We start from the raw sequence: 136,919 nt of genomic DNA on the forward strand, positions 1-136,919 counted from the left end.
AGAATTAAAATCTCCAGTTCAAATCTGAATTTGTTGAGGCTGAGAGGGAAAAAGATTTTGGGTGTCACAGCAGAGGGCTCTGTGGAAGGGTCCCCTGGGGGTGAAAAAGGCAAGCTCTGCGAGTCGGGGAGTCTTAGGAAAGGGACTGAGAATAAAACAGCCGCTGTTATAATGCCCCGTGTGGATCTGTGGTGCGGCCCCATTTGGAATACTGCGTCCAGTCCTGGTCACCACGTCAGAAAAGGACTCAGCAGAGTTGGGAGAAGGACAGAGGAGGGGGTTGGAGCATCTTCCCCTGGGAGGAAAGGCTGAAGAGTCCGGGGCTTCTCCATTGAGAAAAGGGACGGTTTAGGGGGGGACGTGATTGTGGCCGGGGTGGAGAGACTCTCTCAATGGGCTAGAACTCCAGGGCATCCCAGGAAGCCCATGGGCAGTAGGGTGAGGAGGGACAAAAGGAAACACTACTTGACACACAGAGGGATTCAGGTGCGGTATTTGCTGCCAGAGGATGTGGTGATGGCCACAGGAGCAAACAGCTTTAACAGAGGAGCTACATCCATGGATGGTGTCTGTCGATGGCTGCTAAGTCATGGTGACTGAGGGGAACCTCCACATTCAGAGGCACTAATCCTTTGAAACCCAGAGGCAGAAGGCAACCTCGGGAGGGTCACAGCCCTGTGGCTGGCCCTGCAGAGGACCTGGCTGGCCCCTGTGTGAGACGGGAGGCTGGACTAGGTGGCCCCTCTCCCTGGTCTGACCCAGCAGGGCTCATGTTCTGGGTGGTTGTGCAAATGAGATGCCGGGAGGAACAGATGTTGCTCTAAGCTCTTTGAAGGAGGTGTGATAACAAGCCAGGTGTTTTATTATTATTTTCCTCTCACTTTTAAGCTGTGCCATCTGTCTCCGTCCTCACCCGTTGTGCCCTGCGTGGCTACCCACGTAGTTCGCCCCCCTTCCCCCCCATTCCAGCAGTTCTCTCGGGTCTGCCGCCTCCCGGGGCGTTTTTGCCACCCTTTTAACCTTTGCCAGCCGCCTGGGTAGAAGCACCGAAGCTGCTTTGATTAATGAGCTTAATTGTGTTGATGAAGCGAAGGTGTTTTTCTTTTTTAATAATCCCACGCTGTCGGTGCTTCTAGAGGTCTTTGTCGCTTTCCTCATTTAAACCGGCCGTCCCACCCACTGGGAGAGGGGGAGGCGCTGCCCACGCGCCGCTTCCTCTCCCCCCCTCCCCTCCCCTCCCCTCCCCTCCCCCTGAACGTCCTTCTCCTCTCCTCTCCTCTCCCAAAAGGACGGGGCGGCCTGTCTCTCCTCTCGCTCTCCCCCTGCTTCCCCACCGGCTCTCTGCCTCCCATCTCTCGCAATGAATCTTCAATCTGGCGTTCAGTCTTGCAGACCTCTTCCCTGTTTCTTCTCTAAGTCCCTAATTAGGAGTATGGGGGGAGGGGAGGTACTGAAGGGGCACCAGGTTGGAGACATCGAGCAGAAACTCTTGTTGCTCCAGTTTCTTCTGCCTGATCCAACATGGCTTCTCTTTCGCTCTTACAGCTGCTGGCAATGACCACCAGTTGTGATAACCCTTGTGGGACGGGATGCTTTGAGAAATTTACAAAGAATAAGTTTAGCAGCAGTTAAATGCCATGGTGGTTGAGTGGAACTTCCATATACAGAGGGAGTATATCCTTGAATATTAAGTGCAGGGTATTAAAGAAATACTTGTGGGAACAGCAGTTTGGAGCCAGCTGTGTTCTTACACTGGGTAGGGCAGAAGTTAGGGGGAGAGAGATTTCCACTGTTTGGGGGAACCCTTTAGGGCTCTCACTGGAATGGGAAGAAGAGAGATTTGGAGGCAGCTTCTCTAGATCTTTCTCTGTCTAGACCAGTGTTTCTTGACCTTCCTAATGCCACGACACTTTAATACAGTTCCTCATGTTGTGGTGACCCCCAACCATAAAATAATGCCAGTGTTCATTCACAGAAATTAAACCAAAACTGACCAGGGGCGGGAAGATCCATTGTTCATGATGGTATATAAATTGTTTCCCCCCCCCCCAGGGTTTCTCAGTTCAGTTCTGCCTCTTGACCCACAGAGCTGCGCCACCACCTGAGCACCTGGCGGGAGACTGTGCTGCACTGGAAGCACTGCTGGAGCAGCTGGCAGCTGAGCACAGGTGCCTGCAGGAGGAGCAGCAATAGTGGCATCGCCCCCCCCAGCCAAGCTGCTCGCCCTGCCATGACCCCTGTGAAAGGGCCCCAACCCCCAAGTTGAGAACCACTGTTCTAGACACTGGAACAGTCTACCATGAGGTTCTAGATTCTTCCTGGGAAGCTTTTAGGGATCAATTAGATACCTACTTGGGGATATTATGGTTGCAATTCCTGTATTGGCAGTGGGTTGGCCTGGATGACCCTTCCAGCTCTGAGATTAAATAAATAACTGTAACTAATGATCTAGACCACTAGGGGTGGCCAACCGGTGGCTCTCCAGACATCAATGGACTACAATTCACAAGAACCCACTGAGAAACCCTGCCCTTAAACCCAGTCCACGTGTGTTGCCTCTTTCTCTCCACTCTCCCAAGGGCCTTGCTCCTGAAACCAGGCTGCTCTGCGTCCGCCCGCAAAACATCAGTGCTTTTCCCTGGCCAAAAAAGCCTCCTTCAAAGGCTTTCTGAATCCCTTTCATCGGAGAAAAGTGCGTCTGTTCCCAAAGCAGATCTGCAGGAGTCCAGGCCACTCTCTGGGAAAAGGAGCTCCAAGTAATCTTCAGCACGAAGCCCTTTCCGGATGAACTGAGGCCATGATGACGGTTAATGGTTTAGAAGGAGGCAGAGTAGACTGCAGACTGGGCATAAATATATGATAACACTCAGAGCACTCAATAATTCATGGCTCTTTGGTGGGGAGGGGGGAGAGCGGGAAGGTGTGTAATGGCTTGAGGGGGTTTGGGAACAAGCGAGGAGAGGGGAGGCACTGATCCAACAGCATAGAACACAAAAGACTGGCCCCAATCCTTCAGAGGTAAGAGGAAGGGGTTGCAACTTCAAATTAGGATTTTTTTAAAAGTTTGGAGCATGGGGAAAATAGGTTTGGCAGAGAGAATCGTTCCACAAAGGCTTCTCCGGGATTTCACAGAATCACAGAATCATAGAGTTGGAAGGGGCCATACAGGCCATCTAGTCCAACCCCCTGCTCAAAGCAAGATCAACCCAAAGCATCCTAAAGCATCCAAGAAAAATGTGTATCCAACCTTTGCTTGAAGACTGCCAGTGAGGGGGAGCTCACCACCTCCTTAGGCAGCCTATTCCACTGCTGAACTACTCTGTGAAATTTTTTCCCATGATATCTAGCCTATATTGTTGTAAACTTGTAGTTTAAATACATTATAGAATCATAGAATCATAGAATCAAAGAGTTGGAAGGGGCCATACAGGCCATCTAGTCCAACACCCTGCTCAACACAGGATCAGCCCTAAGTATCCTAAAGCATCCAAGAAAAGTGTGCATCCAACCTTTGCTTGAAGACTGCCAGTGCGGGGGAGCTCACCACCTCCTTAGGCAGCCTATTCCACTGCTGAACTACTCTGACTGTGAAAATTTTTTCCCTGATATCTAGCCTATATCGTTGTACTTGAAGTTTAAACCCATTACTGCGTGTCCTCTCCTCTGCAGCCAGCAGAAACAGCATCCTGCCCTCCTCCAAGTGACAACCTTTCAAATACTTAAAGAGGACTATCATGTACCCTCTCAACCTCCTTTTCTCCAGGCTGAACATTCCCAAGTCCCTCAACCTATCTTCATAGGGGTGGGTCCCTTGGCCCCAGATCATCCTCGTCGCTCTCCTCTGTACCCTTTCAATTTTATCTACATCCTTATTGAAGTGAGGCCTCCAGAAATGCACACAGTACTCCAGGTGTGGTCTGACCAGTGCTGTAAACAATGGGACTATGATATCTTGTGATTTTGATGTGATGCCCCTGTTGATACAGCCCAAAATGGCATTCGCCTTTTTTACTGCTGCATCACACTGCCTGCTCATATTTAGCTTACAATCCACAAGTACCCCAAGGTCTCGTTCACACACAGTGTTACCTAGAAGCATATCCCCCATCCAGTAGGCATGCTTTTCATTTTTCTGACCCAGATGCAGAACTTTACACTTATCTTTATTAAATTGCATCTTGTTCTGATTTGCCCATTTTTCCATTGTGTTCAGATCTCGTTGAACTCTGGCTCTATCTACTTGAGCAGTAGTCCCCAACCTTTTTATCACCAGGGACCACTCAACGGCTTTTACTGAGGCCCGGTGGGGGGGGGGGTAGTTTACTCCACTACTCTCAACCACTGCCCTAACGCTCTCTGATCGCTATGGTAATGTTTAAACATCCTTTCAAAATAGGATACAGACACGCCACAACAATGAACATAAGGAAAAATTTATTTTCATGGAAATTTTAACTCATGACAATGACAAATCAATGGGAACCCTGAGCTTGTTTCTCTGCAACGAGATAGTCCCATCTGGGAGTGATGGGAGACAATGACACCCAAAGTGTGTTGTAAAGGGCCGGGGGGCGGGCGGGGAGAAGGCATCCTTCGGGGCCCACCTTCAATTAGTCGACGGACCACATGTGGTCCGCAGCCCACAGGTTGGGGATCACTATACTGGAGTATTTGCCAGTCCTCCCAATTTGGTGTCATCTGCAAACATGATGAGTAGTCCCTCCACCCACTCATCTAGATCATTAATAAATATGTTAAAAAGTACCGGACCAACCACCAAGCCCTGAGGTACCCCGCTACTCACCTGCCCCCAGTCTGATTAAACACCATTGACAACAACTCTTTGAGTGCGGTTCTCTAACCAATTCCCTATCCACCTAACTATCTGAAAATCCAGATTGCAGTCCTTCAACTTATCCATCAGAACATCATGAGGAACCTTATCAAAAGCTTTACTAAAATCCAAGTAAACGACATCAACCGAATTTCCATGATCCAGCAAACCTGTTACTTGGTCAAAAAAGGAAACCAGATTGGTCTGACAGGACCTGTTGGAGACAAATCCATGCTGACTTCCTTGGATCACCAAATTGTCCTCCAGATGTTTGCAGATTGCTCCCTTTAATATCTGCTCCATTATCTTCCCCACAACACAGGTCAGACTCACTTGTCTGTAGTTTCCCAGGTCATCCTTCCTCCCTTTTTTGAAGATCGGAGTAACGTTTGCTCTCTTCTAGTCCTCCTGGACATCGCCAGTCCTTAAAGAGGTCCCGAAGATGATGGACAAGGGCTGTGCAAGTTCTCTGGAAAGTTCTTTGAGCACTCTCGGGTGCATTTCATCCGGACCAGGGGATTTGAACTCATCCAGTGCAGCTAAATGCTTCTCAACAACCTCTCTGTCCATGTCAACCTGCCACACAGACACTGTCCTTTGGCTACTGCCATCTCTAGATGTGCCTAAACACTTTGACCTGTGGGAAAAAACAGATGTAAAATAGGCACTAAGCCTTTCTGCTTTCTCTGCATCCTCCGTTAGAGTTTGTCCATCCGCACCCAACAGTGGGCCTATTGCCTCCTTTACTTTATGTTTGCTCCTCACATAACTGAAAAATCTTTTCTTGTTACCCTGGCCAATCTTAGCTCACTCTCAGCTTTGGCCTTTCTGATGATTGATCTACAGTGCCTAGTAACCTGTAGGTACTCTTCTTTAGAGCTCTGTCCTTCCCTCCATTTCCTGAACATTTCCCTTTTCTTTCTTAGTTCCTCTTGAAGTTCTCTGTTCACGAAATAGGCTTCTTAGAGCTCCTGCAGTGTTTTCGTCTTTCTGGGATGGTCATGGATTGAGCATGCAATTGTTTGAGTGGTGCTACTTAAACTCTTGTTTGAGTAGCACCCACCCTTCACATGCTCCCTTCCCTTCCAGCATTCTCTTCCATGGTATGACACTCATCATGTCTCTGAGTTTATTAAAGTTTGCCCTACGAAAATCCAACACCCGCGTCTGGCTACAAGTTTCCTTGATCCCCCATCTGGCTACAAGCTTCCTTAACCCCCCCATTTATACTGACCAACAGGCAAGAGTTGGTGGATGAGGTGAAGGAGGTGGGGACCCTAGGGGGAATTGACCATGTCCTCATAGAATTCATTTTGAGATGGGGAGGCAAGGAAGCTTGGAGGACAATTTGTTGATCCACAGAAGTCAGCATGGATTTGTTAGTTAGAGAACCGCACTCAAAGAGTTGTTGTCAATGGTGTTTCGTCAGACTGGAGGGAGGTGAGTAGCGGGGTACCTCAGGGCTCGGTGGTCGGTCCGGTACTTTTTAACATATTTATTAATGATCTAGATGAGGAAGTGGGAGGACTGGCAAATACTCCAGTAGATATAGCCAGAGTTCAATGAGATCTGAACACAATGGAAATATTGGATATTTAATAAAGGTAAGTGTAAAGTTCTGCATCTCGGTCAGAAAAATGAAAAGCATGCCTACTGGATGGGGGATACACTTCTAGGTAACACTGTTTGTGAACGAGACCTTGGGGTACTTGTGGATTGTAAACTAAACATGAGCAGGCAGTGTGATGCAGCGGTAAAAAAGGATGATCTGGGGCCAAGGGACCAAGCCCTATGCAGAAACTTGGGAATGTTCAGCCTGGAGAAAAGGAGGTTGAGAGGGGACATGATAGCCCTCTTTAAGTATTTTAAAGGTTGTCATTTGGAGGAGGGCAGGATGCTGTTCCCATTGGCTGCAGAGGAAAGGACACGCAGTAATGGGTTTAAACTACAAGTACAACGATATAGGCTACATATCAGGAAAAAATTTTCACAGTCAGCAGTGGAATAGGCTGCCTAAGGTGGTGGTGAGCTCCCCCTCACTGGCAGTCTTCAAGCAAAGGGTTGGATACACACTTTTCTTGGATGCTTTAGGATGCTTTGGGCTGATCCTGCGTTGATTAGGGGGTTGGACTAGATGGCCTGTATGGTCCCTTCCAACTCTATGATTCTATGATTCTATGATTCTATCTCAAAAGGAATTCTATGAGGACATGGTCACTTCCCCCTAGGGTCCCCATCCACCAACTCTTGCCTGTTGGTCAGTAATTAAGTCTAGTATGGCTGAACCTCTTGTGGGTTCATCTTCCATTTGATAAATGAAATTATCAGCCAGGCAGGTCAGAAAGTTGCATGACTGAGGACGCTTCGCAGAGTTTGTTTCCCAGCACACATCTGGGAAATTGAAATCACCCATGATGACAAGGTCCTGCTGCTTGGATATTTTCCCAAGCTGCTCACAAAGTGCAGCATCCACATCTTCTCGTTGGTCAGGCGGTCGGTAGCAGACACCAACCACCACACTGTTTGTTTTCCCCTCGCTTATTTTCACCCAGATGCTTTCCACTGCAGATATGCTCTCCTTCACTAGCATTGGTAGATTGGTAGATGAACCCACAAGAGGTTCAGCCATACTGGACTTAATACTGACCAACAGGCAAGAGTTGGTGGATGAGGTGAAGGAGGTGGGGACCCTAGGGGGAAGTGACCATGTCCTCATAGAATTCCTTTTGAGATGGGTAGCCAAGGAAGCTTGTAGCCAGACGCGGATGTTGGATTTTCGTAGGGCAAACTTTAATAAACTCAGAGACATGATGAGTGTCATACCATGGACGAGAATGCTGGAAGGGAAGGGAGCATGTGAAGGGTGGGCGCTACTCAAACAAGAGCTATTGCATGCTCAATCAATGACTATTCCAGAAATACGAAAACACTGCAGGAGCTCTAAGAAGCCTATTTGGATGAACAGAGAACTTCAAGAAGAACTAAGAAAGAAAAGGAAAATGTTCAGGAAATGGAGGGAAGGACAGAGCTCTAAAGAAGAGTACCTACAGGTTACTAGGCACTGTAGATCAATCATCAGAAAGGCCAAAGCTGAGAGTGAGCTAAGATTGGCCAGGGAAGCCCACTGTAATAAGAAAAGATTTTTCAGTTACGTGAGGAGCAAACGTAAAGTAAAGGAGGCAATAGGCCCGCTGTTGGGTGCGGATGGACAAACTCTAACGAAAGATGCAGAGAAAGCAGAAAGGCTTAGTGCCTATTTTACATCTGTTTTTTCCCACAGGTCAAAGTGTTTAGGCACGTCTAGAGATGGCTGTAGCCAAAGGACAGTGTCTGGGTGGCAGGTTAACATGGATAGAGAGGTTGTCGAGAGGCATTTAGCTGCACTGGATGAGTTCAAATCCCCTGGTCCAGATGAAATGCACCCGAGAGTACTCAAAGAACTTTCCAGAGAACTTGCACAGCCCTTGTCCATCATCTTCGGAACCTCTTTAAGGACTGGAGATGTCCCGGAGGACTGGAAAAGAGCAAACGTTATTCCGATCTTCAAAAAAGGGAGGAAGGATGACCCGGGAAACTACAGACCAGTGAGTCTGACCTCTGTTGTGGGGAAGATAATGGAGCAGATATTAAAGGGAGCGATCTGTAAACATCTGGAGGACAATTTGGTGATCCAAGGAAGTCAGCATGGATTTGTCTCCAACAGGTCCTGCCAGACCAACCTAGTTTCCTTTTTTGACCAAGTAGCAGGTTTGCTGGATCGGGGAAATTTGGTTGATGTCATTTACTTGGATTTTAGTAAAGCTTTTGACAAGGTTCCCCATGATGTTCTGATGGATAAATTGAAGGACTGCAATCTGGATTTTCAGATCGTTAGGTGGATAGGGAATTGGTTAGAGAACCGCACTCAAAGAGTTGTCGTCAATGGTGTTTCATCAGACTGGAGAGAGGTGAGTAGCGGGGTACCTCAGGGTTCGGTGCTCGGCCCAGTACTTTTTAACATATTTATTAATGATCTAGATGAGGGGGTGGAGGGACTACTCATCAAGTTTGCAGATGACACCAAATTGGGAGGACTGGCAAATACTCCGGAAGATAGAGACAGAGTTCAACGAGATCTGAACACAATGGAAAAATGGGCAAATGAGAACAAGATGCAATTTAATAAAGGTAAGTGTAAAGTTCTGCATCTGGGTCAGAAAAATGAAAAGCATGCCTACTGGATGGGGGATACGCTTCTAGGTAGCACTGTGTGTGAACGAGACCTTGGGGTACTTGTGGATTGTAAACTAAACATGAGCAGGCAGTGTGATGCAGCGGTAAAAAAGGCAAATGCCATTTTGGGCTGTATCAACAGAGGCATCACATCAAAATCACAAGATGTCATAGTCCCATTGTATACGGCACTGGTCAGACCACACCTGGAGTACTGTGTGCAGTTCTGGAGGCCTCACTTCAAGAAGGACATCGATAAAATTGAAAGGGTACAGAGGAGAGCGACGAAGGTGATCTGGGGCCAAGGGACCAAGCCCTATGAAGATAGGTTGAGGGACTTGGGAATGTTCAGCCTGGAGAAAAGGAGGTTGAGAGGGGACATGATAGCCCTCTTTAAGTATTTGAAAGGTTCTCACTTGGAGGAGGGCAGGATGCTGTTTCTGCTGGCTGCAGAGGAAAGGACACGCAGTAATGGGTTTAAACTTCAAGTACAACGATATAGGCTAGATATCAGGAAAAAGTTTTTCACAGTCAGAGTAGTTCAGCAGTGGAATAGGCTGCCTAAGGAGGTGGTGAGCTCCCCCTCACTGGCAGTCTTCAAGCAAAGGTTGGATACACACTTTTCTTGGATGCTTTAGGATGCTTAGGGCTAATCCTGCGTTGAGCAGGGGGTTGGACTAGATGGCCTGTATGGCCCCTTCCAACTCTATGATTCTATGATTCTATGATTCTATGATTTCCTGACAGGTAAGCCCTTTCCTCACATACAGTGCCACTCCTCCACCTCTTTGATCTATTCTGTTTTTTCTGAACAGTTCATATCCATCCACCATTACATTCCAGTCATGAGAATCATTCCACCAAGTTTCTGTGATGCCTACTAGATCATACCTTTCCATCAGCATGAGAAGTTCCAGCTCTTCCTTTTTATTGCCCATGCTTCGGGCATTAGTATAAAGACATCTGAATCCTTTTACTTTTGGTTCCCTATGAGCTGGCCTTACCAGTTGGGCTGCCCCCGATCGGTCTCCTTCCTTACACTCCCCATGTTGATTGTCTCCTTCCCCTTGTGGCTTCAGTTTAAACTGAACCGCCTCCCCGCCTATGCCCCCAAAAGAGCTCTACGCTCTAATGCCTCCAATCAGCTAAGGATCCCTGGCCCTAAAGAAGTCCGTCTGGTCTCGACCAGGGCCAGAGCATTCTCTGTTCTGGCCCCTACCTGGTGGAACGAGCTCCCAGAGGAGATCAGGGCCCTGACGGAGCTTAAACAGTTCCGCAGGGCCTGCAAAAAGGAGCTCCTCCACCAGGCATTTGGCCAAGACCAGACGTAATCTACAGCGACCAAGGGCCCCTGCTCCCCCCCCTCAGAATTCAATCAATAAGCCACCCACCTCAGAATCCCATCAACAAGCCCTGGACCTGTTTGTATTACGATTGTTTACTGTTATACTGTGTTGTGTTGGTTGCCATTGTTGGTTATCGATGTACATGTTCTACAGACTGTTTTATGTATGGTTCTCTGTTATAATGTAAACTGCCCTGAACCTCCGGGGAGGGCGGTATAGAAGTATGATAGAATAAATAAATAAATAAAGCTCTCCTGATGAATCTCCCCAGATTCCTGCCAAACACATTCTTCCCCAGCTTCGACAAGTGCAGTCCATCAGGTGCTAGTAGGCCTTCCTCAAGAAAGCCTATCCCATGGTCCCAGAAACCACATCTCTCCTGCCGGCACCAACTACGCAGCCACTGATTCACCTCCATTATCTTCCTCTCCCGACGCATTCCTCTTCCCTTGACAGGCAAGATTGAAGAGAATACCACTTGTGCCCCCATTTGCTTGAGCTTCCTCCCCAGATCTTGATAGTCTGTTTTAATAGGAGCGATGGTATTCAGGGACATGTCATTCATTCCCACGTGTCATTCGTTTCCTAGCCACAACGTGTGTTTCCCTCCAACCATCTGAGCAGAATGAGAAAGTATTCAGTGGCCCTGGAGCCTCAGCATGATATCAGCCTTAATAGAAAGATGATATCAGCCTTAATACAAAGTGCCGGCTAGTCAACACCGTTATCTTCCCCATAACCACCTATGGATGCGAAAGATGGACCCTGAAGAAGGAAAACAGTAGGAGAATAGATGCCTTCGAATTATGGTGTTGGAGACGAATGCTGCGAATACCACGGATAGCCAAAGGTACCAACAAGACAGTTTTAGAGAGGAGCAAACCAACTATGTCATTAGAAGGGAAGATATTACAGCTAAAGCTCCCTTACGTTGGACACATCATGCGATCAAACTTGTTAGAATAATCATTAATGCTCGGCATGGTCAGTGGCAAAAGGAAACGTGGTCGCCAAAGGATCTGCGGGCTCAACACAATCAAAGCTGACACAGGGATGACCATGAAAGAAGCGGTCATTGACAGAGATGCGTGGCAGAAACTTTCCTATAGAATCGCAGAGGGTCTGACACGACTGAACGGATGACATCATCATCATCCAGTTGTTGGCATCATGCGGTGTGCATTTCAGAGGACCCAGGCATACTTTCCCTTCTATGTTCTTTATTCTCTCTGTCCAGGCTTCAGAGATAGACTGCCTCTAGACATGGAGGTTTAGTCCAGTTGTCCTAGCTAACAGAGCAGGGATTTTACTGCATTTATAACTTGGACCAGCCTAAGTCACTGTAATTCCTGGTGCTGAAATTTCCTTTCAGGAGCTGTGCAAGAGCTTGTAGAATCATAAAATCATAGAATTGGAAGGTACCTCCAGGGTCATAGAATAATAGAATAATGGAGTGGGAAGGTATCTCCAGGGTAATCTAGTCCAACCCCCTGCACTATGCAGGACACTCACAACCCTATTGCTCATCCACTGTAATCTGCCACTCCCTTGAACCTTCACAGAATCAGCCTCTCTGTCAGATGGCTATCCAGCCTCTGCTTAAAGATTTCCAAAGATGGAGAACCCACTGCCTCCCAAGGAATCCTGTTCCACTGAGACACTGCTCTGTCAGGAACCTCTGGGGCACGAGAGAATAACTCTCCTCCATCCTCTATATAGCAGCCTTTTAAATACTTGAAGATGGTTATCATCCAGTCCAACTTCCTGCAGAATGCAGGACATTCACAACTACCTGCCCACCCACAATGACCCCAATTCCATGCCCAGATGATGCCCCCCCCTCAAAGAAAACCAGAATCCCCGACTAGTCTGGCCTCAAGGAAATTCACCTCCCAAAGTAGCGGTCAGCCTTTCCCTGGCCATGCAGAAAGGGACCACAAGAGCCAAGCTCAGACACAGTCCCTTCTGCCCACCCACCTCCACCTGCCTAAGTTCATGGAATGTGTGGTCTACCAAGTGAGTGTGAACCCACAAATGTGCCAGGTATGATGTGGTTTAGGGTGTCATACAAACCCCAAAGGAAATGTTTCAAGGGTTGTGAACGGTTGAGAAAGATCCACGCTCCAATTGCACAGCGTGGGCAAAGAGAAGATGCTCAGAGGTTTCAGGGATTTTCCTGACCCGTCGCCCCATGGTACCCTTCACAAACATCTCCCTTTTATTGAGAGTGGAGAGTTGACAGTACAAGGCAAGAGAGACCGAGGATGCATTGGTGTTTTATTGAGCATGACCTTTGCATCTTAAACCAAGGTATGGGGCTTGAACGAGACGTATTTCTGTATAAAAGGGATGGTGCTAGAAAGAAACAGCAAGTGGGGTTTAAAGGGGGAGCTGGCGGGGGGGCTGAGAGTTCCAAGCCCCAAAGGTCCTGGTTCTGTTCTGTGCCTGGCTTGGTTGTCACTCCCATCTCTCTCCAGGGTGGGGAGAGGAGGAGCAGCATCTCCCCAAACTGGAAGGCCCTGAAAGCAAGGCTGCCTGGGCCCACCCTGGGGCTGGAGGGAGGCAGTGCAGAGCCAGATTGGGTCCCTTTCCACCTCCACCATACCCAATGCTTAGCCAGGGACCAACCCCAAGTTCTAGTCCTGCCTTTCACAACCGAATCCGCAGCCGTTTTCCCCTTCAAAGCCAGACAAGCTTTAGGAAGCCTCTGACTTCTCCATCTTGTCTTCACGGTCTCCCCCTCCGCTCCGGCCACCGGAAGGGAGCAGGGTGCGCTTCTCTGTCCCATGGGGCTGGAGGGCCCCCTATGTCGGCGCTTTGTTGGAGAGGTAGGCGATGAGGGCGACCACGGCCCCAACGTAAGTACAGATGCCGAGGATGATGGACAGGACGGCCAAGGCGAAGGTCCGGCGGGAGGCCGTCCACGCTTGGGGGTAGTCTCCTTTTGCCGATGCCTTGTTGGTCTGTAAGAAGGAAGCCAATCAGTGTTGGGAGTGGGAAGAGGTTTGGGGGCTGAGGGCTGCCTGAAAAGCATGCAAGCTGGCCCCCAAAAGCCCCTAGCTTCAATTCTAACAAAGCCGGTAAGTGGTGGTGATGTGGTAAAAGCCCTCTACACGCACTCTGGGTTTCTCTTTTGTATCATTTCATACACGGAGGTTGTATCCTGGCTGAAGTGTCTGGGACTTTTCAGTTCAGAAAAGAGACAATTGGGGGGAAGGGGGGCATACATTCATAAAATCATGCCCGGGGTGGAGAGAGTCAACTAAGAGAACTTTTTCTTTCCTCAAAGGCTAGAACTGGAGTGCATCCAATGAAACCGATAGGCAGCAGGTTCAGGAGGGGCAAAAGGGAAACACTGTTTTACATAGGGAGTAATTAAAATGTGGAATTTGCTTCCAGAGGATGTAGTGATGCTTACAACTTTAGAAGGGTATTGGATAGATTCATGGTCTATCAGTGGCTACTGGCTGTGGTGACTGAGGGGAACCTCCATATTCGGAGGAAATCAACCTCTGAATTCCAGAACCAGGAGGCAATATAAGGGAAGGCCTCAGCCTCTCTTCCCCTGTTGTTGGCCCTCCAGAGGAACTGGTTGGCCCCTGTGGGAGATGGGAGGCTGGACTAGATAGACCCTTTCCCTGGTCTGACGGAACAGGGCTTTCCTTGTGTTCTTACGAAGGCCTTGGCCTCTCTGCCCTGTTGCTGGCCCTCAAGAGGAGCTGGCTGACCCCTATGTGAGACAGGAGGCTAGACTGGATGGACCCCTGGTCTGACCCAGCAGGGCTCTCCTGATGTCCTTAGGAAGGCCTCGGCCTCTCTGCCCTGTGGCTGGCCCTCCAGAGGAACTGGCTGGCCCCTGTGTGAGGCAGGAGGCTGGACTGGATGGACCCCTGGTCTGACCCAGCAGGGCTCTCCTGATGTCCTTAGGAAGGCCTCGGCCTCTCTGCCCTGTTGCTGGCCCTCCAGAGGAACTGGCTGGCCCCTGTGTGAGACAGGAGGCTGGACTAGATGGACCTTCACTGGTCTGACCCAGCAGGGCTCCTCTGATGTCCATATGAAGGCCTTGGCCTCCCTGCCCTGTGGCTGGCCCTCCAGGGAACTGGCTAGCCCCTGGGTGAGATGGGAGGCTGGACTGGATGGACCCTCCCTGGTCTGATCCAGCAGGGCTCTTCTTATATTCATATCAGGGAAGGCCTCGGCCTCTATCTCCTGTTCTGGGCCATCCAGAAGAACTGGTTGGCCACTGGGGACTAGACTGGGTGCACCACAGGATGAGCCCTGGTTTTTGTAATCAACTCTGGAGAAAGAGCAGGGCTTCTTAACAACTGCATACACACATACATCCACACAGTAGTGGGTTCAGAAAACTGATTTATGTGGCAAGTGGTGAACTTCAAGTGGTGAACTTGGATTCAAATCTTTTCTTGGAAATAGGGCTCACTAGGGAAGGGGTGGGTGAAGAAATAACTCCATCCTGGGCTGAATCTGCACAGAGCTTTTATTGCAATCCCAGATTGATTCAATCCCTGCCATCTACACTGAATGCGATTTCCATATTGATTTTGGGCAATTTAAATTTTCCCTCTGCAACAAGCATGATTGATCCAGAGTGACCCTACCTTTCCCCCATGTTATCTTGGATTACCCTTGATATTTGAAAAATCAGCATTAGTAATCGTGCAGCTGTCTGCTTTCCCTAAAATAACTTTCTGTCTTCAGCCTCCTGTAGAAAAGTCCTGATTGGCCAGGGTATCAGTTCAAAGGCTTCCTCATTCCAGGTTGCAAGGCTTCCCTTAAAGGGGAAGCCCTAACTTCTCTAGGCAGAAGCTCCAGAAGCCCTAAGTTCTCTCAGCAGAGATTTGCCTCTTGGATTTATTCCCCCCCTCTGCTGTCTCCAATCCCCCCCCCCATTCAAGAAAAGAAAGAGACTCTTGCTGTGCTTGGCTCCCCCCCCCCCTTCTGAGCTTCCCTAATCACCTGCGTGGGGTAGAGGAAGACCAAAATTCAAATCAATCTGAATTCAGTAGGATCCCAACGGAATAAACAAAGTAAGTGCAGAATCAGCCCTGGTCTCCTTGGTCTCTTGAGGCTCAGCAAATATGCCAATACCAGTCTGAGCTTTTGGAGAGAACGGGAAGGTTAAAAAGGACAATGCAATGGATGCCCACTTGAACTAAACCAGGCATCCCCAAACCTCTTGAGCTTGTAGGGGCGCACCTTTCAAATTCTGCCTCAGCAGGCAAAACCGGCCACAAAATGTCAGAAGCAAGGTTATATATGATCTGTCTGGAGCAGTAGAAAACAGCAAGTCCCTTAGCACTTTAAAGACTAGTAGGAGAGTTGGTTTTTATACCCTGATTTTCACTGCCCAAAGGAGTCTCATAGTGGCTTCCAATCACCTTCCCTTCCCCTATGAGGCAGGTGGGCTGAGAACTCTGACAGGACTACTCTGTGAGAACAACAACGAACAGGACTGTGACTAGCCCAAGGGCACCCAGCTGGCTGCATAGGGAGGAATCAAACCCGGTTTGCCAAATCACAAGCCACTGCTCTTAACCACCATGGTTTGCCAAAATTTGTGGCAGGGGATGAGCTTTTGTGAGCCACTGTTCAGCTTTTCAGACACTGGACCCTCGATCCTTTCTAATAGCAACGATCCAACGTGTTGGGCAGAAGGACCGTTCAACAGAGGCTGTGTTGGACAAAACCGCTGCCTCACTCTGGGTGTCAGGAAAGGGGCGGCGCATTAGAGACCTCCAGGCTGAACTAATTAAATGCTGAGATATATGATATTCTTCGAGACTGACCCAGTGCATTTCAGTGCAGTGTCTGCGGGATCCAGTTCCGCCAGTTTGCTTCTCTATTGTCATCCCATCCAACACAAGGTCTTGACTGCTGTGTTCCCTTTCCCATCTTCTGGCTTCATCACACACCCACCTTGGCCGGACCCCAAAGCCCCCCCCCCCATTTCCTGTTCTCTTTGGGCAGTGCTTACCTTTTGGGACAGGTAGAAAGCAGCAATGCCCAGTGGCCAGAAGCAGCACAGCATGGAGAAGACAGCCAGGCCCAAGTAGTCCTGGGGCAGCAGTGGGGAGAAGCTGCTCTCACTCTCAGTGTCACTGTCGCTCGAGGAGTCATTCTAGGGTCAGAAGCAAAGAGCGAGGAGTTAATTTTGGGGCTCCTGCCACATCCAGGGTTGAAATCTCTCACCTCCATCCCAGATTCATCTCTCCCACTTTGGACCTCTGCCCAGACTGGCACTCAGGACTGTGTGATCACACTGGGCCGATGATAGATATTGCACGGAGAAAAGTATTCCTGGTGTTCCAGGCTTGACAGGTTTCTAGTCCTCATTGATGTACAAGAGGGGAAAAATAAACATCAGAAGGCTCTGTCAGAATGCACAGGATCTGTAGTGTGCATGATTTAACTACATATGGTAAGGTGACCAGATATTAAAATCATTAAAGCGAGACAAAGGCCCGCACCCCCCCCCTCACTCACCTGTTGCTTTCCTCCAGCTCTGCCGCTGCAGATTAAGGTGGAATGGGCGGGTGGGGTAAGGAGAGGTGGGGCGGGCTGTCCCTGTGGCTGTCCTTCTCCTTCTCCTCCGCCTCAGCCTCTCTCCCCACATGCACACCAGTCTGCGGCGGCCTCTTTTTAAACTTTAAAAACTTTAAACTTTAAAAAGAGGCCAGCGCAGACCCCTCCTCCCCCCTGCCGGCGGAGCTGCTTCCCCTCGGCCCGGCCCGGCCAGTGCACCCGTCGCATCTGAGACACGGTGAGCACGCTGGCTGGGCCGAAGGAAAGATTGGGCAGGCAGGAGAACAGCTTCTTGCTGGCTGGGTTAGCAGGGAGCAAATGGTGTCCACTCTCCCCAATTTGTGTGAATTCTTCGCCTCCACAGGCGTTTGGGGGCCGTTTGGGGGCCCTCCTCTTGGTTAGGTCCAGAGCCTGACTTCCGCGGCGGAGAGCAATTGTCCTGTGTGCCGGTGATGGGGATCCCATGTGTCTGCCATCCCTCCCTAACCAAGCAGTGTGGAGAGGCACAAAGTGGCCCTTAGACACAAGGCTTATCTATAAGCTCCCTGAGCGTCAGGGGAGGGTGGTATATAAATACAGTAAACAAATTAAGTATTAAAAATGGGTAACTGGCTAATAATAACAAAGGTGATAAATGAAATGTTCAAGAGCTAAGAAGGGAAACCTCTTTGTTAAAGAGGAAGCTACATTTTTGCCCCCTTCTCTCTCTTCCTTTCTCTCAGAACAATATGGGAGTCGTGGCATTTAGAGGGTTGGATCCCATGGCATTTTCCTCGGCTCAGGAACCGTCCACTCTGATGCAAGAAACTCTTTGAAACTACACCAGGGGGAAACGCCTTGCGGAAAGGGGTGCATGGAAGGCATCCCTGAAAGTCTAGCCTCAGGGTCCCCAACCTTTGTGAGCTTGTGAGCACCCTGGGGGCTTCTGACATGGCATGGTGGGCTCGGCAACAACATGGCTGCCGCAGGAGGTAAAGCCAGCCACAGACGATTGCGGCAACTTTGACTACAGGCCCACGACATGTCGATTTTTGTGGTGCCCTGGCAACGGCTTCTCAAGCAACATTTTAGAAATGTCTGGGCAGCATATCAGCTCTCTAGTGGCCAATCAGAATCCTTGTAGGCAAAAAGGCATGTTTCCTAAAACACTTAGCCGGCCCTGAAGAAAGCACCTCTGGCCACCACATTGCAGACTTCGTTATGACAGAGGTTGGTGCCCCTCGTGACCTTCCTCGTCCATCTCTTGCTGTGAGGTCCCACCGCTTGAAGCCACCCAGAATCATTGAATTTTCCTCCCTGGGGGTGGGGTATGATTTAATGGGAGTGGGGGAGTGATGTTGGATCTTTCCCAGCTCATGTTTGTTTGTTTGTTTGCTTGCTTGTTTATATCCCGCTTTGCTTTTCGCTCTGATGGGACTGAACGTGGCTTACTTGATTCTCCACGCCACGTTTTCCTCACAGAAACCCTGAGAAGTAGGACAGTCCGGGAGCGTGTGACTGTCCCCAGGACTCCAGAGAGCTTCCAGGGTACAAGCTGGGATTCGAACCAGGAACTCCCAAATCCTAGTCCAACACTTTAACCACTACAGTGCTGGCTATGCCATCTGAGTCCACTGGGGACTATTTTGACCCATTCTGATTGCCTGAGCTAGCTGGATCTTCTCAGATCTCAGAAGCTAAGCAGGAGTCAACCCTTGCAAATATTTGAAAGGAAAAACCAGGGGAAGGACATGGGGGCAGGCAACAGCAAACCAACTCTGGCTGTCTCGTGGCTTGAAAACCTCATTATGGAGACACCCCAAGTCATAGAATTATGGAGTTGGAAGGCACCTCCAGGGTCATCTAGTCCAACCGTCTGAAGAATGCAGGAAATTCACAACTATCTGCCCACCCACAGGGACCCCAATTCCATGCCCAGATGATGCCCCCACCAAAAAAGAGAGAGAGAGAGTCCTTCGCCAGTCTGGCCTAGAGGAAATTTGCCTCCCAATCTCAAGGTGGCAACTGGCCAAGCACCGACACAGTCCCTTCTGCCCACCCACTCATAATCTGTGACTTGTCAGCAAAAAAAAAATTAAAATCAGTCAGCTGTGACTTGCCGGCAAAAAGTTTATTTTTTAAGGAGGAGATGTATATTCCCCCTCCCCAGCATAAGCAGAAAGCAGTTGGGGGTGGCGTTTTTCAGCAGAAAACTGGCATATGGAAATAGGCCCCCTTTGTATCCCTCCATTAAAAAAAAGTCAGTGTGGAACATAAGGTAGTTCTGTCCTTGGGCCTTCACCACAGACCTTCATGAGGCCAGAATAGCTCTTGTTACTGGAACACATACGGAAGTTTAGCAGAAACTGTTTTCCACCCCAACATTCAGGTCTAGATGATGGGAAGATGTACTCTCCGTTCAAAGGCAGCCCGTCTTTTCCTTATAGGCTGCTCTTGGGGATCTTTGAAAATAGCCTGTCTTATTGGCCGAATTTTGGAGCTTTAGGACGTTATTAATGTCCAGGATATCAGAGACGTCATTTTTAATTCACAAATGAATTATTCGCATACACCCTCTAAGTTGCCAGTAATTAAGGGCCTTCTTAAATAACATTAATTTCACTGAAAAATGATGTTGTTGGTCACTCAAATTTAAAAAGGTCTTGACTGCTGTGTTCCCTTTCCCATCTTCTGGGAAAAAACACCTGCAGAGAGCGAGGCCAGCCTCGGTTGTTAGTCATGAGGGTTCGATAGAACCTCCATGTTCGGAAGCATTCTACCTTTCCAAGCACCATGCAGTCACAGCTGACTTCTGGCTACATCTCTTGGGGTTTTCAAGCCAAGAGACAAACAAAGATGGCTTGCCATGGCCTGGATCTGCAGAACAACCGAAGAATGGGTGGGCTCCCTTCCAAATGCCAACCAGGGCTGATCCTGCTTAGCTTTCCAAATCTGATGAGGTAGGGCATGTCTTTGCCATTGCTTGCCTCTGCATACCAATCCTGGACTGATCACACATTTTAATAGAAGAGAAAATAACAGGGACATTCCAACCTCCCTTTCCCATACTGGAGTTGTTCTTGCAATCCTGTCGATCCAAGAGGAATCACAGTTTCTAGCTGGATCAATATGACCATTGTGAAGATTATTCAACATAAGATCTCATCTGTATGGATGGATGTCTGAGCTGGATTGCAGATCTTCCTATTTACCTGCAGCTTTCTTCATTCAAAATATTAAACCGTTGCATGAAACTGAACACTCATCAGGAAATAAATTTGGTGAAACCCAAAGCCCCGTGGGCAGCCTTGAGCCAGCTTGGTGTAGCGGTTAGGAGTGCGGACTTCTAATCTGGCGAGCCGGGTTCCATTCTGCATTCCCCCACATGCATCCAGCTGGGTGACCTTGGGCTCTCCACGGCACTGATAAAACTGTTCTGACCGAGCAGTGATATCAGGGCTCTCTCAGCCTTACCCACCCCACAGGGTGTCTGTTGTGGGGAGAGGAAAAGGAAGGCGACTGTAAGCCGCTTTGAGACTCCTTCGGGTAGAGAAAAGCAGCATATAAGTGCCAACACTTCTTCTTCTAACCTCACAGGGGTGTTGTGGGGGAAGGAGAATCCTGTATGCTGCCTTGAGCTCTCTGAAGAAAGTCCAATCTTGATCTTGGAAAAGGCGTCCTGAACCTCTTCCTTGTAGGACGGCGTTCCTCTACTTTGGGGTCACCCCTGAGACGGCCGTGTCTTGCATGGCTGTCTTGTGTGGGGCATACAGTGCATGGTATTAAAAGTAGTATATATGCTACACTGTAGAGACAGATCAAGATGGGTAGCCCTGTAGCCGTGGAAAAGAGCAAGAGTCCAGGAGTGCCTTAAAGAACAACATAATTTGTGGCAGGGGAGGCACTTTTGGGAGTCCCTGCTCACTTCCTCAAGATGGGCAACCGTGTCAGTCTGTCCATAGCAAGATAAAAGAGCAAGAGTCCAGGAGCACCTGAAAGACCAACCAAATTTGGGACAGTGCAGGTCGCTGCTCACTTCTTCAGATACTGCTAGAATGCAAGTCCATCTGTCCTTATATCTTGGAGGGCGGAACGATTTCAGAGGGCAAATAATATTTCTCCAAGGCTCTCCAGATGGATTCCCATGCTAGCAGTATCTGCAGAAGTGAGCTGTGACTCACAAAACCTCCTCCCTCCAGCTGCTTACTCTTGCTACAGGCAAACGAACAGTTAACCTTCTTGAAGAAGTGAGTAGAGACTCCCGAAAACTCCAATCCTGCCACAGATTTAAGATGCTCCTGGACTCTTTCTCTTTTTTTTTCCTGCTATGGACACAACTTTCCTTCTTGAATTGCAGTAACTCCTGAGAGCACCTCCGCTGTCGTGACTTTGGTTAGTCCTGAAGGTGCCCCTGAATGCTGGCTCTTGTCCAACCCTCCACGGGGTCTCTGTGCTCCCCCCCCCCCCCATCACATTGATGAGTTCCAAGTTTGTTGTCGAGTGAATCTTTCCCTGCCTCCACTGGGGCCCATCTTACCTCGAGCTCCAGCCCCTCCATGTCGCCCACTTCGTAGCTTATCATGTGAATGTCTCTATCGAGGGCCACCTTTCGGGGCAGTTCCCCAGCCTCCTTGTTGTCCCCAAAGGCCGTTTCAATGTAGTCTTTCTTCTTCCAGTCCTGAGGAGGGTTCGTCTTCCACCGCTCAGGGTACAGCACCGGCTTGCATGGACGTAACGGTTCCACCGTCCTTTGCAGGCTGCCGGGATCTAAGGGCTGGTTGGTGAGGGCCGATCCGGGCGGATGGAGCCAAGGGAAGTCGGGCCACGCCTGGCAGGAAAACAACCCACCATGTTCCTGGGGACCAGCTTGGCTGAGCATCTCGCTCTGGAGTGTCACCTTCCCAGGACTGTTAGCAAGGAGCGGGTGGTGTAGTTCGTGGGTGTTCTCCATTATGCCCCCAGAAGGAAGGTGCTTTCGAATCAATCTTGCTAGTCTTTTCACCACAGTTGCCCTGGGGAAGAATTCAAAGAGTACTAAGTGCTTTCAGGCTTCCTGCAGGCTTCCCAATCTGGCTCCTGGGAGCACCACAGCACCCAATGGCATCTTTCCTGACACCCACAAGTATTTTTAGATAGTATGCAAGGATGGGCGGAGCTTTTGGGAAGAAAGGTTTTGTTGTCAGCCCGGGAGATTGGATTGGTTGTGTAGATTTTTTAAAACATCACTTTGGCAGTAGCTGCCACCACAGCACAAGGTGAGCTATTTTGGGAGGGTCCTGCCTTTTTTGGCAGCCATTTTGGGGCTACGCCCTCCACCTAGAATCATAGACTCATAGAGTTGGAAAGGGCTTCCTGGGTCATCTAGTCCAACCCCCTGCACTATGCAGGACACTCACAACCCTCTCGCTCATCCACTGTCACCTGCCACTCCTTTGAACCTTCACAGAATCAGCCTCTCCGTCAGATGGCTATCCAGCCTCTGTTTAAAAATCTCCAAAGATGGAGAACCCACCACCTCCTGAGGAAGCCCGTGCCACTGAGGAACCATTCTGTCAGGAACTTCTTCCGGATGTTTAGACGGAATTTCTTTTGCATCAATTTCATCCCATTGGTCCTGGTCTGTCCCTTCGGGGCAAGAGAGAACTCTGCTCCATCCTCAATATGGCAGCCTTTTAAATACTTGAAGATGGTTATCAGATCCCCTCTCAGTCGTCTCCTCTCCAGGCTAAACTGCAGACCAAGCTCCCCCAACTTTTCCTCATACGTCTCCAAACCCCTCACCATCTTTCTTGCTCTCCTCTGGACACCTCATATCAGAACGTTGAAGGTACTCACACATTCAAAAAGATCGGGGACCTCGGCCTATGGCTTGTCTCTCAGATGGATCCCCCCTTCTCACAGATCATCCCAGGACTGGGAGCAAATTCACCGCGGGGGCGGAAAGAGGCACCCATTTGAATCTTCACCTTTTCAAAGAAACTCGGCAAGTGTATGTAGACAACCCACCCTTTCAGCTTCTTACTGGAATGGCAATCCTGGCCTGCCTAAACTGGGCTGCTGGCGTAAACATGGCAAGAAGGCAATCTATAGAAAGCATTTTGAAAATGATGCTCAGCCGAATAGGGACCGTCTAGGGATGCCAACCTCCAGGTGGGCCCTGGGAATCTCCTGGAGTTACAGCTCTCCTCCACACTAAAGTGATCCGTTCCCCGGAGGAAATGTCCACCAGGGCATTATCTCCCACTGAGGTCCCCCCCCTGCCCCAAATCCCACCTACTCCCAGCTCCACCCCCAAAGTCTCCAGGTATTTCCCAACCCAGAGCTGGCAACTGTAGGGTACTGCAAAACAAAAAAGGTAAACTTAAACTGGTTAGGAGCTTGAAGCATCTTTCCTGGGAGGAAGCGCTAAAGCATCTGGATATGGCAGCTGACTTCGGTTTGGGAAACTCCTGGTCATTTGTGGGTGGGGGGTGGGGAGGACTGGGGGCACAATAAAGCACTGAAACTAACCGTAATGCTGAAGGGCATTTCACATGCAGTGCGTTTTCTGTGGGAGCTGAGAGTTCAGCGATCAGGACCCTTGGAGTTCATTCCAATGCTTTGTTGTGCCCCCAGCCTGATGGTACAAAGAGGCAAAAACTGAACCGAAGAAACAGATGGTGAGTGGGTGGGCAGAAGGGATTGTATTGGCACTTGGTCCTTGTGCCTATTTCTTGCATGTTGATCGCCACTTTGGCGTCAGAAGGTGAATTTCCTCCAGGCCAAACTGGCCAAGGATTCGGGGGAGGATTGGGGGGGCATCCTCCGGGCATGGGGTTGGGTCACTGAGGGCAGGCAGATAGTTGTGAATTTCCTGCATTTTGCAGGGGGTTGGACTAGATAACCCTGGAGTTGCCTTCAAATGCCCCGATTCTATGAAACCCAAAATCAACCCTAACTTGTATACAAAACCGCCACAATAGATCTTCCCACCAGTGTGCACTATTGGTCAGTTTCACTTTAAAGTGACTGTATCTGGCCGATGAGATCTGGCCATGCATTGGCCAGTTACCGTGTGGGTTTACATTCCTGCTTCGGACCTTGAGCCTGGACCTTGGCAGGCTGTGCCTGATGGCAGGATCCACTTGCAGACTGACGGAGAGGCTGATTCTGTGAAGCTTCAAGGGGGTGGCAGGTGACAGTGGATGAGTGATGGGGGTGAGAGTGTCCTGCATGGTGCAGAGGGTTGGACTAGATCAGTGGTCCCCAACCTTTTTATCACCAGGGACCGGTCAACGCTTGACAATTATACTGAGGCCTGGGGGGGGGGGGGTAGTCTTTTGCCGAGGGACGTCGGCGCCACCACCTGAGCCCCTGCTCCACTTGCTTATCCCGCCAGCGCCCCATCTTCCCACCACCCACTGGGGGGCTCTGCCAGCAGCAGCTGCACAGTGCCATGCTGAGGGGGAGCCCCAGCCATGATGGGCACGGGAGAGCACCAAAGGTGAGCTGGCGGCAGAGTGGCAGGGCAGCCCCCAAGGCAGCAGCCAGGGAGGAGGACGAGGAGGAGCTACAGCCCGGTACCGACTGATCCACGGACTGGTACCGGTCCCCGGACCGGGGGTTGGGGACCACTGGACTAGATGACCCAGGAGGTCCCTTCCAACTCTATGATTTTATTATTCTATAAACAATATTTCTAAAACTCAGTGGACAACACCATCCTTTACCCCAATAATGTTTTGACAGGACAAGGGGACTGTAAAGTCCTTTCTTCAATCAACTTCTGGTGTGTGTGTTAAAGTGCTGTCTTGTTTCTTCTGCCTTTAGGCAACCCTCTGAAATAATGACCCCTTCTAACTCTATGATTTATGATTCTAATGGCAATCTCCTAGGATTACAACTGATCCCAGGTGACAGATGTCAATTCACCTGGAGAAAATGGCTGCTCTGGAAGATGGACTCTAGGGCATTAAACCCCACTGAAGTCCCTCCCCAAACCCGACCCTCCACAGACCCCCCCCACTCCGAATGTCCAGGAATTTCTAAACTTGGAGCTGGCAACCCTAGCATAATGTCATGAAGTCTACCCTCCAAAGCAGCCATTTTCTCCATTGTTTGGAGATTAGTTGTAATCCTGGGCCAATCTCCAGGCTCTACCTGGGGGTTGGCTGCCCTAGAGATTGCACAGCTGAAGTAGAGAGTTCCGATCATCGCCAAACCCTTTGTAGGAAGCTGCGGCAGTCCAGAAATTGCCACCACGTCCGGTTCTGTTCCCCCTAAAGGCGCCTGCAATTCTACCAAGTGCCCTGCAAGAGGGGAAGCGCTCCTCCTCCTGTCTCCTCCCCCACGACATGCCCCCCTGCCCAAAGAAATCTCATTAGGGAGTTGGCCACTCTCCTCTCCTGACCGATGAGCCATCTTCCCAAAGGCAAAGCCATGGGAGGCCGAGGACCCTTGTGGAGGCAGGTCGGGCAAGTGCGTCACTGCCTGGCCTGGGCAAGCAATCGTCTTTCCCGATGCAAAACCTTCTCCACTTTTAGCTTTAGGATCTTCCGTCTCTGCCTTTGCACTGCTTTTGACCCCCATGTATTAAGGTTGCCGACTCTGAGACAGGGTGAAATTCTTGGAGATTCGGGGCTGGGTCTTGGGGAGGGAAGGGGTGTGAAGAAAGGGGGCCTCATCAGGGCATAAGGCTACCCCGAAAGGCTAAGCCATGGCAGATTTAGGAAAAGAACCAGAGTTAGGACTTTAGTTGGGTTCCTAACTAGAATGGAAAGATGGATTCAAACCCAGGAGCCCCTTCGAGACCAACAAAAGTTGGAAGATAGTATATTTGCATCCTTGGATCCTTTTCAAGCAACCAGCAGAGGCCGTTCAACCATGCAAAGCAAGACGGGGTGGTGCATTTGGAGGGCCCGCGGAGGCTGGGCAAAAACGGGAGACTGAGATGGCGCTCCCTCATGGTGCAATCTCCTGCACCAGTGCTCATTGGAACATGAGCATCTGCTTAAATCCCTGCAGAGTCTAAGCAAGGGGATTTGGATGCTGCCCTTTTTGGGCCTCTCTTGTCCCGCTTTCTCCAAGGCCTTTATTATCCGAGTGGAGTTTTGGAGGTGGCAAGGAAAAAAGAGCTCAACGTCAAGAAGGCAAAAGTCATGACTCCTTATGGTGAACAATGGAGAAATCAGAATAGGTCAGGGTTTCCTGTTCCTCAGCGCCAGCATTAACCAAATGGGGGATGGCAGCAGAGAAATCGGAAGCCGATTGAGTGAAGGAGCTAGTGATGGTCCATGTGGGAACGAATGACATGTCCCTGAATACCATCGCTCCTATTAAAACAGACTATCAAGATCTGGGGAGGAAGCTCAAGCAAATGGGGGCACAAGTGGTATTCTCTTCAATCTTGCCTGTCAAGGGAAGAGGAATGCGTCGGGAGAGGAAGATAATGGAGGTGAATCACTGGCTGCGTAGTTGGTGCCAGCAGGAGAGATTTGGTTTCTGGGACCATGGGATAGGCTTTCTTGAGGAAGTGCTAACCTGATGGACTGCACTTGTCGAAGTTGGGGAAGAATGTGTTTGGCAGGAACCTGGGAAGATTCATCAGGAGAGCTTTAAACTGAAGCAACAAGGGGAAGAAGATGATCAACATAGGGAGTGAAAGGAAGGAGGCAGCCCAACCGGCAAGGCCAGATCATAGGGAACCAAAAGTAAAAGGATTCAAATGCCTTTGACGTCCGAAGCATGGGCAATAAGAAGGAAGAGCTGGAACTTCTCATGCTGATGGAAAGGTATGATCTAGTAGGCATCACAGAAACTTGGTGGAATGATTCTCATGACTGGAATGTAATAGTGGATGGATGCGAATTGTTCAGAAAAAACAGAATAGATCGAAGAGGTGGAAGAGTGGCACTGTATGTGAGAAAAGGGCTTACCTGTCAGGAAATTCTAGTGAAGGAGAGCATATCTACAGTGAAAAGCATCTGGGTGAAAATAAGCGAGGGGAAAACAAACAGTGTGGTGGTTGGTGTCTGCTACCGACCACCTGACCAACGAGAGGATGTGGATGCTGCACTTTGTGAGCAGCTTGAGAAAATATCCAAGCAGCAGGACCTTGTCATCATGGGTGACTTCAATTTCCCAGATGTGTGCTGGGAAACAAACTCTGCGAAGCGTCCTCAGTCATGCAACTTTCTGACCTGCCTGGCTGACAATTTCATTTATCAAATGGTAGAGGAACCCACAAGAGGTTCAGCCATACTGGACTTAATACTGACCAACAGGCAAGAGTTGGTGGATGAGGTGAAGGAGGTGGTAACCCTAGAGCAGGGGTCGTCAACCCCCGGTCCGCAGCGAGAGGGGGGGAAGAGGCAGGCACGGCCGCTGGCACGCCAGCGACGCAAACGCGCACGCGCGGAGCTGCCACGCATGCGTGTTTGCGCCCCCTGCTGGCGAAAACGAGCATGCGCAGCAGCTCCACACGTGCGTGTTAGCGCCACCTAGTGGCGAAAACGCACATTCGTAGCAACTGCGCGTGCACGTTTACATGCAGCTGCGGCGGCCAGGCCGCCGGCTCTCTCCCACCCTCGGAGGCGGTCCCCGACTACAAGAAGGTTGGGGACCGCTGCCCTAGTGGGAAGTGACCATGTCCTCATAGAATTCCTTTTGAGATGGGGAGCCAAGGAAGCTTGTAGCCAGACGCGGATGTTGGATTTTCGTAGGGCAAACTTTAATAAACTCAGAGACATGATGAGTGTCATACCATGGACGAGAATGCTGGAAGGGAAGGGAGCATGTGAAGGGTGGGCGCTACTCAAACAAGAGCTATTGCATGCTCAATCAATGACTATCCCAGAAAGACGAAAACACTGCAGGAGCTCTAAGAAGCCTATTTGGATGAACAGAGAACTTCAAAAGGAACTAAGAAAGAAAAGGGAAATGGAGGGAAGGACAGAGCTCAAAAGAAGAGTACCTACAGATGCTCAAAGAACTTTCCGGAGAAATTGCAGAACCCTTGTCCATCATCTTCGGGACCTCTTTAAGGACTGGAGATGTCCCGGAGGACTGGAAGAGAGCAAATGTTATTCCGATCTTCAAAAAAGGGAGGAAGGAAGATCCGGGAAACTACAGAGCAGTGAGTCTGACCTCTGTTGTGGGGAAGATAATGGAGCAGATATTAAAGGGAGCGATCTGCAAACATCTGGAGGACAATATGGTGATCCAAGGAAGTCAGCATGGATTTGTCTCCAACAGGTCCTGTCAGACCAACCTGGTTTCCTTTTTTGACCAAGTAACAGGTTTGCTGGGTTGTGGAAATTCGGTTGATGTCGTTTACTTAGATTTTAGTAAAGCTTTTGACAAGGTTCCCCATGATGTTCTGATGGACAAATTGAAGGACTGCAATCTGGATGTTCAGATAGTTAGGTGGATAGGGAATTGGTTAGAGAACCGCACAAAGAGTTGTTGTCAATGGTGTTTCATCAGACTAGAGAGAGGTGAGTAGCGGGGTACCTCAGGGCTCGGTGCTCAGCCCAGTACTTTCTAACATATTTATTAATGATCTAGATGAGGGGGTGGAGGGACTACTCATCAAGTTTGCAGATGACACCTAATTGGGAGGACTGGCAAATACTTCGGAAGATAGAGACAGAGTTCAACGAGATCTGAACACAATGGAAAAATGGGCAAATGAGAACAAGATGCAATTTAATAAAGGTAAGTGTAAAGTTCTGCATCTGGGTCAGAAAAATGAAAAGCATGCCTACTGGATGGGGGATACACTTCTAGGTAGCACTGTGTGTGAACGAGACCTTGGGGTACTTGTGGACTGTAAACTAAATATGAGCAGGCAGTGTGAAAAAAAGGCAAATGCCATTTTGGGCTGTATCAGCAGGGGCATCACATCAAAATCACAAGATGTCATAGTCCCATTGTATACGGCACTGGTCAGACCACACCTGGAGTACTGTGTGCAGTTCTGGAGGCCTCACTTCAAGAAGGACGTAGATAAAATTGAAAGGGTACAGAGGAGAGCGACGAAGATGATCTGGGGCCAAGGGACCAAGCCCTATGAAGATAGGTTGAGGGACTTGGGAATGTTCAGCCTGGAGAAAAGGAGGTTGAGAGGGGACATGATAGCCCTCTTTAAGTATTTGAAAGGTTGTCACTTGGAGGAGGGCAGGATGCTGTTCCCATTGGCTGCAGAGGAAAGGACACGCAGTAATGGGTTTAAACTACAAGTACAATGATATAGGCTAGTTATCAAGAAAAATATTTTCACAGTCAGAGTAGTTCAGCAGTGGAATAGGCTGCCTAAGGAGGTGGTGAGCTCCCCCTCACTGGCAGTCTTCAAGCAAAGGTTGGATACTCACATTTCTTGGATGCTTTAGGATGCTTTGGGCTAATCCTGTGTAGAGCAGGGGGTTGAACTAGATGGCCTATATGGCCCCTTCCAACTTTATTATTCTCTGATTCTCTGATTCTAGAAAAGGTCCTTGAAAGGTAAAGACCAAGATAAATTCATCCTGTAGCATTCCCCATTTCTGTGTGTTGGTGTGAAAATTAGACAATGAAGAAAGCAGACAGGAAGAAGGGTCACTCTGTCTGTCTGTAGCACTTGAAAAGTCCTGTGCTTTTCACACATGTTAAATAAGGCTGGTTCAGTCCATTTGCACGAGGATTTTGCTGATTTGCACAGTGAAATCCACATCCCCAGAAGCATGCACTTTCAAGGCATATTAGAAGCAGATGTAGAAGCAAGAAGGGCCAGAGTTAAAAGCACACTGAAAGTGCATTATCCAGAGTGCATGGAACGAGCCCTTGTTGCCAAGTGCCTTGAAGGCGGATTGACAGTGTGCTGTTTAGTGCACATGGGAGTGCACATGGGAGACAAAATGTTGGCAGGGTGTGTGACACTCCCTTCAAAAGGAAGCTGATCCCTTTGAAATAGGATGTTGGTGGGAGAGTTTTTCAGAGACTGTGGAGCCCACCCAAAAGACAAAGCAGATCAAGCCTGGACTCTTCCTAAAAACTAAACTGACTGAACTGACACTAGGCCTGTATGAGAAGAAAATGGAAATGGCAGTAATGCGAGGAAAAACGGAAGGCAGCAGGAAACGGGGAAGGCCTGTTGGGTCTGCAGATCCACCAAGGACTGAACTTGAGGTCCAAGGCAGGATCAAAAGCCTGCACTGTAAATGCTGGATGCGCGGCTAGGTCCCGGGGGCTGAATCTGGTCAGTTTAAAGTGAAACTGACCAATAGCACACACTGGCAGGAAGATCTTTTGTGAGGGCTGGGTATAGGAGTTGGGGTTGGGTTGTGAGGTTGCCTGGTTCAGTATTTCTCGTACCATGCTGGAGTCGTAATCAAGAGGTCAAATTCACTGCTGAATTTGAAGTGAGATGGAGACTTTGTCTTGGCACTGATGTGCATGTGTTTTGTGCCTGGAGGGGCATCTATGCTTGCACGCCTAAATGCTGCCCTTCTGGCAGTCTTATACACGAGATATTCTAACCCTTATTTGGATAGGCTTCACCAAAGTGCTTGGAAAAAGGCTGATTCCCCATATCAAACTATTTTGGAGTACCCTCAATATAAATCTTATTGTGATTTATGGATTGCCCCTATTTTAACTAAATTTCCAGACAACATAATTGTCAGAAAACCCAAGTTTACCCTCCCTCCGCACTCTTTCTTTCTTCCCCTACCCATATTGCTCAGACTTTCCTGTTCCTTGATGGCCAAACAGTTATCTCTATATTTTGACTCCTTCAAACTGTGCCTGGTTCAAGATCCCAAGGGAGGTGGGAAAGCCCCCTATATTGTTCACCCTATGCTTTGTGAATCAGTCCTGACTGCCTTCAAAGTGGATGCTTGCATTTTCTTATAAAGAAAATTTAATTCCATGAGTCCACTTATTTAGAAATTGAAGTCTCTCACAATAGTCTCCTATTTCTTGGTGGCTAGAAATCCAAGGATTACGTTGACACTGACCAAGTATCTCTCCTCCCCCACAGAAATAAAGGTTCCTTAAAGGTAAAGGTAAAGGTATCCCCTGGGCAAGGACCAAGTCATGTCTGACCCTTGGGGTGATGCCCTCCAGCGTTTTCATGGCAGACTCAATACGGGGTGGTTTGCCAGTGCCTTCCCCAGTCATTACCGTTTACCCCCCAGCAGCAAGCTGGGTACTCATTTTACCGACCTCGCAAGGATGGAAGGCTGAGTCAACCATGAGCCGGCTGCTAGGATCGAACTCCCAGCCTCTTGGACAGAGCTTTCAGACTGCATGTCTGCTGCCTTACCACTCTGCACCACAAGAGGCTCATAAAGGTTCCTTATTTGCTGCTTAATATCATTAGAGCAAAGGAGTTTGAAGGAATGCAAGTAAGGAAAACGATTACGTTTGAGTCCTGTGGCACCTTTAAGACCAACAAAGGTTAGGGATAACACCAAAGGTAGAAAAATTGAAACAATTTATTATTAGAGCTCAAAAATGTTTTAAACCATTTTTGAGCTCTAATGAAACATCTCGGTGTGCATCCCACACCTTACAGGCCTAATGCATTTCAGTCATCAGAAGTCAGTCTGTAGATACACACAGTTGTACATAACCATTTCTTTCCATTTACAATGGGACCCTTTCGCAGAGAAGCCCACAGCAGGGTTTCCCAGTCCCCATTTGCTGGCTGAGGAATCTGCCCATACGGATACTGTGCAGGGCCAGACCCTGCCCTATCGGATTAAAGAATTCCCCCTGTGGTTCTTCTCACCAATTTTCCAGGCTGGGTTTTTTGTTTTGTTTTTTAATCTCACTTGAGATTATACCGTGTTTTCCCGAAAATAAGATACTGTCTTATATTTAATTTTCCTCAAGAAGACACACTGGTTTATTTTCAGGGGGTGTCTTATTGCTACTTAGAAAAGTCGGTGCCATCAACAAAGGTGTTTGTGGGGGGTGGGAGAGGCTGTGGCGGCCAGCGCTGCGGAGGAGAGGGGTGCTGATGTGGCCGGCGCACCAGCCGGTACCCGCATGCAGGTGCAGAGTTCTGCACCCGCGTGCAGGTGCTGGCTGGCGCGTTGGTGCCCACACCTCCCCTCCCCTCCCCTCCGTTGGTCACAATCCTACCAACAGACTGTTGCTGGTTGGTGCTGGGGGAGAGAGACCCACAGTGCTGAGCAAAACGGCAGCCACAGCTTCACTTCTATGATTGTGCAAACATTTAGAAATCCTGGTACGGCTTATTTTATGGGTATGTCTTACTGTCACCTTTAAGACCAACAAAGCTTTATTTGTGGTATAAGCATCCGAGGAAGCATGCCTGCACACAAACGCTTGTATCTTAAATGAAACTTTGTGGGTCTTAAAGGTGCCTTTGGTCTAAGAGAGTGTTCTGCTGCTTCAGATTAACATGACGACACCCCCCCCCCTTGAGTAAATGACTAAGTAATTTCCCACTAGCATCCTGAAGCGGTACAGGTCAGGTTTCCATTCTGCGTTTCCCATCCCTATGCCAGTGAAGCATTTTTGCAGAAGTCCCTGAAGGTCGAGGGGTGAGAAATAATTTACAAGAAAACTTGATGACTTTTATTATTTGCTGGAGTCACAATTTTTTTAAATTTCTTAACCACATCATCCGCGCTTTGTCTTTGACAGCATTAGGCATGAAATCCTGGTCGCTTTAGTTATTTAACCGTGTCAAGAGCCTCCTGGATTTAAACGGAGCCTCGAGAGCCGAGAGATGGCAGCGGAAGAATCTGAACAAGAAGGGCATTCAAAAGGAGCTGGGGGGGGGAGGGAAACAGGGATAGGGCAGCAATAATGGGGGGATGGGAAGTTGTAGATTCAACTTGGGGGTGTTGGACTAGTGAAAGGTGTCATTCTCGGGGGGGGGGGGATCCACTCAAAGCTTGTTTCTTGCTCCTCAACCATCATGCAAATAAAATTCTATCATAATTGTTACAGTTATTGTGCAATTTGGCCACTGAAGCAGGAGTTCCCGCCCATAGCAGCCAGCACTGCACCACAGTGCTGGCTGCTACAGGCGTGAACAGCCGCTTTGGCGGCCAAATCACATTGCCGGTCACCAGACGAGAGAGATCAGTTCCCCTGGAGAGCATGGGAGCTTTGGAGGGGGGAGTCTCTAGCACTGCCACTAGGGATGCCAGCCTCCAGGTGGGCCCTGGAGAAACCCTGGAGTTCCAGCTCATCTCCAGACGAGAGAGATCAGTTCCCCTGGAGAAAGTGGGAGCCTTGGAGGGGGGAGTCTCTAGCACTGCCACTAGGGATGCCAGCCTCCAGGTGGGCCCTGGAGAAACCCTGGAGTTCCAGCTCATCTCTAGACGAGAGAGATCAGTTCCCCTGGAGAAAGTGGGAGCCTTGGAGGGGGAAGTCTCTAGCATTGCCACTAGGGATGCCAGCCTCCAGGTGGGCCCTGGAGAAACCCTGGAGTTCCAGCTCCTCTCCAGACGAGAGAGATCAGTTCCCCTGGAGAGAACGGGAGCCTTGGAGGGGGGAGTCTCTAGCATTGCCACCAGGGATGCCAGCCTCCTGGTGGGCCCTGGGGATCCCTGGAGTTCCAGCTCCTCTCCAGACGAGAGAGATCAGTTCCCCTGGAGAGAACGGGAGCCTTGGAGGGGGGAGTCTCTAGCATTGCCACCAGGGATGCCAGCCTCCAGGTGGGCCCTGGAGAAACCCTGGAGTTCCAGCTCCTCTCCAGACGAGAGAGATCAGTTCCCCTGGAGAGAACGGGAGCCTTGGAGGGGGGAGTCTCTAGCATTGCCACCAGGGATGCCAGCCTCCAGGTGGGCCCTGGAGAAACCCTGGAGTTCCAGCTCCTCTCCAGACGAGAGAGATCAGTTCCCCTGGAGAGAACGGGAGCCTTGGAGGGGGGAGTCTCTAGCATTGCCACCAGGGATGCCAGCCTCCAGGAGGGCCCTGGAGAAACCCTGGAGTTCCAGCTCATCTCCAGACGAGAGAGATCAGTTCCCCTGGAGAGAACGGGAGCCTTGGAGGGGGGAGTCTCTAGCATTGCCACCAGGGATGCCAGCCTCCAGGTGGGCCCTGGGGATCCCTGGAGTTCCAGCTCCTCTCCAGACGAGAGAGATCAGTTCCCCTGGAGAGAACGGGAGCCTTGGAGGGGGGAGTCTCTAGCATTGCCACCAGGGATGCCTGCCTCCAGGTGGGCCCTGGGGATCCCCCAGAATTCCAGCTCCTCTCCAGATGAGAGAGATCAGTTCCCCTGGAGAGAACGGGAGCCTTGGAGGGGGGAGTCTCTAGCATTGCCACCAGGGATGCCAGCCTCCAGGTGGGCCCTGGGGATCCCTGGAGTTCGAGCTCCTCTCCAGATGAGAGAGATCAGTTCCCCTGGAGAGAACGGGAGCCTTGGAGAGGGGAGTTTCTAGCATTGCCACAAGGGATGCCAGCCTCCAAGGGGGCCCTGGGGATCCCTGGAGTTCCAGCTCATCTCCAGACGAGAGAGATCAGTTCCCCTAGAGAAAGTGGGAGCTCGGGAGGGAGGAGTCTCTAGCATTGCCACCAGGGATGCCAGCCTCCAGGTGGGCCCTGGGGATCCCCCGGAATTCCAGCTCCTCTCCAGACGAGAGAGATCAGTTCCCCTGGAGAATGTGGGAGCCTTGGAGGGGGAAGTCTCTAGCATTGCCACTAGGGATGCCAGCCTCCAGGTGGGCCCTGGAGAAACCCTGGAGTTCCAGCTCATCTCCAGATGAGGGAGATCAGTTCCCCTGGAGAAAGTGGGAGCCTTGGAGGGGGGAGTCTCTAGCATTGCCACCAGGGATGCCAGCCTCCAGGTGGGCCCTGGGGATCCCCCGGAATTCCAGCTCCTCTGCAGACGAGAGAGACCAGTTCCCCTGGAGAATGTGGGAGCCTTGGAGGGGGGAGTCTCTAGCATTTCCACTAGGGATGCCAGCCTCCAGGTGGGCCCTGGAGAAACCCTGGAGTTCCAGCTCATCTCCAGACGAGGGAGATCAGTTCCCCTGGAGAAAGTGGGAGCCTTGGAGGGGGGAATCTCTAGCATTGCCACCAGTGATGCCAGCCTCCAGGTGGGCCCTGGAGAAACCCTGGAGTTCCAGCTCATCTCCAGATGAGAGAGATCAGTTCCCCTGGAGAGAACGGGAGCCTTGGAGGGGGGAGTCTCTAGCATTGCCACCAGGGATGCCAGCCTCCAGGTGGGCCCTGTGGATCCCCCAGAATTCCAGCTCCTCTCCAGACGAGAGAGATCAGTTCCCCTGGAGAAAGTGGGAGCCTAGGAGGGGGGAGTCTCTAGCATTGCCACCAGGGATGCCAGCCTCCAGGTGGGCCCTGTGGATCCCCCAGAATTCCAGCTCCTCTCCAGACGAGAGAGATCAGTTCCCCTGGAGAAAGTGGGAGCCTAGGAGGGGGGAGTCTCTAGCATTGCCACCAGGGATGCCAGCCTCCAGGTGGGCCCTGTGGATCCCCCAGAATTCCAGCTCCTCTCCAGACGAGAGAGATCAGTTCCCCTGGAGAAAGTGGGAGCCTAGGAGGGGGGAGTCTCTAGCATTGCCACCAGGGATGCCAGCCTCCAGGTGGGCCCTGGGGATCCCTGGAGTTCCAGCTCCTCTCCAGACGAGAGAGATCAGTTCCCCTGGAGAGAACGGGAGGCTTGGAGGGGGGAGTCTCTAGCATTGCCACCAGGGATGCCAGCCTCCAGGTGGGCCCTGGAGAAACCCTGGAGTTCCAGCTCCTCTCCAGACGAGAGAGATCAGTTCCCCTGGAGAAAGTGGGAGCCTTGGAGGGGGGAGTCTCTAGCATTGCCACCAAGGATGCCAGCCTCCAGGTGGGCCCTGGAGAAACCCTGGAGTTCCAGCTCATCTCCAGACAAGAGAGATCAGTTCCCCTGGAGAGAACGGGAGCCTTGGAGGGGGGGAGTCTCTAGCATTGCCACCAGGGATGCCAGCCTCCAGGTGGGCCCTGGGGATCCCCCAGAATTCCAGCTCCTCTCCAGACGAGAGAGATCAGTTCCCCTGGAGAAAGTGGAAGCTTTGGAGGGGGGAGTCTCTAGCATTGCCACCAGGGATGCCAGCCTCCAGGTGGGCCCTGGAGAAACCCCGGAGTTCCAGCTCATCTCCAGACTAGAGAGATCAGTTCCCCTGGAGAAGGTGGGATCTTTGGAGGGGGGCGTCTCTAGCCTTGCCACCAGGGATGCCAGCCTCCAGGTGCGCCCTGGGGATCCCCCAGCATTCCAGCTCCTCTCCAGATGAGAGAGATTAGTTCCCCTGGAGAAAGTGGGAGCCTTGGAGGGGGGAGTCTCTAGCATTGCCACCAGGGATGCCAGCCTCCAGGTAGGCCCTGGGGACCCCCCAGAATTCCAGCTCCTCTCCAGATGAGAGAGATCAGTTCCCCTGGAGACAGTGGGAGCCTTGGAGGGAGGAGTCTCTAGCATTGCCACCAGGGATGCCAGCCTCCAGATGGGCCCTAGAGAAACCCTGGAGTTACAGCTCATCTCCAGACGAGAGAGATCAGTTCCCCTGGAGAAAGTGGGAGCCTTGGAGGGGGGAGTCTCTAGCATTGCCACCAGGGATGCCAGCCTCCAGGTGGGCCCTGGAGAAACCCTGGAGTTCCAGCTCATCTCCAGACAAGAGAGATCAGTTCCCCTGGAGAGAACGGGAGCCTTGGAGGGGGGGAGTCTCTAGCATTGCCACCAGGGATGCCAGCCTCCAGGTGGGCCCTGGAGAAACTCTGGAGTTCCAGCTCCTCTCCAGACGAGAGAGATCAGTTCCCCTGGAGAAAGTGGGAGCCTTGGAGGGGGGGAGTCTCTAGCATTGCCACCAAGGATGCCAGCCTCCAGGTGGGCCTTGGGGATCCCCCAGAATTCCAGCTCCTCTCCAGACGAGAGAGATCAGTTCCCCTGGAGAAAGTGGAAGCTTTGGAGGGGGGAGTCTCTAGCATTGCCACCAGGGATGCCAGCCTCCAGGTGGGCCCTGGAGAAACCCCGGAGTTCCAGCTCATCTCCAGACTAGAGAGATCAGTTCCCCTGGAGAAGGTGGGATCTTTGGAGGGGGGAGTCTCTAGCATTGCCACCAGGGATGCCAGCCTCCAGGTGCGCCCTGGGGATCCCCCAGCATTCCAGCTCCTCTCCAGATGAGAGAGATTAGTTCCCCTGGAGAAAGTGGGAGCCTTGGAGGGGGGAGTCTCTAGCATTGCCACCAGGGATGCCAGCCTCCAGGTAGGCCCTGGGGACCCCCCAGAATTCCAGCTCCTCTCCAGATGAGAGAGATCAGTTCCCCTGGAGACAGTGGGAGCCTTGGAGGGAGGAGTCTCTAGCATTGCCACCAGGGATGCCAGCCTCCAGATGGGCCCTAGAGAAACCCTGGAGTTACAGCTCATCTCCAGACGAGAGAGATCAGTTCCCCTGGAGAAAGTGGGAGCCTTGGAGGGGGGAGTCTCTAGCATTGCCACCAGGGATGCCAGCCTCCAGGTGGGCCCTGGGGATCCCTGGAATTCCAGCTCCTCTCCAGACGAGAGAGATCAGTTCCCCTTGAGGAAGTAGATGCTTTGGATGAGGGAAGGACTCTAAAGCATTAGACCCATTGAGGTTCCTCCTTGCCCCGAATCCCCACCACTCCTGGCTCCACCCCCAAAGTCTCCAGGTGTTTCCCAACCCAGACCTGGCAACCCTAGTCTTTTGGTAATTTGCGAATTTTAATATGTGAGGACTGGAACACAGTCCTGTCCTCTTCAGGCTAGTCAAATCCCCCCTCCATGACCTGAAGCAGCCTGGTCCCTTTGGATGGGTGTCTAAGTTGTCTATGTTGTTGTTGTTATTGTTATATGATCGCTGACCAAAGCCCCAGGAGTTCTGTTGATTTAGATCCACTATTGGAGTGTTGATGATATGTTATTTTGTGATTGTGTTACATGTTTAGACTGTTGCATGTATCACCCCTGCAAAGTTGTATGTGAACCGCCTTGAGCCGTATGGGAAGGCGGTAGAGAAATCAAACAAACAGACAAAGAAATAAATATGTTTAGCTTTTTTCTTTGCTTTTTTTTGCAATGGGTTTCTTGGGAGATCGATTTAACTCTCCAAATCATGTGTCTACGACCAGGCAAAACTGCAGTTTTCCCCAAATACACTCAATACTTTTGCCCATGTGCAGCTATGGATAAGATTGGGAGACTGACTCAAAGCCTGGGTCACTGGGGTGGCTGTGGAAGTTGTGGAGGCATATTAGGGACCTGGAGAAAAAATGCTACATCCATTTTGGTCTCTCAGTGAATTAAAGTAAGAATTGTATGGTGCCAGCTCTGGGTTGTAAAGGAGGTGGTGGTTTGGGGGGAGGATCCTGGAGAGGGTGGGGTTTGCTGAGGGACCCCAAGCCAGGCAAAAGGCCACTGAATCCACCCCCAGAACAGCCATTTCCTCCAGGGGAAAGTGATCTCTATTGTATGGCGATCCGTTGTCATTTTCGACAATCGCCAGACCCCATCTGATGGTTGGCAACCCAAGGAATTGGGCAATAGTATTGCACATTTGAAGGAATGCATTTCTGAAACATATTGAGAGAGAACCGAAACCAATCCTCCTGGAATCAGAATGAGATGGGTTTTTTGCTCAAAATCTGGAAGCTGTGTTGCTAAATGAATCAGGTTGGCTCGCCAACAGCATTCAGATTAGACCTTTTCCTGAGACCCAGGCTTCACCCGAGGCTCCAAAAAGATCTATTTTCAGCGCTTGCTGCCAAACTGACCCTTCTCATCTAGGATTAGCAGGAAGAATTTCTATCTTGGCTGCAGAAGACTTTCAGGAACCCTTAAAGCTCTTTGCGTCCAGTAACAGTTTCCAGATCCTCTCGCAGCAAACAATGGAGCAAAGCAACCATGCCGAACCAAACATGGATTTGGTTGGGCACTGTTTGGTCATATCCTGCCCACTCTGACACCCTTGCCGACAAAGAAGACCTGCCTACAAAATGCATAGCAGAAGATGAAAAAAACGAATGTTAATGTTAAAGGCAGTAGAAGTTACTATTCTTTAGTTTGAAAATGTATGAGCCAGAGCCAGAACGAGTTCTGGATTTTCACCCTAAAAATGAGTGAAAATCCAGACCTTGTTCTCACTCTGACACCCTGTCTGTGTTTTATCTTCGTCTCAACCCCCCCCCCCCAAAAAAAAATGTCCTCCTTTTCTATTCTGCCATATGTTTCCTGCCTTCTCAGGCCTTTGTGTTTTCAAAAGCAAGTCCCTCTCTTTTCTTCAAATATTTAAAGACTGAGTGAACATTTGGAGCAGCCTTGGAGCAGCAGACCCTGCAGGGAAATAGGGGGTGGGGAGTTGTGCTTTAAAAAAAAAGAAGAAAGAAATGCCTTTGTCTCTCCAAAGGGCAATGCAAAGGACAGATGTTGCAAAGTCCTTTTTGTGCCAAGTAGGAAATCCTGCTGGGATAATGTGAGACGTTGTGTGGGTTTGCCTGCACCTGGAGCATTTGCATTGGCATCCAAACTTCACAGCCCTGCATCAGCAGCATTGATTTTGACGTGTCTAGCCTGCACTGTGCCTGCACAATGCATAGCACTGGTTTCTTTCCAACACAGAAGGTAGATGTGGAATTAAGGGCAGAGGGGTCTGTATCGTGTCGCATGATGGAGTCCTGTGTTAGGCCTCCCAAACATCTGGGTTCAATTCTCCACTCCCCCCCCCCCCCCCCATGCAGCCAGCTGAGTGACCTTGGGTCATTACCAGTTCTCTCAGAGCCCTCTCAACCCCACCAACCTCATCAGGTGTCCGTTGTGGGGAGAGGAAGGGAAGGGATCTTGAGACTCCTTTTCGTAGTGAAAAGCCAGCTGTTCTTCTTCATCATCAACAAGTGGGGGTTTGATCTTGGGTCTCTCAAATCCTGGGCTGCCTGCTCTCTTTACCCTCCAGCACAATCACCAAACCTGTTCAGGTGAGCGGCTAGGATCACAGATTCACAGAGGCCTCTTTGCAGACTGCCTTTGACGGGGAGAAGCCAGGCCAGCCCAACCTTCTCAGCACTCACTCCAGCAGGGCTGACCCTGCCCAGTCTTGGGAGGGGAGACTGACTAGGAAGTCCAGGGTTGTGACAAAGAGGCAGACAATGGCAAACAAGCTCACCTCTTGCCTTGACAACTGCTTGAGGGTCCGCCACGAGTCAACTGCCAGGGGGCGGCAAAAGAAGACAAGTGGGAGGTGTGTGCTTCGGCACTGCTGCTTCGGCCACTGAAGCTCACAACCGCAGGAGCTCAATTCCCAGGTGTGGGTGTACTAACCCCGGCGCACCTTTCGAACCCTGCTCCCTCCCTTCTGAATGCGGTGTTGCAAAATTAAATCTGTGCCTCTCAGCCCTCAGGCTGTCTCCGGAGTCCTAGAACAACTGGAATTATTTTGGGGGGAAGAGTGGGGAAGCAGTCAACATGACTCTTGGGATTTTTTTCCATCGTCCGCCCCAGCCTGTGATTCACTGCTGATTTTCCAGAACGTGGGCGGTTCAGTGCAAACGGTACTAGCTGTCTTTTCTTTTACATTTCTTTTGTTTTACTTTTCCTTCGTTCTCAGCTCACGTTGATGGCGGCAGGAGAGGGAATCGAGAGAATACTTCCCCCTTACACCCAAACTCCAAATGATGGCATTTTTAAAACACAGATTGCCTGAGTCACGCCCATGGACAGCACTGAAGAAGCCCAGCCAATGGTCTGCCCAGTCCCGGATCCCCAACATGGTGCCCAGGAGCACTACACTAACCACCAATCCCTTTCCAGGTGCCCACCAAGAGTTTATGTAGTGGGCCGGGCCAGGTGGGGATTGTGCCCAGCAGGACTTCTGACTGGTTGTGCTGCCTGGTCTGTTGAAGAGTTAGAGTTGTGTATAAATCCACTACCTCACATTTTGTGTCTGGCTCTGCCTTCTGTGAAAGCCATTTTGTGGTTGCGTGCCTGTCTCCCTGTGTCAGGATCCAAAAAGTACCCGGTCTAGTCTAGTTGTCTGTTTCCAAAAGGGGGATCAGCGAGCATAGCTCACAAAAAATAATATAAGAAGCCCTTTCCCTCAGGACATGGAGAAAGAGACCTGCCTTGCAGGGTCGCAATAAAGAATCAGATGATTGGAGGCGGGTGAATGTTGTCACCATCTTGAAGAAAGGGGAAAAGGTGGATCTGGGTAACTACTGACCCGTCAGCCTGACATCTGTAACTGGCAAATTTTGGAACAAATCATCAAACAGTCGGTCCTTAAGCAGCTGGAACAGAGAGATGTGATTTCTAAAACTCAGCATGGGTTTTGCAAGAACAAGTCATGTCAGACCAACCTTATCTCTTTTTTTCAAGAAAATGACTACCTTGCTGGGTCAGGGGAATGCAGTGGACATAGTTTATCTGGATTTCAATAAAGCTTTTGATAGTTACAAATGATATTCTTGTTGGTAAGTTAGTATAATGTGGTATGGATCCTAATTCTGTCCGGTGGATCGATAACTGGTTGACTGATCATGCCCAGAGGGTACTTGTTAATGGTTCAGCATCCTCTTGGAGAAGAGTGACAAGTGGAGTACCCCAGGGATCTGTCCTGGGGCCTGTGTTGTTCACCATATCTATACACCGCTCCACGGGAGCGGTATAAATAAAAGGCTAAGTTCAGTTAGTTTTATTACGGTCATAGACCAGCATAAGATGATACAGAAACATCCATTAAAACCAGGAATTAAAACATCTTAAAAGATAACAATAGAAAATAGAAAAGGTAGATAACCACAGCTGTCCAGATTCATTTAAAACAGACCATTCTATTTCGAATTTTGATCGCTGCTGCGCAAAACTTGGCAACTCTATAAGTTGTGTTATTTTCTATATCTGCAAGCAGCAGAGAAATGTAAAATTCTCCTGGGCGCCCTGGGATTTGCCTAGCAATGGAAGAATTAGACTAGTTCGAATCTCATTATAGAATCGACATTGAAAGAGAACAAGGTCTGTGTGGGAGGGCTTGGTCCGGGATGGGGGGGCAATGATTGGCCCCTCCCCCCGAACTGACAAGCGGAGGGCCCAATCGACTGGCGTGAACCCCACCCCCCAACCTGGTTCACCTTGTCAGCCCATCCCCCAACCTGGCCCGTCTTCGGCTGCCAGCCGCAATTTTGCGCCTGGCTGCCGACAAGGATGGTAGACAGCCGCCCATCCTACCCCGCCATGCGGCCCTTGGAGGAGGGGGGCCCGTCCTGCCCACCGAACCCTTCACCTTCCCCCCAACCTCCTTACCCCCATGGCCCACTCCTCCCCGCCACACTCTGCCGCCGCCGCCGCCCTGCCTGTTCCCACGCATGATCTTCCCAGCCGCAACCCCATCCCCGCTCACATACGCCACTGCTTCAGCCCCCCTTCTCCCCCCGCGGGCTCTTCCCAGCCGCCCCACCCATCCCCGCTCACCTCCGCCGCCGCTTCCCAACCCCCACACACCCTCACATCCTTCCTTCCTTTTTTCCTTCCTCAATTTCTCTCTCTCTCCTATCTGCCTTTTTCTCTCTCCCTCTTCCTCTCCCTCTTCCTTGCTATTTTTCTGTCTCCCTCCCTTCTGCCCATTCATCCACCCACCCTGCTAGCACCCACTGTATTTTGGGTAAGTAAAGGTAAAGGTATCCCCTGTGCAAGCACTGGGTCATGTCTGACCCTTGGGGTGACCCCCTCTAGGGTTTTCATGGCAGACTCAATACGGGGTGGTTTGCCAGTGCCTTCCCCAGTCATTACCGTTTACCCCGCAGCAAGCTGGGTCCTCATTTTACCGACCTCGGAAGGATGGAAGGCTGAGTCAACCTTGAGCCGGCTGCTGGGATTGAACTCCCAGCCTCATGGGCAAAGCTTTCAGACAGCTGCCTGCGCCACAAGAGGCTCTTATGTATTTTGGGTACAGCGGGCTTAATATCTAGTCTTTAAACAGCCCCATGGCGTGGAGCGCCACTGACTGAATAAAGCAGTAAGGGCACTGTGGGAGGAGTTAGGGCGGGCCCTGTCCGGGATAAAAACTCTTTGCGGCTTCTGTCCGGGAAAAAAAGCTTTGCGGCTCCTGATTGGCCCCTCCGAGTGTCCATCCCGCCCCAAGCAGGCAATGGGGAGCCGGCTCCCCATTGCCTGCTTCACCCGCACAGACAGCCACGAGTGAGCGGTGGGCCACGCCGCCTTCTCCCGGCTGGCGGAGCGGCCTTGCCGCTTCATAGACGCGGCGAGGCCGCTCCGCCGGCCGGGAGAAGGCTCAAGAGAGCCTCGGGGGGCGGGTGGGCCTGGCCGCCTTCTCCTGTCTGCTCCGCCGGCCGGGAGAAGGCTCGAGAGAGCCTCGGGTGGGGGGTGGCCCCGCTCCCACGCAATCTAGCGCCCATTTCATTCCTGAGTGAAATGGGCTTTAGATCTAGTTTATAAATAATTTGGATGAGGGATTAGAGGGGATACTTATTAAATTTGCAGACGATATTAAACTGGGAGGGGTAGCAAACACAACATAAGACAGAATCAGAATACAGGATGATCTTAATAGGCTTGAGAAGTGGGTTAAACTGAATAAAATGAAGTTCAACAGGGACAAATGTAAAGTTGTGCATTTAGGTAGGAAAAACCATAAACATCAATATTGGATGAGGGAGACTTGCCTTGGCAGTAGTATGTGCTAAAAGAATCTAGGAGTCTTAGTAGACCACACATTGAACATGAGTCAACAGTGTGACTCGGTGGCTAAGAAGGCAAATGAGATGTGGGGCTCTATCAAGCAAAGTATCGTGTCCAGATCACTGGAGGTGATGGTACCGCTTTACTCTGCTCTGGTTCGGCCTCACTTGGCGTGCTGTGCTCAGTTTTGGGCACCCCAGTTGAAGAGGGATATAGACAAACTGGAACGTGTCCAGAGGAGGGCAACAAAGAGGGGTTTGGAGACCAAGACGGATGAAGAAAGTTTGGGGGAGCTTGGTCTGTTTAGCCTGGAGAGGAGACGACTGAGAGGGGATCTGATAACCATCTTAAGGTATTTAAAAGGCTGCCATATTGAGCAGTAGTTCTCAACCTTGGGGTCGTGACCACATTTGGGGTCGCTTCGCCCCTTCCCCCCTAGAGATGCCAGGTTGCCCGCCGTGGCGGTGGCAGGCGGTGGCAGAGGTGATGGTGGCAATGGCTGCCACCACGCCGCCTTGATTGTTGTGAGCCTGCATGCGCACACCACCCGCGAGTGCGCGCTGTGTGAGCACACAGACACTGACGCCGATGCACTAGCCTCTGTCAAAGTTGGGGTCGGAGGGATGGACCAGAACGAATGGGATGAAATTAATTCAAAGGAAATTCCATCTAAACATCAAGAAGAACTTCCTGTCAGAGCGATTTCTCAGTGACACAGGCTTCCTCGGGAGGTGGTAGGTTCTCCATCTTTGGAAGTTTTTAAACAGAGGCTGGAGAGCCATGTGACAGAGAGGCTGATTCTGTGAAGGTTCAAGGGGGTGGCAGGTGACAGTGGATGAGCGATAGGATTGTGAGTGTCCTGCCTAGTGCAGGGGGTTGGACTAGATGAACCAGGAGGCCCCCTCCAACTGTATGATTGTATTATTTGGCATGGCTTATGACTCACTGCTTTGCCAAAGGCTGCTTTCTCAGCCATGCTAGGGGTTAGGGGGAGTGAATTGGGGATTTTTTAAAAATTTATTTTACACCTGGATCGAGATTTGGAAAACGTGTTTGCATGGAGGGGGAGAAGTACTGAAGGCCACGATCCGTGGTTATAGTCATCTGTATGGGTGGCTTGCATCTCGCGTAGGCTGGCAACAGAATGAAGTTTAACCTCTCTCGGTGGAATCAGTGCAGGGCATTGGTGAATCATAACCGAATTCTCCACCCCCACCCCAAGAGAAAAGCTTCCATTTCCTGATTCTCTCTGCTGGATGGATGGAGCGTCCTTCTACTTGCTGCCCACTCACTGGCGCTCTGCATTGCTCGCCAAGCCCTTGAATTTCCCTGGATCCCCCCCACCCCCGCCTGTTGCTGGAGAGAGCAGAAACAACTAACCACCCTAGAATGCACTGCAAGCACCCGCTTGTCCCTCTGTTGTTAGCTCAGGCTGATTTGATGTCTTCAAAATAATAAGAATAAGAAGAATAATTCCACACCCCTTCCCAATGAGCTCTGTCTTCACCTGGATTTGCGGCATAGCAGGTTCAGACAGTGGGCTGCAGCCAATCCCATCTCTGATGAGAAATCGGGATAGTGTTCCTGACACCCATTGGTCACGTTCACACAATACGGAAAGGAAAAGAGAAGTTTCTAAAACGCGGCCAGTTAGAGATTGCGACCAATGGCTGTGGAAGGGTCCAGCTGGCACCTCCTGCAGAACCGCAGCGGGGAACGCTGGGCCCAATTCACCACACAAATCAGTCTGAGACCGCTGAGCTGTTTGCACGTGGGAATACCGAAGGCAGATGGGCCGCAAGCACATGCCACTAAGGTGGAGGAACTATCATACATCGGTTCAAGCCAACGCAGTCCGGTTCAATATTTCTCCAGTTCCCCTGGAGAAGGTGGGAGCCTGGGGGGGGGGGGGGGAGTCTCCAGCAGTGCCATTAGGGATGCCAGCCTCCAGGTGGGCCCTGGGGATCCCCCAGAATTCCAGCTAATCTCCAGACGAGAGAGATCAGTTCCCCTGGAGAAAGTGGGAGCCTTGGAGGGGGGAGTCTCTAGCATTGCCACCAGGGATACCAGCCTCCAGGTGGGCCCTGGAGAAACCCTGGAGTTCCAGCTCCTCTCCAGACGAGAGAGATCAGTTCCCCTGGAGAAAGTGGGAGCCTTGGAGGGGGGAGTCTCTAGCATTGCCACCAAGGATGCCAGCCTCCAGGTGGGCCCTGGAGAAACCCTGGAGTTCCAGCTCATCTCCAGAGGAGAGAGATCAGTTCCCCTGGAGAGAATGGGAGCTTTAGAGGGGGGAGTCTGTAGCATTGCCACTAGGGATGCCAGCCTCCAGGTGGGCCCTGGAGAAACCCCGGAGTTCCAGCTCATCTCCAGACTAGAGAGATCAGTTCCCCTGGAGAAGGTGGGATCTTTGGAGGGGGGAGTCTCTAGCATTGCCACCAGGGATGCCAGCCTCCAGGTGCGCCCTGGGGATCCCCCAGCATTCCACCTCCTCTCCAGATGAGAGAGATCAGTTCCCCTGGAGAAAGTGGGAGCCTTGGAGGGGGGAGTCTCTAGCATTACCACCAGGGATGCCAGCCTCCAGGTGGGCCCTGGAGAAACCCCGGAGTTCCAGCTCCTCTCCAGACGAGATCAGTTCCCCTGGAGAAAGTGGGAGCCTTGGAGGGGGGAGTCTCTAGCATTACCACCAGGGATGCCAGCCTCCAGGTGGGCCCTGGGGATCCCCCGGAATTCCGGCTCATCTCCAGATGAGAGAGATCAGTTCCCCTGGAGAAAGTGGGAGCCTTGGAGGCAGAGATCAGTTCCCCTGGAGAAAATATATGTCTTGGAGGGGGGCACTCTCTGGCCCTGTTCTCCTCAGGCTCTACCACCAAATTGCTGGGAGTTTCCCAGCTTGGATCTGACAACTCTACCCCCTCCACCATGCCCCACAAGTAGACAGAGAAGACCCAGGAACTGTAATGTAAATGCCCTCAAGTTGCAGCTGATTTATGGCCTTCACAGCCAAGGAGAAGCAGAGGCAGAAGTCTCTCTTGGTGGTCTCCCTTCCAAGTACTCACCCAGCTTAGTTTCCGAGGTCTTGCTATACTGTGCTGCCTTCCCTATACTGTGCTGCCTTCCCTCGTGCAACCAGATGCCGCAGCAAGGGGAAGAAGCAGAGGTGGTGGGCCCTTGCCAACTTCTGTGGAGCCTCCCTCGGCCGTCTCTCTTCCCAGTATGCCTGCTGCTTAGCTTTTGAGATCCGATGCAATCAGGCAACGACAGGCCGCCTTCCCTCTCTTTACTTTCTTGGGCACCTTTAAAAGGGGAGAGCAGACTTATTGATGGAGCAGGTTGTCTAACAGGGGCCAGGGCTAATAATACATTAGTCCTGTGGTGGCCAAACTGTGGCTCTCCAGATGCCCATAAACTACAATTCCCATGAGCCCCAGCTGGCAGGGTCTCATGGGAATTGTATTCCATGGGCATCTGGAGAGCCACAGTTTGGCCACTCCTGCATTAGTGTTTACGATGTTGTGGGACATTTGTGAATGCTCAAGGCAACCTCCTTTTGCTAAGTGTAATCCTGAATTCCATATGCTGTCTATCAGGGCAGGGCTCGGGCTCTTCTCCCTGGCTTATGGGGTGGCTGGCTTTTGGAACAGAAGTCTTCCTTCGGTGGCCCTCGGATCCCTTCCATTGGGGCTGCTTGTAGCCTTACGGAAACGCTAGCTGCTCTCCGACACACCTAAGGTGTCAAAGGGCAGTTTCTCCCAATTGTTGGCAACCCCCCCCCCCCCATTATGTAGCAGCCTTAATACTCCCAGGTGAGCCTGGTTTTGTCGGATCTTGGAAGCTAAGCAGGGTTATCCTCAGTGTCAAAACCATTTTTTGCTTTTGCCATGTAGCTTGATTCCTGTTGTTAGTTAACCTGTGTCAATGGCCTTTTAGGCATCTCGTTGAGATCCTCACAGCCCTCTGGCCTTTAGCCCTCACCACAGTTTGGATCTCTTGTTCTCGTCCAGGGCAAGTGTGAATGTAGCTAGCCTGGGGCCTCATATTTCCAGGCCCCCACGGTGCTATGCCTGGGAACTGCTCTCTAGTTCCTCTGCCTCTTCGAAATCCTGCCTGTACTTCTGGAAATTCATGGTCCACATATTGCTGGAGCCTAGCTTGTAGGATTTTGAGAATAACTTTACTAGCATGAGAAATGAGTGCAATAGTGCGGTAGTTTGAACATTCTTTGGCATTGCCATTCTTTGGGATTGGAATGTAAACTGACCTTTTCCAATCCTGTGGCCATTGTTGAGTTTTCCAAATCTGCTGGCATATTTTTACTGCACTTTTACTGCATCGTCTTTTAAGATTTTGAATAGTTCAACTGGAATGCTGTCACCACCACTAGCTTTATTGTTGCTCAGACTTCCTAAGGCCCATTTGACTTCACATTCCAGGATGTCTGGCTCCAGGTCAGTAACTACCCCATCGTGGTTATCAGGGATGTTAAGCTCACTCTTGTATAGTTCCTCCATATAATTTTGCCACCTTTTTAAAATCTCTTCTGCTTCTGTGATTTTGGTCCTTTATCATACCTATCTTTGCATGAACGTGGGGGGTAGGTAACGGATAGTTCCACTAGGATTTTCAGTCTTGGCAAAGGCCTCATGATGCTCAGTTCACTAACTTTTTAACAAAGAGATTTTGCACAGTCTGCTTATTGGGAGGAATCAACAGAACTTCACAGTCAGTGTTTGGATGGGAGACGACCAAGGAAGGCTCTGCTGAGGAAGGCAACGGCCAGCCACCTGTTCTCTCCTATTGCCTTCCAAAGGAAAAGAGGGGGAATGCCACGGGGTCACCGTGGGTCAGCTGTGACTCAACAGCACCCTGTGTCTTTTGCCCTTCTGTGTCTTGTTGTGATTAAGAGCAATGGCCTCTAATCTGGAGAACCGGGTTCGATTCCCTGCTCTTCCTCCACCTGCAGTCAGCTGGGGGACTTTGGGCCTGTCCCCGGTCTCTTAGAGCTGTTCTCACAGAGCAGTTCTCTTAGAGCTCTCTCAGCTCCACTTACCCCACAGGGCGTCTGTTGAGAGAAAGGGAAAGGGGTTTGTAAGCTGCTTTGGGACTCCTTGGAGAAGTGAGAAGTGGGGTATAAAAGCTAGCTATTCTTTGTCATGGTCTTTAGCTATTGGTTCTTGTTTGGGCACCTCTCCCCCCAGAAAAATCAAGGCAGGGAAAGAGACACACGCACCCCTCCAAAACCCACATACAGTCCCTTATTCCAAAGAGCTGTAGGACTGGTTTTTTCCCATCTAAGTTGTTAATTCCCAGCAGACTCTGGGGGCACATTGATTTTTTCTTTCCCTCTTGCTTGTTGTTTCCTACCCTGCTGTGGCTCCTGCTGCCTCCCCCCACCCCCGCTGTGAAAGAAAGCAAACAGAGTAAAACAGCGGGCGTTTGATGCCCACCATTTCTGCCCACACACCTGCTGGAGAAAATTGGGGCCCCACCCACTGCATCCCTGGGTGGGTGTGGGGTCGCTATTTGGAGGCTGTGGGGGTGGAAGAGAGCACAGTGCAGACGAGGGAGCTTCAGAAAGGGGCACCCCATTACCAAGTGGAGTTGGGCACCCTGAAACATGCACCCCTGGCTGCCTCCTGCCCCCCCCCCACAGCCACAATGGACTGACCCTTTATATCCTTCCTCTCCAGACCTGCCTCTAGATTTTGCACACACACACACACACACACACACACACAAACACACCGACTGTGTTGCTGCCCCACCTTCCTTCCCTCCCAGAGATATATGGGGCAGGTTAGGGACACTGCTGTCCTCTCCCCGGTTCAAACCGGGCATCCCAGAGTGGTCCCAAGAGCCTCCCATCGGTGCCAAGCTGTGGCAGTACAGGGTAGAAATGGTCTCGCTGCCACCCCTGAGGTCTCTGGCATCCCCAAACCTAACCGGGACCCTCTGCGGGCTCCCTTGGCTGAGCCCTATGGCCAGGTGGGAGGAAATCCGCCGCCTTCTCAGCCGCAGCCCCCAGCTCCGACGGCCGCCCCAAATAAAACTTTGTTCTGGCCGATCAGGACTGGAGGCTGGGGGTCGGGCAGAGCCCAAATGCGGGGGGAAATGTGGGGCACAGCGGGGGTGGGGGTGGGAGGGGGCCATGCGGGACCAGGGAAGTCGGGGCGAGTCCGCTTACCGCTCACAGCCGGCGTCCCCTTGGCGGGCACCTGTTCGCCGCCCTCCGGACCGCCCCGGGCCGCATCTTCGGGGAGAGCTCGGCCGGCGCTGTCCTGCCGGAGCCTCTTCCTCGTGGCGGGCACGACGCCGCCCACCGGGGGGACGAGCGCGGGAGTCACGATTCCGGCTGCGCTCGGCCGGCGGACCGCCGCGACTCCGGGCTCCTGGGCGCTGGCAGCCGCTGCCCGCCTGAGCGCAGCCCCCGCCGGAGGCAGGCAGGAGGCAGGAGGCAGGAGGCAGGAGGCAGGAGGCGGCCTCTGCGGTGTGCTCGGGGAGGGGGTGGCCAAAGGGGCCCGAAAGGCCACCCGAAGCAGCGTCCCCCGAACAGAGGGCGGCGGGAATCCCGGGCGGCTGCTGCTGCTGCTGCTGCTGCCTGCGACGTCTGGCGGCATTTTGACACCGAAAGGCTGCAGGGTTGCCAACCTCCAGGCGTGGGCGTGGGGCTGGAGGGGCCGCCCAGTAACGAAGCGGCAGAAAAGCCCGGAGAGGCGTTCCAGCGGCGCGCCTCGTGTGGATTCCCGCCCGAGAGTCTTGACAGAGATCCTCCGCGGGGGGGGGGGGGGGTCAGGGCGAGCGGATCCTTCCCCGGGAGCCTGGCATCCCTGCCCACTGCAGCTGTTTGCCTCAGAGCCGAGACAGGGCTGCTCTTCCCGCGAGGCGGGGCCGCCACGTCCCCTGGCCTGGCTCCTGATCGCCAGACCGCCGAGATCGCATTCCCCGGGGGGGGGGACGGACAGGGGGGTCGCTCCTGGCCCCCGGCTGCGCCCCAGGCTCCCGGGGGGAGGGGGAGGGGGAGGGGGAGGGGGAGGGGTCGTGGCCCGCAGAGCTCCCTGCATCCCCCCCCCCGACCCAGCCTCCTCAGCAAGGCCTCTTCTCAGCATCCGCGCAAGGGGTGGGAGGAACATGGACCCTGCCGGGGATTCAGGCTCTTGATTAGGGCCCCAGCGGAGTGCCAGGACAGAGCAGCTAGAAACCCCCCATCCTCCCCCCACTTCTATGCATAGCAACACAATGGATCCTCCCTCCAGGGCGGGCTAAGGGTCAGTTTCACCTCAAACTGACTGGATCCAGCAGTCGGGATCCAGCGTGCACTGGCTGATTGCCGACGGGGTTAGGATCCTGCCTTGGGCCTAGAGCTCAGTCCTCAGCAGGGGTACAGACCCCTCCCTACCCTGCACCAATTTCGGTTACCACAAACATCCACAATGACTGAGGAATGAAAACAACCACTTGGGACTGCCCTTTGGAAGTTCTTTGAAATGGGAGTTGCCTTCTGAACAATCCTTCGAGGTAGGCCAGTCTGGTTTTCTCTAGAGGGCTGAAGGGGGGAATCACCTGATGGGCATGTGGCAATTCAATTGAAAACAGAGATTTCACCAGTCATGAGTGTGATGCTGGAAACGGGCCTGGAGTGTTCCCTGTCAAGGATCCTCATGTTATTGTCACTTCTAGACCTGCCAGCTCCAGTTTGGGAAATACCTAGGATTTTAGGGGTGGAGCCTAAGGAGGGCAGAATTTGGAGGGGGGAGGAACTTCAGCAGAATATAATCATTGGAGTTTGCTGTTGTGCATATGCGGAGAATCCTGCAGAGGAGATGCACGATTACCATATTTATATCAGGAAGCTCCTGGTATTTTTCAAATACTCCCCTTCTAATCCCGATTGGCTCATTTGGAGACCTCCTGCTCCCTTGAACACACTTCCTCCCTCCTTGCCTCCAGAACAACAGAACAGTTTGAAGAGGAAGAAGAGTTGGTTTTTATACCCTACTTTTCACTGCCTGAAGAACTCTCAAAGTGGCTTACAATCGTCTCCCCTTCCACTCCCCACAACAGACACCCTGGGAGGAAGGTGGGGCTGAGAGAGCTTCTGACAGGACTGCTTGGTGAGAGCAGCACTATCAGGACTGTGACTAGCCCAAGATCACCCAGCTGGTTTCCTGTGGAGGAGCAGAGCAGAGAATCAAACCCAGCTCTCCAGATTAGAAGCTGCCACTCTTAACCACTACACCAAGCTGGCTAATTAGTTAGTTAGACTTAGGACTCTCTTTCTGCTCTCTTCTTATACGAAGTTATTTATCTTTAAACCACTCCTATGGAGCGGTATAAATAAAGCCGTAAGGCCTAAAGGGGAGGAGAAAGGGGCGGGCCAAGTCCGTGATAAAAACTCAGAGGGGGCAATCAGGAGCCCCCTCCGAGTCACTCCAGGCCCAAGTGGCTAATGGGGAGCCATGCACAGCGCAACTCCCCATTGGCTACTTGGCCCGTCCTCGGCTGTGCCGTCTGGGGATTTGCCAGAGGAAGACCCTTCGCCGCCGGTGAGTCACCCGGGGGAACACGCTTCGCCGGCAGGAAAGAAGCATGGATGACACGTCTTCGACACGGAGGCCCTGCTCCTTTCCCGCCGGCCAGCTAACCGCTTGTGGCGGGGGGGGGCGCGGGAAAGGAGCAGGGACGACACAGGGGCCCTGCTCCTTTCCCGCTCCCCAGGCAGGGGCCATGGGCGGGAAGGCCGGGGGCGCGAGGGAACGGTAGGCCTGCGAAGGCTTCGCCAGGGGAGGGGCCCTAGCACCCATTTTATTTATATCTAGTCTTCATAATAAAACAATTGTATTCTCTTAAGCAGCTTGGTGCATTATCCCTCTTTGCAGATTTGAACCCTACCCACAACCGTGCCAAAGTCTCCCCTGCAAAGCAGCCATTTTCTCCAGGGGATGGACCTTGGCTGCCTGGAGGGATTGATAAAGTGAGAGTTTCAGGGTGGAGCTTCTGAGTTCCCCCTTCCAAAGCCCCTTCTCTTCCATCTTCTTTCTTTTGTTTTTCTTTCTTTTCTCTAGGCTGGACTTCCTAATCCTCTGTCTTGACCTACTTTCCCCCACTGCAATTCAGATTTCTCCTGCTGTCTGTGCCACACAGGTCACTTCAGCCCATTTTATTTATTATGTAAGCTGTCGCTGCAGTTATGACTAATGTTTTGGACCCTATCAATTTGGATGGAGACGTGAATTCCTTGTGTTCCACCTCTGCCACCACCTGCAAGAGAGGGAGAGGGAGAAAACCGGGCTTTTAAGGTTCTGTCGTGTCATGGAATGTCTACCAACACTGCAACTGATGGGAATAAAAGTCAGCTTAAATTGGCAAAAAAACAAGAATCTGGGCAACAGGAAAAATTGGATTTTTTAAAATTGGAAATGTTGATTAACTGTCATGCTTCCTTTCAGGGGTTGAGGCATCTTGCAATATAAATGATACATAAAACAGTGTATTAACATGCATAAAGGTAACAAAAAAGGTTGAGATTTCCTCAAAAACTGGAATTAAAATACAGCTATGCACGTAGTGTTAATGTACAAAATATCATATTTAATTAGAAGAAGAGTTGGTTTTTAGATCACACTTTTCACTGCCCAAAGTGGCTTACAATAATCTTCCCTCCCTCTCCCCACAACAGGCATCCTGTGAAGTAGGTGAGGCTTAGAGAGCTCTGACAGGACTGCTCTGTAAGAACAGCACTATCAGGACTGTGATGAGCTCAGGGTCACTCAGCTGGCTGAATGTGAAGGAGCAGGGAATAGAACTTGGCTCACCAGATTAGAAGTTGGAGCTCTTGACCTCAACACCACATTGGCATTCAAAAGGGCTAAAATGTCATCTAATATCCTATAGTTGTTCACATAAGTTCCTATTCCTAATATATAGAGACTAGAAATTAAGCCCACTGTGGTTTGAATACAGCGGGCGCTAGCTGCGGGTGCGTGTGGTGCCGTGCTCTTAGAGCTGTTCTCACAGAGCTCTTTCAGCCCCACCTGCCTCCAGGGCGTCTGTTGTGAGGAGAGGAAGGGAAAGGGGTTTATCAGCTGCTTTGGAGCTCCTTCAGGGTAGCAAAAAGCAGGGTATTAAGATCCCGCTCCTCCTCTTCTTCCCCTCCTGTATTGAGAACCAGTGTGGTGTAGCGGTTAAGACTGGTATCCTCTAATGGGTTTGAATCCCCACTCCTCCTCCACATGCAGACAGCTAGGTGACCTTGGGCCAAGTACAGGTCACACACACCCTGCCCTGGTCTGCAGCATAACCACCAAACTACCTCACAGGACTGTTGTGAGGATTACAGTGGTGATCTTTATGAAGCACTTGGAATGGAGAGCGTCATGGGAAAGTCTTCTTAGTCCCTTTGTGCTGTTAGCATTTCCCTTGAGGGAGGTGTAAAGGGCTGTCAGGTCAAAACTGAGTTTATGGCTACCCCAGCAGGGGACTTTCCAGGCGAGGGAGAAGCAGAGGTGGTTGGCCGTCACCTTCTTCTATGGAGTCTTCTCCAAATGACCACCTTGCTTTCAAGGCCTCCAAAAAGCAAAACAACAACCCTAGATGAGAAACTGGGTCATCCCAGCTCCAGAGAAAGCGGAGCTGCCTGGACTCACTGGAAATCTTCAAGCAAAGGTTGGATACACACTTTTCTTGGATGCTTTTTTTTTTTTTTGGGGGGGGGGGGACGCCCTGTCCCCCTCTCTTCTTGTCATCTTGTAGAATTCTAAAGGCAATTCTTGGCCTCTTGTAGTTCCAAATGAACTTATTTATTTCAGACTGCCATTTATTTACCACAGAGTCATTAATATCTATTGGCAGAGTTTGAAAGAGGAAGTTAAATTTTGGTAATATTGACATTTTTACTGTGGCCATTCTTGCTGACCACGAAAGTCAGCATGGATTTGTCTCCAACAGGTCCTGCCAGACCAACCTGGTTTCCTTTTTTGACCAAGTAACAGGTTTGCTGGATCGGGGAAATTCAGTTGATGTCATTTACTTGGATTTTAGTAAAGCTTTTGACAAGGTTCCCCATGATGTTCTGATGGATAAATTGAAGGACTGCAATCTGAATTTTCAGATAGTCAGGTGGATAGGGAATTGGTTAGAGAACCGCACTCAAAGAGTTGTTGTCAATGGTGTATCATCAGACTGGAGAGAGGTGAGTAGCGGGGTACCTCAGGGCTCGGTGCTTGGCCCGGTACTTTTTAACATATTTATTAATGATCTAGATGAGGGGGTGGAGGGACTACTCATCAAGTTTGCAGATGACACCAAATTGGGAGGACTGGCAAATACTCCGGAAGATAGAGACAGATTTCAACGAGATCTGAACACAATGGAAAAATGGGCAAATGAGAACAAGATGCAATTTAATAAAGATAAGTGTAAAGTTCTGCATCTGGGTCAGAAAAATGAAAAGCATGCCTACTGGATGGGGGATACGCTTCTAGGTAACACTGTGTGTGAACGAGACCTTGGGGTACTTGTGGATTGTAAACTAAACATGAGCAGGCAGTGTGATGCAGCGGTAAAAAAGGCAAATGCCATTTTGGGCTGTATCAACAGGGGCATCACATCAAAATCACAAGATGTCATAGTCCCATTGTATACGGCACTGGTCAGACCACACCTGGAGTACTGTGTGCAGTTCTGGAGGCCTCACTTCACGAAGGACGTAGATAAAATTGAAAGGGTACAGAGGAGAGCGACGAAGATAATCTGGGGCCAAGGGACCAAGCCCTATGAAGATAGGTTGAGGGACTTGGGAATGTTCAGCCTGGAGAAAAGGAGGTTGAAAGGGGACATGATAGCCCTCTTTAAGTATTTGAAAGGTTGTCACTTGGAGGAGGGCAGGATGCTGTTTCTGTTGGCTGCAGAGGAGAGGACATGCAGTAATGGGTTTAAACTTCAAGTACAACGATACAGGCTAGATATCAGGAAAAAAATTTTCACACTCAGAGTAGTTCAGCAGTGGAAGAGGCTGCCTAAGGAGGTGGTGAGCTCCCCCTCACAAGCAAAGGTTGGATACACACTTTTCTTGGATGCTTTAGGATGCTTAGGGCTGATCCTGCGTTGAGCAGGGGGTTGGACTAGATGGCCTTTATGGCCCCTTCCAACTCTATGATTCTATGATTCCATGATTCTAAGCCCAGGGCCCAGATTTCTTCCAAAAATGCCAGGAGTATTTTTGACCAGGTTTTTTAAAAGGCCCAAATGACCACAGGGGTGTATGGGGGGGGGGGTGTGCCATATCGTTCTAGTGGAAATGCGTTGGGGTGTAAGCAGCCTTTTTTTTTAAAGAGCACGAAAGGTGGCAAGGGCTGCAGAAGTGATGATCTATGGGCGGGGTTGGGTGGGACTGGGCACGGCACAGATTTCCAGCTCCCTGATAACCCAGCCCCAACATATGCGTCAAAGAATCCTGCACCAAAAAGGGAATGCTGACTTTTCTGCATTCCCTTATTGTGGGACAGCCAGATTTGCGACAGCCCTGGGACATACCAGGTAACGTCTGGAAGTGGGAACCAGCTGTGTGGCCAGACAAGCTCTGAGACAGGGACTCGTGCGGGCAGTGAAGGTCCCAGAGGGGGCCACCCTAATCCAGAAGAGCTGGGACAGCGGGGGGGGGGGGGATGAAACAAACACAATTTAAGATTTTTGTTTTGCGAGTTCAGACGGGAAACACAAACTGAGTGGTCTCAGAAACGTGGGCTGCTTTTGGCTAGTTGTGTCTCTTTTTTCAATTTTGGCTTATGACCAGCAACTGGGGGGCTTCAGTGGGCCAGATTTGGCTGCTGGGATCCCAGCCAGAGAATCTCTGCTAGGGAATCATAGAATCATAGAATCATAGAGTTGGAAGGGGCCATACAGGCCATCTAGTCCAACCCCCTGCTCAACGCAGGATTAGCCCTAAGCATCCTAAAGCATCCAAGAAAAGTGTGTATCCAACCTTTGCTTGAAGACTGCCAGTGAGGGGGAGCTCACCACCTCCTTAGGCAGCATATTCCACTGCTGAACTACTCTGACTGTGAAATTTTTTTCCCCTGATATCTAGCCTATATCGTTGTACTTGAAGTTTAAACCCATTACTGCGTATCCTCTCCTCTGCAGCCAACAGAAACAGCATCCTGCCCTCCTCCAAGTGACAACCTTTCAAATACTTAAAGAGGGCTCAAATACTTAAAGAGTCCCTCTACCCCCTCATCTAGATCATTAATAAATATGTTAAAAAGTACCGGGAGTAGTACGGTAGGGGTACACTTCCTCATCAACTTGACAGGTCCGGAAATGCCTGTGCAGCTGCATGTGTAGATAAGAATAGCCTGGGCTAAAAATATATATATAGGAATTTCTGACTGCCCCTCTTAAAACTGATCAAATAAAAAACATACAAACAAAGCCGTGGAGGGATTCTCGCCTGGGAATCACTTAGTTCAACAGAATGTCCATGGTTGGCACTTAAGCAGTGTTTTTTTTAATATACTTGTTAATTTCAAAAGTACCAGCCCCTATGCTCTTGATACAGAGATCCTGTGTATACAGCCAGCACTGAGAGCCTCTGATCAGGAAATCCTTGTGGTCAGCTTCCAGCCCTGGCTCCCCCCCGACCAACCTCTCCTCGACTAAACATATTAAAGGATGTGGAGAGACCTAATGGTGTGTGGCTGAATTTGGGCTGCCCCTCTCTTCCCCCCCTGAAAGGCCTGGGTAGATAACATTGCTTTGCTGCAGCCTTCTTTATCGTCCTGCAAGCGTGCTTTGATGTAATGAGCAACGTTTTTTTTCTATTGTTGGGGAATATCTGCTGGGTTCATCACTTAGGTCAACAGAATGTCCAGGGTGGATGCTTAAGCAATGGCTGTATTTTCTACCCTTGTTAATTTCAAAGTATCATAGCCTGATTAAAATAAACATATTATTTTTGGATCTTTGGTGCTAAAAAAACAGCCCTGTGCTCCTGATACACAGATGCCTGATTTATTTTCTCTCCTTCAAACACACGGTTTGCAATGGAATCCTTTGCATATCTCTCAACCTTGCCCCTCAGTTAACCCCCCCCCCCTCCCAACACATATTAAACGATGTGCAGAGACCGCGCAGGGTCTGACTGGATTTTTAAATGGTAGATCCAGGATATTTCAAATCGTTTTTTTAAATTATCCAACCCACTTTGAATGTATCTCTCCATGCACTAGATTTGTGTCAATTAAAGGCAATATCATTATTACCAGCATGTAAAACAAAAAAAGCACCTACTCTACACTCAGTATCCAACTACGACTTGATTAAAATAACAAAACGAATTAATTTTGGATCTTTGATGCTAAAAAAGCATACCTGCAGAGCTGGCTGCTGTACAGATTTACACATAGGGAGTGCTCTGGGACTCCGAGGAGTTCTCTGTGTCGCTGGAAGAAGTCTCAGAGTGTGGAAGGGATGGTAGGGGTTTTTTTTGTGGGGGGGGAGTCAGGTGAGTGTATGTAAAAAAGCACCTCTGCATTTCTTCCCTATACACTCAGTATCCAACTGTGGCCTGATTAAAATAACAACATGTATTAATTTTGGATCTTTGATGCTAAAAGCCAGTCCTGCAGAGCGGGCTGTTGTACAGATTTACACATAGGGAGTGCTCTGGGGCTCCAAAGGGTTCTCTGTGTGGCTGGAAGAAATCTCAGAGAGTGTGCCAGGGGTGTTAGGAGAGTTTTTTTGGAACTCCAGGAGTGCGCATGCTACCAACATTTAAACGTGCCAATGAGTGTGGGGGGCTCTGGCTGGGAACTGCCTTTCAAAAAGGGAGAAAGGGGGGAGGCATCCTGCTGCTGGACCCTCTGCCCCATGGAAACCACACCGGCATATCTACTGTAGAGTCTGGATGAATATATATTTCAATTCAAACACATAGCTCTCAGCCTGTATGATCTGGCTTTCTAAGGAATTGCTCAGCCAGTTTGCCTACTGAATAGCTCACATATGTCAGAAAGGAAAAGACTGGTTAGGCTCCCCCCCCCCCCCCCCGAAACGGCAGGGAGTGTGATTGTGGTTTGCTGTAGCTTGGCTGTCCAGGGAGTGTGTTTTGGGGTGGTTAGTAGAAGGGTGGGTACGAGTAATGGCTTTTTCTTCTGTTGTGGACTCTTAAAACTGATCAACATGAAGTTTTTATTCTTGTTAATTTCAAAGTAGCAGGCCTCCCCCCCCCCCTCCATACACAGAGCCTGAAAGCAGCTAGCTGTATACAGTCAATGATGTGAGAGTATCCGAGTTGACTGATTTATTTTTGGAGAGTGGGTGCCCAAGAAGATTCACAATATAAAGAAAATACATAAAATATATCATATAAAATACATACAGAAGCAAATTTTAAAACCACAATGTAGGACTACTTTAATCCGTTGCAATCCTAAATAAAGCTGACAGCTGCTTAGTAAGGACCGAAAGCGCGAGGTTCAGGTGTACAACCCAGAGGAGATTGTTCCACAAGTATGGGGCTGCTGCTGAAAAGGCCCTTTTTTCATGCAACCACCAAATAATCTTCTTTGGTTACTGGGATAGCCAGGCAGGCCTCTCCCAGTGATCTTAATTCCAGGGCTGAGATTTTCTACGCAGTGGTATTTTTGTGTACAAGGAAGCCTTAGGTTGTCAGGGCTCTCACTCGCAATCTGCCATGGTAAGCCGCATGGAGGATCACCATCTCACTGAGAATTAGATCTACATTCTAGGGAAGATCTTGTGATTGGAACACCAACTCAATAATTTGGGTCTTAAAAGCAGCTAAAGGAGATCTGATGTGGACTGGAGCCGTGGAAATGGAGAAAGGGGGAGCGTTTAACTTTTGTCTCAAAGTCGTTTCACCAAGCAAAAAATGGCCCTCCCCAAGCCTGCGTAGGGGGAAAAGATGGGCATAATACAAAGGCCTGACTTTTTTCTATACCAGGACTTAACGGACCTAGGGAAGGGAGGAAAAATTTCCAATGGGGTAAATAACAGATGGAGAAAGTTCCTCATTACCACAACATCAATCTAGTCACACACATACACACACACCCAACTTCTATCTAGGACCAAATTACATGCTCAGTTTTCTGCTCCGTGTCTTTTTTCCTAGATGCTATTCCTGGGACATCTCTTGCTACCCTACAAAAGCAGGCTCCCCCCTCCTCTCCCATACTTTTGTTTTATAGTCTTGTGTTAATGCCACAACTCGTACTGCTGAAAACTCACAAAATAATAAATACCACAACATAGACAGAGTGTAAAAGAGCACAGACCCCTCCACCTCCCCCCAAAATATTCTCAACACGGAGTGTTTAATCAAGAATTGTATTTATTTGGATTTTTATACAATGTTTAAACAAAGTTATACCCGATAACAGCAATATTCCTACACGTTCTGAAAACCTGCTGCCAGCAATCTGAACAACAGTTTGTACAGATAGAGACAACTTAGTCAGTCAGCTTGGTATAGAGGTCAGAGTGCTAGACACTGATCTTGGAAACACCGCTCTGAATGCAGGTTGTGGAGAAAAAATTAAAAGCAAAATGCTTGCTTATCAATTGCACTTAGGGTTTCTTTAGAACAAAGCAGGGGGTTAAGGGGAACATAGTGCTAATCCTCTAAAATGAAATGAATGAGTCTTAAAGCGCAGACTTTAAGATTCCGTTATTCTTGAAGATGTATAAGGGGGTAGGCTGGGGTGGGACTAGGCTGAGGTCCCTGTATCTGTTTTAGTATTGATAAGAGATCCCTCCAAAAAAAAACAAAAAACAAAAACAGGACGTGTGTCTTAACGATTTCTGTACTGTGTCCGGTCCTCTGAAAAAAACAGGCATTTCCCCCTTGCAACTATACCACATGTCTAAAAGCAGTTTGTGGATCTGAAGGAGTAACAGATTAAAGATAAACTGTCACAGATGAACATTTTCCTGCCTGTCCTTTCCTTTCTTAGCATTTGGGGTGGGGGGGGGGGCCGGGGAGGGTCTAACATTATCAGCTTGCTTGTCTCTAATCAGGACTTCTGTGAAGACACTGCCTGTGAAGGCAGAGGTTTTTTTCCACCAGCGCTATGTCTTCAAACTGCATAGGAACTGCAAGGAAGTGTGGTGTTTATGCTTGGGGAGATAATGGAAAGCAAGACAATCAGAGTACATTCCAAGATTTTGACAAACAGTTGCCTGATTGCAAATAAATTTTATTTAGCTGCTACCTAAATCATGAAGAACGTATATGCTTCAGGTTCCTTTTAGCAAACACCAAAATAGCCCAGGCATCTGAACCTGCTCATATTTATAAAATAAGAAAGTGATGTTTTCAAAGTACAGGATGCTTGTACAAACAGAAATATTATTTACATCGATCTTGTTAATTGTTAAATCTTGGCAATGTTATAAGCTCGAAGAAAACTTTAGGGGTCCAACAGAAATGCGCTCCCCCTTTTCCTCCAAAACAACTTTACCAAAGCAATGTGCCTTTTTACATACCATCACCGTAGTTGTATCGTTAAAAAGTTTTGATTAAAAAAAAACAAAACCACATGCTGCAAATTATGAACCTGTGTAGGCATGGTACCTTGGTAGAACTAAACAAACAAACAAACAAACAAACAAAGGTCTTGCATAACAACAGAGGTGCTGCAAGGTTACAACAAGATTAAACTAAATCTCCAAAGAGATTCCCCCACAGCCTAAAGAATAAAATATCCTGAAAAAATAAGCATATACGCTATATAAGACTTGTTTTGGTAGCTTAAGAGGCCAAACCGGTAAGAAATATTGCACTACGTGTCTGCACTTTCCTTAGAGTGTTGTACTCTAAATAACTGAATATAAAATAAGACAATATTTAAAATCTTAATTAGGACCGCCAATAAATAAAACTAAATTACACAGATGTCATACTAAATACGACGGATTTTCTCGTCCTTCCATTTTCTCGCATCAACCCCTGCGAGGTAGTTTAGGCCGAGTGATTGCCCAGGGTTGCACAGTAGCCGTTACAGTTGAATGGGGATTTGAACTCAAACCTCTCCAGTACTAGTTCAGCACTGCTCGCTACACCATACTACTTCTCTGATTATTATTCAACTTTCCAACCAAAATACTGGCTTCCAAAGTACCCGCTTTACCAAAAGACTATATGGATGGCATGTAAAATTCCATCAACATATGTATAGCAACGATACAGCACAAACGATACAGCACAAAAGAAATGTGCATCATAAAGTATTATTTCATTAGTTTGGGATAATTAGCATTTACCACAACCCTATCGCTCATCCACTGTCACCTGCCACCCCTTTGCCTTCACAGAATCAGCCTCTCCGTCAGATGGCTATCCAGCCTCTGATTAAAAATCTCCAAACATGGAGAACCCACCACCAGTTGAGGAAGCTTGTTCCACAGAAAAACCCTCTCTAACTGTCAGGAATCCCTCAGCAGTGGGGTAGAAATAAAAAACAGGATTGTGTTTGTTTTTTTTGTTGCAGCTCTCTGATGAAACAGTGGATTGGCAGCTGTTTGTGCAGATAGTCGAGGCGGCACATTGCCCTGTGAAGCGCGACTGCTGTGACTATTGTAACCAGATATCATACCATCAAAAGTACAGCTTCTTGAGGGGTGCCGGATCTGTCAATTATGATAAACACTCTGGAAAGGATGACACCGCTCCCAGAGAGTAAAAGAATCTCCAAATTTAAAATTTAAGGTTACAAATTTAAAATTTAATAATAAAACTTCTCTAAATCAGCACTGATCGCTTCAGTTGTCTTCCCTTAAGCTATATATGTGTGCACAATATTTGTCTACCTGCTTGAGTGTGGGGGCCTTCCCACTCTATAGTGAGAATCAGACTTTTCCTCTGCCTGTGTTCTCAGGGGCATCTATGAGTAGAGGGAGAATAAAACATGGTTGTAAAAAGAAAGGCGCTCAAGAAGTACAAGTTCAATGCACCCTACCCCTCCACTTGGATGTGAAACTGTTTCATAGGATTGAGGGTAGTAGCTCAGCAGATGCCCAATTGGGCTTTAATCAGAGCATGGTGCATCCAAAAGCAATTTTGGATTTAAATTTTGGGAGATCTGTAGCTATATCTATGATTAGAGACACCGTTGGAACCTGTAATGCAGCTCTGAGGAACTGAAGAAATATGGAAATGATGGCAGACTGGGATTACTCTGTAAAAAATCTATAGATTACAAAAAGATGTGAATCTTTACAATTTGTCTGGACAACTAAGTGGACATGAGTTCCAAATAACAAGAAAGAGATACTAAGGCATCTGCATAGGTAATTTTTCCCATGTGTTCGGATTGTTCTTTCTATAAAGATAACATTCTAAAGTAAATCAGTTTGATTTATATTGTAATTAGATGTGTAACAAATTGTACAGCAGTAAAGGGGCTACATTTTTAATAAGTAGTACATACACTGTTTTGTTTTGAGCCAAATTTGAAGCTTTTCACTTTTTGAGAGGAGAGGAAAGTCACCTACATAGATCGCCCTGTAAGAACTAGTGGGTTTGAATCTGGCTATCGTACGGTTCATAGAAAGAAAATTGTATTCTTATTTTAGTATTTTATTTTGTTAAAATATTAATATCCAGCTTGCTGATTCAGTGGAGAATTATGGTTATTTGAACAGTTACATTTATTTAGTCATTGTCTAGGCCAACTTTCCCATTATTAAAACCAGAGCCATTAAAGCAGTATGAACATTAAAAACTCTAGGTAAAACAAAATCAGATGTTTGCAATAAATGCGTTATGAACTGTAAACATATTGGTTGTGGAAGGTCTAAACCATGTTGTAGAATCCAGCACTGGGGAAAGCCCCGAGTAAGTACAAAAGATTAGATTTCCCCCACATATTGAAGGGCATGACACGAAACAAGTGTGCTGTTAGAATTAGGTAAAGGGGAATTGTTCTCCCTCATAGGATACATTTTCTGGCCACAACCTGGTAAATTTGGTTCTTAACACCTAGTACAATTTAGATGGAGATTAAATGAAATATTAGGTGGTGATGATTAGGTCTATGATTAGGTGGTTGGCAAGTTAATAAATAAATAAGTAATATTGTTTGAGAACTGTTAGAGCATGGGCACATAAGAGCCTCATGTTGTCTCACTAATGCGCACTCGAGATCAAACAGCCATGCTATCGGCCTATTCTTACATCAGTCCCTATGCATTTTAGCCGGGCATTTCTTAGGGTTTATATAAAATGTTGCCTGAAGATTTAATTATCCAACTGTAAATTATTACTCCTGTGTTTAGAAAGCATTAAAATCGGGGTGGCTGAATAATAATAAAAGGTTGGCTTTCTCCAATGTATTAGTAAATGTTAATTATCCCAAACTAATGAAATAACAATTTATTATGCATAATTTTATTATGCAATATCAATGCTATACATATATGGTAAAAGAGTCTAATTTGCATTAGAAGAATTTACTTGAGTCCCTTATTGTAAGCTATCACAAAAAACAGCTAATTAGATAAAATAATCCAGAATACAAAAGTGAGGAGCAAAAGATTCGATTTGTCTCACATATTGAAGTCTGCAGAATTATAAAGTATTTTAAATAATGGAATTTGAGAATGGTTTTGGATGCATGTGAACTGTTTATACAACGTAATGCTGAACCCGAGAAAAAGAGACAAAAAAGAAATTCGAAAAGAGGATGACTTAAGAAATTTACCAGGAATTTCTCTCATAAAATAAAATATCTTACAACACTTTCCGTGATAACGCTAAAACAAATGGAAGTAAAACAAAAAGCTTGCTATAAATTCTAATCTCTATAAAGGCCATGATGTATTATTGACAAAAATAGAAAAATAGGAAGCAAAATTTGGCTAAAAATTACAGAAGAACAAAGATGGATTGTGTTGGTCCTATAACAATAACGGTGGTTATGGAAGCTATAAAAATTAAATCGGAAAAAGTGCCTGGATCAGATGGCTTACCAGATATTTATTAGAGGAATGCTAGATGAAGATTTGGTAAATGCTAATTATCCCAAACTAATGAAATAATACTTTATGATGCACATTTCTTTTGTGCTGTATCGTTGCTATACATATAGAAGAGTTTAGTTGTACCCCTTATTGTAAACTATCACAAATGGCCGCTAATTAGATAAAATAAATCCAGAATACAAACATGGAAGAAGAATTACAAATTTTCTCAACACCAGAAAACCTGGCCTATCAAAAATTATAATTGTTACATAAAAGCACTTTTACATAATCTGACTTTTCAGTATCTGCCATCAAATAATATGTTCACATAATGTAACACCGGAAGCTCTGCGGAGAATGCCTCTTTCTGATGTCTAACTATAATCATTAGGATCGGGGGGGGGGGGGGTGTGCGCTGCAGTAAGGGGATCCCTAACCCTGGAGTCAATGTTGATGGAATTTTACATGCCATCCATATAGTCTTTTGGTAAAGCGGGTACTTTGGAAGCCAGTATTTTGGTTGGAAAGTTGAATAATAATCAGAGAAGTAGTATGGTGTAGCGAGCAGTGCTGAACTAGTACTGGAGAGGTTTGAGTTCAAATCCCCATTCAACTGTAACGGCTACTGTGCAACCCTGGGCAATCACTCGGCCTAAACTACCTCGCAGGGGTTGATGCGAGAAAATGGAAGGACGAGAAAATCCGTCGTATTTAGTATGACATCTGTGTAATTTAGTTTTATTTATTGGCGGTCCTAATTAAGATTTTAAATATTGTCTTATTTTATATTCAGTTATTTAGAGTACAACACTCTAAGGAAAGTGCAGACACGTAGTGCAATATTTCTTACCGGTTTGGCCTCTTAAGCTACCAAAACAAGTCTTATATAGCGTATATGCTTATTTTTTCAGGATATTTTATTCTTTAGGCTGTGGGGGAATCTCTTTGGAGATTTAGTTTAATCTTGTTGTAACCTTGCAGCACCTCTGTTGTTATGCAAGACCTTTGTTTGTTTGTTTGTTTGTTTGTTTAGTTCTACCAAGGTACCATGCCTACACAGGTTCATAATTTGCAGCATGTGGTTTTGTTTTTTTTTAATCAAAACTTTTTAACGATACAACTACGGTGATGGTATGTAAAAAGGCACATTGCTTTGGTAAAGTTGTTTTGGAGGAAAAGGGGGAGCGCATTTCTGTTGGACCCCTAAAGTTTTCTTCGAGCTTATAACATTGCCAAGATTTAACAATTAACAAGATCGATGTAAATAATATTTCTGTTTGTACAAGCATCCTGTACTTTGAAAACATCACTTTCTTATTTTATAAATATGAGCAGGTTCAGATGCCTGGGCTATTTTGGTGTTTGCTAAAAGGAACCTGAAGCATATACGTTCTTCATGATTTAGGTAGCAGCTAAATAAAATTTATTTGCAATCAGGCAACTGTTTGTCAAAATCTTGGAATGTACTCTGATTGTCTTGCTTTCCATTATCTCCCCAAGCATAAACACCACACTTCCTTGCAGTTCCTATGCAGTTTGAAGACATAGCGCTGGTGGAAAAAAACCTCTGCCTTCACAGGCAGTGTCTTCACAGAAGTCCTGATTAGAGACAAGCAAGCTGATAATGTTAGACCCTCCCCGGCCCCCCCCCCACCCCAAATGCTAAGAAAGGAAAGGACAGGCAGGAAAATGTTCATCTGTGACAGTTTATCTTTAATCTGTTACTCCTTCAGATCCACAAACTGCTTTTAGACATGTGGTATAGTTGCAAGGGGGAAATGCCTGTTTTTTTCAGAGGACCGGACACAGTACAGAAATCGTTAAGACACACGTCCTGTTTTTGTTTTTTGTTTTTTTTTGGAGGGATCTCTTATCAATACTAAAACAGATACAGGGACCTCAGCCTAGTCCCACCCCAGCCTACCCCCTTATACATCTTCAAGAATAACGGAATCTTAAAGTCTGCGCTTTAAGACTCATTCATTTCATTTTAGAGGATTAGCACTATGTTCCCCTTAACCCCCTGCTTTGTTCTAAAGAAACCCTAAGTGCAATTGATAAGCAAGCATTTTGCTTTTAATTTTTTCTCCACAACTGCATTCAGAGCGGTGTTTCCAAGATCAGTGTCTAGCACTCTGACCTCTATACCAAGCTGACTGACTAAGTTGTCTCTATCTGTACAAACTGTTGTTCAGATTGCTGGCAGCAGGTTTTCAGAACGTGTAGGAATATTGCTGTTATCGGGTATAACTTTGTTTAAACATTGTATAAAAATCCAAATAAATACAATTCTTGATTAAACACTCCGTGTTGAGAATATTTTGGGGGGAGGTGGAGGGGTCTGTGCTCTTTTACACTCTGTCTATGTTGTGGTATTTATTATTTTGTGAGTTTTCAGCAGTACGAGTTGTGGCATTAACACAAGACTATAAAACAAAAGTATGGGAGAGGAGGGGGGAGCCTGCTTTTGTAGGGTAGCAAGAGATGTCCCAGGAATAGCATCTAGGAAAAAAGACACGGAGCAGAAAACTGAGCATGTAATTTGGTCCTAGATAGAAGTTGGGTGTGTGTGTATGTGTGTGACTAGATTGATGTTGTGGTAATGAGGAACTTTCTCCATCTGTTATTTACCCCATTGGAAATTTTTCCTCCCTTCCCTAGGTCCGTTAAGTCCTGGTATAGAAAAAAGTCAGGCCTTTGTATTATGCCCATCTTTTCCCCCTACGCAGGCTTGGGGAGGGCCATTTTTTGCTTGGTGAAACGACTTTGAGACAAAAGTTAAACGCTCCCCCTTTCTCCATTTCCACGGCTCCAGTCCACATCAGATCTCCTTTAGCTGCTTTTAAGACCCAAATTATTGAGTTGGTGTTCCAATCACAAGATCTTCCCTAGAATGTAGATCTAATTCTCAGTGAGATGGTGATCCTCCATGCGGCTTACCATGGCAGATTGCGAGTGAGAGCCCTGACAACCTAAGGCTTCCTTGTACACAAAAATACCACTGCGTAGAAAATCTCAGCCCTGGAATTAAGATCACTGGGAGAGGCCTGCCTGGCTATCCCAGTAACCAAAGAAGATTATTTGGTGGTTGCATGAAAAAAGGGCCTTTTCAGCAGCAGCCCCATACTTGTGGAACAATCTCCTCTGGGTTGTACACCTGAACCTCGCGCTTTCGGTCCTTACTAAGCAGCTGTCAGCTTTATTTAGGATTGCAACGGATTAAAGTAGTCCTACATTGTGGTTTTAAAATTTGCTTCTGTATGTATTTTATATGATATATTTTATGTATTTTCTTTATATTGTGAATCTTCTTGGGCACCCACTCTCCAAAAATAAATCAGTCAACTCGGATACTCTCACATCATTGACTGTATACAGCTAGCTGCTTTCAGGCTCTGTGTATGGAGGGGGGGGGGAGGCCTGCTACTTTGAAATTAACAAGAATAAAAACTTCATGTTGATCAGTTTTAAGAGTCCACAACAGAAGAAAAAGCCATTACTCGTACCCACCCTTCTACTAACCACCCCAAAACACACTCCCTGGACAGCCAAGCTACAGCAAACCACAATCACACTCCCTGCCGTTTCGGGGGGGGGGGGAGCCTAACCAGTCTTTTCCTTTCTGACATATGTGAGCTATTCAGTAGGCAAACTGGCTGAGCAATTCCTTAGAAAGCCAGATCATACAGGCTGAGAGCTATGTGTTTGAATTGAAATATATATTCATCCAGACTCTACAGTAGATATGCCGGTGTGGTTTCCATGGGGCAGAGGGTCCAGCAGCAGGATGCCTCCCCCCTTTCTCCCTTTTTGAAAGGCAGTTCCCAGCCAGAGCCCCCCACACTCATTGGCACGTTTAAATGTTGGTAGCATGCGCACTCCTGGAGTTCCAAAAAAACTCTCCTAACACCCCTGGCACACTCTCTGAGATTTCTTCCAGCCACACAGAGAACCCTTTGGAGCCCCAGAGCACTCCCTATGTGTAAATCTGTACAACAGCCCGCTCTGCAGGACTGGCTTTTAGCATCAAAGATCCAAAATTAATACATGTTGTTATTTTAATCAGGCCACAGTTGGATACTGAGTGTATAGGGAAGAAATGCAGAGGTGCTTTTTTACATACACTCACCTGACTCCCCCCCCACAAAAAAAACCCCTACCATCCCTTCCACACTCTGAGACTTCTTCCAGCGACACAGAGAACTCCTCGGAGTCCCAGAGCACTCCCTATGTGTAAATCTGTACAGCAGCCAGCTCTGCAGGTATGCTTTTTTAGCATCAAAGATCCAAAATTAATTCGTTTTGTTATTTTAATCAAGTCGTAGTTGGATACTGAGTGTAGAGTAGGTGCTTTTTTTGTTTTACATGCTGGTAATAATGATATTGCCTTTAATTGACACAAATCTAGTGCATGGAGAGATACATTCAAAGTGGGTTGGATAATTTAAAAAAACGATTTGAAATATCCTGGATCTACCATTTAAAAATCCAGTCAGACCCTGCGCGGTCTCTGCACATCGTTTAATATGTGTTGGGAGGGGGGGGGTTAACTGAGGGGCAAGGTTGAGAGATATGCAAAGGATTCCATTGCAAACCGTGTGTTTGAAGGAGAGAAAATAAATCAGGCATCTGTGTATCAGGAGCACAGGGCTGTTTTTTTAGCACCAAAGATCCAAAAATAATATGTTTATTTTAATCAGGCTATGATACTTTGAAATTAACAAGGGTAGAAAATACAGCCATTGCTTAAGCATCCACCCTGGACATTCTGTTGACCTAAGTGATGAACCCAGCAGATATTCCCCAACAATAGAAAAAAAACGTTGCTCATTACATCAAAGCACGCTTGCAGGACGATAAAGAAGGCTGCAGCAAAGCAATGTTATCTACCCAGGCCTTTCAGGGGGGGAAGAGAGGGGCAGCCCAAATTCAGCCACACACCATTAGGTCTCTCCACATCCTTTAATATGTTTAGTCGAGGAGAGGTTGGTCGGGGGGGAGCCAGGGCTGGAAGCTGACCACAAGGATTTCCTGATCAGAGGCTCTCAGTGCTGGCTGTATACACAGGATCTCTGTATCAAGAGCATAGGGGCTGGTACTTTTGAAATTAACAAGTATATTAAAAAAACACTGCTTAAGTGCCAACCATGGACATTCTGTTGAACTAAGTGATTCCCAGGCGAGAATCCCTCCACGGCTTTGTTTGTATGTTTTTTATTTGATCAGTTTTAAGAGGGGCAGTCAGAAATTCCTATATATATTTTTAGCCAGGCTGTTCTTATCTACACATGCAGCTGCACAGGCATTTCCGGACCTGTCAAGTTGATGAGGAAGTGTACCCCTACCGTACTACTCCGGGCCAAGCACCGAGCCCTGAGGTACCCCGCTACTCACCTCTCTCCAGTCTGATGAAACACCATTGACAACAACTCTTTGAGTGTGGTTCTCGAACCAATTCCCTAAATGCCTCTCGACAACCTCTCTATCCATGTTAACCTGCCACCCAGACACTATCCTTTGGCTACGGCCATCTCTAGATGTGCTTAAACACTTTGACCTGTGGGAAAAAACAGATGTAAAATAGGCACTGAGCCTTTCTGCTTTCTCTGCATCTTCCGTTAGAGTTTGTCCATCCGCACCCAACAGTGGGCCTATTGCCTCCTTTACTTTACGTTTGCTCCTCACATAACTGAAAAATCTTTTCTTGTTACTTCCAGAATAGACTTCTGTAACTCGTTCTATGCATTCCTATCCTTGTCCCTGACTAAGAAACTGCAACTGGTATAGAATGCAGCTGCCCAGGTCCTTACCAGGTCAACCCGGAGGGTCCATGTTAAGCTCCTGCTGAAACAACTTCATTTGCTTCCGGATCAGGTTCAAGGTATTGGTTTTGACCGTTAAGGCTTTACGTGGCTTGGGCCCTACCTACAGGACCGCCCACTTCCTTATGCCCCCTGCAGGGCACTCCGCTCTGCAGGTATGAATCTGCTGAGGGTCCCAGAGCCTGGCCTCAAACAAGGCCAGGGCAAGGGCCAGGGTCTTTTCAGTCCTGGCCCCTACCGGGTGAAACGAACTCCCGGATGAGCTATGGGCCCTGACAGGGCTCTCTGAGTGCCGCAGGGCCTGTAAAAGGGGGCTCTTCTGCCAGGTAAGAGTTCTAGGAATTCTCCCCCACAGACCCCAAAAAGCCCAGGAAACATTTCACAGGTGAGAGTTCTAGGTCTGCTCCCAAGAATAGAAAGTAACGGGTACTGGTGACTGGGGAATCCCTGCTGAGATGCGTAGAGGCCGAAGTGTGTAGACCAGACTTGTTGTCTTGAGACGTCTGCTGCCTACCTGGTGCACATATCAGGAATGTCACAGAAAGGCTGGACAGGTTCATCAAGCCCACAGATCATGACCCCTTCCTTCTCATCTATGTAGGAACAAATGATACTGCCCAGCACAGCATGGAACATATTAAGAAAGACTTCATGGATCTTGGGGGAAAGGCAAAGGGCCTGGCAGCACAAGTCGTGTTTTCATCAGTCCTTCCTGGAAGTGGCCGTGGCCTAGGAAGGGAGAGAAAAATCACGCAAGTAAAGGACTGGCCACGTCACTGGAGTCGTCGGGAAAGGTCTGGATTTCAGGATCATGGTCTACGATGTCAATATGAGGGGCTACTATCAGGAGACGGTGTGCACCTCACAAGGGATGGGAAGAGTATTTTTGGGAGAACCCTTGCACACCTGGTGAGGAGGGCTTTAAACTAAATCTAAAGGGGGTTCGAGACATACATTCAGAACCAAGGTGATGGCAAGAACTGAAGATGGGAAGATCGCAAATCTACAGAGAACAGCAGATAAGCAGGGAACTAGTAACTTACAAGGAAGTTCAAAAACCAAAACCATGAGGCACACAAAGGGTGGATTGCAATGTCTCTACACTAATGCACAGAGTATTCAAAACAAGCAGGTGAAACTAGTAGTCCTAATAGAGGAAGGGGGCTATGGCCTAATAGGAATCACAGAAACGTGGTGGGATAATACAATTGGAATACTAGAATTGAGGGGTACAATCTATTCAAAAGGGATAGACAAGTAAAGAAGGGGGGAGGTGTAACAATATATGTTAGGAATCTGTATACTTGTGAAGAAATACAGGTGCCTGAGCATGAAAGTTCAATTGAGTGTATTGGGGTAAATATAAAAGGAGTAGGAAATGAGAGTGGTATTATTGTGGGGGCCTGCTATAGACCACCAAGCCAGTCAGAGGACTTGGATGAGATACTCCTAGACCAAATTACATAATTCTCAAAGAGGGGGAAAACAGAGGTCATGGGTGACGTTAATTACCCGGATATGTGTTGGAAAACCCACTCTACTAAAAATACAAACTCCATTAATTTCTGAACTTGTCTTGCTGACAGCTTCATTTCCCAGAAGGTAGAGAGGGCAAAAGGGGCTCTACTATTTTAGACTTGATTGACATCAGTAGGGAAGAACTGGTAGATGAGGTGGAAGTAGTGGGCACACTTGGTAGTAGAGACCATGTGATTCTGGAATTTTCAATCATGGGAAAGAGAAAACCTTTATGTAGTTGGACGTATACATTGGACTTTAAAGGTATGTTGGGTAGAGTCCTGTGGTCAGAAAGACTTAAAGAGATGAGAGTCCAAAAAGGCTGGGAGTTTCTTAAAAGTGAAATACTGAAGGCTCAATCACAAACCATTCGCTTGGGAAGAAAAGATGGAAGGAGCCGAAGGAAGCCAACTTGGCTCCGTAAGCAGTTATCAAAAGATTTGAGGAATAAAAAAGCGTCATTTAGGAAATGGAAGAAAGGCCTTATTACCAAGGATGAGTATAAACAAATAACCAATAACTGTAGGGAGAGTGTTAGAAAAGCTAAAGCTCAGTATGAACTTAGACTAGCAAGAAGTGCTAAACATAACAAAAAAGTTCTTGAGTTATATTTCAAGTAAGAAAAAAAGTAGAAACACTGTAGGACCACTGCGAGGACAAGAAAGTGAAATTATAACAGAATGATGATGATGAAGAGAGGGCTGAACTGCTTAACTCCTATTTCTCCTCAGTCTTCTCTTGTGAGGGAAATAGCGCTCAATTAGGCAAAAACGTAACACAACACGGGGGACGGGAATGGTGGCCTAGGATCACTGTTGGAGCAGTCCACAAACACCTAGGGCCTTTCCACACAAGGACCAATGTTGCCAATTGGTCCCGCAAAGTGGAAACGCTATTTTTAAAAGTGCAATCTTGGCGTTACGCATACCTGCTTTTTTAGTGGAATTCAGTAGCGTTTCATTTGTTTCCCACAGGTTTCCGGTCTCGCAAAAATCACTAGACAGGAAGCGATTTTTTCTGTGCTTGGTCCCGCCCCTGGCCGTCAATCAAACGTACAGCCAATGGGCGGTTGTTATCATGCCCCGAGAAAGCCCCTTTCCCTCTAAGAACTTTTTAAAAACACACACACACAAACGTTGCAACGAATATGCCTTGATTCTTCCTAATGTAGAGACCCATCTAGCTAGCAGCTGGCATGTGAGCTGATGATTCATCATTACCACGCTCCCCCCGAGTGAAAAGAAAAATCCCACCCCCCGCACGGGCGCGATTTTCGGCTGAAAATAAAGGGAACTTGCAAACGGGGCTGTGTTGTGCTTGGGGACTTAGGGGAGCTTTAAAGCACTTCTGTGGAGGGACTGTAGCTGGAGAAGCCTCGCTGAGTGAATGAAGGCTCGCTGGTTCGTTGCTTTCTGCTCGCTCCAAGCAAAAAAAATGGCGATCGCTTCGCCGGAAGTTCAGAGGAGAGAGCCAGGGGGAGGGACTTTGTTGGAACCGCAACAATGGGAACGCACAGGTCTTTTTCACTACTGTTGCAGATTGTTTGCAAGAGTGTAGCACTTTTCAGAGGGTGAATCCACTTTTCCCGATTTAGCTTTAAGCGCTACAACGAATCGCTTTTTGCAGGACTGTTTCAGGAGTGTGGCAGATTGTGTGCGACGTTTTGCAGAACTGCAAATGAGTAGCGTTTACAATTTGCAAGCCTTCTGCTACTTTGAAGTCGTGCGGAATGGCCCCTAGTTTCTTTAAATGAAACAAAGCCAGATGAATTCCATCCAAAGGTACTAAAATAACTTGCAGATGTCATCTTTGAACCTCTGTCCATTATTTTTGGCACTACTTGGAGAACAGGTGAGGTGCCAGATGATTGGAGGCGGGCAAATGTTGTTCCCATCTTCAAGAAAGTTCCGGGTAACTACCAACCCGTCAGCTGGCAAAACTTTGTAACATATCATCAAATATTTGGGCCTTGAGCAGGTGTCAATAGGGACAAATGTAAAGTTCTGCATTTAGGTAGGAAAAACATATCTACACCAATATAGGATGGGGGAGACTTGTTTTGACAGTATGTGCAAAAAGGATCTAGGAGTCTTAGTAGACCATACAATTAACATGAGCAGTGTGACTCGGTGGCTAAAAAGGCAAATGGTATTTTGAGCTGCATCAAACTGGAGGTTTACTGTGCTCTGGTTCGGCCTCACTTGGAGTACTGTGTTCAGTTTTGGGCACCACAATTTAAGAGGGATGTAGACAAACTGGAGCGTGTCCAGAGGAGGGCAACAAAGATGGTGAGGGGTTTGGAGACCAAGATGTATAAGGAAAGGTTGGGGGAGCTTGGTCTGTTTAGCCTAGAAAGGAGACGACTGAGAGGAGATCTGATAACCATCTTCAAGTATTTAAAGGCTGCCATATAGAGGATGTAAAGAAAAAAAATCAAGGTCAGTGGCACCCTCCAATCAGCAGTCAGAACCCGAATCTGTGTGGGTGGGGTAAGACAATACCTGAAGCTGAAAACATGCTGGGCTGGTGTCTTGGCCATTCTGTGGTCTGAGTACCAGGTGGTCAGTTCACCAGGAAACAACCATGATGGCTTCTGTTGGATATGCGAGGTAGCAGAGGGCTGAGCTTGGGGTCTGGAGCAGGATCCAAACAGCCCCGAAGGACAGCCAATGAACTGCCAGGTTCCCAACTGCGGGTCCAACCGCGGAGTCCAATCAGCCTTCGCTAATCCATTCAAGGCTCAGCCAAGGGTGTGTCCACCTCTGCCCATGTGTCTATATTGGGGGCTTGTCCAGGCAAACCCCCAGTCAGTATCGTTACTTCCAACCTGGAATCACTATAAGAAAAAAAGAGCTGTAATGTACGACTGCACCTCGCTTATTCCCTATCGAACCCGCTATACAATACTGGCAACGAGGATGGGATACTAAGGGAAGCGAAGCTGTTCCTGCACGCATCTGGACAGAGCCCTGCCATCCAAGGGGGGTCCTCTGCCAGCTAAAAGCATGAATCCAGCAGCACCCGACCTGTGTTGTGGCCACTGGAGCGAAGCCCAGACGCCTGAAGGGGGGACCCTCCGCCAGCTGGAATGGCTCGAGCCGGGCCGGCAAGCAGAGAGGACGCACGCCGCAGCATGGCTACCTTAGGGCAGATTGAGCCATTCAGCTCCAGCCGCCCCAACCGATGGCGAAGCGATGAAAAGCGCTTCTGCAACTTCCTCACGGCCAACGGCATCACCGATGCAGCAAGGAGACGGGCAGTGTTCCTGAGCACGTGCGGGGCCGCCACGTTTGACTTAGCACAGGACTAAGATCCTCCGCCATCCCCAAGAGCACTACAACCCACAGCCAGGGGAGATCGCATGGCGGCATATCTTCTACCAGCGAGGACAGCGGAAGGAGAGTCCATTGCTGAATTCACCGCCATACTCCGCAACCTTGCCCGAGACTGCCAGTTCTCCAATCTCTAGGAGGCGCTCCAGGATCATTTTGTGTGCGGCCTCCGGGACGAGGCCACCCAGTGTCAGTTGTTTGGAAAGAAGGGGCTGACCTTCAAAGACGCGATGGAAGACGTCTCCGATGCTGAGGCCGCTAACCGTAGCGCCAGGGCCATCCGAGGCCACGAGGCGCCACCAGTTGCACAGCTTACAACCGCCGTCCATCATGAGGACCTGAGTGAGGACGATGGGGACAAGGAGACCCAGGGGGACCACAATGAGGTTCGCCCTGAAGTCCCACATCGGTGCAGAGCTGGACAAGCTCCTGGCACAAGGCGTGCTGGAGCTCGTGCCAAATGCATGCTGGGAAACCCCAATCGTGACCCCCATCAAGCCGAATGGGGACATCCGCATCTGTGTGGGCTACAAATGTATGCTGAACAAGGCACTACAGCAACACGCATACCCAGTGCCGGTAATCGGCCATCTCCTGGCATCGCTGGCAGGGGGCAAGGTATTTGCCAGATTCAGCTTGGCTCAAGCCTATCAACAAATGCCCGTCAACAGGGCAGTAGCAGAGGCTCAGACAATCGTTACCCACCGATGGGCGTTTAGAGTCAAACGCTTACAGTTCGGGGTCAGCATCGCCCCCAGAATCTTCCAGAACCTCATGGAAGATCTCCTCAAGGGAATTCTGGGGGTGATTCCGTATTTTGATGACGTCCTCCTGGCGGGGAGCACAGTCCTGGAACTCACCAGCCGGTTCAGGGAGGTCCTGTGCCATTTCGCTGCGGCTGGGTTGAAGGTGAGGTGAGAGAAATGCCGCCTGGGCGTCCCCGAGGTGGAGTTCCTCATGTTCTTCATCGATGCAGCAGGAGTCCACCCGACTGGGGACAAGGTGAAGGCCATCCAGAACGCGCCACCATCGAAAACGAAACATGACCTCCAAGCCTTCCTGGGCCTCCTGAACTTTTACCACTCATTCCTGCCCTACAAGGCCACCGTTGCAAAGCCTCTGCACAGTGTTCTCGACAAGAAGACCCCTGGGTCTGGGGTCCCAAACAGAAGGCCACTTTCGACTCAGTCAAGCGTCTTCTCATGTCCGACAGTGTACTGGCACACTTCAACGAGACACAGACAGTCGTTTTGTCCTGTGACGCCTCACAACACAGGATCGGTGCCGTCCTAAGCCACTGCCTGCCCGATGTCTCCGGTGTCCTTCTATTCATGGACATTGTCCCCAAGCTGAGCGAAACTACGCACAAATCTACAAAGAGGCGCTCGCTACCGTCGCAGGAATAAAGGAAACAGTTCAGTGACCTGAGCTTGGTGAACAAAGACAAGGTATGCCAGCCTTTACTGAATGACTACAACCCTGGAATGGCTACTGCTGTTGCAAAAGTTCTGGTGAAAGCTGGGTCAGTTATAGCTAATTTTATCATTACATCATGTTAATTCTCCTATTTTGAGTTTGGTTTTATTTGACATTTATATGGAAACCTTTGTTGGGTTGCCAAGATCTTATGGCTTGTACTTTTTTGAATGCCAATAAAGGTGACAATGACAGTGGCTGCTTCCACACTCTTCTTGACCAGGACTGGGGCATCCACGTTAGTGGTCTGCCTCTCCAGCCTCCCTCGAAGCACGGAAACCAGCTCCTCCTGGAACGTGCTGCCTGTCATCAGAAAGTTCAAGAGCCACTGGTCATCGCTCCAAACCGAGATGACTAAGGGCCATTTCGCACAGAGCTCAAAGTGGCTATTTGGTTGCTGTTTGCGAAATCGCTACTTTAACTAGCGAAATGTAACTAGCTGTGCCCGTAACGCACAGCTGCAGTTTTTGCGGAATTTAGCACTTTCACTTCTCGTCACTTTCGTAACCCACAGGCTTCCGGTCTCCGTCTTATCGCTACAAAGGAGGTCCCTTTTTAGCGCTTCTGGCCTCCCGTGCCCGTCAATCAAACTGCAGGCACACCTTTGACCTCGACCCTAAAGCCGGACTTGTCGGGGTTCCCTTTAAAAAAAACAAAAAACCAGGAAACCCCGTAGCAACGCGTCATCGTCAAATCATTGGTGCTGTTGGAACGTGTTTTCTATTGTTTTCTATGAACCAGAGGTTGATGCATTGATATGTTTGATAGGTTAATGCCCACCCACAGTACACGCCCACAGGTTACCTGCTTATATGCACCTAGGCAGACACGTGGTCGGCCTCACTCTTTGTTTGCGTAGCCTACTGCCCGCAGCACAGGTTAACGTTGCAATGGAGAGGATTATTTTTCAATTGTTGGCTCAGATGCTTGCGGTAGTCCAGCGAATCCATACCACCGTGCGGCATAGGAGGGCTGCTATCGAGGACTACCGAGAACGTATTGCCGGAACGATGACCACCAGTAGAAGACGTTCTCTACGGGCAACCATGGCGGCAAAGAAGCACTGGCAAGCTCTGGCAGAGGTCCGGTTCCCCAGACAGTTCTGGGTGGACGAAAGATCCTCTGACTGGTGGGAAAATTTTGTGTGGTCTCGCTGGGATGATGACCACTGGATTGCCAACTTTAGAATGTCTAGGGGAACATTTTTTGAACTCGTGGAGGCTCTACGTGGCCGCATGGAAAGGCAAGTCACTGGCATGCGGCGCCCCGTTCCAGTGGAAAAAAGGGTGGCAGCCGCATTGTGGTACTTGGCCACCCCTCAGTACTTCCGGACAGTAGCCTAGCAATTCGGACTCGGAGTCACAACGGTTGGCGATATCCTTAAGGAGTTCTGCCTCGCCATGGAGGCGGAATTGTTCAGCAAAGTGGTGTGCCTCGGAGACCACCTTGGAGTGGTGAGTGTCATTCTATGCCCTTTTCCCTTTAAATTTTTTTTTCTTGTTTGACAGGTGAGCAACGAATACGCGATGCACCCCATGCTAACATGCCATGGTTTTTTCCCTTATTCCAGAGTATGGACGGGTTTGCCAGGCTTGGATTCCCGCATTGTTTTGCGGCCGTCGATGGAAGCCACATCCCTATCCGTGCACCCGGGGGGAGCATAAAGGAGTACGGGAACAGGAAGGACTTTTGTTCTGTTCTCCTGCAAGGAACTGTGGACTTCTCCGGACGGTTTATAGATGCCGAGGTGGGGTGGAGTGGCAGGAGGCATGATGCCCTTGTTTTCAGGGAATCTAACCTCAGGAAAGCCATGGACGAAGGGGTCTTTGTTCCAGGAAACCCCACCGCCACCATTGAGGGTGTGCGTGTGCCGGCGTTGGTGCTCGGGGACGGAGCCTACCCATTACGCCGCTGGCTCATGACTCCCTATAAGCGGCCAAGGACAGACGTGCAGAGCCACTACAACCTCAGTCACTCCCGGGCAAGGAATGTAGTGGAGCGTGCCTTTGGACGTTTGAAGTCACGGTTCCGTTGCTTGATGTCACGACTCCATGTGCATATAGACAATGTGACTCCGCTGATCATCGCATGTGTCATTTTGCACAACATCTGCGAGGACAAGGGACATAACATCCCCTTCCCTGTGGATGAACCTGATCCTGTAGTCCTTGAGGACACACAAGACATCCCTGAAGCAAGGAAAAAAAGGATCTATGCGGAGGGGTGCAAGGTTCGGGACGCTATAGCCACCCACATCTACAGAAACAGGAGGCATGTTTGATTGTTTTTTCTACTCTGGTGTTAAATAAAGTTTTATGTTCTTTGTTTAACCTTGTCTTGTGCGGTTTGTCTACTTAGCCAGCAAAAAAACGGGGATTCTCTGGTCCAAAAGCACTTTGACAGCCCTAAATGCTAACTCCCCGCTGAAATTGACAAACACAATACGGAAGCGCAGAACAGGGAAAGTTTGGGGAGGCGGGTAGCCAGGAAGTATTGGCGACCCCTGTCAAACTGGAGGATCAATCCACTTATGTTCCAAGGAATAATTTCATTGGTGGGCAGCTTTGATACATTTAAAATAGGGGTGGTCGATCGGAGCAACGCATGTTCGTTCCCTAACGGTCATTCCGAAGATGCCGAAGCCACGGAAGGGCTCCTTCTGGCAGCGCGCCGAGGCTGAGGCACTTCTGGAGCTTGTTCTCCATTCAAAAAGTGTTGGCCGCCTTATGGCCAGCACCCACTGCCACACCAAGGGTGCTTACCTGGTGTTGGCATCCAAGCTGAGGGAGAGGGGCTACGTCCGGACCTGGGAGCAGGTCCGGACGAAATTTAAGAGGGTGAAGCTGGACTTCCTAAACAGTCTAGAACAGTGGGGGGGGGGGGGGTCCCGCAGCCAAGTGGGAGAACGGTCTTCCACGACCTGATGATCAAGATATGGGAGAAGGCTGGGAAGCCCCCCCTGGAGATGAGGAGGCATATGGGTGAGTGCTGCCCTCGTTGTGTTTTACCCTTAAGCATGCATGGAATGTCTAGATGCCTCTTTCCCCTACTGTCCCCAATGAAATTCGAGAAAGTATTAAGATGCTGTCAACCCCCTCTGACTTAGCCCGCCAGTACTGTAGAACCACTTTGGTAATGCGATTTGGCTCTGATTGTGGTGTGGCCATCAGCTGTGTTTCATCTTTGGTTTGTGTGCTTTTACTTATGATTTCTCTTTTTCTTCGCCCAGCCACACAATCACCATCCAAACTTGCAAAATTACCTGAGCGTGAGGAAGGGGAGGAAGAGGGACCTTCCACCTCAGGACAGGCTGCAGGTGAGAGTTTTATTTCTTTGAGGGAGAGCCATGTGTGTGTACCCCCATGGAGCCATAAGGGAGCCTGCTGTGATGCTTCCATTTGAAGTGTGATTGAATTCTTTATTTGATTTCTATAGCAGAAACTATGGAGGCAAGGATGCGTGCCATGGAGGCCAGGGTGACATCCTTAGAGGCAGAAGTGGCTGACCTAAAAGGGGAGATGGAGAGGCAGAGGCAGCAGAGGGAGGCGGAATAACGTAGGTTATGTTCCCCACTGCCCAACTCTTCTCACACTGTGGCTAAGGCCAATAAAAAGTGTATCCATGTAAACTCAAAAATTGGAAAATATGTGTGGCACTAATGTGTACTTTTTCTCCCTCCCCACACAGTTAAGAAGAAGGAGGACGAAGACCTGTTCCGCCGCAAAGTCAGGGGAACAATGGGACGGTTGTGCAGAAGAGTGAGGGAGATGGAAGGGGCTGGTGAGGGGAGCGGTGGGACCTGAGTGTTGTTTTCTGTTTGTGTTTTGGGGTAGGGGTTGGGGGGGGGGCTCCAAGTTTCATTCCCTAATTTTTTATCCCTGTTAAATTTATAAATTTGTTTTAAAAAAGTTGGCTTTCCTGGAGGGTGGTGGTGGTGGGGGGGGGGGGGGGTCCAAGTTACATTCCCTAATTTTTTTCCCCTGTTGAACTGTTTTTGAAAATAAAATGTTGTTGCAAATTTTCTGGAAAAGACTCCAGTGTGACTCCTTACACTCGCACACCTTTCACCCCACACTCCTAAAACACCTTTAACTGACACCCCTCCAACCTCCAACCCACACAACAGTACCAGAATAGACACAATCACTAGAGAGGGTACACAGAGACAGAGTCAAAAATATAAACTTTATTTAACAAACAAACAACAGCAAACACAGATAAAGTTAAATAGACAAACTAGGAGGGGGAGAACTTGTCCGCGGGTTTTATTATTCTCTTCCCGAGAACAGTCCTCCTTCTAGTTTGGGTCGAGGCATTCTGAGACGGGGTCGGTGGGGTGGGTGCTGGAGGTGGTGGTGTAGGTGTGGGTGGGGGGGGGACGTGTACGGTAATCTGAGGAGGGTTGGCCGTCTCCATTACCACGACCGCCCTCTCCATCAGTCTCCTTATCAGTCTCACCTCCTCCACGCTTTCGCGTAGGGATTGGTTTGACTCCCTAAGGATTGCCCGCAATTTTTTCCCCTCCTGGGCCACGAGGGAGAGCATTGCTTGGTCTGCGGCCGCGGCACGCCTTGACTCCTCCTGGCAGTGCTCAAGGATCCTTTCTCCAACGCTTGTTAAGATGGAGACGCGCCTCAGCCTGCCGCGTTCCCTCGCAAGCCTCTCCTCTGCTTGGAGAGCACCTCTAGGTGGTGAGCCGGCTGGACCCAGGGCTGGCTCATCATCATCGGAAAGGACCTCTGTTGGCAAAAAATGAGAAACAGAACTGTTAGTACCATCGAGACAGTCAAAACCCACCCTGGTGCACATGGTGGCCTTTTTTGGTTACATATTGTTAAACCAAGACTCTAAACAATGCCCGGGGAGCATATGGTTAGTGTTTGTTTGCCCATGGTGGGCTTTTTCCTTTGCCTACTTTCACAGCAAGACTCACAACAATGAAAAGGGAGCACACGGTTAGTGGCTTGCGACATTGTCCTGCAGCCATGGCTCGAAAGGAACAGTTCATGCACGCTCACCATCTTGGATCTGTATCCGCCTGCGCTGGGCAGGAGGTCCAGCCACCCCACGCTCCTCCTCCTCCTGCGTCCCGGGTATGAAATCTGCGAAGAAGAAAAAAAAAAGATCTAGGACCAAAGTGTGGCAAAGCAAGCTTCAAACCCTAAAGCAGCAACGTAGAGGGACTCTCTTCTGTCTCTTAGCAGTGCTGCTGCCCTGCACAAACAGAAAAGCACAAAGCAGTTAAACCCCCCCCCCCTTATTGCAACTGATACTTACCAACGTTTGTTGATGCCCCAGGATCACTGTCCTCGTCCACCGCTGCTGGAGACTCGAGGGGCCCCGTCCCTGGCATCTGTGTCTCTGTGGACAAGAGCAGAAAATAGTGAAAAAGGAGCAAGCATACAACCTGAACCACACAGCATGCTCCCAAAGTAGTGGCTACAGTACTGCAGAAGGCCTATGGCTGAGGCATGCTGCAAAACTTTTTGGGTTGTTGGTTAAACATAACCGTTTTAAAAAGCCACCATAGCAAGCAGTCCACAAACAGGCTAGCATATTATGCATTGCAACGAACACACGGCATACAATAGTGAAAAAGGAGCAAGCATACAACCTGAACCACACAGCATGCTCCCAAAGTAGTGGCTACAGTACTGCAGAAGGCCTATGGCTGAGGCATGCTGCAAAACTTTTTGGGTTGTGGGTTAAACATAACCGTTTTAAAAAGCCACCATAGCAAGCAATCCACAAACATCCTAGCATATTATGCGTTGCAACGAACACACGAGAAAACGATTCCCAAACGTCAGAACACACATTTGCTCGAAATTAAATATAAAATTAAAATAAAAGTGCTTACCGGAGGCAAGGGGCGTCTGCTGAGGAATCTCTTCTGGCTCCCCAGGAGCGATGGCGAGTAGGTCCAGCGTCACCATGTCCGCGCCTCATTGCTGGACCGGGGGTGGAGGCCGGACGGTGGACGAGGTGCCCTCACCGGGATCCTCCTCAGCGGGTGGTTCCTCCACCGGGGCAGCCGGCTTACGAACCACCTTCAGGCTCCTCCCGACACGCTTCGGCCTGCCGGCTCCGTCCCCGTCGCCGTACAGTGGGCGCTGCTCCTCGAAGTACGGGCAGGTTACTTTAGCGTTGCCGGAACCCTTATTGTGGTTCACGGCCCGCATGTACTCCGCCCGCATGGTCTTTGTTTTTGACCGGCATTCAAGGCCGGTCCTGTTGTGGCCCAGGGCACGCATCTTAATGGCCACTTGCTCAAACACCTCCCGATTCCTGTGTGAGGACTGGAAGGCGTCCTGGATTTTCTCTTCCGAGAAAATCGCGATCAGGTCCCTGATCTCCGCGTCCCTCCATGTTGGCCCCCTGCCGGTTGCCTGGACGGACGACGCTTGTGAAGAAGATTCCATGCTGCCTTCGCGAGTAGCTGAGCAAAATGGAGGTGCGAGGTGCAGGGTGCAACGGATCATATACCTTCCCGCACACAAAGACAAAGGGACTAGCCGGCTCCTGATTGGTGGAGGGCAGTAGGGGACACGCACATTGGCCACATGAGGTCACATGTCACGTTCAAAACTCCTCGCGCGGGAACAGGATCTGCCCCTAATGGCCAGATTAGCGCCCTTGTTGTTTGACTTCTCGCATGCGCTGATTCGTCTACACGCGAGAAGAGCAGTTTGTACATGCAGCGGGAGCCATTTTACTGAAATGTCCGCCATTACAAAAACGCATGCCGGTGTTCAACCGAGAGCAAGTGCAGCGGTACGCGACAGTTCCCCAATAATATTCACCAGCCAAAGCATAAATCAATGACATGTTACTGGCGAACGTTCGTTGGCACGCTCAGAGGAAAGTTTTTTAAAATGAACGGTGGACGGCGACTCCGCTTGCCGGAGGTCTAGCCGCCGATGGAAGGGGTTGTCCGCACCCAAGCACAACCACGTACACGGAACCACACAAAGACCCACTACACATAAACTGCCCCTCATGGTATCACCTCGAATCATATCTATTGAACCCCACTAATCTAAACAGGAGACTGCGAGCGGCGAACGTTCGTTGGCACACTCAGAGGAAAGTTTTTTAAAATGCTCCCTGTACGTTGACTCCGCTAGTACTGGCCGAAGGTAGACGGGGTTTTAAGCTTTGGGCCAATGTTGGGAACGTGACGGTGTGTGCTACTGTGCTTTTGAAATACTATTGTGGTGTCCGGGCAGAATTTCCGAAAGTGATCGTGCTAGAAAGCCAGTCGCTGTCTCGTTGCCTCGTTGATCTGTGCTCGGTCCGAGAAAAAAAAAATGGCGAACAGTTCGCCGGAAGTTTGGAGGAGAGGCTCGAGAGGAGGGACTTTGAAGAACCCGCAACAATGGTAACGCACAAGTCTTTAGCGCTATTGTCGCAGATTGGTTGCAGGAGTGTATCGCTATCCGGAGGGTGAATCCACTTTTCTGGATTCCCCTAGAAGCGCTACAACGAAGCGCTTTTTGCGGGTCGGTTTCAGGACTGTTGCAGATTGTCTACGATGTCGTGGGTTATGGCAAATTAGTAGCGTTTCCAATTAGCAACCATTGTGCTATTTTGAAGCCGTGCGAAATGGCCCAAAGTTTTCCCACCAGTTTGTGCTGCTTTTTTCGGTCCGCAGCCTCTTTGGGAAATGTACTGCAGGAAGCCCAAACCATCACCTGCTCGCAGTGCACCTCCTCCCCAGATGGGCCATCAACCACAGGCATGGCCCAGAAGAACACAGCGGATGTAAAAGGTACAATCATCCCTGGGGGTCCCAGCCATCAGGTTGACGATTTGCTCAACGGCACCAGAACGTCAATCAGCCTTTGATCTACCATTGGGTTCAGTCATTGCTATCCTCTCCTCTCACCCCAAGGCCGATACTGACAAGGTGTGGCGGGGGCGGGACTGGTGGGGACGATGGTGGTCGTGGTCATTAGGCAGGGTTCTGTTCAGCCAGTCAGCAAATGTTGCCAGGCAGAAGATGATGGTGATGATGATTTAAATTTATTACTCGCCTCCCCTCAAAGGCTCGAGGCAAGTTACAGCATTGTAGACTGGGGCAAGGGTGGAGCTGATCTTCGATGGAGAGAATCACAATGGGGGGCGGGGGCCAAAATGCCCCAGCCTTTCTAACACTGAATTTTTGTTATGGATTTGCATCACAACACAATTGTGACAATTTAAAAAAGAGACTTTCATATTTGGAGCAGGGATCCTGGGATACGAAAAGATGGCACTGGCAAATGATCGGTTGTCGACACCACTGACTTTGACAAGCCAAGCTGAGCAACAAGGGGGAAGACCCGACTTCCGGTCCACGTGCTGGCTCCTGGTTCTTCCTACCCAGAGGAGCCTCAACGGGGCTGCAATCCCTATCCTTCCCCTCTCCCCACAGACACCCCTGTGAGGCAGATGGGGCTGAGAGCTCTGAGAGAACAGGGATGGGCCCAAGGTCACCCAGCTGGCTGCATGTGCGGGAGGAGTGGAGAATCAAAGCCAGTTCTCCAGATTAGAGGCCACCACTCTTAACCATGACAAACTTGAGGGGGGGGGGGTGGCTTGAACCCCTCAGTCCCCCCAAAAAAGTTTATGTCCATGCCCAGGGGCATTTCTGTCCGGCAAAACTAGAGGAAAAGATTCATCTGCAAAGGAATTAAAAGGTGGTGTGCGTCGACCATGTGGGCACAGAGACTGACTTTACTAGCTGTATGGTCAAGAACAGGATTATTTCCCACGCTCAAGTAGGTATGCCTTCATCAGGCTGCCAGCTTTGGTTAGAAGGACCTGGAGATTTGCGGGTGTAGCCTGGAGGGGGGAGCGTTTGGGGTGGAGAGTGACCGCAGTGAGGTCCAGTGTCCTAGAGTTCACCCCAAAGCAGCCATTTTACAGGGCAAGGGATCTCTGTCACATGGAGATCAGTAGTCATCCAGGAGATCTGCAGACACTACCTGGAGGTTGGCCAGCCTAGCTCAGAGACTGGCTTTTCTACTTCTGCAGTCAAGAACATGTCCCCGTCCCCCCCTCCTACAAGCACATACACATAGGGTTGTCAACTGTGGTTGGGAATTTCCTGGTGATCTAGGGTGGAACCTGAGGAAGGGGAGAGTTTGAGGAAGGGAAGGTCACAAAAAACACCCAATTCCCTCCAGCCGAACTGATCTTTGTTGTCTGGAGAGCAGCATTCCTTCTGCAATATCTCCAGGCCCTCCATGGAGGTTGGCAGGCCTACCTAGAGAATGATAAATTGATTGTTTACGGCCTGCTGGATTCTCTCACAGGATTTAACTGAGTCTTCAAAGATGGGGTGGGGGTAAGGAAAGGTCCCCAGTCAGATCCCACAGCTGCGAAGGGAAATTGGATTCTCTGATCTTCCCATCTTCCTAATCTTCTGTCTTCCGATGAAATGTTATTTCCCCTGTGCATCCTTCCCTGATAAACACCTCCTTGAAGTCCTTGAAGATGCCTGAAAGGGAAGGAGAGCATCTCAAAGGCTTGATCTGTCCTTGAAGTCATCCCCCCTTTCCTAAATGCCCAGTAATATTTGAGACATGCCAACATGCTGCCCCCTCGTGGCATCCAAGAGCTATCACAGGTCGTTCCTACAGGCAGTTCAGAAAAGGGAACAGGAAAGTGTATGACTTTGACTAATGTTTTTTTTTTAATTTTTTTACAGAGCTGGTCTAAATCTGCTGATCTAGCTGTCTGCATTCCATGTTGGAGCTGGCTGGACCGGAGGAGGCCGCATTTGGGGAGTTTGTCATCCAGGAAAGTGTGGATTCATCAAAACTCTCTGGTTTTTAGGAACTGTAAAGAGACCTGTGGCACCTCTTGTTAGAGCCTCTTGTGGCGCAGAGTGGTAAGGCAGCAGACATGCAGTCTGAAAGCTTTGCCCATGAGGCTGGGAGTTTGATCCCAGCAGCCGGCTCAAGGTTGACTCAGCCTTCCATCCTTCCGAGGTCGGTCAAATGAGTACCCAGCTTGCTGGGGGGTAAACGGTAATGACTGGGGAAGGCATTGGCAAACCATCCCGTATTGAGTCTGCCATGGAAACGCTGGAGGGCGTCACCCCAAGGGTCAGACATGACCTGGTGCTTGCACAGGGGATACCTTTACCTTTTAAAAGAGACCTGGGGGGTTGTGGTGGTGTTATTAGCCCCAAAGAATTAAGACGCAAAAAGAGCAAGTTCGGGACCTCCTTGGCTGTTCCAAGATGCTCCAAGAAAGTGTGTTGGTCGCACAGGACTTGGGGGTCCCAGCGCTGGGTGGGGAATTCTGCAGCGTGGGCAGGGACCTCTGTGGGGTACAATGCCGTAGTCGTCCCTCCAAAGCACCCATTGGCAGCCAATGTGAGGATTCAAAGAGGGTTCCTCGGCACCTGTACAAAACCAGCCCGGGATGAGTTCCTGCAGTCCCTGAGCTGGATCCACTTGGGCTTTCTGTTCTTCTGAAAGGGGAAGCCACAGTTTCTCCTCCTCGTTCCAGGGGGGGAGGTGGGGGGGGAAGCTGGCCCAGCCATCACATCCGGCCCAAGAAAGAGATTAGGGGCCAGAAGGGGGGTAGGCAGAATAGAAGGGGGGCAAGTTTGGCCCCCTGAATCTTCAGTGCAAAGGTGCCAGGGAGTTTGGGAAACTCCTGGAGATTTAGGGGATGGAGCCTGGGGAGGCCAGAAAGCTGAGAGGGACACAATGCCCCAAAGTCCACCTTCTAAAGCACCCACTTTCTCCAGGGGAACTGTTCTCCGCAGCCTGGACATGAGCTGTAACGCCAGCCACTAATGGGGGGGGGGGGAGTCAGGGAGACGGATTCCAGTGGGGAAACTCCTGGAAGGACAAGGGCCTCAGTGGGGCACAGTGCCGTAGAGACTAGCCTCCAAAGTAGCCATTTTCTCCAGGGGAACTGATCTCTATAGTCCAGGCTTTCTTAACCAGAGTTTTGTGAACCCCTGGGGTTTTTTGAATGGGTAGGAATGAATTACCTTACACACACACACACACACACACACACACACATATATATATATATAAATTTGTTAAAACATTTATCAGGTGATATGACCATATATGGTCCTCTCCCAAAATGGCCAATGATGGGCCTGGAGGGGGTGGGAAGGGGAGGGGCATAGGTGGGCGTGTCCACAGCGCTGCTTCCAAACCATATTCTGCACAATCACTCCCCTTCTGGGGTTTCTCGAAGCCTGAAGGATGTTTCATGGGGTTCTCAACCATCAAAAAGTTAAGAAAGGCTGTTGTAGTCTGTGGTGATTTTGGGCATGTTCCAGGTCCCACCTGAAGGCTGGCTTCCCTGCTAGTAGGGAAGGCTTTTCTCCCCGAGTCCCTGGATGGAGGCAGGCTTCAGGTGGAAAGTGATTTGTTGCAGAAAGCATATCTCCAAACTGGATTGCTTCAGGGAAGGTGGGGCTTGCCTTTGGTAAGAAATTGTAGCACTATCTTCTTAAGAACCAGCTGGCCACATTTGGCTCTCCAGGCACCAGAGATGTGCTCCAGACCAAAAGCAATTCCTGACCATCAGGATGGCAAAGTTTCATGTCCAACTTTGCAAAGATGGTGAAAGGGGTCCAGGAAGGAACTCCCAAGACTCCCAAGAATTTGGCACACCATGTCTGGCCACATGAGCCACCTGGAGAGACACTTATAGGCTGTGACCACAAACCATAAACACAACCTGATGCCTTTGGGTAAAAGAGAAGCATTTCTTTCCCCTTAGAATCTTTAAAGCTGCTAAATTCCCGAAATAACCTTGCTGGGAAGGGACGTACCCAGCCACCCAACGCAGATGGAGCGCAAGCTGTTTGACGCATTGAAAGGAAGGTTTAAAAGGGGGGCTTGATAACAGCTTGGGTGAACCTTCATGGGAAGAAGGGAGCTAGTGCAAGACACATTAATAGAACCAAGCGAGGCGAGGGGGGGCACATCCTCCTCGGATTTCTCAGAGGGGTTCAGCCAAGGGAGTCAGGAGAGCCCCGCACAGTCATCTTTGGGGCTTTACCTCCCGAGGATGGGGTCGGGGCTTTCAGTGTTATGGGCACAGCGCTGTTGGTGCAGTGCTTAGGAGAGCCAGCTGGGAGCAGTGGTTAGGAGTGCAGACTTCTAATCTGGCGAGCCAGGTTTGATTCCCCACTTCTCCTCCACATGCAGCCAGCTGGGTGACCTTTGGCTCGCCACAGCTGTTCTCACCAAGCAGTAATATCAGGGCTCTCTCAGCCTCACCCACCTCACAGGGTGTCTTTTGTGGGGAGAGGAAAGGGAAGGTGACTGTAAGCCTCTCTGAGAATCTCTGAGAATCCTACGGATAGAGAAAAACAGCATATAGAATCATAAATCATAGAGTTGGAAGGGGCCATACAGGCCATCTAGTCCAACCCCCTGCTCAATGCAGGATCAGCCCAAAGCATCCTAAAGCATCCTAAGAACCAACTCTTCTTCTTTTGGGATGGGCACTCAGCTAGAAACGGCCAGCACCTCCGCATCCAAGGCACGAATGTTTCTCACGGTGGCAGGTTCTCTCAGCAGCGTTGTAAACTGGAGGGTTCTGGGGGTGCTCTTCCACAGGTTCCTCCACCCTTTATACGATGCGCAGATGAGCCTCGACTTCCCCAGCTAGACAGACCCAGCCCAACAGGGTCGCTGGTTTCACCTGGCCCAGAAACTGTCACAGCAATTCCTCGTGCAGACCCTCTCGGAAGAATTGCACTTTAGTCGGCTCATTCCATTTCTAGATTCTTGCCGAGAGGTGATGGAATCCACTGGCATACTGGGAGACTGTTTTAGTGCCCTAGCGCAGACTCCGAAGTTGCTCCTGAGCCACATCTGCCTGCAGTGGGTCTTCAAAGTGGGAATGCAAGGCTCGCATAAACAGCTCATAATCCAGCAGTTCAGGGGCTCCTAGGCTGAGCAGCCCTACATACCATTTGGCTGCCTCCTTTTCCAGAAAAGTCCCAATAGGGTGCACCCTCTCCGCCTTATAGGCAAGGAGGTATCTACAGTCGACTATGTATGCATGTACTTATACCAGGAAATAAGCCAGCTTGTCAGCCCATCCATCAAAAACAACACGGATCCCCTTGGTCTCCCTCCACGGGTCCGGTGGTTGGGACGAGGCGGGGGGGGGGTTCTGGGGCACCCCCATCCCATCTTGATCCTTACAGCGAGGCCTGCCTCAGCCACTGCTCTTGTTCCTTGGCCTGATCCTGGCATGTCTGCTGATGGTGTGGACGGGCCCCCTCCTGCGGCTGATTTCCCAGTGCCCTTTCCCATGATCTCCGTGTCAGAGTTTGAAAATTCCAATTCTGAGTCCGACGAGGACTCCTTTCCCATTCCTCAGGGAGCCATTTGGCTCCTCTTATTTCCTTGTCTTTTTGTGAACATATTGAAGCAAGTAGGTCTGTGCTTCTCTTGCAGGATGTGCACGTCACAACCAAGCATTGTCTCCACCTCTGTGCAGCCCCTCACTCCCATGGATGACCAGTGATTGGGATCCTTGTCATACCGGATCAGTAACCGGGTTTCTCGGTGCTCTGGCACATACTGGGATGTCCTAGAGCCACACCAGGATGGTGTGCCCATTACCTTTGCTGTCTCTGACAACCGTGGCACAGCGTGTTTCTTTCTTCTCTTCTTACCTTTCTCGGGTTCCTTTGGTGGAGGCTGCTGCCTCACACTTCATAGTGGACTCGGAAATTTGGGTTTTTGAGGTCTTTTCCTCCATCTGCATGTTGAGTACAGGAGTAGCACTCCAAGTAAGTTCTGATTAAATGTGAGAGCCTTAGATTCTAAATAAGTAAACTCTTTGAATTAAAGTTTTTTTTATTAGAAATGAAAGCATCTGCTTTACAGCATAGTGAGAACTGGCTCACAAAGTATATGGTAGGAGATATAGGGTCTCTCACTCCCCTGGGAACTTGAACCAGGCACAGTTCAAAAGAAGTCATAATATAGAGATAACAGTACAAGCATCAAGGGACGAGAAGACGTGGGACCTAAGGTTACTGAACGGGAAGGGAAATAGAGGACAATAAGGAGGGGGAAGTAAGGAATCTTTGTGGAGGTTGTTATGCATAAAATACAACAGCAGGAAACTGTTAAAGTGTCAAATGAAAGCATCTGGGTTACATCAGGGCATAAATCAGGTTAGATGGACACACTAAATCACAGCAGAAATATAATAATGGCAGAAATACATAGGGGTTTCTGACAGTTATCACTTGAATATATGTTGGTGTTTTCAGGAGGGTTTATTCAGTTCAGTTTTGGTTCTCTGTTCCTTAGACCTGGGGCCAAGAAAGAGCTGAAATGGACTCGCCGTGTCCATGCCTCCTTAACCTGCAGATTTAACACTCTCCTTCCTACCAGATGTTTTCACATGGAGGGAAGAAAAGTCCTTCCAAAACCCAGCTGCCTCTGTTTCTCCCTCCCTTCCCCCTGTTTCTTACGTGATCTCTGCATGCCAGCATGCTGGGTACCATTTTAGCACGACAATCTCAAAAGCCCATTTATGAAAGCACCCAGCGGGGCCGACGGAGGCCAGACAGGTAGGAAGAGCTGGAAATCAACAGCAGGAGGGAAAGTTTAATCAGCACCAGGATTCTTTTAATGCAGATGCCAAGGAGGCCTGTTGCCTTTCTGCTTCTCCATGATTATTAAACATCGAAGTCGATGGTTTTCTCCAGACAGTATAGAACCGGAGCCAAAAAAACAGCCTCCAGGTAAGTTTGGTCGACACCTTCTGCAATGGGCATTAGAGAAATCAAACTGCAGCCATGATGATTCTCCTCCAAATTTAATTTTGGACTGTATCTACTTATTTGTTCATTGGTACGTTTGCTCATTTAATTTAATTTCACTTGTATACCGCCTTCCCCTAAGGCTCAGGGCGGTTCACATCTGTAAACCGCTCCACGGCAGCGGTAGTAATAAAGCGATAAGGGCAATGTGGGAGGAGAAACGGGCGGGGCGAGTTCAGGATAAAAACTTGAAGGGGCCAATCAGGAGCCGTGAAGCGTCTCCAGATTGGCCCCTCCGAGTGTCAGTCCGAGAGGTGAGGTGGCCAGGGCAAGATCCTTCGCCGCAGGGAAGGAGCAGGGACGCTGCACTGAAGCCAGGACATCGGGGGGGAGGGGGGGGAGGCTTTGCCGTGGCTACGTCCTTCTTGAAGTGAAGCCTCCAGAACTGCACACAGTACTCCAGGTGTGGTCTGACCAGTGCTGTATGCAATGGGACTATGACATCTTGTGATTTTAATGTGATATCCTCTCAGTCATCTCCTCTCCAGACCTCTGTGCAAGCTGCGACAGGTCACATCTCCAAAAATGTTGCTGCTTCCAATAAGCCCAATGTTGAGCTTGTGGAAAGTCTAGCCACATTGCTTGGGCCTGCTGCCCCAAGTCACAGCCCCACAACAGCACCACTGATATGACCGGAGTGAAGCCTTCGCCATCAATTCATCCTAGATTTCCATTACCAGCACTACCCGTCAACACAATTCAGTAAGAGTCCAGGACCATTCACATTCAGTCTATGCAGTCGACACAAAAGAAGATCAACGTCACCATCCAAATCAAAGCGGTTCCTTGTGTCATGGAGGTAGACTCTGAGTCTGCTTTCTCAAATATTTCCAGAGAGACTCTGTCCAAACTTGAACACAAGAAAATACCATGCCTGAAGCCGCTCGGCATCGTTGACTGATTTTCAGGGAAACTGGGGGAGTTTCCATACAAGGACCAATGTTGCTAATTGGTCCCACAAAGCGGAAATGCTATTTTTAAAAGTGCAATCTCGGCGTTACGCATACCTGCTTTTTTAGTGGAATCCAGTAGCGTTTCATTCGTTTCCCACAGGTTTCCGGTCTCGCAAAAATCGCTAGACAGGAAGTGATTTTTTCTGTGCTTTGTCCCGCCCCTGGCCATTAATCAAATGGAACAGCCAATGGGCGGTTGTTATCACGCTCCGAGAAAGCCCCTTTCCCCTTTAAGCACAGTTTAAAAAAAACACACACACCTTGCAACAAATCTGCATTAATTCGTTGCAACGGAGAGACCCATCTAGCTGGCAGCTGGCGTGTGAGCTGGCGATTCATTGTTGCCATGCTCCCCAGAGTGAAAAGAAAAATCCTCCCCCGAACGGGCACGATTTTCGGCCGAAAATAAAGCAAACGGGGCTGTGTTGTGCTTGGGGACTTAGGGTAGCTTTAAAGAACTTCTGTGGAGGGACTGTAGCCGAAGAAGACTCGCTGGGTGAATGAAGGCTCGTTGGTTCGTTGCCTTCTGCTCGCTCTGAGAAAAAAAATGGCGATCGCTTTGCCGGGAGTTCGGAGGAGAGAGCCAGGGGGAGGGACTTTGTTGGAACTGCAACAATGGGAACGCACAGGTCTTTTTCGCTAGTGTTGCAGATTGTTTGCAAGAGTGTAGTGCTTTTTGGAGGGTGAATCCACTTTTTCCGATTTCCATTTAAGCCCTACAATGAAGCGCTTTTCACGGAACTGTTTCAGGAGTGTGGCAGATTGTGTGCGACGTCTTGCGGAACTGCAAATTAGTAGCATTTACAATTTGCAAGCCTTCTGCCACATTAAAGTCGTGCGGAACGGCCCTGGGTCTTTGTCTTTGTTGTCAGAATCAGCACTTTCAACATTCAACACAAGTCGTTTAGCACAAGTTACTGCTTGTCATAGTAGAAGGTTGTTGCATCAGCCTGCTTGACCAAGAGTCATTTGCAACCCTGGGTATCGGCATCTCAGGGGTCAATAAGCTGCAAACCTCACCTCTCGAGTCTGGGTGCAAAGAATGTGTTCGATGGCACCTGTCAAACGTACAGGAAACTCACAACAAACTTATTAATAAAGAGTTTTATTGGATAGTACTATACGCAAGAGACTGAAAAGTCAAATCTGACCAGAGGCCAGATTTGCCCCAGCTTATCAATACATTTCTCCCGCCCAAAACTTGACAGTTCCCAGGGGAGGGGGGCAGGAGAGAGAAGGAGAGAAAAGACATATGTGTAACATAAACAGGATTTTACTCTCACAACCTTGAGAAGGTGACAACAATCCCGTGAGCCCACAACAAGATAAGGTTAACATAACATCACTACTCACTTTTATGGCTAAGAAAACTACAAGGCCTGGAGCAAGCAGGCGCCAGGTCCAATTAAGTAATATAACTGACATGGAGGAACTCAGGCTAATTTATGACAGAGATTCTACAATCCTGACATCCCTCCACACTAAAATTAACTTCCCCCCCATCTAGCCGGCATCTACAGGACGGGGGCAGTCCGGGAAAGCACGATGGAAAGCCCGGAGAAGGCGGGGTGCCTTCATGTTTACAGCCTCAACCCACTCTTTGTCTCCTAAAGGAAAATCCTTCCAGTCAACCAAATATTGGAGACGACCCTTGTGCACACGAGAGTCCAGAATCTGGTTGACCTCATAGTGGGTGTCTTTATCGATGTAAATCGGCACTGGTGTAGCTGGAGGGGGGTGCCACTCGTCCGGGGCAGGGGCTCTCCGCAGCAGGCTGGAATGAAAAACCGGATGCACATTCCTGTAAGTTTTTGGCAAAGCAAGTTCCACAGTTACAGCATTAATCAGTTTCACAACCTTGAAGGGCCCCACATATTTGGGACCAAGTTTCTTTGATTTTTGTTGACAACGTAAGTTCTTGGTGGACAAATAGGCCAAGTCTCCCACTTTCCATACGGGCGCAGGTGCCCTTTTTTTGTCTGCCTGGGATTTATAAGCTTGTTTAGCGTCTTCGAGGCAAGCAACTATCGTTGGCCACCCTGCATTAATTGTCTCGGCCCATTTATTGACATCAGGAGCTTCGGGGGAATTCAGCTCCCAGGTGGGAGCAGCCACTAAATCAGTCCCGTACACCACCTTAAAGGGGGACACCCCCGTGGAAGAATGGGCCCCATTATTGTAGGCAAACTCGGCTAGAGGCAACAGGGCAACCCAGTCATCCTGCTGGTGGTTGATAAAACAGCGCAAGTATTGTTCAAGGATTTGATTCACCCTTTCAGTCTGGCCATTAGACTCCGGGTGATAGCCCGATGTGAGGGCTTGCTCCACCCCCAACAGTCTCAAGAGCTCCCGCCAGAACTTGGCAACGAACTGGGGGCCCCGATCCGTCAGCAGGCGCCCCGGGATCCCGTGCAGCCGTAGTATGTGGGTCACGAATAATGAAGCCAATTTGGCAGCAGAAGGCAAGCCAGCACAAGGGATGAAATGGGCTTGTTTGGAAAAAGCGTCCACCACCACCCAAATGACAGTTTTCCCCTGGCTGGGAGGCAGGTCCGTGATAAAGTCCATTGTGACATCAGTCCACGGACGGGATGGGGTGGGCTGGGGCTGCAACAATCCCTTTTTCTTTCCACCAGCTGGTTTTGAAATGATGCAAGTGGGGCACCCTTGCACATATTTTTCCACATCCTTGCGCAGAGTTGGCCACCAGTAATGTCTCCGGATCAGGTGCAGGGTTTTCACAAACCCAAAATGTCCAGCGGTTTTTGCATCGTGACAAAGTTTTAAAACGTCCCCGCGCGCCGCTGCGGGGACAAAAAGCCGCTCGCCTTTAAAAAACAACCCCCCTTTCTCAGCCAGGTTTGGGCGGAGGGAGTGGAATTCAGAGTCCTGTAACACCTCCTTTTGGACCCAGCCCCCCGGGATGGACGTCCCAGGTTTTGCTTGGCTGCGCGTCACCGCGGCCATCCCCAGTTGGGCGGGGGTAAAAACTGTATCCACCAATGGGTCACGTTTGCTGTTGTACTGGGGCAGGCGCGACAAGGCGTCCGCCAAAAAGTTCATTTTGCCTGGCAGATGCTTGAGGGAGAAGTTGAACCGAGAGAAAAACTCCGCCCACCGCATCTGTTTCGCTGAGAGCGAGCGGGGCTGCTTGAGCGCCTGGAGGTTTTTGTGGTCCGTCCATACGACAAAGGGAACTGCGGACCCTTCCAACCAATGCCTCCAGGTGGATAAGGCCAATTTCACTGCAGCTGCCTCTTTCTCCCAAATCGCCCAGTTTCTTTCAGCCCCGGAGAACTTTTTTGACAAATAGGCCAGTGGGTGCAACCTCCCATCTTCCCCCTCCTGTAGGATTACGGCCCCCATTGCCACATCCGAAGAATCTACTTGCACGGTGAATTGCTTGGTGGGGTCGGCATGGGCCAGCACCGGCTCAGAGGTAAACAGTAGTTTCAACCTCTCAAAAGCGTCCTGACACTGGGGGGTCCACTGGAGCGGCGCGCTAGGGCGACACGCTGCCTTCCCCCCCTGTTTCGTCTTTAACAAGTCAGTAAGAGGCAATGCCACCTTGGCGAAATTGGGAATGAACGTTCTATAAAAATTTGCAAATCCTAAGAAACTTTGCAACTGCCTCCTTGTGCGAGGGGGTTCCCAAGCCAACAAATCGCGCACTTTGCCCGGATCCATTTCAACCCCTGCTTGGGACACCCGGAAGCCCAAGAATTCCACCGCATCTCGGTGGAACTCACATTTTGAAAGTTTGGCAAACAATTGGTGCTTCCGCAGACGGCGGAGCACTTCACGGACCAAATTTGCATGACTCTCAACATTTTCAGAATACACCAAAATATCGTCAATGTACACCAACACCCCCCGATACAATAAATCATGCATAATTTCATTGATCATATTCATGAACACGCCCGGAGCGCCGGCGAGGCCGAACGGCATTACAGTGTACTCAAATTGCCCCAGGGGGGTGTTAAAAGCAGTCAAATATTCGTGACCCTTTTTTATCCGGACCCGGTAGTAAGCCTCCCTCAAGTCCAATTTCGTGAAAACCCGTGCCCTCCCCAAGTGGCCAAGCAAGTCTTTTATCAGAGGCAGCGGGTAGGCATTACAAGTAGAGACAGCATTCAGACCCCGGTAGTCCGTGCAAAGGCGCAAGGACCCGTCTTTCTTTTTCACGAAAAGAACCGGGGCCGCCAGGGGTGACGTAGCAGGTCTGATGAATCCCCGGGCAAGATTTTTGTCCAAGAACTCCCTGAGTTCAGCCATCTCCCTCGGGCTCATTGAATAGAGTTTGGCTTTCGGGAGCGACTCTCCCTTTTTTAGTTCAATGGCACAATCAGTCTTTCGGTGGGGGGGAAGTTGGTTGCACTCAGATTCCGCGAACACATCAGCAAAGTCCCGGTACTCCGGAGGGAGAGTCCCTTCCCCCACGGATCCCAACACGGCCACTACCCCTTTGTCAAGTGGGGATCGAGGCCGCGCGTGCTGTTTGCAACCCGGGGATGTGAACTCCACGGTCCCTTTCTTCCACTTCACCGTGGGGTCATGTTCCCTCAACCAATCTAGTCCCAACACACATGGGAATGCAGAGTGGGGCGCTACCAGGGGTTAAATCCGCTCCCAGTGTTTTTTAACGTCCAAGTCCATGGGAAGCGTCTTCACCGTAGCTTCCCCCCCGGGAGCGCACTTCCCGTCTAGTTGGGTGATTGGCAGGGGTTCCCCCAAAGGTACCTTGCCCACCCCCAGAGTCTCGGCCAGTGCTGGGCTTACTAAGGATTGGGTGCACCCTGAGTCCACAATGCACCGGACTCCCACCTTCTTCCCGGATTTGGGGTTGGAGAGAGTGGCAGGTAGCAGTATCAAGGGGGAATCACTCACCACGCGTTTGCCCCTATTGGCGGCCTGCTGGCGGGGCGCCTTTACAGCAGACCGTCTTCGTTTCCCGACTGCTCCTCAGCTTGATCCTCGCCATCCGGACCGCTGCCCTCCTCTGAGTCTTCCACTGTTGATGCTGCGACCACCGGCACCAGTAGGGACTTGGCACTTTTCTTCGGGGCCGTTTTCTTGGCGGGTTGGGCTTTCGCCGGGGAGCTGCCAGTAGATTTTGCTCCGGTCGCCGTCTTTGAGGGGCATTGAGCAAGGAAGTGGCCGGCTTGGCCACATCCCAGGCACAGCCCTTTCTCCATGCGCCGAGTGCGTTCAGTCGGCTCCAACTTTGCTTTCGGCTTGACTTTCGCGGGGGTAGAGGTCTTTGCTCCGGCCTTCCCTGCCATTCCCTGGAACACTGCCGCCCTCTCCAGACGATTCTCCATCTCCCCGGCCAGGTGGATCCATCCGTCAACCGTGAGCGGGTCGTCTAACAGCAGGCATTTGCTGGACAAGTCGGGCGAGAGACCCCCCACGAACGCCAGCACGCGTTGGGGCTCGGTCCAGTCCGGCACCGAGGAGGCAAGCTCTTTGAATTCTCTGGCGTACTCAACCACCGACAATTTCCCTTGCTTCAGGGCTTTGAGCTTTTTCTCCGCGGTCTCCCTCTCAAATGGCTCCACATACATCTGGCGCATGGAACGCAGGAAATGGTTATAATTGCGGATGGCTCGTGGGTTGTAACGGTACAAGTCCAGGAACCACTTTGCTGCCTTGCCCTCCAGGGCTTCCCCCACAAACCGGACGCGCTCGGCGTCGTCGTTAAAAGTGAACCCCATGTCCATCATGTAGGCTTGGAGATGCACCAGGAACGTTGGAAAGGATGTGGGGTCCCCCAAAAACTTAGCCTTGAACTTGTAGGTGTTCCGCATTTCCACTCCCCAGAGGTGAGGAGGTAGGCGTCCCGGACCCCAACCCGCCTGGGCCGGGAGCCTCCCTCCACGACCGATGCCTCGTCCTACTCCTGCCGCCGCTCTCGCCTCCGCTGCCTCCGCCGCTCTCGCCTTGCTGCCTCCGCCGCTCGCACGGCCGCCGCCGCCGCCTCTCGTGCCGACGCCGCTGCCGCCGCTTCGGCTCCCGCAACGTTCGCTGCCGCCGCCGCCGCTCCATCCGCTGCCCCTGCACCGTCCGCCGCTCCGGCGCCTTCTGCCGATCCGCCGCCCCCAGCGTCTTCGCGCTCCTCGTCTTCGTCTTCCCTCTGCGCTCTGGCCAGGGCCGCCGCCTCGGCCTCCGCAGCTGCTTGCATCGCGGCCGTCTCGCGTTCCCGCAGGGTGAGCAGACTTCCCGATCTCCGACCACCGGGTTCGCGGGCACCTCCGCTGTGCACCTCTCGCAGCAGGCGTTGCGTGCGGCGTTGCTCCTCCGGATCCAGCCGACCCGAGAGGTCCTGCAGCCAGTTGGTCACCCTGTCCAGCTTGCACTGCAGGTCCTGTGTCTCACCGGCGGGCTCCAGCCCGTAGCTAGGCATTCCAAGATTATCCGGCCACTGCTCGTCCCCAGTTGGTCGGTCATACTTCGATAAACGCCTGCGTTCGGTGACGTGCCTTTCCAAAAAATCCTCGGGCCCAGGAGTTGCTCCTGTCATGGCCCTGAGCATGCCCGAGCTGTACGGTCCTACCCCGGCACCGTCGCCCTGGGAGAGGTCCCAATCCAGGCCTTCTCCTTGCTCAGTGAAAGTATTTCCTTCGCCCTGCATGATGGCAGGTGAAAGGAGTTGTGAGATTTGACTTAATGTCAAACGTACAGGAAACTCACAACAAACTTCTTAATAAAGAGTTTTATTGGATAGTACTATACGCAAGAGACTGAAAAGTCAAATCTGACCAGAGGCCAGATTTGCCCCAGCTTATCAATACATTTCTCCCGCCCAAAACTTGACAGTTCCCAGGGGAGGGGGGCAGGAGAGAGAAGGAGAGAAAAGACATATGTGTAACATAAACAGGATTTTACTCTCACAACCTTGAGAAGGTGACAACAATCCCGTGAGCCCACAACAAGATAAGGTTAACATAACATCACTACTCACTTTTATGGCTAAGAAAACTACAAGGCCTGGAGCAAGCAGGCGCCAGGTCCAATTAAGTAATATAACTGACATGGAGGAACTCAGGCTAATTTATGACAGAGATTCTACAATCCTGACAGCACCCTGAGCCACCACTATCTTTCAACCTAGACGCAGCTGTGGCACCCGTTCATCTCAAGGGACGCCAAGTGCTGTTTGCACTTGAGCACCATATAGATGAGGAGCACAACCATCTCATTAGCTAAGGTCTCCTGGAGCCAGTCTCCAACACAAAATGGGGAATGCTCATTGTCACGCACTGAAGGCCAATGGCTGTATACAACTCTGCGCTGAATACAAATGCACAATAACGAATAACAGAGTTGGAAGGGACCTCCTGGGCAATCAAGTCCACCACCACCCTGCACAATGCAGGACACTCATCCACTCTAACCTTCACAGAATCAGCCTCTTAAAAATATCCAAAGGTGGAGAACCCACCACCTCCCAAGGAAGCCTGCTCCACTGAGAAACTGCTCTAACTGTCAGTAACTTCTTCTGGAAGATGGAATATTTTTTAAATTAATCTCATTCCCTCTGGGGCAAGAGAGAACAACTCTGCTCCATCCTACAAGGCAGCCTTTTAAATACTTGAAGATGGTTATCAGATTCCCTCTCAGTCCTCCAGGCTAAACAGACCAAGCTGCCCCAACGTTTTCTTGGCCTCCAAACTATACACCATCTTTGTTGCCCTCCTCAGGACTCACTCCAGTTTGTTTACATCCCTCTTCATCTGTGGTGCCTGAAACTGAACACAGTACTCCAAGTGAGACCGAACCAGAGCAAAGTGGTACCATCATCTCCTGTGATCTGGACATGTTACTCTGTTTGATAAAGCCCAAAATCCCATTTGACTTTTTAGCCACTGAGTTCTTGGTCCGACTGTTTGATTATTTGTTCTAAAATTTTGTCAGCTACGGATGTCAAGCTGGCAAATTGGCAGTTACCTGGATCATAGAATCATAGAATCATAGAGTTGGAAGGGGCCATACAGGCCATCTAGTCCAACCCCCTGCTCAACGCAGGATCAGCCCTAAGCATTCTAAAGCATCCAAGAAAAGTGTGTATCCAACCTTTGCTTGAAGACTGCCAGTGAAGGGGAGCTCACCACCTCCTTAGGCAGCCTATTCCACTACTGAACTACTCTCCCTGTGAAAAACCTTTTCCTGATACTTAGCCTATATCGTTGTACTTGAAGTTTAAACCCATTACTGCGTGTCCTCTCCTCTGCAGCCAGCAGAAACAGCATCCTGCCCTCCTCCAAGTGACAACCTTTCAAATACTTAAAGAGGACTATCATGTCCCCTCTCAACCTCCTTTTCTCCAGGCTGAATATTCCCAAGTCCCTCAATCTATCTTCATACGGCTTGGTCCCTTGGCCCCATATCATCTTCGTTGCTCTCCTCTGTACCCTTTCAATTTTATCGACGTCCTTCTTGAAGTGAGGCCTCCAGAACTGCACACAGTACTCCAGGTGTGGTCTGACCAGTGCCGTATACGATGGGACTATGACATCTTGTGATTTTGATGTGATGCCCCTGTTGATACAGCCCAAAATGGCATTTGCCTTTTTTACCGCTGCATCACACTGCCTGCTCATGTTTAGTTTACAATCCACAAGTACCCCAAGGTCTCGTTCACACACAGTGCTACCTAGACGTGTATCCCCCATCCAGTAGGCATGCTTTTCATTTTTCTGACCCAGATGCAGAACTTTACACTTATCTTTATTAAATTGCATCTTGTTCTCATTTGCCCATTTTTCCATTGTGTTCAGATCTCGTTGAACTCTGTCTCTATCTTCCTGAGTATTTGCCAGTCCTCCCAATTTGGTGTCATCTGCAAACTTGATGAGTAGTCCCTCCACCCCCTCATCTAGATCATTAATAAATATGTTAAAAAGTACCGGGCCGAGCACCGAGCCCTGAGGTACCCCGCTACTCACCTCTCTCCAGTCTTATGAAACACCATTGACAACAACTCTTTGAGTGCAGTTCTCTAACCAATTCCCTGGGGCTTTCCGCACCGGGATCCTTGTAGCAAATTGTTTGCTGAACGAAAAATCGCCATTTAAAATAGTGTAATTCGTCGTTATGCATACCTGCCTTTGTAGTGGAATCCAGTTGCGTTTCTATCATTTCCCACAGGCTTCCGGTCTCGGCAAAAATCGATAGCCAGGAATCGCTATTGCCAAGCTTGTCCTGCCCCTGGCCGTCAAGCAGCCAATGGGCGGCCGTTAGCATGCTCCCAAACAGCCCCTTTCCCTTTAAGAAAGGTTTTTTTTTTAAACACACCCGTTGTAACGAATATGCGTTGCTTCGTTGCAACAGAGAGACCCATCCAGCTGGCAGGTGTGTTTGAGCTGCCGTTTCATCGTTGCCACACTCCCCCCGAGTGAAAAAAATCCCCCCCCCCTCACAGGCGCGATTTTCGGCCGAAAACAGTGTGAAAAATAAAGGGAAAATACATCAGCAAACGGGCTTCTCTGTTGTTTGTGCTTAGTGACTAAACAGCTCTGGGGAGGGACTGAAGCTGGGGAAGCCTCTAAAAGGAGGCTCGCTGGTCCATTGATCTCTGCTCGCTCGGAGAAAAAAAAATGGCAATCGCTTCGCCAGAAGATCAGAGGAGAGAGCCAGGGGAAGGGACTTTGTAGAAACCACAACAATGGTAACGCACAGAACTTTCCCGCTAGTGTTGCAGATTGGTTGCAGGAATGTAGCGCTTTCCGGAGGGTGAATCCACTTTTGGGGATTTCCCTGAAAGCGCTACAAGGAAGCGCTTTTTGCGGATCGGTTTCAGGTGTGTGGCAGATTGCCAATGACGTTGTGCATAATGACAAAACTGTAGCGTTTTCAATTGGCCTCCATTGTGCGATTTTGAAGGAGTGCGGAAAGCCCCCCGATCCACCTAACTATCTGAAAATCCAGATTGCAGTCCTTCAACTTATCCATCAGAATATCATGGGGAACGTTGTCAAAAGCTTTACTAAAATCCAAGTAAATGACATCAACCGAATTTCCCCGATCCAGCAAACCTGTTACTTGGTCAAAAAAGGAAACTCGTTTGGTCTGGCAGGACCAAATCCATGCTGACTTCCTTGGATCACCAAATTGTCCTCCAGATGTTTGCAGATCGCTCCCTTTAATATCTGCTCCATTATCTTCCCCACAACAGAGGTCAGACTCACTGGTCTGTAGTTTCCTGGGTCATCCTTCCTCCCTTTTTTGAAGATCGGAATAACGTTTGCTCTTTTCCAGTCCTCCGGGACATCTCCAGTCCTTAAAGAGGTTCCGAAGATGATGGACAAGGGCTGTGCAAGTTCTCTGGAAAGTTCTTTGAGTACTCTCGGGTGCATTTCATCTGGACCAGGGGATTTGAACTCATCCAGTGCAGCTAAATGCCTCTCGACAACCTCTCTATCCATGTTAACCTGCCACCCAGACACTATCCTTTGGCTACGGCCATCTCTAGATGTGCCTAAACACTTTGACCTGTGGGAAAAAACAGATGTAAAACAGGCACTAAGCCTTTCTGCTTTCTCTGCATCTTTCGTTAGAGTTTGTCCATCTGCACCCAACAGTGGGCCTATTGCCTCCTTTACTTTACGTTTGCTCCTCACATAACTGAAAAATCTTTTCTTGTTACAATGGGCTTCCCTGGCCAATCTTAGCTCACTCTCAGCTTTGGCCTTTCTGATGATTGATCTACAGTGCCTAGTAACCTGTAGGTACTCTTCTTTAGAGCTCTGTCCTTCCCTCCATTTCCTGAACATTTTCCTTTTCTTTCTTAGTTCCTCTTGAAGTTCTCTGTTCATCCAAATAGGCTTCTTAGAGCTCCTGCAGTGTTTTCGTCTTTCTGGGATAGTCATTGATTGAGCATGCAATAGCTCTTGTTTGAGTAAATCCCACCCTTCACATGCTCCCTTCCCTTCCAGCATTCTCGTCCATGGTATGACACTCATCATGTCTCTGAGTTTATTAAAGTTTGCCCTACAAAAATCCAACATCCGCGTCTGGCTACAAGCTTCCTTGGCTCCCCATCTCAAAAGGAATTCTATGAGGACATGGTCACTTCTCCCTAGGGTCCCCACCTCCTTCACCTCATCCACCAACTCTTGCCTGTTGGTCAGTATATTTTTTCTCTTTCTTGAAGATGGGGACAACATTTGCCCATCTCTAATCATCTGGCACCTCACCGGTTCTCTTTTGTTGTTGTTCTTAGGTGCGAAGTTGTGTCCAACCCATCGCGACCCCATGGACAATTATCCTCCAGGCTTTCCTGTCCTCTACCATTACCCGGAGTCCATTTAAGTTTGCACCTACTGCTTCAGTTACTCCATCCAGCCACCTCATTCTCTGTCCTCCCCTTCTTCTTTTGCCCTGAATCGCTCCCAGCATTAGGCTCTTCTCCAGGGAGTCCTTCCTTCTCATGAGGTGGCCAAAGTATTTGCATTTCATCTTCAGTATTTGCATTTCATCTTTAGGATCTGGCCTTCTAAGGGGCAGTCAGGGCTGATCTCCTCTAGGACTGACCGGTTTGTTCGCCTTGCAGTCCAAGGGACTCGCAAGAGTCTTCTCCAGCACCAGAGTTCAAAAGCCTCAATTCTTTGATGCTCAGCCTTCCTTATGGTCCAACTTTCGCAGCCATACATTGCAACTGGGAATACCATAGCCTTGACTAAACGCACTTTTGTTGGCAGGGTGATGTCTCTGCTTTTTAGGATGCTGTATAGATTTGCCATAGCTTTCCTCCCCAGGAGCAAGCGTCTTTTAATTTCTTTGCTGCAGTCCCCATCTGCAGTGATCTTGGAGCCCAGGAAAATAAAATCTGTCACTATCTCCATTTCTTCCCCATCTATTTGCCAGGAATTGAGAGGGCTGGATGCCATGATCTTTGTTTTCTTGATCTTGAGTTTCAAGCAAACTTTTGCACTCTCCTCCTTCACCCGCTTCAACAGGCTCTTTAGTTCCTCTTCACTTTCTGCCATTAGAGTGGTATCATCTGCATATCTGAGGTTGTTGATATTTCTCCCTGCAATCTTGATCCCAATTTGTGACTCCTCTAATCCCACCTTTCTCGTGATGTGCTCCACATACAAGTTAAATAGGCAAGGCGACAGTATACAGCCTTGCCGAACTCCTTTCTCAATTGTGAACCAATCAGTGATTCCATGTTCAGTTCTCACAGTTGCTTCTTGACCTGCATATAGGTTTCTCAAGAGACAAATAAGATGCTCTGGTATTCCCATCTCTTTAAGAACTTACCACAATCAAAGGCTTTAGCATAGTCAATGAAGCAGAAGTAGATGTTCTTCTGATACTCCCTAGCTTTCTCCATGATCCAGCGTATGTTGGCAATTTGATCTCTAGTTCCTCTGCCTCTTCAAAATCCTGCCTGTACTTCTGGAAGTTCTCGGTCCACATATTGCTGGAGCCTCGCTTGTAAAATTGTAAAATTTTGAGCATAACTTTGCTAGCATGAGAAATGAGTGCAATGGTGCGGTAGTTTGAACATTCTTTGGCATTGCCCTTCTTTGGAATTGGAATGTAAACTGACCTTTTCCAATCCTGTGGCCATTGTTGAGTTTTCCAAATTTGCTGGCATATTGAGTGTAGTACTTTTACTGCATCGTCTTTAAAGATTTTGAATAGTTCAACTGGAATGCTGTCACTACCATTAGCTTTATTGTTGCTCAGACTTTCTAAGGCCCATTTGACTTCACATTTCAGGATGTCTGGCTCCAGGTCAGTAACTACCCTTTTGTGGTTATCTGGGATGTTAAGCTCGCTCTTGTATAGTTCTTCTGTATAATTTTGCCACCTTTTTTAAATCTGCTTCCGTGAGGTCCCTACCATTTTGGTCCCTTATCATACCCATCTTTGCATGAAACGTTCTCTTCATATCTCCAATTTTCTTGAAAAGATCTCTGGTCCTCCCCATTCTATTGTTTTCTTCAATTTGTTTGCACTGTTCATTTAAGAAGGCATTCTTATCTCTTCTAGCTTTTCTCTGGAATTCTGCATTCAATTGGGTGTATCTTTCTCTTTCTCCCTTGCCTTTCACTTCCCTTCTCTCCTTAGCTATTTGTAAAGCTTCCTCAGACAGCCATTTTGATTTCTTGCATTTCTTTTTCTTTGGGATGGTTTTAGTTGCTACCTCTTGTACAATGTTGCGAACCTCCGTCCATAGTTCTTCAGGCACTCTGTCTATCAGATCTAATTCCTTAAATCCCATATATATAAACCTTATTGGCATAACAATGAGGCAAGTACAGCCAAGCAGGGTAAAATTATAATAGAGTAAAATAAGCTAATATTATAGACTAAAATACAATAAAATCAGCTGATGAAAACATCTTAATTCTAGCTCGATAAACAGCCATTAAAAATTCAGCTACACACAATGTGGTCTCTGCAGAAAGATCATTAAGCAGAAACTGGAGTGTAGCTTCATCATTTACTAGACCTCTGGGACAAAGTAGAGGATCCAGAAGTTTTCTGCGAAGACTCACATGAAGTTCACAATCTAAAATGTGAGGTTGAATCGGGACAGTTCGCAGAACACGGACACATTCTTTCCCTCCTTGGGACATGCTGGTATCTTCCTGCAAGGACGCTTGAGGGAAGACAACTCATTCTTGCCAGCATGAAAACTCTACGAAGGGCTGGACTAGTAAGATTATAAAAATAATTAACAATTTCCCCTCAATTTAATCGAATCCCCAGAGCAGCAGGAGAACATACACAGGGTTGTGCTGGAAACATTTTAGACTGTTCGGCCACCACTAATCTTTGTTTCAAAATTTTTTAAATTTCAGACTTATTAAACATAAGGGGGAAAAATTCCTTAAATCTATTTGTCACCTCTACTGTATATTCATCGGGAATATGATTTAGTTCATACCTGAGTGGCCTTATGCTTTTTCCTAGTTTCTTCAATTTGCCTAAATTTTGCAACAGGAAGCTGATGATCTGAACCACAATCAGCTCCTGGTCTTGTTTTTACTGACTGTATAGAACTTCTCCATCTTTGGCTGCAGAGCACATAGTCAATCTGATTTCTGTGTTGACCATCTGGTGATGTCCATGTGTAGAGTCGTCTCTTGGGTTGTTGGAAAAGAGTGTTTGCTATGACCATTGTATTCTCTTGACAAAATTCTACCAGCCTGTGGCCTGCTTCATTTTGTACTCCAAGGCCAAACTTGCACATCATTTTTGGCGTTGCTTCTAGAAGGTGTTGTAGGGCTTCACAGAACTGGTCAACCTCATCCTCTTCAGCAGCAGTGGTTGGGGCATAGACCTGGATTACTGTGATGTTGAATGGTTTGCCTTGGATTCGAACTGAGATCATTCTGTCATTTTGGGGATTGTATCCCAAGACTGCTTTTCCTACTCTCTTGTTGATTATGAAGGCTACTCCATTTCTTCTGCGAGATTCTTGTCCACAGTAGTATACCTGATGGTCATCCAAATGAAATTCACCCATTCCTGTCCATTTTAGTTCACCGATTCCTAAAATGTCGATGTTCAGTCTTGTCATTTCTTGTTTGACCACATCCAGCTTGCCTTGATTCATGGATCTGACATTCCAGGTTCCTATGGAATAAACATCTTTACAGCATCGGACTGTCTTTTCGCCACCAGTCACTTCCACAAAGCCTTTCGGCTTTGGCCCAGTCTCTTCATTCAATCTGGCGCTACTCGTACTAGCCGTCTGCTCATCCCCAGTAGCATATTGGACACCTTCCGACCTGAGGGGCTCATCTTCCAGCGTCATATCGTTCTGCCTTTTGAACTCATCCATTGTATTTTCATGGCAAAGATACTGGAGTGATTTGCCATTTCCTTCTCCAATGGATCACCTTTTGTCAGAGCTCTCTGCTATGACCTGTCCGTCTTGGGTGGCCCTGCACGGCATAGGTCATAGCTTCACTCAGCTACGCAAGCCCCCTTGCCACGACAAGGCAGCGCCCCCACCATCCCCGCTCACCTCCGATGCCCCGAACAAGCCTCCTCCCCTTCATGATCTTCCCACCCGCACCCACCATGGTGTTTCATCAGACTGGAGAGAGGTGAGTAGCGGGGTACCTCAGGGCTCGGGGCTCGGCCTGGTACTTTTTAACATATTTATTAATGATCTAGATGAGGGGGTGGAGGGACTACTCATCAAGTTTGCAGATGACACCAAATTGGGAGGACTGGCAAATACTCTGGAAGATAGAGACAGAGTTCAACGAGATCTGAACACAATGAAAAAATGGGCAAATGAGAACAAGATAAGAGTAAAGTTCTGCATCTGGGTGAGAAAAATGAAAACCATGCCTACTAGATGGGGGATACGCTTCTAGGTAACACTGTGTGTGAACGAGACCTTGGGGTACTTGTGGATTGTAACCTAAACATGAGCAGGCAGTGTGATGCAGCGGTAAAAAAGGCAAATGCCATTTTGGGCTATATCAACAGGGGCATCACATCAAAATCACAAGATGTCATAGTCCCATTGTATACGGCACTGGTCAGACCACACCTGGAGTACTGTGTGCAGTTCTGGAGGCCTCACTTCAAGAAGGACGTAGATAAAATTGAAAGGGTACAGAGGAGAGCAACGAAGATGATCTGGGGCCAAGGGACCAAGCCCTATGAAGACAGGTTGCGGGACTTGGGAATGTTCAGCCTGGAGAAAAGGAGGTTGAGAGGGGACATGATAGCCCTCTTTAAGTATTTGAAAGGTTGTCACTTGGAGGAGGGCAGGATGCTGTTTCTGTTGGCTGCAGAGGAGAGGACACGCAGTAATGGGTTTAAACTTCCAAGTACAACGATATAGGCTAGATATCAGGAAATATTTTTTCACAGTCAGAGTAGTTCAGCAGTGGAATAGGCTGCCTAAGGAGGTGGTGAGCTCCCCCTCACTGGCAGTCTTCAAGCAACGGTTGGATACACACTTTTCTTGGATGTTTAGGATGCTTAGGGCTGATCCTGCGTTGAGCAGGGGGTTGGACTAGATGGCCTGTATGGCCCCTTCCAACTCTATGATTCTCTCCCCGCTCACCTCCTCTGCCCCAAACAAGCCCTCCCTCCTCCCCCCGTGCAATCTTCCCACCCACTCCCAACATCCCCGCTCACCTCCGCTGCCCTGAACAAGCCCTCCCTCCTCCCCTGCATGATCTTCCCACCCGCCCCCACCATTCCCGCTCACTTCTGCTGCCCCGAACATGCCCTCCGTCCTTCCCCGCGCGATCTTCCCACCCACCCCCAATGTCCCCACTCACCTCCACTGTGGCTTACCAGCCCCCACCCATGCACCCTCCCCCACCTTCCCCACCCATCACTACTGTCCACTCCCCCCATGGCATCTCACCCCTGCCCCGTCCTCTTTCATGCCACCTCTCTTCCTGCCTACCTCCCAGCATTCCCTTTGTCCTTCCTTCCTTCCTTCCTTCCTTCCTTCCTTCCTTCCTTCCTTCCTTCCTTCCTTCCTTCCTTCCTTCCTTCCTTCCTTCCTTCCTCTCTCCTATCTGCCTCTTTCTCGCTCCATTTCTCTCCCTCTTCTTTTGTCTCTTTCTGTCTTCCTCCCTTTCTTTCTGTCTTTCTCTCTGTCTCTCTTTCTCCCTTTCTTCCTGCCTTCTGCCCATCCATCCACCCACCCTGCTAGCACCCACTGTATTTTGGGTTCAGCGGGCTTAATATCTAGTCACATCTTTAACCGCTCCTGCAGAGCGGAATAAATAAAAGAGTAAGCCCTAAAGGGGAGGAGCCGCAAAGCGGATTGGGCCCTCTGAGTGTCACTCCAGGGCCAAGCTGCTTGGCTGCTCGCCTTGCTCGGCCGGGGACTCACCGCACACAAGGAGAAGCAGCCTTCCCTGACGGTGAGTCCTCCTGCTGGCTTCCCCTCGCCCTTGCGAAAGGTGCGGCTTCCCCGCGCCTAGACACATACACACACACAACATACACACACACACACAACCCATCGCGCCGCCACCGCTTCCCCGTGCCCACAGACACACACACACACAGCCTCGGCAGCCAAACCCCCTGGCCGTCCCCCCGCACAATCACCCTGCCGACGCTTCCCCATGCCCAGAGACACACACACACACAGAGCCACCCACCCCTTCCCCCACCCCACACACCCACGCACACATTCCTCTCTACCCCCTCTTCCCTCGCCACCTCCCCCTCCCGATTTGCCCCCCGTCGCGATTCCCCCCCACCCTTCACACACACCCTGTCCCCTCCCCTTTTCACCTACATCTCTGCCTGACTTCCTTTCTTTCTTCTTACTTCCTGACTTCCTCTATTTCTCCATCTCCTTCCTGTCTCTCTGTCTCTCCCTCTCACTTGCTTCCTGTCTCTCTCCTTTACTTCCTTTCTTTCTCCTTTCTACCCATCCCTTCAACCACACCTTGCCTTTTTTTCTCCCTCCCATACCTCCTTTCCTCTTCTTCCTTCCTTTCCTACAGTCTGCCTCCCCATCCACTAGTGCCTGCTGTATTTCTTCTACAGCGGGCTTAATTTCTAGTTTTTAACCGTTCCTGCGGTTAAATAAAAGGGTAAGGCCACCTGGGGAGGAGTTAGGGCGGGCCCTGTCCAGCATAAAAACGGCTCCTGATTGGGCCCTCCGAGTGTCCATCCAGGGCCAAGCAGCCAATGGGGAGGCGCGCGAAGCGCCTTCCTATTGGCCCCTCACCAGGACAAACCAAAATTCCATTCACCCAGCCCAGTCTGGCTGCCAGTCTGCTCCTGACCACCGCAGGGAGAGGAGGTCAGTAGGGCTGCCAAGGGGGATGAGAACAGAGGCTGCACCAGCCCTTTTCGTCCAAGGCTGTCCTGACTGTCATGTCCAACTGCAAAATTCCTCAGAACCCAGACAGAACTGGCAGGAGGCTGGAGAGTGCTCCCCCTCCCCTACCTCCTCCCTTCAGGCCTGCTGCGAAGGAGCCTCTGACAGGCCCTGACTGAGGGGAGGGAGGCCTTTCCAAGAGCAACGCAGGGGAGGGCCTTCCTTTTGAGGGGGGGACTTTCCCTTTCTGCCAAACAGTTGCCTGACAGGGAGGCCACAGAAAAGCCCCTTCTCACTTAAAATACTGCTCTGCCCAGAGGTTAGACACAGCCAAGCCATGTGTCTTTCTTCTTTGCAACTCTCTGCAGATTTGAGGCCACTGCACAATGTTATTCTGCAGAGGAAACTGGTTCTTTTGTCTCCTGTTTCATCTGCACAACAACCCTGTGCAGTAGGCCTCCAGTTTTTCAATTCAACAACAACCTGTGTGGGAAGTATTTCTTCTCTAGCATAACCCTGTCCAAAGTAGCCCTTTCTGCCTGGGGAGCTGATCTTTATACTCTGCAGGTGAGCTGTAATTCCAGGAGCTCTCCAGGCCACACCTGTAGGTTGGCTACCCCTGGGTTGGAAATATTCCTGGAGGTTTGGAGGTGGGACTTCAAAATCATACAATGCCTCAGAGTCCAGCCTTCAAATCAGCCATTTTTGCCTGCAGTTGGTAGGGAGTGGTGCAGGGGTGTCCCTTCTGGCCTATGGGTTATGGCCAGCCCTTACCAGCAACTGTTTGTATTCTTCTAAGGAGCAACCATGAAAGAACCATGTGGGCACATAACATTTTACCAACAGTGAAAACATAGGAGACAGAAGGAACAGGGTCGACACCTGTGTACTATGACTACCCAATGTGTATTAGGGCAGAGGGGCATTTCAGTGAATGTGGCCTAATTCACACAAGAAGGGAAATGACGCAGAACTGGGAGGAATTGGTTGCCGTGTAATCTTCCCTTAAGAAGAGTCTCCAGTCTGATTTTCCCTTCACATGTCTGAGGACATGGCTCTGGAAAACTCATCTGTAACCACTATGCCAAAATTCCCAAAGGTCAGTCCTCTGCCACACTCAACGAACATTCCACACCACAGGCTCTTGACACCCATCTCTCCACACCCATACCCTCATTTGCCACCATGCCACCGCAACCTCCCACACAACACACACATTCAACCCCATGCCCTTACAGACTGGACAACTCCTCCCCTTCCTCTTCCCACTGCCAAGCTCTAGCGCCCGTTGTATTCTTGGATACAACGGGCTCTGCCCCTAGTATATAATAAAACAGTAAAACCACAATTCATAAAAACATCAAACCCAATAAAACATCCAAATATTACAAAAATTTACAATATGGCGGCTAACCAGTTTAATTGTCCTAGACCTCTAATGCTGTTTATCAGAAAATCAGAACAGCTGAGGATGGAAAACAGTTTGGGGTAGTTCCTGCCGGTCTAGCACTTAAGCATGGCAACAGGTAGGGTGCTAGTAGCTGTGAAAAACCATCATCTGGGCTACCTTCGTAATCTCAGCCTCCATAGATAATGAGGAAAAAGATCACACCCAAATTCCTGGCCAAGGGTGCAGATGTCAGTTGCCCTCTTCTTCCCAGCCACAGGACCTCCGTTGTGGAGGGGTTGAGTTTAGTGATGATAATTGTATTATTGTTATTTTGGTTCTCGTTCCATCGTGCACAATAAAGAGCTGAAGGGAGCTCCTCGTGTCCCGGTCTCTGCACATATGGACCTCCAACAGCAACTGTGCTGGTTTGCAATGCAACCCTAGTCCAAATTCCATTGGCCTCTCAGGTGCTCCTGGACTCCTGCTACGAACAGACCATATAAATAGATTTAGTAAAATTGTTTTATAAGATTTAATATGAGGAAGCTTGAATACAATTTCATAGAGGCCCCTGAAGATGTCACAGTTGCCTGAAATCCATGTGTGTGATAGTGAACCTTCTATACCCTTCAAGTAGAAACGTTGCAGGTTAGGAATGTGCACATGTATGCAAGAGCACTCTGTGAAGAGGCTGTTCTCAGGAGACTGTTTCAACAGCAAACTTTACAATACCATCTTGTGAAAGAAGTAACTCTCCCTAGGAGGCCGAGTTACTACAATTGCCCTGAGAATTTAGCCAGTGCAGAGGTGGTGAAGTTACTTGATGGACCAATGGGAATGTGTAAACTGCAATGTAACAAGAAAGGAGTATTATGTGGTATGTCAGCTTTGCTGAAGATCTGTGTTTTCAGTTTCCTATATTTCAGGAGTGGCAAAACTGTAGCTCTTCACATGTACCCCAAGGATCCGTCCTGGGGCCTGTGTTGTTCAACATATTTATAATTTTGGATTAGGGATTAGAGGGGATACTTATTAAATTTGCAGATGATACTGGGAGGGATAGCAAACACAACTGAAGACAGTAACAGAATACAGGATGATCTTGATAGGCTCGAGAAGTGGGCTAAACTGAATAAAATGAAGTTCAATAGGGACAAATGTAAAGTTCTGCATTTAGGTAGGAAAAACCAAATACACCAATATAAGATGGGGGGAGACTTGTCTTGGCAGTAGCATGTGCGAAAAGGATCTAGGAGTCTTAGTAGACCATGCATTGAACATGAGTCAGCAGTGTGACTCAGTGGCTAAACAGGCAAATGGGATTTTGGGCTGTATCAAATGGAGTATTGTGTCCAAATCACAGGAGGTGATGGTACCGCTTTACTCTGCTCTGGTTCAGCCTCACTTGGAGTACTGTGTTCGGTTTTGGGCACCCTAGTTGAAGAGGGATGTAGACAAACTGGAGCATGTCCAGAGGAGGGCAACAAAGATGGTGAGGGGTTTGGAGACCAAGACATATGAAGAAAGGTTGGGGGAGCTTGGTCTGTTTAGCCTGGAGAGGAGATGACCGAGAGGGGATCTGATAACCATCTTCAAGTATTTAAAAGGGTGCCATATAGAGGATGGAGCAGAATTGTTCTCTCTTGCCCCAGAGGGACAGACCAGAACTAATAGGATGAAATTAATTCAAAAGAAATTCCATCTAAACATCAGGAAGAAGTTCCTGACAGTTAGAGCAGTTTCTCAGTGGGCTTCCTCGGGATGTGGTGGGTTCTCCATCTTTGGAAATTTTTAAACAGAGGCTGGAGAGCCATCTGACTGAGAGGCTGATTCTTTGAAGGCAAAGGGGTCGCAGGTTACAGTGGATGAGCGACGGGGATGTGAGTGTCCTGCATAGAGCAGGACTCATGAGGTCCTTTCCAACTCCATTATTCTATGATTCTATGTCCATGGACTACAATTCCCATGAGCCCTGCCTGCATGGGCTCAAGGGAAATGTATTCCATAGACAGCCAGAGATCCACCATTGGGCCACCCCAGCTATATTTGCAAATATATATTTTACTTTTGTTTCTTCCTGGATTATTGTCTAATGCTTTGGATTTTTCATTTAAATTGCTTCTGCTGAACCAGGCTTATTACTAAAAGGGTGATCCATCTCGAGCCAGTTTGGCGTAGTGGTTAGGAGTGCGGACTTCTAATCTGGCATGTCAGGTTCGATTCTGCGCTCCCCCACATGCAGCCAGCTGGGTGACCTTGGGCTCGCCACGGCACTGAGAAAACTGCTCTGACCGAGCCGTGATATCAGGGCTCTCTCAGCCTCACCCACCTCACAGGGTGTCTGTTGTGTGGAGAGGAATGGGAAGGCGACTGTAAGCCGCTTTGAGACTCCTTCGGGTAGAGAAAAGCGGCATATAAGAACCAACTCTTCTTCTTCTTCAGTAATCTCAGGGCTCTCTCAGCCTCACCCACCTCACAGGGTGTCTCTTGTGGGGAGAGGAAAGGGAAGGCGAATGTAAGCCGCTTTGAGCCTCCTTCGGGTAGGGAAAAGCGGCATATAAGAACCAGCTCTTCTTCTTCTACTCTTCTTCTTTCTCTCTGGAGAAGTTGTAATTCCACAACTCTTGCCTCACCAACTGTACAAGATATGGGGGGAATGCCCATTTGGGAGCACAGAGGAGGGCAGTGGGTGGATTTACTCCACTGATGACCCACCTTTCACCCAAACCTGGACCCAAAGCAGCTGCCATTGTTTGCCTCTCCTCCCTTTCAACCTCACAACAATCCTGCGAGGTAGGCTAGGCAGAGAGGGTGGGTGTTTCAAGGTCGTCCAGCAGAGTGGAGATTCAAACCTGGGTCTAACACTGGCTGGAACGGCGTTCAGGCCTCGAATTTGGAGTTGCGAAAGCAACGCCATGCCCCAGCTCCAGGCCTCCGTTCTGCAAAAGGCCGGGCTTCGCATTTGAGCCCAGGGCCTGGTTGCCCTGGCAACAGAGGTGCCCTTATCAAGATGGCGGAGAAGCTCGGCCGAATTGGGTTTTTCCCGTTGCCACACTCGACATGGCCACTTCCTAGCGCCTAAATGTCCGGCTTAATCGGAAGACCGCCACTGCTGATGGATCCTAAATGGTGCGCCGCTCTAGGTGATGATTTTTGCACCGGAACCTCTTTTTCCTCACTCGGTATGGCCGCTCCAGCCTCTGCCTCTTTCCCAGACTCCTTTTCGTGAGCGGAGGCCTTCCAATCAGATTCTCGCGCTGGGCGCGGCTTTCCGGTTACCGCGGCAACAGGGCCTCGGAAGCGCGCGCGGACCGCGAAGATTCCAAGCTGGGAGTGTGCGGCGGCGCGTGCGCAGGAGCAGGGTCCCTTGCACGTGTGAACGTGTTACTTTCGCCTCCTCCCCTAAATCCGTGTTAAGGGAAACGTGGGAAGGCTGAGGACGTATGGCGTGAGTGTGCAGCAAGGGTGAGTTCGCCAAGGGCGTTGCATTCCCAGGCCAGTGGAGTGGAACTTCCATGTCCAGTGGCAATCTTCCTCTGGAAGTGAAAGGGGGATTTCCCTGCCCAACTTCTGCTGGAAACAGAATGCTGGGTGCTCCTCGCCTCCAACAAACTGCCGAGCCAGGAACCTGCAAACCAGGACTGTCAAATTTTATTTATTTATTTTTAGCCCACTCTTCCTTGCAGGCTCAAGGTGAGTTACAACAGATCAAAAAAAAAATACAAATCATGTGTTTCCCCCTTCCTGCTCTTGCACAGATGTGAGGGTAGGATTGCAGAGCTCTCATGGCCCTCACAGTCAGAAACCAAAGGAAGGCCTTTGGCAATTAAGAGAGATCTTCTGCACTCTGGTGGGTGGGGCCCTTTGGCTAGTTTCAGTCTGTGCATCCTCTCCTGCTACCTACAGACCCAGCTCTGGAATTTGGGCAGCAAATACAGCTTCTCAAGCCCTTCTGGAATCTCTTCTGCCACACCCTCACAAAATAGACAAGGAACCCTGCCTGCTGTTGCATGTGGACACCTGAGGCCACCTTGTATTGAACCAGCTCCATCAAGTTCAGTATTGCCTACTCGGACTGGCAGCCGCTCTCCAGGGTCTCAGGTATTACCAGCTCCGACTGGCAGTGGCTCTCCCAGAGTCTCAGGTATTGCTGATCTCGACTGGCAGCTTTCTAGGCTCCATTCATCTCGAGGTGTGGGAATTGAACCTGTGGCCTTCTGTATGCTGAGCAGGTGCCCTGCCACTAAATCACCACCCTTGCCACCTTTTTTGCATGTTCCTCTCCTTCCTTCCTAGCCTGCCCTTCTCAGACAGATGGCAAAATATCAAATCCAATTGTAAGATATTTTCAAAATCCACCCAGTACAAGGCAGCATCTTTTAGATCAACAGAGTTTAATTCTGGGGATAAAGTTTTGTGTGTATGTACAGTTCGTCAGTATCTGAAGAAGTGTGCATGCACATGAAAGCTTATCCCCAGAATTAAACTTTTGTTGGTCTCAAAGATGCCCCGGGACTCCCAATGTTGTTCTGCTACTTCAGACCAACACAGTCACCCACCTCTGTATAGATACAAGAAAAACGTTGTGAAACCATTGTGGCAATCTGCTTGGGATTGAGGTGATGTGACCAGCTTCTGAGAGTGCATATGTTAGTCATCGTCCCCCTTTGTCACTAGGATTCAAGGCGGGTGATGCAGTCTATACAATCAGCAGGCTGGGGCATTCAGTGAACACTGAAATAGGATTAGGGTTGTAGAACCAACCTGAAATCTAAGAACAGAGCTGAACTAAAGCACAGGTTTTAACACAATGCATTAGAATTCAGGGGTGGCCAAACTGCGGCTCTCCAGATAGATGTCCATGGACTCATGGGAATTGTAGTTCTTCATGACCCACCAGAATCAGTTTGCAGAAAGCTGGGGAGCTATTCCATAAGATGGGGCCCCAGTGGAAAAGGTGTATGCTCAAGCAGTTGAAGGTTCTGACTCCTCTGGTCACCCAGTACTGAAGCATTGGCACGTGTGTGAGAGAGGAACTCGCAGGGGTGTGCACAGAGAGCGCTGCAGCATGCACACCCAGCCTCTGACAGAGCACATCATCCCGAATATGTAGCAGGCCTCCTTGCTCCTTTCTCTTGAATATTCACATGGAGCCACCTGGACAGATTGTCATGCTTCATGCACCGCTGGGTGGAGGGGACCCAACTTGTCACCAAGAGCAAAGCATGCCTCGTGTTCCTGCTCCGCCGGTGACACAGTGTTTTATATTTTGTTTTTTGTTTGCATGCCAGGCCCTGCTTTTTTATACTGAAGGCCTGGAGTTTTTTGTTTTTTTGGGGGGGAGGGGAGGGGGGAACAGACCAAAAGCAGAATAAGAGTTAAATGTGACATGAAGGGGTGGGGCAGATCTGATTACTTCCCCGAGAGGGAGCATTGAGAACTCCCCAAAACCTGTTAACATGGGTGCACAATTGATAATGATAGTCTTCCCCCCCTAATTTTTCCTAATGGGCTCAGAACACCAGTTGCCCGCTTATACTTGGGACGAATGGGGCTTCCCCCATTCATGGCACTCATAAAAAGAGTTGGAAGGGATCTCCTGCGTCATTTAGTCCAACCCCACACACAATACAGGACACTCACAACCCTATTGCTCATCCACTGTAACCTGCCACCCCCTTGATCCTTCACAGAATCAGCCTCTCCATCAGGTGGCTATCCAGCTTCTGTTTAAAAATTTCCAAAAATGGAGAACCCATCACCTCCTGAGGAAGCCTGTTCCACTGAGGAACCACTCTAACTATCACAAACTACTTCCGGATGCTTCTCCTCTACATGTAGCCACCTGGGTGACCATGGGCTAGTCACAGCCCTGATAGAAGCTGTTCTCACAGCAGTTCTCTCAGAGCTCCCTCAGCCTTACCTACTCCCTAGGGTGTCTGTTGTAGGGAGAGAAAAGGAAAGGTGATGGTCGCCACTTTGAGACTCCTTCTGGCAGAGAAAAACGGCATATGAGAACCAACTCTTCTTCTTGGTTGTTGGTGGGGAAGATCAGTTTACAGGAAGCATTGCACACCAAGGTCTTGGGTGGAAGGCAGTTAGCAGAGAGAGGATGTTAAATAATGGAGGGGACAGAACACCTTCCCTTTGGAGGAAGAGTGCAGAGGTTCAGGCGCTTTAGCTTGGGGAAATGACATCTGAGGGGTGGCTTTATGGTGGTTTACAAAATTATGTATGGGATAGAGAAGGCAGGGAAAGAAATCCATTTCTTCCTTTCTCACAGTTATAGGAACTGGTGGAAACTCAATGGAATTAATAAGCAGCAGGCTTAAAACTGATCGAAGGGAGTCCTCCTTCACCCAAAGTGTCACGAACATGTGGAATTCCCTGTCACAGGAAGCTACAAACATCGAAAGCTTGCTAAGTCTCAAAAACTGTGAATGGATTCCAAGTTGGCGCTTCACGCTGGGCTTTTTCTTTGAAGCTCTTTGGCTCAATTACAGCAGCCTTTGTGATCAGATCCCACCCCCCACCCCCACCCCCAGTAGTTCTCGAGCATTTTAAGAATGACTGCTTTGTATCTTCTTATCCTCTTGTGGAGGATCCCATTAAGACATGTTCAGAGGAATGATCTCTGGGTGGTTAGGGGGAGGCATTGCTGGGGGGTTGCCGAGGGGCTGAATTTCACTCAAATATAAGTTTGCATACCATGCAGTAACAAAAGTGGAAGCCATCTTGAGTGATTTGCGGTGTGGCAGCCAGGATCTTCCTTCGTCATAAAACCAAAATTCTTCTACCACAGGGCCATGGCAGAAGTGCATGTGATTGGTCAGATCGTGGGAGCCAGCGGATTCCCCAGCAGCAGCCTCTTTTGCAAATGGGGCATCCACACAGGTGGGTGGAGCCTCATACTTTGGGAATCAAGGGGCGGAAAGGGTCTTGAGCCAGCAGATGTTGACACCCTAGCCCTGGGAGGCGGAGTCGGATCTCCCGGGCTCAGTTGGGAAGGACAGTTGCTCAGATAGCACAAGATCCCAGAGTAAGACCCTAGTCATCTCCCGCATGCTCATGGAATAAATTTTTGCCTTGGGCAACAGCTTCCCCGGCTTCAGCTCAATGCCACAGTCCGTTTTTCGGTGTGTGCGGGGGGAAAATTTGTCACATTCACACTCCTCGAATATATCCCGCAGGTCCCAATATGCTTTGGGCAGGACAGCCCATTCCTCCTGACCCACCCCTGCATGTTCATCATGTCCCTGAGTCTCATAGTGGGGGCAAGCTGCCCTGCAATGATTTCGACAACCCAGATCATAAAATGTTAGTACCCATGCTCTCCGTCCGACACTGGGATCATGTTTCCAGAGCCAGCCCAGCACGAAAGGGAAAGCCACCCCTTTCTCATGACGACGGGTTCTCTCAGCAGCATCGTAGGCTGGCAGTTTCTCGTCTGTGGGAAGCCAGGTCGCTTGCCACCTTCTCACTGGCATCCCAGGCCTCCACCATTTCTAGGATGCGCAGACTCCCCCCACCAGGTGGACCCAGCCCAACAGGGTCCTAGGCTGACTCTGGAAACATTCGCCTGACCCAAGCACTGTGACAGTCACCTTGTTCCATTTGTAGACTTTTGCCGAGAGGCGACAAAACTCAATGAGATACTGGGAGACGGTCTTAATTCCCTGGCATAGCCTCTGGAATTGCTCTTGAGCCACATCCGCATGCCGCGCGTCTTCAGAGTGGGTGCGCAAAGTTGCATGAACAACTCATAGTCCAGCATGTCCAGGGCCTCCATATTGAACAGCCCCACGTACCATTCGGCTGCCTCAACATGGTGTACTGTCTCTGCCCCGTCAGCGAAGAGGTGCACAGAGTCAGTCATGTACGCATGTACCTGCAGCAGGAAATAAGCTGCAATAAGCAGGAAATAGGGGTTCTGGGGCCCTTTATTAGAAATGCAAGGTCCAGTCTCGACCCTAACAATGCGTACCTGCCCCATCCGCCACTCCTGTTCCGTCAGTGGTGCAGATGGGGCTATGGTTGACATCCCAGCGCCCTTCCCTAGGGTCGAAGTTCCAGGGTCGGAAGACTCCGATTCTGAACTTGACCTGGACTCCTCGTCCCACTCCTCGTGGAGTTCTTTTCCCAATTCGGTCATGAAACGCCAACAGGCCCCTCTCACCTTCTTGCCTTTTCCCAAACATATTGCAGCAAGTAGGTCCGTGGCAGTGTCCAGCTCTGTTATAGCATGAGCATGTCGCAGCCAACCACCGTCTACATATCCAGGTGACTCCTCGCTCCCATGGGCAACCAGAGAATGGGGCCCTTTTCATACCAGGTCAGGGTCCAGGTTCCTCGATGCTTTGTCACATTTTGGGATGTCCTAGGTGGTGTACCCATTACCTTCACTGTCTCTGACAACCATGGCACAGTGCATTTCTCCTTTTCTTTTTCTTATCCTTCTTGGTTGCCTGAGTGGAGGCAGCCGCCTCACACTCCGTTGCGGCCTCAGCCGATTGGGTTTCTAGAGCCTTTTCCTCTGTCTGCATGATGAGCATGGGGGAAATGCTCCAAATGGAGTTCTGACTAACTGTGAGAGACTTCAAATTCTAAATCAGCAGACTCTTTGAATGAAATTTCTTTATTAGAAATGCAAGCATCTACGTTGAAGGCAGAGTCAGAACTGACTCACAAAGTATAGGGTAGGAGATATAGGGGCTCAAGGGGACTCCACCTCCCCTGGGAACTTGAACCAGACACAGTTCAAACGAAGTCATAATATGGAGATAACAGTCCATTTATCAAGGGACAGGAAGATGTGGGAACCAAACAGAGGGCAATAAGGGAGAGGGAAATAAGGGAAATAGAGGGCAATAATGGAGGGGATGTGAGGAATGTTTGTGGAGGTTGTTACGCATAAAATACCACAGCAGGAAATCAACCTTGAAGTGTCAAACGAAAACAATTAGGTTACATCAGGGCATAAAGGTCAGGTTAGATGGACACTAAATCACAGCAGAGATATAATCATGGCAGAAATACATGGGGATTTCTGACGGAAACTCTTCACCTGGACAGAAACTCCTTGCCTGCTGTTGCGGATTGCAGCAAGGCAGTGTGGTGTTGTGGCTAAGAGCAGTGGCAATCCAGGTTTGATTCCCACTCCCCCACAGGTAGCCAGCTGAATGACCTCTCAGAGCTCTCTCAGCCTCACCTACCTCACAGGGTGTCTGTTGTGGGGAGAGGAAAGGGAAGGTAGAATCATAGAATCATAGAGTTGGAAGGGGCCACACAGGCCATCCAGGCCATCTAGCTCAACGCAGGATCAGCCCTAAGCATCCTAAAGCATCCAAGAAAAGTGTGTATCCAACCTTTGCTTGAAGACTGCCAGTGAGGGGGAGCTCACCACCTCCTTAGGCAGCCTATTCCACTGCTGAACTACTCCGACTGTGAAAATTTTTTCCTGATATCTAGCCTATATCGTTGAACTTGTAGTTTAAACCCATTACTGCGTGTCCTCTCCTCTGCAGCCAACGGAAACAACATCCTGCCCTCCTCCAAGTGACAACCTTTCAGATACTTAAAGAGGGCTATCATGTCCCCTCTCAACCTCCTTTTCTCCAGGCTGAACATTCCCAAGTCCCTCAACCTATCTTCATAGGGCTTGGTCCCTTGGTCCCAGATCATCCTCATCGCTCTCCTCTGTACCCTTTCAATTTTATTGACGTCCTTCTTGAAGTGAGGCCTCCAGAACTGCACACAGTACTCCAGGTGTGGTCTGAGCTGTGCCGTATACCAGTGGTCCCCAACCTGCGGGCTGCGAAGGCCATGGCGCCGGGACGCAGCTCCCTCTCCCCGCCCCCCCCCCGCAGTAAAAAACTTCCCAGGCCGCAAGCTTGCGGCCCGGGAAGCTACTTACTGCGGGAGGGCGGGGAGAAGGAATCGGGGCCGGGCTGTGCCCGTGCAGGCCGCGCCCGCGCGGCCCGATCCGCAGGCGCGGCCCGATCCGCAGGCGCGGCCCGATCCGCAGGCGCGGCCCGACCTGCGGGCGTGGCTCGCGGGCGCGGCCCGATCTGCGGGCGTGGCTTCCGGGCGTGGGCCGATCCGTGGGCGCGGCTCGCGGGCGCGGACGGGCGCGGCTCGATGCGCGGGCACGGCCCGCGGGCGCAGCCAGAAGCGTGGGCCTGCCCTGCCGGTCCCCAGCCTAATAAAGGTTGGGGACCACTGCCGTATACAATGGGACTATGACATCTTGTGATTTTGATGTGATGCCCCTGTTGATACAATTCCCAGGTATTTGAACCTACTGACTTCTTCAGTTTTATAGTCGTCTAGTTTCCAAATTTTTGGTTTTGTTCTCTTGCTGAAAACCATGACCTTTGTCTTTTGGTAGTTTGGTGAGAGCCAGTTTGGTATAGTGGTTAGCAGTGCAGACTTCTAATCGGCCGAGCCGGGTTTGATTCTGTGCTCCCCCACATGCAGCCAGCTGGGTGACCTTGGGCTCGCCACGGCACTGATAAAACTGTTCTGACTGGGCAGTATCAGCGCTCTCTCAGCCTCACCCACCCCACAGGGTGTCTGTTGTGGGGAGAGGAAGGGAAGGCAACTATAAGCCGCTTTGAGCCTCCTTCGGGTAGGGAAAAGCGGTATATAAGAACCTACTCTTCTTCTTCTTCTTCTTCTTCTTCTTCTTCTTCTTCTTCTTCTTCTTCTTCTTCTTCTTCTTCTTCTTCTTCTTCTTCTTCTTCTTCTGTTGGAGTTGTTCTTCTTTACCGTAACTGCTAAGCCTCAGCATTCTTTTGACTCCTTCTTTGTTCTTTCCTCCTTCCAACTCCCTCGCCCCACGCTGCTGTCCCTCTCCAGGTGGCGCATGGAAGCTGCTCTCCGGGCTTCGGGAAGGGCAGACCCAAGTCGACCACCCCCAGCTGGATGATGTGGCCTACTGGTCCCACCCCATCGATGTCCACTTTGCCACCAAAGGTTTGCAAGGTTAGAACTTGTCCCCCCCCCCCCAATCCACCCAACTGGCCTACCTCCATCTCCTCCAGACTTCTTGCTTCTTATCCTCTGGCGGCTCTTTTAGGGGACAGCGTTGCAATCTGGAGAGAAGTTTCCATGCCTCCGTGCTTCCCTGAGACTCCGGGGAGGGCGGCATAGAAATATAATAAATATATAAATATATAAATATATAAATAAATAAATGGCCCGCTTTCCCAGCATTCACCTTAAAAACATTTTTTAAAGAAATCAGAGCAAGTTTGGTGTTGGGGATAGGTGTGGCGGCCTCTGATCTGGAGAACCAGGTTTGATTCCTCACCACCTCCATATGGCTAGGTGCTTTGGGCTAGTCACAGTAGTCTCACTCAGCCTCAACTCCCTCACAGGGTGCCTGTTGTGGGGAGAGGAAGAAGAGTTGGTCCTTGTACCCCACTTTTCACTTTCCCGAAGGAGTCTCAAAGCGGCTTACAGTCGCCCTCCCTTCCTCTCCCCACAGTAGACACCCTGTGAGGGAGGTGGGATTGAGGAAGTGAGAGCAGATCTATCAAGACTGTGACTGGCCCATGTTCACCCAGCTGCTTGCATGTGGAGGAATGAGGAATCCAACGTGGCTCTCCAGATTAGAAGCTGGTTCTCGTAACCACGACACAACCTTTGGGAAGGAAAGGGAAAGGCAGTTTTAAGCTTTTTGGGGGCTCCTTCAGGTAGCAAAAACCAGCTCTTCTTGTGACGGGATCTGGACTCCTGGTCTCGGCAATGCAATGCCTTTGGGTTGTGTTTCCCCATTTCCCCCTGCCCCGTGTGATTGGCAGTCTCAGGGGAAATGAATCCGTGTATGTTGAGCCCTACTGGCAGACAAAAGGGCATTGCCCAGGGGATTAATCGGCAGACCTTTTGTGCCCAGCTTAGCACCCGCTTCTTTTCAAGCGTGGCAGAGCTCGGCTGTGGGCATCAAGGGAGGTGGGGGCAGGCCAATCCGGGGGGGGGGGAGCTACCGTAAGTCTCCTGCTGCCTCTTTCTTTCTTTCTTCCTTCCCGGCTGACAATGCTCAACAATAATTAATAAATTTTGCCTTTACAGCCGGAATGAGGGCGTTCAAGCGAGCAGAGAAAAACGAGAGCCATCTTAACCTTTGCCAAAGATGAAGCAGTGGCTGCTGAATCAGAGGGGGGATGTCAGGTGCAGGCTCAGGCTGGGAGGGTGAGACCTCAGAGGGAGGAAGATGGGAAAAGACTCGCAGAAAAGGGTGGGTCCCAGCGCTGATAATCATTTTGCATGTTTGGAGTCTGTCAAGCACCACACGTGCCTTCTTGTTCCGTTAGTGTTCACAACAGCCCTGCGGGGTGAGCCACTGTCGCTCCCCCCAGATCAATGAGTCTGGGAGTGGCAGGCCCTGAGACTCATCTAGCTGTCGTTGGAACGGCCCGCCTTGCAGGGCTCATATAAGGCCAGACGTGGGCCACATACTTTGAGAGGCCCGCAAATCGCTGTGTGTTGATTTCTCGTCCCCCCATGACAGGCTGGCCCAAACTGCATGTCCAGGTGTGGCACCAAGATTCCTTTGGGCGCTGCGAGCTCTACGGCTATGGCTTCTGCCACGTGCCCTCCAGCCCTGGCTTCCACCACATGGACTGCGTGACCTGGCGTCCCCTGGGCTCCTGGCAGGAGCAGATCTCCCAGCGATTCGTGGGGGGCGGCCCCCAGTTGCTGAACAGCGACCTGATCTACACGGGGGGCGACCGCTACCGCTTGCAGACCTCTGCCATGGGCACCGTCCACCTGCAGCTGGCCGTCCTCCTGCGGAACTTTGACCGCTATGGCGTGGAGGCCTGAACTTGGTCAGGATGGAACTCCAGCTCTTCTCTTCTGCAACACTCTTTGGTTGCCTTTGGGCGGGGGGGGGGGGGGGAAGTACTTCTGCTGGGAGGGAGCCTGCTCGCGGATGGCTCAGTTGGCAGGCGCATGGGATGGGGGGGCCACATATGGCTCCTGCCCCACTCCATCGGCCCCCACTCTCCTTCCGTCGGCTGTCAAGAGGCAGACATTGGGCCCCCTGCTCTTGACCAAGGCAGTCTGATGTGGCTCTCTGTTGGCACGGCCAGGTTCTCTTAACAGCGCGAGCCACAAGACTGGCTTCCACAGGTTCCCTCCATGTGCCTTTTGCGGCCTAAAAGAGTTCATGCTGGTGGGCTTCCCGTTTCACAGAATGCCGTTTGCCTGGGTGTTTGTCCCCAAGAAACAGAAAGCAACATTTGTCATCTTTTTGCTGCCCTCCATGACCCCTGTCCTCTGCCCGGCAACATTGCCTTGAAATAATTGTTCTGTATGTGCATTAAATGTGTTTTTCCCTCCCAAGGACTTCTGTGTGATGCTTGTGAAGGAGAGAATCCTGTGGGAGGCTCTGTCTGACTTCCGAATCAAACCCAGGAAGCGGTTGCAGGTCATTGGGTTAATCCAGACCACTGCCGTGGTTGACAACAGTGAGAGAGGATCGCCGTCTGGTGACTCGGCAGAGAAGCTGGGGAGGGGGGGAGCACAAAGGATTTAAATCAGGCAGGGCGGATGTGTGGTCAAGTTCTGTGGCCTAGGAATTCTTGCGGAACTTGAGGGGGGTAAACTCCACGTAAAACTGCCCGCCTGCTGTGGGACAGGACCTGTTCCCCCTCCCCCTTTAGTTCCGGGCCTCCGCTGGATACCTGGCCGAGAGCCTCCCAAAAGCTCAGCCAGAAAGGAAGGATTAAACCCACCCACACGTAGGAGGTTGGGCGGTTTCAAAGCTTTTGCCCACTGCCGGGCCGTGACCTCCGGTCATTTCCTGGCTTACCTACAACTTGGCCTGTTCCGCCTTGTCTGACTGCGGCTCGTGAGCCTCTCTCTTCTGCGGGGTCTGCTCCAGGTCTGTTGCCTCAGGGGATCCTAAACTCTTACACTGGGGAGGGGGAAGGATGTCCGGTCTCTCTACAAGAGAGCCCATTACCAGATCCAGGTTGGGAAACGTCCGGAGATCTGGGCAAATGGGACTTGGGGAGGGGAGGGACCTCAGTGGGGTCTAGTGCTGTAGAGCCCCCCTTCCAAAGCAGCCATTTTCTGCAGGGGAACTGATCTCGGTTGTCTGGAGATCAGCTGTAATTCTGGGGGATCCCCAGGGCCCACCTGGAGGCTAAATGTCAGAAATGAACGGGTAGACAATACTAACAAGAAAAAGAAGAAAGCTCTGTGAAAGATACAGTAATGCAGTGGCAGTTACCTAAATATGGGTTTGAAAATACAGTTATCGAAACATTTTTGTCTGCTACATTTCTAACAGGACACCATTTGGAAGATAATTGAAAAAGGCAGGCCCGAAAATGCGAATTACCATCTTATCTAGCGACTGAGCCACTTCCTTAACACTTTGTCTTTAACACTTTTTAAGAAATAAACATATTTTGTTTATTTGTTGTCATTTTAAAACAAAATCAGAGTCCGGTGGCACCTTTAAGACCAACAAAGATTTATTCAAGGCGTGAGCTTTCCAGTGCAAGCCCTCTTCCTTGTCATTTTGTTATGTATAATGTGTCGGCTATTTTGACACTTGGTAAGTATATTCAGATTGGATATGCTTGTGCAGCATGTATCCGTTTGCAGAGCAGACATGGTTGCTGATAATGACATTGCATTAAAGATATGGTTATATTTAAACCGCTGCTGCGGAGCGGTCTAAATAAAATGCTAAGGGCTAAAGGGGAGGACAAAGGGGCAGGCTCTGTCCAGGATAAAAACTTGGGGGGGCCAAGCGGCTCCTGATTGGCCGCTCCGAATGTCACTCCAGGGCCAAGAGGGCAATACGCGTGGCTCCCCATTGCCTAGTTGGCCCGTCCTCGGATCGGCCGCCCGGGGAGTAGCCGTGGGAAGAAGAGCAGCAGCGTCGGGTGGGGGGGGGGGGCACCAAAAAACCTTCATTCCAGGGAAAGGAGCAGGTCCGCCACGTCGGAACGAAGCTGCGGCCTCGGGTGGTGGTGGGGGGAGGCTGCGTCCCTGCTGCGTCACTGATGCGCCGTACCTGCTCCTTTCCCCAGGACGAAGCTAGTGCTCGCTGTACTGGGCCTACAGCGGGCCTTAAATCTAGTTTTGTTATATTTGGTGGTTTTGCATTAAGTAACGTTAACTCAATCCTTTCATGGATTTTTGTGAATTTACTTTTTGTATTTAGGGCACTACCACTGCATTACTGTATCTTTCACAGAGTTTCCTTCTTGCCACCTGGAGACTGGTAACCCTACTTTCTAGGGATCCTAACTTTACCAACATCTGCTTCCTTCATTTATAGTCCTCCTTTTCCACCAAGATGCCAGGCAGGTCGTGGCATTAGCTAACGGCACAATAAAGGAAGGAGAGATTTGTACCCTGAGCAAAATGGGCCACAAATGGGGACACGTGGATGAGAAAAAGCAGTCGGAATAAGAATATGGTGAAGAAAGCCATTGCAGATACCCCCTTTCCTCTTTGCACTGAGACTGGGAGGGCCCAGCGTAGCCGGATTGCTGTGGGATCTTCTCAGAAGCTAAGCAGGGTCAGCCCTGGTGAGCTTTTGGATGGGAGACCACTAAGAAAGGCAAGGGCAAACCACCTCTGACCATGTGGGCTGCAACTTGACAGAGCCCCCTGCTGCCATTCTCTTTATCAAAATGTCCTTCCCGCATGTGTGTCCCCAACCCAACCACGGATCCCTCAGAGCCTCTCGCAGTCAAGTTGCTGCAGATGCTCTCCCTTTCCAGCTCAGAGGTCTCCCTCGGCCTGGAGGTCTGTTGCCTCAAGGCTTTTTCTGGTCCGCTGCCTTCCCTTCCCCAAAGTGGCCAGGCCTCCCGAGGTGCTGCTGAGCCTAATCAAGGGTGAAAACACAGGAAAGGCAGCTACGCCTGGATGAGCCAGCGTGCCCAGGAGATTTCCCAGAGATCTAATCCTGGCAGATGGCCAAGGAGAGAGCGGGCCTAGCGTTACCCACCGCCTCCACATCTCGGAAACCAGCACGTGGCCTGGCACGAGCCTGCTGCCAATAAGCTGGTATCACTGTGCCATCTCTAATTCCAACAGGGGTAGTCAAACTGCGGCCCTCCAGATGTCCATGGACTACAATTTCCATGAGACCCTGCCAGCATTCACTGGCAGGGTCTCATGGGAATTGTAGAAAAAGAAGAGTTGATTCTTATATGCCGCTTTTCCCTACCCGAAGGAGTCTCAAAGCGGCTTACAGTTGCTTTCCCTTTCCTCTCCCCACAACAGACCCCCTGTGGGGTGGGTGAGGCTGAGAGAGCCTTGATATCACTGCTCGGTCAGAACAGTTTTATCAGTGCTGTGGCGAGCCCAAGGTCACCCAGCTGGCTGCATGTGGGGGAGCGCAGAATCGAATCCGGCTAGCCAGATTAGACGTCCGCACTCCTAACCACTACACTTCATTTATCAAATGGTAGATGAACCCACAAGAGGTTCAGCCATACTGGACTTAATACTGACCAACAGGCAAGAGTTGGTGGATGAGGTGAAGGAGGTGGGGACCCTAGGGGGAAGTGACCATGTCCTCATAGAATTCCTTTTGAGATGGGGAGCCAAGGAAGCTTGTAGCGGATGTTGGATTTTCGTAGGGCAACCTTTAATAAACTCAGAGACATGATGAGTGTCATACCATGGACAAGAATGCTGGAAGGGAAGGGAGCATGTGAAGGGTGGGCGCTACTCAAACAAGAGCTATTGCATGCTCAATCCATGACTATCCCAGAAAGACGAAAACACTGCAGGAGCTCTAAGAAGCCTATTCGGATGAACAGAGAACTTCAAGAGGAACTAAGAAAGAAAAGGAAAATGTTCAGGAAATGGAGGGAAGGACAGAGCTCTAAAGGAGAGTACCTACAGGTTACTAGGCACTGTAGATCAATCATCAGAAAGGCCAAAGCTGAGAGTGAGCTAAGATTGGCCAGGGAAGCCCATTGTAACAAGAAAAGATGTTTCAGTTATGTGAGGAGCAAACGTAAAGTAAAGAAGGCAATAGGCCCACTGTTGGGTGCGGATGGACAAACTCTAACGGAGGATGCAGAGAAAGCAGAAAGGCTTAGTGCCTATTTTACATCTGTTTTTTCCCACAGGTCAAAGTGTTTAGGCACATCTAGAGATGGCCGTAGCCAAAGGATAGTGTCTGGGTGGCAGGTTAACATGGATAGAGAGGTTGTCGAGAGGCATTTAGCTGCACTGGATGAGTTCAAATCCCCTGGTCCGGATGAAATGCACCCGAGAGTACTCAAAGAACTTTCCAGATAACTTGCACAGCCCTTGTCCATCATCTTCGGGACCTCTTTAAGGACTGGAGATGTCCCAGAGGACTGAAAGAGAGCAAACGTTATTCCGATCTTCAAAAAAGGGAGGAAGGATGACCCGGGAAACTACAGACCAGTGAGTCTGACCTCTGTTGTGGGGAAGATAATGGAGAAGATATTAAAGAAGAAGAAGAAGAAGAAGAAGAGTTGGTTCTTATATGCCGCTTTTCCCTACCCGAAGGAGGCTCAAAGCGGCTTACAGTCACCTTCCCATTCCTCTCCCCACAACAGGCACCCTGTGAGGTGGGTGAGGCTGAGAGAGCCCTGATATCACTGCCCGGTTAGAACAGTTTTATCAGTGCTGTGGCGAGCCCAAGGTCACCCAGCTGGTTGCATGTGGGGGAGCGCAGAATCGAACCTGGCATGCCAGATTAGAAGTCCGCGCTCCTAACCACTACACCAAACTGGGAGCGATCTGCAAACATCTGGAGGACAATTTGGTGATCCAAGGAAGTCAGCATGGATTTGTCTCCAACAGGTCCTGCCAGACCAACCTGGTTTCCTTTTTTGACCAAGTAACAGGTTTGATGGATCGGGGAAATTTGGTTGATGTCATTTACTTGGATTTTAGTAAAGCTTTTGACAAGGTTACCCATGATGTTCTGATGGATAAGTTGAAGGACTGCAATCTGGATTTTCAGGTAGTTAGGTGGATAGGGAATTGGTTGGAGAACCGCACTTGTTGTCAATGGTGTTTCATCAGACTGGAGAGAGGTGAGTAGCAGGGTACCTCAGGGCTCGGTGCTCGGTCCGGTACTTTTTAACATATTTATTAATGATTTAGATGAGGGGGTGGAGAGACTACTCATCAAGTTTGCAGATGACACCAAATTGGGAGGACTGGCAAATACTCCGGAAGATAGAGACAGAGTTCAACGAGATCTGAACACAATGGAAAAATGGGCAAATGAGAACAAGATGCAATTTAATAAAGATAAGTGTAAAGTTCTGCATCTGGGTCAGAAAAATGAAAAGCATGCCTACTGGATGGGGGATACGCTTCTAGGTAACACTGTGTGTGAACGAGACCTTGGGGTACTTGTGGATTGTAAACTAAACATGAGCAGGCAGCGTGATGCAGCGGTAAAAAAGGCAAATGCCATTTTGGGCTGTATCAACAGAGGCATCACATCAAAATCACAAGATGTCATAGTCCCATTGTATACGGCACTGGTCAGACCACGCTTGGAGTACTGTGTGCAGTTCTGGAGGCCTCACTTCAAGAAGGATGTAGATAAAATTGAAAGGGTACAGAGGAGAGCGACGAAGATGATCTGGGGCATTGGGAATGTTCAGCCTTGAGAAAACTAGGTTGAGAGGGGACATGATAGACCTCTTTAAGTATTTGAAAGGTTGTCACTTGGAGGAGGGCAGGATGCTGTTTCTGTTGGCTGCAGAGGAGAGGACACGCAGTAATGGGTTTAAACTTCAAGTACAACGATATAGGCTAGATATCAGGAAAAAGTTTTTCTCAGTCAGATTAGTTCAGCAGTGGAATAGGCTGCCTAAGGAGGTGGTGAGCTCCCCGTCAGTCTTCAAGCAAAGGTTGGATGCACACTTTTCTTGGATGCTTTAGGATGCTTAGGGCTGATCCTGCGTTGAGCAGGGTGTTGGACTAGATGGCCTGTATGGCCCCTTCCAACTCTATGATTCTATGATTCTACACCAAACTGTAGTCCATGGACATCTGGAGGGCCGCAGTTTGATTAGACCATAACTGACCCTTTCTGTCATGTCAACAGACCTTCCTTGGTTTCTTCCCATGCCCTTTCTGGGCAGCTGTTGAGGGACATTTTTATAACATAGCATCTTTTTTTTGTAGGACTAGTAAAGCCTGTTGCGTGCTCATGGTTTAGTGTGGGTTTCATGCCTCACTTGGGATTTGGCAGACTGTGCACTCTCTGTGCACAGCAGTCCTGACCCTAGTCAGGTTTATGCACACCTAGGAAGTGTGGATTACCTCCTTTCTGCAATGTTTTCTTGGCCTGAAATAGGCCAGGGGGTGCTATGTGGCTGGTTGGGTGGCTACGGAGGCATTATATACTTTTGAGGCCCTACTTCTAAACCTCAAGGAATATTTCCAACCCGGAGATAGCCAACCTTCAGGTGGGACCTGGCGATCTCCTGGAATTACTGCTGATCTGCAGACAATAAAGATCAGGTCTCCAGGCAGAAAGGACTGCTCTGGAGGGTGGACTCTGAGGCATTGTACTCTTCTGAAGCCCCACTTCCAAACCTCACTTTCACTGGGCTCAGCTAGCACCGTCTGTTGCTTGGCTGATGATGTCTGCCCTTCTGAAGCCTGAGGCAGTTCCTGTTGTCAGCAAAGCCATTAATAATAATGATAACGATCATAGAATCATAGAATTTTTTTCCTGATATCTAGCCTATATCGTTGAACTTATAGTTTAAACTCATCATTACTGCGTGTCCTCTCCTCTGCAGCCAACAGAAACAGCATCCTGCCCTCCAGGCTGAACATTCCCAAGTCCCTCAACCTATCTTCATAGGGCTTGGTCCCTTGGCCCCAGATCATAGAATCATAGAGTTGGAAGGGGCCATACAGGCCATCTAGTCCAACTCCCTGCTCAACACAGGATCAGCCCTAAGCATCCTAAAGCACCAGTCCTCCCAATTTGGTGTCATCTGCAAACTTGATGAGTAGTCTGTCCACCCCCTCATCTAGATCATTAATAAATATGTTAAAAAGTACCGGACTGAGCACCGAGCCCTGATGTACTCCGCTACTCACCTCCCTCCAGTCTGATGAAACACCAATGACAACAACTCTTTGAGTGCGGTTCTCTAACTAATTCTCTATCATAGAATCATAGAGTTGGAAGGGGCCATACAGGCCATCTAGTCCAACCCCCTGCTCAACGCAGGATTAGCCCTAAGCATCCTAAGCATCCTAAAGCATCCTATCCACCTATCTGAAAATGCAGATTGCAGTCCTTCAACTTATCCATCAGAACATCATGGGGAACCTTGTCATAAGCTTTACTAAAATCCAAGTAAATGACATCAACCGAATTTCTGCGATCCAGCAAACCTGTTACTTGGTCAAAAAAGGAAACCAGGTTGGTCTGACAGGACCTGTTGGAGACAAATCCATGCTGACTTCCTTGGATCACCAAATTGTCCTCCAGATGTTTGCAGATTAATATCAGCTCCATTATCTTCCCCACAACAGAGGTCAGACTCACTGGTCTGTAGTTTCCCAGGTCATCCTTCCTCCCTTTTTTGAAGATCGGAATAACATTTGCTCTCTTCCAGTCCTCCGGGACATCTCCAGTCCTTAAAGAGGTTCCGAAGATGATGGACAAGGGCTGTGCAAGTTCTCTGGAAAGTTCTTCGAGTACTCTCGGGTGCATTTCATCCGGCCCAGGGGATTTGAACTCATCCAGTGCAGCTAAATGCCTCTAGACAACCTCTCTGTCCATGTCAACCTGCCACCCAGACACTATCTCTTGGCTACTGCCATCTCTAGATGTCCCTAAACCCTTTGACCTTTGATAATGATAATGATCCTTTATCCATTGTTGTTCCTCTATATATTTCTGAAACAGCCTAGGGGTTGGGACGTGTCCGGCTGTCCAAGTTGGAATAGGGCCAATCAGAGTGCAGCCAGCTTTGCCCTGATTGGCACTGTCCCTGCAGTTCCCGCCCTCCGTCCCTGGACTCTAGCCTCTTTGCTTTCAGACGGCTCTGTGCCTGGAGACAGCAGCAGGTAAGGGGAGAGGTCCTGGGCAATGGGTAGAGGGCTTGCTAACAAGGGCCTCTTGGTCTTCTAGGCTGGGCCTGCTGATGAGGGCCTCCTGGCCTGCTGACTGCCTGCTAAGGCCCTGCTGACGAGCTGCCCAGCCCCCACCCGCCCCACTTGATCGAGCTACGAGATGCCGCCCAAAGCCACCTTAAGCTGCCTGGCTAGGGGCCAGGGGAGGGGGCCCTTTCAAGGCCCATTCTTAGGAAAGAGCTTTGAAGCTAGTAATAATAATAAAACAGAACATAAAATATTGTGAAATTGTGAAATTCTGCTAAACGTCAATTGTTTGGTCCAAATGCTGCAGTTCCGGGAATGCCCAGCTGGGGGTGCCAGAACGGCAGGTTTGGAAGCAGGTGAAGAATGGGAGCTGCTCATTCTCGCCCACTCACACTAACCACTAGCCTCCCCCGCCCCCTCGTGAACGTGGGTGCAAGCCCCTGTTGCTCCCCCTCCACCTGGTCTAGACAGCACTCTTCTGCTCCGCCCCAAGAATTCCTGGCTGCCAGCTCCCTTCTGCCGGGAATAGAACCCAGGGCTCCTGGCATATCACCCTCATTATGACTGCCTCTTAAATAAGGTTTGAAACATTCTATTTTTTAACCAGCCTCGCTTCTGCACCTATAACAGCTGACCTGCAGTAAATATACATTCGGTGTCTGGTTTCTTCTACCCACATGCCTGGAAAACAACTTCACCATCTATATCTGCGCACGGCAGGCCGAGGATGCTGTTGTACAGTGTACGAGCTAAGGGACAGAAACACACAAACAACCCCTTCCCAATCCAAGGGTGAATGGGCCATAAGGTGATAATGCCGTAAGGCAATGGAGTCTCTGAACAGTCTCTGGCAGGGGCTCATCGGAATTGTAGTCCATGGACATCTGGAGGGCTGCAGTTTGACTGCCCCTTAGCCACTGAGCCAAATATCCCTGCCAGAACTTGGGTTCTGAATCCCCTTAAGACCAACCTTCCAGATTCTTCTTTGATCTGTTTTCCTGGAACTTCCCACCCTGCAGCCTGGATGTGTCTTCTTGGGGTCTGTGAGTTCATGTTCGCCTTTTCGGGGTCTGTGTAGAAACCGGGGGGGGGGGGAGGTGCTTCAGCTTGGGAGAGCAGCCCAGCTGGCTTTTCCTCAGCCTGCAGAACCCTGATGTAAAACAAAAGAAGGAAAGTGATGACACTACTACAAACATAGTGAAATGTGCGGTTCTCAGGCAGATCCTCCCTGTGTCCCAGTTTAAGGGAGGAAAGTCAAGCAGGAGTCACAAAGGGAGGAACGAGTGAGCAGTAAAATCTCACCAGTTTCTTAGGCCATGAGAAGAAAAGGAACCTGAGGCAAAGGAAGCCAGGCTGAAAACAGGATCTAGGTCAAGTAAAAGATGAGGCAGGAAGAGCTATCCTTTGATAGCTGGATGCCCTGCTGAAAGGGCCATGACTCCGTGACTCCAGATCGACTCTTGCCGCATATAACGGGACCAGCTTCGTTTTGGGTGTAACACAATGCCCGACTGCTTTAGCCCGAGGCAGCAGCACCAAAATAGCTTAGACGCTGCCCCGGCTGGACCTGCCTGTTTTCTTGGCATGTGGTGGGGAGCCTTGCGGGCCGGGCGTGTCGGGCCTTGGGCTTCCACACCCCAGGAGGACTTGGCCGAGGAGCCAACCTCCTGGGATCTGGTTTCGTGGGGGCTGCCGGCAAAAATGAGGAAGGAGTCACAGCTCTGGTAGAGGGAAGCAGGGCTTGAAACACTTCCCGCCCCTCTGCCTACATCCCTCAAAGAGTTCTGCGCTTCACCACTACCAACTGACCAGTGACCCCTGGCCCCAAGGAAGCTCGCTTGACCTCAACCAGGGCCAGAGCCTTTTCTGTCCTGGCCCCCACCTGGTGGAACGAGCTCCCAGATGCGACCAGGGCCCTAACGGGCCAGAACAATTCTGCAGGACCTGAAGAAGGGAGCTCCTCGGCCAGGCATTTGGTTGAGGTTGTCCAAAGCCAAACAACATCGACTGGGTCCCTGAACCTCACTCCCTTGAACCCTTACACTGACCAATCATGGGTATGCTAGATTGTTACTGTTATTGTTAGGTTATTTCTCTGTTTATTGCTATTATTATTACTGTTACCTTTATCTGATATAGTCGCAGAATTCGCTGCATTGTTCCTTGTTTTTCATTCCATGTGAACCGCTCTAAGCTATAGGGGAGGGCGATATACAACTGTAATAAATAAATAAACTGTAATAAACAAACAAACAAAAACTTATTGAGTGCTGGTGGTGTGCATCTGGGAAGATGCTGATGCACACTTCACTCTGGCCACAAAGTCACTGTCCTCTGCTTCAGGTTCCCCCCCTCCCCAATATAGGGCCCAGTTCTCACGGCCTACCATGCAGGGCTACCGTGAGACAACATCTATGAGGTACTTGGAATACCGAAGAGTGCAACTGCTGAGGAGTGCATTCCATCCATTTTACGTCCTTTCTGCACGGTGGGTAACTCTTCGTTCTACTCGGGGGCTGTGGCAATGGAGCCTGATGGGTTGTCACCTCTAGGAGACCCGAAGGGGGCTCCTTGGCCATCTCCCTACCAGCCCACAGCCAGCCCAGGGGTGGCCTCAGATGGTATGCCCTGCCCAGCCTCCAAGTCCTTGCATACCGTGGAACAGAACTTGAACTCCTGCCAACTGACAAATGAGGGCTCGCTGAGTGAAGAGTTCCTCTGAGCACATGTAAAAGTGCTTTCTGCCTGGAGCAGGGAGGGAGACATGACCCAAGTTGGATGGTTCGGATCCCAGAAGACTTTGTGGCCTGCAACTTAGAAATGGCCCAGAATGGGAAAGAAGAACTGGGTTTTATACCCCATTTTTTTACCATCCAGAGGAGTCTCAAAATATTTGTTTATTTATTAGTTGGACTTATTGCCCACCACTCCCGGTGAACTGCCTCGTGGCGGGTTACAAATAGGTTCCAATACAACCCCCCCCCAATAAAACCACATTAAAAACTGGATTAAAACACAGTAATACAATAATACAATAATTAGCAACATGGCGGTAAAAACATCCTAAACAGTGCACCCCCTAGGGGGGATGGTAGTACAGTGATTGGTCACCATGAGACATGTCAAGAAATTGGAGGGGGGGCATCAGAAAGAGACCAGCCTCATCTGTAAACATGGCAGAAGAACTCCATCCTGCAGGCCCTGCGGAATGCCGGAAGCTCCCGCAGCGCCCTTAGCTCTTCTAGGAGCTTGTTCCACCAGGCGGGGGCCAGGACCAGAAAGGCCCTGCCCTGATCGAGGCCAGACAGGCTTCTCTGGGACTGGGAATGACCAACAGATTGGTGTCCACAGAGTGCAAAGCCCTGTGGGGGGCATAGAGGGACAAGTGGTCCCGCAAATACGTGGGTCACAGACCGCAAAGGGTCTTAAAGGTCAAAACCAAAACCTTGAACCGGATCCAGGCCTCAGCACCAGCGGGATATGGGCCCTCCAAGATGTACCTGCAAGGACCCTCACAGCCAAATTTTGCACCAGCTGTAATTTCCGAGTCAGGGACAAGGGCAGGCCCATGTAGAGCGTGTTACGGAAGTCAATCCTGGGGTGACCGTCACATGGATCAGATAGGGCACTAGTAGCCTCACCTGGTGTAGATGGAAAAATGCCTGTTGGGCATTCTTGACCCATGTCTCCATGGTTCGTGAGGCATCCAAGGTCACCCCCAGATTCCTGACTTGGGATGTGGTGGTCAGTTGTGCTACAGCCAAGGTAGGTAGACGCGCTTCCTAATCTGCCCTCTTCTTTCCCAGCCACAGGACCTCCGTCTTGGAGGGGTTGAGTTTGCTCAAGACATCCAGCCACGTCTTCCAAACATCTGGAAAATGATTCCGGGTGGGAGTCTAGATGGCGGTTCATGAGGAGACAGATGACAGCCCAGGCCAAAACTCCAGACCAGCTGTGCCAGAGGGCTCAAAAAGTGTGGGGGAGAGCACAGCCCCTGAGGTTCTCCACAAGGGAGTCAACAGGGGGCAACAGCTCAGTCCCCACCGTGGCCCTCTGGGTCCGGTTCTGGAGAAAGAAGCTTAAAGCCGTACCCCGTATCCCCCTCCCGGCAGGGCGGTGAGCCAATAAGTCATGGTCGACCACATCAATGGCAGCCGACAGATCTAACATTACGAGAATGTCTGACCCGCCCTGATCCATCAGGGCTACCA

The 136,919-nt window shown here is 49.7% G+C and overlaps 3 protein-coding genes and 1 long non-coding RNA gene across 10 annotated transcripts; 2 read left to right on the plus strand and 2 right to left on the minus strand.

Annotated features, from left to right (window-relative positions):
- Positions 1–12,652: 12,652 nt before the first annotated feature.
- On the minus strand, positions 12,653–50,430 carry TMEM91 (transmembrane protein 91). The gene is made up of 4 exons (XM_077336589.1): positions 49,715–50,430; positions 21,452–21,926; positions 16,388–16,531; positions 12,653–13,355 (listed from the first exon to the last, which is right to left on the minus strand). The coding sequence occupies exons 2-4, from the start codon at positions 21,863–21,865 to the stop codon at positions 13,197–13,199; spliced, it is 717 nt and encodes a 238-aa protein (XP_077192704.1). The 5' UTR covers positions 21,866–21,926; positions 49,715–50,430; the 3' UTR covers positions 12,653–13,196.
- Positions 50,431–50,602: 172 nt separating this feature from the next.
- Positions 50,603–80,438, plus strand: LOC143837105 (uncharacterized). 2 transcript variants are annotated; one of them, XR_013230915.1, is made up of 7 exons: positions 50,603–51,045; positions 52,593–52,826; positions 70,230–70,393; positions 70,936–71,128; positions 79,890–79,976; positions 80,096–80,215; positions 80,348–80,438. It is a non-coding gene; the product is annotated as an uncharacterized LOC143837105 (long non-coding RNA). The 2 variants fall into 2 exon arrangements; XR_013230916.1 differs by having other exon boundaries at positions 80,099–80,215.
- A 1,530-nt stretch (positions 80,439–81,968) lies between these two features.
- On the minus strand, positions 81,969–83,751 carry LOC143838953 (uncharacterized). Its single transcript, XM_077340844.1, has 2 exons — positions 82,521–83,751; positions 81,969–82,021 (listed from the first exon to the last, which is right to left on the minus strand). The coding sequence occupies exon 1, from the start codon at positions 83,140–83,142 to the stop codon at positions 82,606–82,608; it is 537 nt and encodes a 178-aa protein (XP_077196959.1). The 5' UTR covers positions 83,143–83,751; the 3' UTR covers positions 81,969–82,021; positions 82,521–82,605.
- Positions 83,752–114,799: 31,048 nt separating this feature from the next.
- On the plus strand, positions 114,800–124,953 carry B9D2 (B9 domain containing 2). Of its 6 annotated transcripts, none has more exons than XM_077336591.1 (5): positions 114,800–115,299; positions 115,513–115,750; positions 118,409–118,500; positions 122,464–122,589; positions 124,118–124,953. In XM_077336591.1, exons 3-5 carry the CDS (start codon positions 118,413–118,415, stop codon positions 124,429–124,431), a joined length of 528 nt encoding a protein of 175 aa, XP_077192706.1. In that variant the 5' UTR covers positions 114,800–115,299; positions 115,513–115,750; positions 118,409–118,412; the 3' UTR covers positions 124,432–124,953. The 6 variants fall into 6 exon arrangements, with proteins under 6 accessions (XP_077192706.1, XP_077192709.1, XP_077192707.1 ...); XM_077336594.1 differs by having other exon boundaries at positions 115,513–115,707; XM_077336592.1 differs by having other exon boundaries at positions 114,800–115,071.
- The last annotated feature ends 11,966 nt before the right edge of the window (positions 124,954–136,919 follow it).

The sequence above is a fragment of the Paroedura picta genome, chromosome 5 (genome assembly GCF_049243985.1).
Source record: "Paroedura picta isolate Pp20150507F chromosome 5, Ppicta_v3.0, whole genome shotgun sequence".
NCBI classification, from domain to species: domain Eukaryota; kingdom Metazoa; phylum Chordata; class Lepidosauria; order Squamata; family Gekkonidae; genus Paroedura; species Paroedura picta.

What these genes read in the sequence shown, in the direction of transcription:
- LOC143838953 (XM_077340844.1), bottom strand. Translation starts at nt 83,142, where the DNA reads ATGATCCGTTGCACCCTGCACCTCGCACCTCCATTTTGCTCAGCTACT.
- TMEM91 (XM_077336589.1), bottom strand. Translation starts at nt 21,865, where the DNA reads ATGGAGAACACCCACGAACTACACCACCCGCTCCTTGCTAACAGTCCT. An exon ending in TGGAGGGGCTGGAGCTCGAG is followed by an intron (nt 16,532 to 21,451) that starts GTAAGATGGGCC and finishes TTCTGACCCTAG; the next exon opens with AATGACTCCTCGAGCGACAG. An exon ending in CTTTCTACCTGTCCCAAAAG is followed by an intron (nt 13,356 to 16,387) that starts GTAAGCACTGCC and finishes TCCTTCTTACAG; the next exon opens with ACCAACAAGGCATCGGCAAA.
- B9D2 (XM_077336591.1), top strand. Translation starts at nt 118,413, where the DNA reads ATGGCAGAAGTGCATGTGATTGGTCAGATCGTGGGAGCCAGCGGATTC. An exon ending in CAAATGGGGCATCCACACAG is followed by an intron (nt 118,501 to 122,463) that starts GTGGGTGGAGCC and finishes GTCCCTCTCCAG; the next exon opens with GTGGCGCATGGAAGCTGCTC. An exon ending in TGCCACCAAAGGTTTGCAAG is followed by an intron (nt 122,590 to 124,117) that starts GTTAGAACTTGT and finishes CCCCCATGACAG; the next exon opens with GCTGGCCCAAACTGCATGTC.